We start from the raw sequence: 144,179 nt of genomic DNA, 5'->3' as shown, positions 1-144,179 counted from the left end.
ATAACTCACATACCCACTGGCACACATATTTATACCCACAAGCACGCTAAAACACTCACATGCTAACACATAATCCCTAACACTGACTCATACACATTGATGCTAGCACACAAACACACATACTCATTCATACTCACACACTTACACATACAAATTCATGTTTACATACACTTGCACATGCTCATTCAAGTTGCCACAAACTTATGCATATGTATTCAGGCTAATGCACACTTAAACATGCTTATTCATGCTCACACACACATTCATGCCTACACACACATTTGTGCTCACACACAAACACTTATGCATGCCCTCTCACTCTAACATTGATGCATTCATACAAACATTTACATACATACATACTCCCTCCCTTACCCTCTCACTTACTTGCTCCTTTGCTTACCCCCTTACCTCACCAGCAGCATTTTCTCTGGCTGCTCACATGACCCTGCTGCATTCCTGCCTTCCAGAACCAGTTGAAAATTGGAGCAGCCTTTTGTCAAGACTTTTGGATGCCAACTCACTCCTGGAAGCAATATATCAACTTATTAGCATACATCAACCCCTATTATCGGACACATAATAACACACTACAGGAAAAAAATTGCACCCGGACCTTCATTTAGTTTTTCACATATAAAGATAGTTTTTCACTGACAAAGCAACCTTCATGGAAATTCCTGAGTCACGCTTGCCAAAAGGTTAATGTGAAAACATTTATGTTCTTTTTTAATGCCTAAAACACTTAATTATTTTGCATTTTCTTCATCACTATACCAATTTCTTTTAACTGAATAACTATTGTTATAAATTAAAGTTCCAAAGAAAAGAAAAAGGTTTTGATTTTCCCTGTGAGACCAACTGTATTTCAAATTGTAATACAGCTGCTAAAATATTGTTGTTTGGAGTTTGGGTTAACAAGAACATGGTGTGTAAGAATCTCCAAAGATTAAATCAGAATATGATAATAGTGGAATTTATGCATTGTTAGCTCTTCTGAGAATAATACGGGAGCAGTAAGCTCAAGTGTTTTACACATTATTTTAAGATATTAGTAATTTAGAATGATATCATCAAATCCCTACATATATATCTGCTGGCAGAATAATCCAGATGGATTCATGGAGACTGAGAGATGCAGCAACGCTTCTCTTTCTCCGTGAATCTGTCTCCATTATTATCGGTGGACTTCCGCAAAAGGGCAGAGACAAGGCACAGGCTCTTCCTAGGGAGACATTAAGAATAAGTGTGAGAGAGAGCTTGAGAGAGTGTGAGAGAGCCAGAATAAGAGCAAGTGCGAATGAAAAAAAAAAACAATAAAGATTTCCATGGAAAGTTTGTTTCCATGAGCAATAAAGCAACATACCATTTTTAAGTATTCTAGAATGCAAGGCTGATTGACAGAAATGTGTCTATTCCTTAATATGACCACCCTCTATAATTTGTCTGTCATCTATAATGCATGTGTTATATGTGACATCAATGTTTTGTTTGATGCTAATATTTTCCCTTGGGTGTATAATGATGTCTTTAGAGCTTAGGCTAAAAGCTTTAGGATTCTGTAGACTTTGCTTATGAATTGTGATACAGATATAGGTGTTTTAATGACTTATTGATGAAGAGGTAAGGTTGCCTGAAATAATGTTGCCAGACTAGTTGAATCTACCACTTAAAAGTATTTGCCTTCCTTGGATGGAAGAAGCAGAGATGGTGTCCAATACGGATCCATTAATGAAGAATGTATCTCAAAGTACTGTATAAGTACTTTAATATGAATTCTTAAACCTGTAGTTGAAAAATAAAGTGCTTGGTTTAAGGAGAAGCTGCAGTTTACAACCCCCCTATTTTTACTACACTGGTGGGAGCATGAAAGCCAATGGGTACCAGGAAAGGACAGCCATTGCACTCATGTGCAGGGTGTTTTGTTACTCTTTGAACTCTTGCAGAAGCACTGAAGCTGAGTGGGGTGAATATGGTATAAAGCTAGCATGAGATGCCTATGGGTGTAGGGGGGGCAGGGAAAGAGGCAAATGCATGGGGGGGGGGATTCTGCAGCGCTCTCAATTGATTTCCAAGGGGGAAAGTGCATACCATCTCTGGAGTATCCCTTAAGTGTTCTTTCCAAATAAAGTCCTGATAAAGTACTTTATGAACTGGCACTAATGGTTAAATAACTAGAGACGACAATCATCGTGACTTTTCCCCCCGTATTATTGCCTTTGAATTATTGCTTCTGACTCCTAAAGGAGGTTCAATTGGCGGAGAGCACCTTGTCACAGATATTGAGGAGTTTTAGCTTGCCATGTTGCCTTATCTTTTAAGGATAGCTCCTGCCAACATTCTGCTCTACTTCAAAGTAAACACTTATTTTTGTTGAAGAACTGCAGGAAAATCTCTGTAGGTTATCTAACCAATTCGGATTAATCAATAGTTTACAGTCTATATGTTGTGTGTTTTGAAAAGTATTTCTAATAGTAAAATATAGCATGGCTTTATTAGAACTCCCGCTAAAGGTATAGATGGAATGCAAGCGGGGCTTGACTGGGGATGACCAGGCTGCCCCGGCACTTTAAAGCCAGTAGCCACCAAATGTCGTTAGTGCGGCCAACTGCCCATCGGGTATTTTCCTGGTGTGGCAGATGGCCAATTGGAGCTGTAAAAGAGACAGACAGAAGGCAAGAGAGACATAACGTATATAAACTTGTGAATAATGCTGCATCTTCCTGATTATAATCTGTTTCCACATCAACATTTTTAAAGCGGAAAATCAATAGTAATTGACCTTTAAACCTAAATACTCACAGCTGGCTAACAGCGCTTTAGCAGCAGACATGCTGCCATCTTTTTCCTGATCAGCAAAATAAGTGATTTGTAGAGTGGAGGTACTTTATTTCATATGGACTCTAACTCAGAAATGTATGTCAACTAATAGCCCTCCATGTACATTTAGCTGTCCTGCAGCTCGGCTTAGAGAATCAGTAATGATTACCAAGAGCTTGAAGAATATCTCCTACTGCTTTTGCTAAGTTGGCATTATACAACAAATACCAAATCCACCAAGAGAAGCAATGCTGCTGAATCATTAATATTTAAATAACTCTGATTTATTCCTGGATTCCTGTCCTTCTAAAGGGTTATAGGAGGGTGATTTAAACCTTCTAACCATTGCAATTGGTTAGGAGCTAGGGGTTGGAAATTGTCACACATGGTCAAGTACATTATGACCATCCAGAAAAAGTAGACTTTTAGACATAGTTCAAAATAAATGTGTTCTAGTGCAGCAAGCTTACATTGTTAAAAAAAATAATACTAATGACACTTTTTTATTTTTAATTATATTGCATTTTATTTGTAAATGTCTATTTAAATCAAATGAAAAAGGTTATACATTAAAAACATTTGGAGGTCGTTGGTTCCATAGCCATGACGTCTGTCGCGCTCACCCCGGTGTTATGTTGCATGGAACAACCTACTTGCTTAATTCTAGAACAATCAAGAATAAACAATAACTTGGTAAAGTGGAATAAGAATACTATTGGACACGAAAAGTCAGACATTTAAGGGTAAAACATGTTTAACTTTGGTCAACAAAAGGGACTAATCAAAAGAGTTTCATGATCCTGTCCTTGTTTTGTTTTTTTCGGTGATTTCTTATTTAGGTCTAGTCACTACAATGCGAGTATATATATATATATATATATATATATATATATATATATATATATGTTTGCAGCAGAAAAATCTAGCCAAATGTCAAGCATTCATATTTTCTACTACTAACTGTATTGTACCCTTGCATAAAACTATACTTGACTTCCATCAACTTATTATACCTGTAGATGCCTCAAGTTGTAAAAACATGAAGAGGTGAAATGCCAGATCCATCACCACCATACCATTTACTCAGCTTTAAAAAAAAAAAAAAGAATTTAAAAAAATATTAAAAAAAATAAATAAATGAGGGTCCCCAGGACAACGCGCTGTTCCAATATTTCTCCTGGCCTCTGGAAAACAGCGCACATTGTCCTTTACGACCCAAAGCTGACAGATAACACTTCATGATGGGCTGTATTTCTCTCAGCTCATCATGTTAACGTATATCACTGTGAGATCGTTATTCAGCAGTCCGTCCTGAAAGGTTCTTAAGTCGGTGAGTGTGAAAAGAACAACAGGATCTGTTGGTGTGAAATATTTGGTGAACACAATTAGGCCCCTGTCATTATCCCGATAAGACTTCATACGGCATCTCGCCCGTGCCAAGTGATTCACAGAAAGCAAGAGACACCATAAATGCAGAGGCGGCTACCCAGAATATCAATGACTCCTCATTGTGGCACTTTCCATATTCTCAGCAACTAAATATGTAAGTCAGAAATAAGGAATATACCAGAAATTATGCCAATGGTGTATATAAAGCCATTTTATATTGGTCTTAATACCCTGTCTTGATACAAGAGTTTCTAAAATAAATAGGATACGTTCCAAACTCTACTAAGATCGTTCTATTTGAATGATGTTTCCATTGCAATTCACTTTACTGATACGTTTATCTGGGGGAAAACAGCAGAAAGTTACACACGTCCATTGTATTACTCTTAATTTGTGTTTAACCCCTTAAGGACAATGGGCGGTCCCTAAACCCATTGAAAACAATGCATTTTGAGCCCGTACATGTACGGGCTTTGTCGTTAAGGGGTTAAAAAAAAAACCACCGTTCAAACTGGGTAGTTTTTGCATAGAGAAAATGCTAATTTACATGAAATAAAAACTAGAGTCAAACATTCTCACCAGTAACCCTAGGCATAAAAAAGTAAAAAGAAAGAGAATAGAATGAAAAAAAATGATGGTCAATCCACCACATACCCACAGAGCTGCTGCTGCTCCGAAAGCAGGAAAAAAAGGAAAACAAAACAATTACCAAAAATAAACTAATTTAAAAATTGTACCCAAAGTACAACTTTTCAATGTTAGCACCACAGAGCCTGCAAAAGAAAAATAGATTTCAAATGGATATTTTTTCATTATCAGTGAAAGAGGCTGACATTTTTTTTTTGCATTTGACATCAAGCTCCTAAATCAGATGGATTTCTGCCGTACAATTCGTCTCGAATTGTCACTTTTTTTCATGTAAAGTTTAGTGTCTCAGAAACATGACTATTTTCAAATGTCTTATTTTTCTTTCTGAATTTTGAAGGATGACCTTTGTTGCTTTCACTATAAAAACAAAGGTACAGTATGAAGGCATTTGCAGACATTAGTCATCTCAACTCACATCATTACGACACAGTTGTGCTAAAAGATTTTGTCTGTCTAAGTAAAAACAAGCCTGGCTCAATATGTCATTGAACAAGTGATCATGTCCATGGATCTAAAGCAACGAAAATATTTTCCAAGCAATGGCTAGAACCACAATATAATGTGTTGTAACTATTTCTGCTAATCTGGATATATGCTATATGGACAAAAGTATTGGGACACCCAACCATAATACCAACATAATTATTAATATGTAGTTGGTCCCCCTTTGCAGCTATAACGGCTTCCACTCTTCTGGGAAGGCTTTCCACAAGATTTTGGAGAGTTTCTGTGAGAATTGTTGCCCGTTCATCCAGTAGAGCGTTTGTGAGGTCGGGCACTGATGTTGGATGAGAAGCCCGACTCACAATCTCCATTCCAGTTCATCCCAAAGGCGTTCGATGGGGTCGGGGTCAGGGTTCTGTGCAGCCGGTCAAGTTCTTCTGCACCAAACTCATCCAACCATGTCTTTATGGAGCTTGTTTTGAGCGCTGGGGCGCAGTCATGCGGAATAGAAAAGAAATTTCACAAACTGCAAAGGTGGCATTTCTCTCACAGTACCGTGCTTGAATTCACTGCCCCATTTTATCCACAATTGTTTGTAAATGCAGACTGCATGGTTAGGTGCTTGATTTTATACACCTGTGGCAATGGGTTTGTTTGAAACACCTGAATTCAATAATTAAGAGGTGTGTCTCAATACGTTTGTCCATATAGTATATAGTGTATCTATTACATATATAATACATGACAACTACCCTGTTTTACTTTACATTTTTTGTATACACATTAAAGTGACTTTTAGTGTGTAGAACACTATGACATCATCATACAAAAACCTTAGGAAAGGATATTGGGCAAATGGGTCACAAAGATGAATGAATATTGGGTATTTGGGTCACAAAGAGGCACTTGGGTGGTATATAGTAATAGGATCTCTACGTCATAAGACACAGTTAGACATTAGCAATGCCTTTTGCCAAAATCTATACGCAGCTGTATGTTACATTATTTTATACACAGACATGCCAGTTGGCCAATCAGGGTCTGCCTTCACTCACTCATGTTTTAACCAGGCGTTTCTACACATCACAGGTTATAAAAATCACCTATGCTATGCACAAATATCTTGCAGCGGAAGGTATTATATAGCTATATACATGCCACTTATACTTTTATTTCCAGGGCAGACAAATAATAATATTCTGTTAATGACCATTTAATTTACCAATGTTACTAATGAATTACATTAAGAATTTCTTTAGCGATGTATTAACTCGATAACTATGCTGTTTTAAAATGTGTTTGATGAACGTTATACTGAATGGGGATTATGTTGAAATGTAATATAAATATGTTTGCACAATGTAATTCTCGATAAGCCATCATAACCTGCGCATAGCATAAGATCTATCTGGCTGCTGTATATCCGGTAATAGTTATCGCAGTGACACAGGGTAACTGTTGATTAGACACGTGTTGTTTCTGGATCAGAGTCACATTCTTCATGGACAAAGAAATCCAGTAACAATACGAAGCGCCTCTAGCGCATTTAATTCCGTCACTTTAAGAGGATTCACATCAACGACTAAAGATAACCAAACAGGTTTATATAGAACTCGAAAACCGACTGATAAAACTCTACGTTAATCTTGTTGAGAACTCTGTTTGTTGAAGCGTATAAAGGGACATCAAGCAGACATGGGCGGCCATCTGTTTAATGTTACAGACAGGTACTTGTAACAAAATAGCAATAAATACCCCACGCACTTTATCATTTGGTGCACGTGTCTCACCAAATTTCTTATTTTCTGTATTACAAATAGCACAAATGTGAATAACCTATAGTGGCCAAAACGTGTGAGCCGTCTGTATTATGTAAAATAAGAAGTTTGGCGGCATAAATGCACCATATGATAATGGGACGCGTGGCGTGTTATATCCATGCAATACCCCAGGAACGTATTTTAACCGTGTGAGTGCCACAATGCAGACAGGTACTTTTATGAATCTGTAAATATCTAGCCTGTAAACAAATATATCATAGGAAAATAATGTAATGCCTCAGTTTTACAGAATGTATGATTTCAGCTTTATTTTTCTTGAATATCGTAGGGTTAATGTTGATAATTGTGGTTTGTGGATTCAGAACACTGTCTAGCAGATATATTTGGTTTGGATCTACATTTGGAGTAGAATGGGATTCTAGGATACCAAAGCAGGGTGCATCTAACACCGACATTTACAATGGAATGGCTCATTATCCACCAAAAGTGCAAGTCCTAGCAATATTTTGTACTAATGGAATGGTGAGCCATCAGAATTAAGTAAAAATAAGAATTCAGACCTTAATGTTATCCCAGCCAATGCAAAACGGCTAAGAGTTGACCAAATGTCACAATCTAATCACTTTATTTCCAAAAAAAAGAATCGACTTGCTATTACAGGAGCATTAAAGTAATAATTGACCTTTTGACTAAGATCAAATGCGTTCCTGTAATAGGGGGAAGCCTGATCCTCTGGTTAAGGTTAGAGAAGGTTAGAGAAGGTATGAAGCTCGAGGAGCTTTTGGTGCTCCCAAAGACTGGTTGAACATGAGCGCATACAACTTTGTGTATTTAGGGCGAGGAGTATACAAATCATGCCATAATAGCACTTCTTTATGGCATGCACTGGAAACTGTCACAGTGTAGCCGGGTTCATGAAGACTCACCTTTTGGTAGGCCAGGCGGGTTGGTTTTGTGGCTTCTTCATCCACTTTAAGACATCAGTGCGTCCTTTCAGGAGTGTGACCCCAAAGGATAGGATCTGGGGGGCTTGGTGGCCACTGTGACCCTACAATGGCACCAGTCATCCTCACATTTTCATTGTTTTTAGGACTCTGTGCTTCAAAAAGGAGACAAAAAATAAATAAATTAAAAAGGTATACTTTTTTAACAATGAAAACAAATTAAAAAAATAATACAAGATTTCTTCATTACTTTTTTTTTACACCTATATATTTATATCATTATACATCCCTCTAACTGCTATACAATAACTGATGGAAAACTACTTAATATAAAAAGTGAATGCATAAAGCCATTTTTTGGATAATTAGAAAATAAAATATTTAAATATGTGAAATTTAACAGCTTAATAGAATTTAATACAGAAGTGTAACATTTGTTCGCATAACTTTGTAAAAGAGTGAGAAATGCAAACGCTTGAATTGCAGTCTTGACGATTTTTCCAGTAAAAATGTAACTTAATATTGTCTTATACTTGCAACAATGTATAATTAAACCGCTCATTTCGGCAACCCCACACTGCGAAACAGATATGAAATGGGGATTAAAAGGTAGCACGTCTGCTTGTCATTTCAAGCACCTGCAGTGAGTGAGTTTGCATGGAACACGGCCATCGCGTGATGTCGTCTGAGCTTCATTTAGAAACAGTTTTCCCCTCTTTTTAAGGGATACCTATACATTATGAACATTAAATGCTTAAATGAATGCAGAGTACTTGGCACGGGGGCACATAGGGTATATCCAACATACACAAAGCATCTACGCAGAGAAGTGCCCCCTGGGCTGCTCTCATTAGAAAAATGTTCTGTTAGTTTAACTAGCAGTTCCACATATAGCCACCAGGGCCTGTAGAGTAACAAGGGCTTTATGCAGCATTTACACCCTAACTGTATCCATTGTGTAATACTTTTAAGAAGTCCATTTGTATAGTGCAGAACTGGGTTATACACATTGAACCTTGTTTTTCCCTGTTGTGGGTAGCTAAATGTGGAACACAAAATTACTGAGCCTCTATCTTGCCCCTTCAATATTTTATATTTTTATATACATACTATATGGACAAAAGTATTGGGACACCTGACCATTACACTTACTATTATACAAATACATCCAGATTTTAAATTGTGCAATTGAACATAATATTATGAACATGTCTCTATTAGATAGGAAATACATATTTATACTTTATCTAAATGTGTACTGGTGAATATATATCTTAACAAGACTGTAACAAATGACTGTAAATAAACGTATGAGTCTGTTTAGTGTGCGTTAGTGCATGAACACAAAGTAAACATGCGTGTTTTGTTGTTTTACCCCATGGTAAGCTTGTGTTTGTATGTTATTAGCCCTGCAGTCATTTCTCGTTGGCTACAATCCAAAATAACACAAGGTCAATTCTGCTCAGCATCTTATATTTTTTTTATCAATAAATATATATGCCTACTTGGACACCTTTCCTATAAGATTAGTAAGGTATTAATGGTTTTAAAACTTGCTGTATATTTTCAGGGCTTGGGCAATTACAGTTGACTTAAAGTTCATGATTTTTTTTATTTATGCCAGTTTTGTAAACGCATTACTTCCATTTATCACACATTCACTAAAATGTAGATTGTTCACCAATTAATTGCATAATACACTATAAGACCAAACGTAGGTGGACATTATTTAGGAGGCACATTCATTGCTACCAAGTGTATAAATTGAAGCACGTAGGCAGCCAGCTCTATAGATGAACATTGGCAGTAGAATGGGTCAGACTGAAGAGCTCGGTTACTTTAAACGTGGCACTGCCATAGTATACAACCTTGGCCACAAGTCACATTGTGAAATTTCTGCCCTACTAGATTTGCCCCGGTCCACTGTAAGTGCTATTATTGTCAAGTGGAAGTGTCTATTACTATCAAGAACTCAAAGCTGAAGACCAAGCACACTTACAGAGTGGGGCCACGGGTCCTGAAGCGTGTAACACGTCAAAATTTCATGTTCTCTGTAGCATCACTCACTACCGAGTTCCAAATTGCCTCTGGGATCAACACAAGCACTACGCGCCAGGAGCTTCGTGAAATGGACCGGGCAGCTGCCAACTCCATATTAATGCCCCTGGTTTTGGAATGGGATGTCCAGCAAGCTCGTATATATCTGTTATATGCGTTTCTATTCTGTGGCTCCTTCCTGTTGTTAAATAGAGATGTTAATGTTTTTTTTATTTTCATGCATTTTTTAAGAAGACCTCATTTCATCAAGCTAGAGGTTTTTTTTCCACCCCAATCAATATAACATAACTGTTGGTATAGGATTTCCAAGAAACTCAATACTTTTCCATATAAAATCAATTATAGCAGAGGACCGTTGAGTTGTAAAACAAATTGCTTTATCCTTAATTACATGGCTGCATCTGCATTTAGAATGGAACCAAGTTAAGTTTAAATCTGGACTGAGAAGGAAAAATTCACAGGAAAATTGGCCATTCTGTTATAATGATGCAGCGTTTTTGTTTTTTTTAGCAAATAAATGCTTATGATAGTAATAATTATGTAATTTTAGTTGTTGTTCGCTACAATATTGTAATATTTTTTATTATATTCTATGGTACTCAATATTATTTTGTAATTATAAATATAAAATAAAAGTTTATATATTTAAAATTTCAACCCTATCCTCCTATTTTTATTTGTGAGCTATAACCTGAGAAAGCGCGAAAGCTACTGTGTGACAACAGTATATTTATCTTCTTTGACCCGCTTTAAATTTACATGTTCCTTGTTTTAGTTTGATACTTCTGTTGGAGGAAATTACATTTGTAACGCATAGCAATAAAAAGCTTTTGTAGGTGAAAATGGAAATATTCAGTATAACAAAAAGCAGATCATACAGAGTCTATTTTAAACCATAAAGCTTACAGCATTGATATTTTAGACTGGAAGCGGAACTTTGTATTATTAGTGTTATCTTTTAAAGTTTTTTTATGAATATTTTGGGGTTTTTCTATTTTAAAAAGATCCAGTTTTTGTAAAACAGAGTTTGCTTGGTTTATGCACAATTTCCACAAGTCTGGGCTTGGCTCTGGCTTGGGTTGTGTAAGCTGAGCAACCACCTCCCGTTCCTCCGTGTCCATTTTCATCCATACTACACTAGACTATAATCATTACCTCCCTGCTCTCCATTTCTTTATACTTTTATATCCCTATAAACTTTCTCTTCCTCATATGTCCATTCACCCTGATCATTGGCCTTACCTAACCTGGTGCTATTTGCAGGCTAGCGTGTATAAGGTTTAGTGCCAGGAATTATACAGTACATGCACAGACAATATAAGAGCTAACTATTTAATACTTACTATACAGTTTATATAGGGGAGAGCTGGCCCAGGGGGCATGTAAAGCCAAGTGACCCTCTGGCTCCTCCCCATCATAACTAACACACACAGACACATACTTACACTAAAACAAACACACACAAATACACACTCTAATAAACACTCGTTCTAAGACACATTTCCTTACCATGCATGGAGCTTGGTGAATAACATAGCATTACGAGACCCCACTGAACCCAACCTCTGCCAATTGGCCATCTCAAATTTGCCCCCCCCCGGCTGGCTCTGCACATATGTATTAAAAACTTATTGAAATTCCAGACTAGAATGCGTAACATAAAACACCTGTTCAAGTGTCTTCCACACTGTTTTGTTACTTTAGTCGTACAAAGGAGCAAATTAAAAAAGAAACAAGAAAGGAAAAGACAAAAAATAAGTTTAAGCCGTGCATCAATACTCCTTGATTAATCATGATTGTCATTTTTGTATAACAGTATACCAAAATTAATTTACAATCATATGTATAACAAAAGAATACAGATAATGCCTGAGAGCAATTTTATAAGGAATGTTCGACATTATAATCCTTTTACCATGGTAACTAGACAACTGATTGACAGGCCATTTAATGTTCTATCTTTTAAGTAGACTCAATTGTAAGACAGATCAAAATTATTTAACAAGCAACATTTTATATAGGTGTTTTGAATCCATATGCTATTTTGTAAAACTTTTTGCCAACTTTACATGACATTTCAATCTACAAAGCGTGCCATCTATTGATGTTGAACGCTGGTATATGATGTCATATCCCCATGCTCAGCACTAAAGCCGCATGCACCGCAAAGAAGCGCTTATACAGAGGTATCGCACTCGCACCACAGGACTTAAGAGATGGGGAGAAAGAAGAGCGATAGGGATAAAGGGGAGGAGAGATGGTGTAAGAAGAGAGATAAAGAGAAAAGGAGAGATGAGATAAAGGGAGAAAATAAGAGATGAGGAGAAGTGGGAGAGATAATAAGAAGGGAAGAAAAATGAGAAGTAGAAGAGATAATAAGAAACGGGAGAGATCGGGAGAGCTAAAGAGAAAGAGGAGAGATGAGAAAAGAGATGGGAGGGTAACAAGAAAAGGGAGAGATACAAAGAAAGAGGATGAGATAAAGAAAAAGGAAATGAGAAATGGGGGAGTCAAAGAAAAGGAGAAGAGATAAAAGCGAAATGAGAGAGTTACGGATGAAATGAGAGAGAGAAAAAGAAAAGAAGAAGAGAAAAGGGAGTGAAAAGATAAAGAGAAATGGGAGAGATACAGGGGATAATGAGAAGATGAGAAAAAGGCTGAAAGGGGAGATAATGAGATAGGGGAGAAATAATGATAAAGGAGAGAGAGCAAGTGTGTGTTTTGGTTTTGAAAGTGTTTGTATGTTAGGGCAAGCAAGTGCAAGACTACAGAGAGCACAGGCCAGAGCCAGATTGAGAGGAGACTTGCGCAAGAGCCTCTTGATACCCTGAAAGGAGACCACCGTGGTTTCAATTTGGGTACAGAGTAAATCCAATGGATGCAATCTGGGCTATGTGTGATCTGTGTGTGATCTGTGTGTGATCTGTGTGTGATCTGTGTGTGCTCCCACTGGGCACCTGAATACCTAAGGCCGGCCCAGTATATAATATATCAAAAAGTAGATCATATAGAGTCTTCCTTAAACTGTAAAACTAAAAGCATTTGTTTCGGACCAAATACACCAGTCTTGTAGGGATTCCATTCTAAAAGCCCATTCTGATATAAGATGCAATCAATCAAATGAAAGGGTCATTGACAAAGATTCATGTTTATCATACTATTTTTGTCTGTTGATGGCTAGAATTGGAATTGTTTTTCTAATTATTATTGTTTTAAAACTTATTGGAGTTATAGCTCAAGAGGAATACGCATGTCCAAAGCATAATGAGTTTCACGGCAGGAAGGTTGTTTAATAAACATTCTCGTGTTCGATGAAGTCAAGGCAGATTTATCACTGTGTCTCTGACATCTTCCATTGTTACAGTAAGGCATCATCAAAAATGTCCTTTTATTAGTCATCACAATTTTTCTATTCTGTACATCAAACTTCTCAAGTAATAATGATAAAAGAACGGCGTGCGCTGTATGTGGTTTTCAAAGATCTCTACGCACCAAGGCATGATCTGGGCTTTCTAGTTGGCACTTTCTTTTAAGTCAGGAACTTTGCTGTCTAATGTAATTCTGTTACTAAGACCAGTTCCTATATCAGACTGGCATCTTTGTCAGATGATATCTTTGGCGGGGTTGGAGGTTTGGCCTTGAAGTAGTTCTTCTCCTTGAAAGGGGAAAAATGAGGTCTAGAACTCCAACAGGGGTTTAGGGCTGCGCGCAATTTGGAACTCTAGCTACAATTTGGAACTCTAGCTACAATTTGGAACTCTAGCTCCAGTAGATTTTGCTCTTTATAAAGCAGTCATCTCACATATTTACTATGCCTTATGCAGGGTAAATGCTATCCTTTTTGCTAGAGAAGCTCAATGGAATGGGTCCTTCAAAACACTTGCTTTAAAGTAATAAAAACAGCATAATGCTTAGAAATAGAAACTCAGACTTGCTCAATAAATACATCCAGATTTAAAATGGTTCTTTTTTTTAGGTAGCTTCGCTTTATTGTGATCGTTGTTACAGAGCAATAATTCATTTCAAAATAAATGAGATGACATAATGGGTCAGGACAAGTGCAGATTAGGGTTTACCAATGCGTTGTGCATCAAAGGAGAAACTCATTAGAATAATTCCTGAGTGATTAGGTTGGTTCCCTAAGTATTCACGAGAGAACTCACCAAAAACAGCATTTCACAGCATTGTTTACCTAAGCCGAGATGTCCTTGAAAGTCCTATTAAGTAGTGTTTGTGGAATCCCATCGTGAGACCTTTGTAAATAACCAATGTTTAATGTATTGTGGATAAGCATCTTCCTAATTCATATTCTGTTTGCTGCATATACACCAAAGGACAACATCAACGTTTCATCTCAGTTGAATGATCAGAGGAATTAAGCAATTTTCCCAGATGACCCGTATGATCCGAGTAATCCTTCAAACAGCTTTTCTCGAAAAATATGACTTATACTCATTTCCTAGATTGCCTCGTTTCCTCTGAAACCCTCCTTACCAGCCAGTGTTCAAAAAGCAAAACGATAAACTAGTTGAAAGCACATTATATTGCCGGAGCAAACAACTGTCTGGTGTCCAGCAGGTGGCATAGAAAGCCCTTGAACGTGCTTGTATCACAAGCACATACTACACCGATTAAATGAAACAATGTAACAACAGATTACTATTAATCGGAAAAATACCTAGTATGTGTGTGGCTTCCATTTTGCTTCTACATCACATTTTATATTTCTTATTTGCCTCAAGATATTTCCGACGATGGCTTTACAGAGAAACTACAGTTCTAAATAATATCGTTTGTTAATGTGCAGTTTGCTGAAACAGTACAAGTAAAGCCAAAGAAGTCGGACTGCAAGATTCTAATATGATCAATACTCCGATATCATGGGAAATTAGAGGAACACTGGCTTAGATTTTGGTGGATTATTCTCCATTTTGTATACTTTCAATGTTACAGTTATGGTTAATTTTAACTTGTTTTTTCTAATAGCAGTATTACTTAAATGAATTGATATGGAAAGATATTTTAAGAATAAGGAAAAATTACTGTTTGGATCCAGGGTGTCTTCATGATTGTTGAGATTATAAACTAGAGCGCCGTATTGTTCAGTTTACAAAGCTATTGATTCGTCTCCAAGTATAAAATTCTAAACCTCATTAAGATGTAAAAGGTCAGACCTGTCAGGAAAAAGTGGAAATGAAAACTTTAAAGTTTTAATAATTATTGCAGATTTGAGAAAGGTTAACTATGAAGTCTAATTAAGACTGGACTTTTAGTCCTGACACCGCTGCCTCGCCAGACACCAGGAACTGTGTGTAGGAAGTCAAGAAACTTTGGAATGAAGAAAATTTTACATTTCCACATTCACGGATTACATTTATCAGTGCAGTTACCAATTAATTGTATTTTTGCACCCAGGGTTAATACATGAACCCTCATGTACTCATTATTGTGGTGCCAGTCTCAAAGCGAGAGAAGACACAGTAATAATTATATATTATTTTTAGATAATAAACAGGAACGTTAACATTTAATACCCCATATGCCATAATCTACAAGTATTGTGGTCTAACACATAATGGAAGCCATAAATCAAATAGTTTTAATATTTTTGTTGTCATGTCCTTGGCTTCTCTCCGATATTTGCAAATAACGGATGTAAACAACCTAAAAGATCTGGAACAGTTATTATAGCCTCTTGTTTAATACTTGACCAAGAGAAAAAGAACCCGACATTGCTAAGGATTCCTTTACGCGTCTTTCCAACAATGACGTTCCTTTGGGTGTTGAATAAAACATCCCTTTGAATATTGCGTGATAATAATCTTGTTTTATTAAACACAATAAATAATACATGACCGAGCACTTCTTCAGTCTTGTACATTTTTCAAAGTGCATATAGGTTCAGCCATCAAATATTGAGATACACTACAGATTAGAGCGTTCTGACCGAGCAGATAACTATGTTCTTCCGTCTATATAAGAACGCTGACCTGCTCTTTAATTTGTGATGTTTATCTAACCACAACCTATGAGATTATTGGGTGAAGACCTACGTCGGCTGTACATTTTTCTTGTTCCGTTATGGAAAAATAATCATTATTTTTCATTTTTTTTTGTATGTTTAGATATTTCTTCATTTTGCCAGAAAAAGGAGAGCAATGATGTCACCTTTCGTATAAAGGACCGAGACTTCGCTTCTTCTTATCTGTTGAATAAAGCATTATTTGTGAGAGACAGATATATCTGTACATGATATATACTTAAGTATATTAACTCTAGCACCACTAGCAATTATAAAAGGGATTGGTAAATGCCTTTATGACATTTTGACTTATTTTCATAATATATTCTTTTCTTTTTTTTGTTTTAAAAATACAGCTTTTGTAAAAATGATGCGTCTTTTCTATTCCTCTATTATTAATCATATATATGGTGTATAATTGACAGTGTTCCATTGTATTCCGATTGCTTTCATGTGTAAATGGTTATTATTATATCATCATATTCACAATTATTATACATTATGCTAATGTTGTTTGGAGAATCCTCTCTTTCTATTATGGAAAATGTGTTATTAGTGATAACAAAAGGGAATTAGAAGGGAATTTTAGTGGAAAAGACTGCACAGGACCTTTTTAAAAATGTAACATTCTTTTCAGTTCAATTAATTTGATCTTATTTATGCAATTTATGTGATATTTATAGCCTTTGTAGTGCTCTAATTTTTCCTTCTTTGATAAATTATACCAATCAGTCCACCACCTTCTCCAACCAATTCCTCCATACCTTGGGGCATATGACCACCTCGCCATGAGTTTAACGTCGGATTTTTATATGTTGTCTGCACTGGAATATTCCAACCTTAATTGTATTCTGGAATCGACTATAATAAAAACTTATTAGCCTAGAATCATATATTAAATATGGTGAAATATATAGATCTCTGCACAAGACACAATTTCATCCCCATGTGTGTTATTATCCACCAGAGTCGAAGATGGAGGAAATTAGTCTTACTCAATAAAACATGAGCCATCTTGAAAATAATTGGCTGAAAAAGTTTGAAAAGTAAAAGAAAAAGAAAAAAATATATAGGATAGCTGAGAGGAGTTTCCCATATCACATTTGGCTTGGTGTATTTGCTAAGATTTCCCGTGACAATCATATTGTTAATAACAATTTTTATTTTTCATTCAACAGCGGCGGGATATTCCTGGATCAACTGTCAGTCTTTTCAGCCATCATAAGGACGCAAATCATACATGTATTAATATATGGCAGGTTGGTGGGTGCCAGGTAAGGTAGGAGTCCCTGCGCTGGGACAGGATCGGGCTTAGAACTCGGCTGGAGGCAGACGCTTGTTGTCGATGTGTCGAGTTGCAGACGGCTGTCAGCTGTAGCCTGAGACTTTCTCTTTTCCCCCCATCTGTGGACACAACTGGAAGAAGCAAGGAGTCTCAGAATAGGCTGTCCACAGGATCCTCCTAGCCACAGAGCCTTGAAAATAAGCATTCAAACAGTTTAATATGAACATGACACCGGCAGATGACTATGGTGTTTAATTGATATCGATAAACACAAAAAAAGTTTGGATAAGGGGAAAAAAGTCATTAATGTAGAATCTGGTGTTATATGTTTAATGAATGATGGGTACAGCAAAAGGGAGCAACGGGAGAGACTGGAGTGTTTTATAAAACCCAGAAATTGATTTATTTGCAGGAACAAGTTCCTGAATGTTGAAAACAACATCTGGAAGAACCCTGATTCTATACAGAGTCAACAATTAAAACAAAATGGAAATATCAGTGAAACATAACACAAAACGTACGTTAAATATTTCAACAACAAAGCTCTTTTTTTCGGTACAATATGTTCAACTGCTTAAGTTAATACGAAGGCCTTTAAATTATTCAAGCATACTTCTCTTATATTAGACGGAACATTGCAGTGATTACAGATTTAATTATTGCAAAATGTTGTTCAAACATGAAAAGATATAACAGTGCTTGAAAACACAAGCGAAAATAAGCAGCAAAATAATTTTTTTATAAAGAGAGAGCTGCGGTTTCAGTAACCGAGTTCTAAAACATCCACTTCAATCAACAGTTACAAATAAAAACATTACTTTAGAAAAAACAATATTGGATTTTATTCTAGAAAAATGTGTTTCATGAGTTCTGTTATGATTTTTATTTAATATTGAGTTTTGGGCTATTGAACCCACTAATCTCAAAAAGCTCATTCCATTGAGGTTCTGTTTCTATCCAGATTCACAATGTAAACACCATTAATAAGAGCTAACCATGCTTTTAAATGTAAAGACTTTTTTTTTGAGTGAGATCTAGACATCCAGAGATTATAGCATATGTTGGAGATATCCCTATTGTGAACTTGGAATAGAAATCTATGTGTTCCTCTTGTTTTTTTTATTAAGGTTCTACTGAATTCCTTGCTAGAAGTTCAATAGCTTGAGAAAATCAAACTAACCCTTTGATGAGACCAACACATCTTTAGAACATATTATTTATCAGTGCTGGATTACTTAGTACTGATTTATGTAAACTATTCAAGCTTGTTTAACAGAGTTGGATTTTTTAAGCCATTGCGGATTGTGGTAAAGGATATTAAGAACTTGACCCTATTTGAGAATTCATAATGGTGGGCTACAGAGCTGGCCAGTATATCAGGGGTTAATCACAATGTACAACAGCTTGTAGCTTATGACTGCTTGTAGCAATTACACAGTTCTACTTTGTATCCTTTAGTTTATCTTCAAGACTAGAGTTTGTATGTTGGCGGCAAGACTATTTTTAGGGTTCAAATAAAGATAAGAGGCTACTCCTAAATTGTAGCTTCTATACCAGGTTTGACTGGCCATCGGGAAAATGTCTGGTGGGCAATGATGCCTCTCATGCACCTTTGCTGCTGCTTGTGCCGCCGATCCTGTTCATTAGATTGTGTGGCTGCACATAATTTATGTTTTTATAACGGGTCTTCACGTTCCAGATTTTAATCCCCAGTCCGACGCTGCACCCGGATCAATCTCTTTTTGGCCATGCCCCATCGAGAAACAAGCAAACTTGAAAGAGGAGACAGAATAGCACAGGGCCTCTGGCAGCAAAGGACCCCCAGCACATCAATGTACTGCAAAAGAAAAGCTGACTTAAGAAGGACGATGTGACAACAGACATGGAAATCTACATATTTCACATATAATTGTCAGGCTGCACTGTAAAAAGAGAGGGGCTCGGAGCCCAGAGGTTAACACACAGCTGTAGGCTGTCAAATTAACAAAATGTTTGGAAGAGTCTTTATCTTGGTCATGCATAAAACATGTGTTGATATAACAGTAGACACCAGAGCAGATGCTCTGTTTATTCTAGTTACTTTGTATTAAATTCATCTGCTAAAATGTAATACTTTTACTCTGAATTCCGAATGACAATTTAAATATTAGTAAAGGCCTGAACATGTTTTAATACCCCCCAACCAGCTCAGTAACCCTGTGGAGGACTTTGCCAAGTCAGCACAATACTCTGTTATTTCCTTCAGTGCCACACGTCCTTATAAAGTGGAGTTTGAGGAAATGATGTCATATCTCAACACCTAGTAGTAAGGACTGTGGCGCTCCCCAGGGTTAGGCTTAGTGGAGCCTTGAAGATAAATACGTCATGATGCGGTGGTATTAAAAAGATGTGCACTTACATTACCTGGCCTATCTACCGGCTGCACAATTTTACATGTATTTTTATTGACAAAGAAAACCAGAATCGGGAGTCAAATGAGCCCAAATATAAATGTAAAGTGTGACTTATTCAAAACAATCCGTTATATAAAGCTATTCGGTTAGGGAATCTGGAGGGCGATGCCATATGGTATAACCTTCAGAATATTTAAATATAGTGTTCGACTTCTCTAGGGAATATCATTCTGCCAACACTGAATTCCGTTAGCAAGGGGTTTTCTTATGTAAATGTGATGATAAGCAACAAAATATAATTTTTTATTTATTTCACAATTCTCTCAAAAGAAAATATGAAAATATAGAAACTGATAGAACCATTTGGCTCGTATTCTTACTTGCAATTCACAGGCATGGACACCACTCATTTTGTACTTAGCATTAGTATTAAATGTATATTTTTTATAGAGATGATTAAAGAAATTATTTTCATCTATTTTCCATTTTGGGTTTTTTTTTTGGGGGGGGGAATGTGTTTTAAATACCCCATCTCTTTTTATATCTTGCAGAGTAGATAGAACACATATACTTTATAACAATTCAAGCCTTTGTTTGGCAGTGAGACTATTGGAGAATTTTTCAATAGTTTAAGACTTTCCCTACATTGTGTAAATGTTGAAGTCTTTAACCCACCATCAGCATTATCCGGATTGAGCCAGCAATCAACATGTATAGATTTGAGTTTTCTATCACTTCTTTTCATAAAGCTTCCCGTCTATTAAAAACTCGATGGAGAAAAATGACCGAACAAAATTACAGCATTTGTGAAAAAAAAACTTTAAATTTCCTCAAACTGGTAGCGTCATTTTTTTTCAATATATAGTCAGCCTTGAGTTTAAAAATGCATGTCAAAAAGCTTTGTCCGCGCAATAAAAAAGTGTGCCCATCTAAAAAAAAAAAAAAAGCTTAATAGAATTCAATATTTCAAACACTTTAGGAATACTGGTAAGATTTGCTCTTTATGTAAGTTATATTTTCGGCACAAGTAGCAAAGGAAGCAGTTTGATGATAAAAGGAGATGACTCATCAACCCTACAAAAAAATAATAATAATAATAATGAAAAAGAAATCCAAAGCCTGGATATACTATTTTTCAATCCCTGGATACCATTCTATTCTAAAAATGTAACTTAAGCATTTTTGATATGTTTGAATTGTCGCTTTTTTATCTAAATAGGTAGACATCTAAAAGTAGACTTTATTCAACGGTTTCAATACATTTAAATAAAATATTGTATATGTCTTCAAATAGAAACCATGCCATACGACAGCAGGGCTTTTTATATAGCTTTTACAATTTTACATTTCTTCTTAAGGAACGCTGTTCAGAAGACTCCTTAGAGTTCATCCACAAATTAAGTATAGAAAGGAAGGTTTACATTATGTTTAATTGCAAAATGGCGAGCCAGTACTTATGGTAGAACATGAGCCATTGCTATCCTAATACCGGTTAAGATATATTAATATGTAAGTATGTCTGAGGCATGATGTGGTCAGATTTCAGAGGTTATTGCTGGGTGAAATCTTCTTTACTTTTTATAGTCAATATATAAAAAGTTTTATATTTCGATCTGACATTGACATTCCTTTTTAAAGTTATGTCTAAGTCAACCAGTGTTCTGTGTCATAATGAATCGTTACTGCTCCTTTTTATGAATGGAAAAGAAACTTGACTAAAACTTAACTTTTATTATTTAATTTGAAATAAATTGTGGGAACAAATAAAATAAAACTTGGTGAATAGTCACTTCTCTTATAGAAAGTTATTGCGGCTACTGTAGCGATGGATGAGTATTAAACATAACGGGGAGGTAGCGAGCGGCGATTCCCTATCTGACTCGACGAACGTTTCGCCCGAGTGCTGGCTTTGTCAGCCTAATACTGAGTACAGCTTTTAAAGCAGTTACAAATAATGTCTATTTATTAAAAAAAAAATACATTTTCAATTCTGTGTTCCTTAACATAACAACAAAACACCCAAGTCAATAAATATAACTGTAATCATTTAATTTAATCTGTTCAGCATGGACTTTAAAATGATTTTCAAAGTTGTCATTGGGTCAAAATCTAGGACATTTATCTGAAAAATTAGTTTTTATGGCTTACATTATTATTGCATCTTATATGACATAGTATATATGTAGCTGATTTGTTATTCTAGACACTTTGATGGGCCATAGAATAAGGTAGTATGAAATAATTATATTTAAATAATTATATTTCATATAAAATAAAGTAGCAGTTTAGCCTTAGCCCTGAACAAACACACGCAAAATTATCATTAGTTTTCATTTAATTGATAACATTTTTTTAAAATAAATAAAGCACTTAAATGATATGACTACAGATTTAGATTTATTTGAACCATGCTGTGAAAAAAAGACTTCATTTTTCAAATTTCTGAAATAAACATTTAGTGGAATAAATGAACTTTTCACCTCTATTAAAAGCAATCTTTTAAAATTAAAATATGGAACTCCAGTTTGTCAGGAAATGCCTAATTATGCAACACGCAGATGCTTCTAATCACCAGAGAAATAACTGTATTGTAAGGCCTACTGTATTATGCCGTATGTCCCAAGGATAAGGTTGAACACGCATGAGTGGTTGGTGACGGCGTCTATTTTGTGAAATTAAAATCCAAGCTAAGGAACAGTCATAAAACAATCAACTGAAGAAGAAAAACAAATAATAATTATATATATATATATATATATATATATATATATTTTATTATTATTTTTTTATTAGTTTAAAATATTATATTTTCTTCTTAAAAGAGAAAATTGGACACCCGACAGAAATGCCGTAGCTCACTACCAGCGGCCAAAGATGCCGTCAGGTATCCTGAGTCCCACAGGACTCCGGCCTCCAAAGGCCTCCAGCCTCATGAATGAAAGTTCCTCCAAAAAGCCAGAGAAAACCATTAGTTCTCCGGAGGCTGAGATACCTGCCTGCGGTGGACCCCAGCAACCCCGCTCTACCCAACAAAGGAGACGATTCATTAATATCACCTGCAGTATTGAAACATATGAACTTGTTCCTGGCTTTGGATAACTAGAAGCCAGATCATTAGTTATTAAAACTAACTAATCTGTTGTACACACTAACACACACACACGCTTACACGACCGCATTCCCACCTCCACAAGTGAGCAAATCTAAGCAACTGTCCATCTCGGATTTCCTATCACTTCTTGAATCTTTTTGCAGCTTAGTGAACATCTTCAGTGTTCTCTCTATCACAGCCCTGCATCTGTTCCTTTCCGTAATTAAGCCAAAATATGTCTGAAATATTTGTTACCATGGATTGTCTGGAAGGTCAATTGTTATGAGGTTATTAAACGACAAAAAAAAGCAGATGTTAAAATTTATTCGTGTATTCCTAATGCATTTGCATATTTTATTAGATACAGATGTCTTTGTTGATGCTAATCAAATAGCTGTGTGATGAAGTTAATAATATAAAATAAGATAATGGAGCGACTGAAGTTCTAAATTGATTGGGTCTAGTTATGATATAATTAAAAGACAGCTTAGTGTGTTGTCTAAAACAAACAAAATAAGAAAAATACATACATGAAAATTAAGATATATTAAATCTATAAGATTACATTAATCTGTACTTAAAAATGGTTTTGTGCCATAATAGCTTTGGAATTCTCTGCAAAGATTTTCGAAGGAAAACCATATTAACCAGGTGGTTATACCAGAGATATTTAAATTGAATGGGTCCAAGATGAACGTTTTTTAGTAAAATCTTACTTTATTGTTGTATTAGGAAAATAACACATGTAACAATAATTAATTTCATTTGAAAATGTATGACATGCTTAACATATCTAAATAATCATAACTGTTGTGTATGTGTAGTTTGAGACACAAAATATGTGAAATTGAAATAGGGGTGTTCATTATTAAGACCCTTGATGTGTGGACGGCATGAGGGATGAACCCAATCAAAGAGCAAATGAGTTGCTCAAACTGGCATCGTTGGAGAGATGGATCTGAGAGATAAAGCCAAGGGGTTGATACAAAGCTAAGGCTGGATATTAAAGCTAAAGTCTGATTCACTGTAGGTAAGCTGATGTACAGTATCTGCCAAGCTTCCAGTGGTAGCCCCAGAACAACAAGGAACATGAGCGGGTCTTCATTGGAAGTGTTGTTGTTTGTAAGCTGTTTGGAATACTGAAGTGAAGCAAAGAAACAAAATATTGCCATGAGAGTTGGTTTGGTGTAAAGACCTGAGTTCAAACACAGGCTTAGGTAGATAATTGTGATTATGTGTACAGAATTCTGCCTATTGTTAGCACATGATCAGTGTGAGTTTATACCAGCCTAGGTCTCCTAGTACCCCTAGGTCCAGGCACCATAGGCAGCTGCGTTACTTACCTGGCTGTAAGACGGCCCTACTCAACTGTACGAAATAGTAAGCGCTTTGGCTTTTGCCAGAAAATGGAGGTTTACTCGGTTAAAATGTTGGTTTTATGGAAGTGTATCACCAAAGTCTCCTTCAGGAAGTCCTTAAGATAACATGTTGCAAATTCTTTCATAGGTAAGATGCTGTGTAGGTGAAATACACATTATTTCCAGTGAGCACTTGTTTCACTGGGTTGGAATAATATGGTCAAAAGGATGAGTTTCCAGTAAGCCCTCCAATGTTAAACAAATGGAGGCATTTACTATCCTTTAGAGACCTGTGCTAGATTCTTATGCTAAAAAAAACATTTCCTCCAACGTGACATGAAGTTATATTTGAGATAATTACCCAGCTGACTGTTATTTCTGGGGTTTGTAAGCTAATATTTTTGAAGGTCCCTATGCTGGAGCGCTAATATTGACATATGGATGCATTTGTATGTAAAGGAATAATCAGTCAACAGTATGTAACATATGTAGACACTACAAAAAAACACAGAGATTAGTCAATTACAGAGTAATGAAGCAACATTTAATGATTCTGAATTATTCTATCCATTAGATATTCATGCTGGATTGCACATTAGCAGTTAATAATTGCTTCTTTATTCAAGTGAAGCAAGTAATGACTGAGAACGTACTTATCAATTGTGTGTTTTTGTTTTAGTTTGCACGTTCCGTTAAAGTCTTAATCATAAAGATTTTATGCAGCGTCTTCACGTGTTAAAAAAAAGAATGCATCGATTGATTTATCAAACTTAATTTATCATTAATGCCGGCTGTTATGGTTTATTTGCCCCATTGTATGACTAGAACTTTCTTGTTTTCTCCGAATGCATGGATATAGGCATTCTGGTCTAAGTGAGGACGGAGATCGAAGAGGTCTCATCTTCTGATAAAAAATCTTTTTTCATAATAGAATAATAAAAAAATGAGTGCTGAGATGATAATCGGACAAATCGCGTAGTCCTAAGTAGTGCACATGCAAAGATTTAAAGGGCAACACCTGCCTTATATTTTTAAAGGGGAACGCATGCCCCGTCTGCTTGGTGTGTACTTCTTCTACCCTCACTCTCCTTGTAGCCCTTTCTCATGTAATCTCAGTCTTGAGTCTCTGGGTATGATTCCCTGATATTGCCTTGTGCCTCGTTCAGTCCAACACTGGGTTCCAATTCCTTGCCTTACCTCGACCATCAGTTATCTTATCCTGTTGTACCGTTACCATAACCTCAGGCTGATCTTGATCTCAAGTCCTGCTCCGGTATACCCAACCTCGACCTGCCTTGACTACGATGCTTCCTTGTTCTCCTGCACTCCGTTCCTGTGCTGTGTATCAACGGTGACACCAACTCTGCGTTGCGGATCCTTATCCTGACAGGTATCCCTGGCGTGGCATTATTATAATTGCTGTTGTTTTCTTTGTTGATATATGAGATCTTTCACATTCTATTCTTCTCTGCCCTCTTTATATGAGTTTAAACAAATACATAATGAACCCAGCAGCGGCTGGATGCAGAAGAAGAGAACATTTTTTGTTATTTTTCCCCGTTGTGACAAGGCAGATCCACACACTTGTATCAAGTACTTAAGTCCAGATAGGCAGCCAGGTCAATTTACTTAAGTGCAAGTGCTTGCACGTTGTCAGAAAGTCCAACTCTTAAATCCACTAAAGCCAGTTCACATTAGTTTAGATGAGGTGAAAAAGCAAGTAACTTATAGATTTAGTCCTCTGTAAATTACCTGCAACTTTAAATGAGTTGGAACTTGGCCCCTTCTATGAGCTATATCTCTGGTTAACTCAACTGACCTCTCAACGTCTTAATGTATAGACTATAGACCCATGCTAGCTTATTTGTATTGGTCAGAGGCTGCGTTGATATCACAGCCACTAAATATCGGTGCCTCCGTTAGTTATGGACCATATGATTTTATGTTACATTGCAACTCTGATTCCACTGTAGACGATACAAATATATATATAAAAAAATCAAATACTATTCTCTTTATGAGCACGGAAATTGCTAAATGATTGCTCGTGTGAATTTCGGAATCATATGCTAATCCACTCGGTTTAAAGGATCACATGGAATGTGATCTAGCCTAGCGACTGACACCAAAGCTAAAAGCATGCTACATATGCCGATAAGTGTTTGATGTGAAAGAGATAATTAAAAGATATGTTCTCCGAGAGTGATTTGAGGGAGATAATTAAAAGATGTAATGCTGTGAGCTCTTTATGGGAGGGAGATAATTAAAAGATATTTAACTGATGCTATGCACATACATTAGGTGTCCATGACATTTGTGTATGCGGTATAGATGAGTTTTATCACTGATCATTGCAACATTAACCAGCAAATAGTCTGTATGGAAAATATAGGTTTAGCAATTAGGGAAACCGAGTACTTATAGATCGCCCAAAGACCAAAAGTAATATGTAGCAGCACCTAAGCATTTGATAAACCAGATGTATAATATATGTATATATATATATATATATATATATATATATATATATATATATCTTTAAGGTGGAGCGAATTTAATTTAACCTTATTGACATTTGCAGATGCATTTATGATAATGGAGGTTACACAAATAAGGACAGTACTAGTGGTATCTAGCAGATTATATATTTTAAGAGAAGATACATTTTCTGTTTCCTTTACATTAATATTCAGCACAGTTCTGCCCTACAAGTGTCTATTTTCTGGAAACTAAAAACTTACAGAAGCCAAATCTGACAGAATGAAGGAAGGATAAATATATTTTCTATGCAAGCTGAGTACATTTTAATATAGAATGTAGGGCAATGCCGAGCTTTGATGAAGGGATGCTTTATCCCCCCTTTATGGTGGGGGTTGTTTTTTTGTCAACAACAGGAAATAGTTTTATCGTACCCCAAAGATTTATGCAGCTGTACAATACTTGGACCCATATCCTAACAAATCACATGAAAATGTACCTATTTACTATCTAAGCCCACCCAAAAGGTTGTTGGATTTAATTTTTTTATGTAGTAGAAGCCTATTATTTTGTGCCTTGTGGGGCTACTACTAAAATAAAACTACTGGATCTATTCACTAAGAAGTCAAGTGGTTGGTGTAGATAAGGGTTATTTCGACCAACTAGACTCAACTAAGATCGCATGGCAACACTCGTGAAACACATTGCAGATTCACTAATCGTTTGCAAGGGCATGTGAGTGACTACAACTTTAATTTGGGGATGCAGGGCCATTGTCACCTTGCATGTCTTCACCTGTAACTCACAAAATAACATAATTTTATTATATATATATATATATATATATATATATAACTGTACAGGCTGAATAATTCAGGTTGCAGAATAAAGAAAAGAAAAGTAATGGATGTATGTTAGTTCTAGATTTCTTTCCTTGCACAACGTTTTATTAACCAATGCTTTGCCCAAGGCACACAAGTTTAAAGATTAATTTCTTTAATAAAAGAATAAATGTTATTTATATGCTCGAGCTGAAAGAGATGCAATATGTAACTTTTGGTGAATTTGTCTGTCTGGAGAATTTGAATAATTTGTATAAATTGGATTTATTTATATGTCTGCATGTGGGCCCATGATTCAGTTGCTTTTTTTATGTCTCCAAGAAAGGCTTAGCCACGTGCAAACTTTGAACCAGTGCAATTAACCCCATAGCAATTAGTAAAAGATTCCTGCTTATTGAACAATTTCATTGGTTGCTATGGTGATAAAACCACTGTTTCTGTTTTGCACCAAAGTCGCTTTTTTTCCCCCCAGAAGAAGAGTATATTTTATATTTTAAGCATATATGGTTAAGCCTAGTACATAAAGCACTCAACGTTTCAGTCCTTACACAGAACTGTTATCAATATGTATTTTTATCCAGAGCACACAAAAGCCAGAGGAAAACTGATTTCATTATCGATGTACAATAATGGAAGCTTTTGTTGTAAATAATGGATTTTGCAGTTTCTACCTCTTCCTATTGTTGTCTAATGTATATCATTGTCATAGTACAAATGTGAAATCTTCTAAATGACTATCGTCCGAAAATCTAATTTAGTATATTGTGTTTAAGTCTATTCAGGAAGAAGACATATCAGTCAAGTTCACAGGATTTATGCTATTTTATGCTATTATTAGCATGTTTGTTGAGGAAATGATAAATACTACAATTTTCATGCTGAACAATGCCTTCATTGAAAATGAGCCAAAAACTAACTTAAGTGAATTATTATTATTCATCACCAACACCATGCCACAGTTATGGTAACATATACCCTCTCTCTCACAAACATCCATGCTCACACATACACCTCTATACTCGCACACAAACACTTACACATTCATGCTCACACACAAACTCTTACACATACACATCCTTCCTCAAACACACACTTCCAAGCTCCCCACATACACACATACACATCCTTGCTCACATACAAACACCTACACATCCATGCTCACATACCATTTACACATACATGCTCATACAAACGTACTCATAAACATCCATGGTCACACAAACACTTACACATACCCATCCATGCTCACACATACCCATTCGTGCTCACATACACAGCAGTGAAAGAGACCTCCCCAACGCGCCCTACTCCTCCACTGGCTTGCAGTCTAGTCTGCCTCTAGAAATAGTGGACACCGGGCACTGTGGGAAGTCATCAGTTGGCAACATGACCACGTGCCACAACACTGCCTTGGTAATCCTGTTGTGGCACGCGTGCCATAGATTCACCATCACTGCTCTTGACCATTCTTCTAAATAAATTATCATTGTTATTTAAATTATTGGGTCTTTCTGTAAACAAGCTGGGTCATATCTAAGATTGCTTTGGCAAAAGAATATTAGCTGTTAATGAGTGGGAATTGCCCAGACCTGATCACCACCAAGTTTTCCAGAAAGAGGACCAGAAATCGGCTTCATCTTTATGAAATGCAGGGAGGGTTATGAGAAGAGGTGACGGGCAGTTTTTTTATAACTCACAGGCTTATTCCTACATCTTGGGAATAATCTAAAAATATATATTGTATATTTCAGAACCCTGGATCCAAAGTATCCTCTTTTGTGAAATATTTCCTGTGTAAGCCTTTTTTACTCTCAATTTACTGAGCACAAATGATTTTCTCTTTTTGTGCAAATCTGCAGAATTTTAGGGACACTGTTTGATTGTACCTGCATTTTAACAAGGTTAAAATATTGTAGCAGCTTAGGATTTCATGTACTAAAATGTAGTAAGACAAATTATACTTTATATATAGCTTCTGTTTTGTGATAAAGTGATACTCTCGATAGCAGCCTTAAGCACCTAAGAGCATTGCCTTTGAGACATAATTTTTCAAGTTAAGGTAATTAATTCCCAAATTTCCTAAAACAAGTAAGAACGGATAAAAGAAAAAAATACAATCTATAAAGTTATTATATTAGTTATATGGCTGGGTATGATGCACATGTGAGTGCATGTCATAACAGTAAACTTGAGCATAATAAGAAGAATTATGGATAGAATACTTAATTCTCACAAGAATGTCACCGTTTTAAGATGTAAAAGTGTGTAGGGAGACATATCTATTCACTAAACAGCAACCTCTCATTTATATTATGTTTATATATTTGTTGCCAACTTTATTAGGGTAAGAAGCGCAGACAGTTTTTGTTTTTTGTATACATTGTACAGCCAATACACTGTTTTTGCAGCATGCTTACACCTGTTTGGTAGGCCTCGTATTATACATTTGTATTATTTGAGCCTGTGACTAGCTTAGCGCACCGACATTTTTTCTTTTCCCTGTTTGCACATATTTGAGGTTGTTGGTTCCTCATCAGTCTGGTTGCAACTTGCTGTCCAGGGGTTAATAGGGAGGAGGTTTAATTGCACCTCCCCCAACACATTAATAAGGTTTTGGTAGCAGTATAAACTGCTTTGTGTGTCCACTATGTAGGAGGTGAGAGAAGGTTCTCACCCTATTGAGAGTGTGCCTTGACGTGGCGGGTGAGCTTAATTATGCTTTGGCCAATTCATATAACCAAAACCTCTCATTTATATCATGTTTATATATTTGTTGCCAACTTTATTAGGGTAAAAAGCGCGGACAGTTTTTGTTTTTTGTATACTAAACAGCAAGCTGACAGAAAAACTTCAATAACCGACTTGAAAACTCACCAATGTCAACTTGCATTTCACTTAGAGAAACTAACACCCAACTTACATACACTTGACTGCACGACAATCAGATTGAAGCAAGTTGAAAAACAACTTGTGGATTCCTTGACAATCTAGATGCCCATGAGTTGCAAATTTCACCTCAAATTCACCATGGGCATGAAAGGCTGCACACAAATCACCATAAGGCACAACACCACATTTGGTAAAAACCAAACACTGCATATCAGAACAAACACCTCATACAAACTGTAAAGCACGGTGGTGGAGGGGTAATGATTTGGGCTTGTTTTGCAGCCACAGGACCTAGGAACGTTGGAGTCGACCATGAAATGTGAGGCCCTCTGTCCAACAGTTAAAGCTTGGCCATGATTGAGTAATGCAACAGGACAATGATCCCAAGCACACCAGCAAACCTACAGACCAGATCTCAACCCAAATGAAATTCTGTGGTGGGACCTTAAGAGACCTCTGAATATACAAATGCCCGCAAATCTCAATGAACCAAAGCAATGTTGTAAAGAAGAGTGGACAAAATTCCTCCACATCGAGGTAAGAGACAGATAGAGTCATACAGAAAATGATTTCTTCTTATTGCTGCTAAAGGTGGTTCTACAAGCTATTGAATCACAAGTTTTTCACACATGGCTTGTCCATTTTGGCTTTATTTTTTGTTGAATTTCCCTTGATACCTTGCCATGTGTTGTTGATCTGAGGTTGTATTTACCTAATTTTTAGACCTGCTAAGGAACAGATGATTATGCTCTGATATGTAAAAGCATAGAATTCAAAGAGGGTGTAGTTTTTTCACACGACTGTAAATCTATTAGAAATCACCAAACTGATACTTGTATTTGGGTAACCATGCCAAGTAGTGTCCTTAATGTATCTTAGCATTTTTTACTTATATTATTTGTTACTCTTTCACATGTAAACATTTGAAAATGTAACACATCAGGGATTCAGTAGACCAGGTGTTGAAAGTTTTTTTTTTTTTTTTTTTTTAATGAAGATACATTTCCATTGTATGAACAAGCATGTAAAACTAGTGATTTTCAATAAAGGTAATTTTTCCAGGGTTTAGGACAGATTAATCTTTAGTATGCTTAGATTGCAGTGTCTCTTCTGCAGCTGGTACTGTTTCCAGTCATTGAAATGTTTTTCTCTTTAGCTAAGTTTTGCAGCTGATCCAAATTCAAAACTAAATTACCCAAGAAGGAGCGCATGAATGAAACTGAACTTGCATTGCATTATGCATGGTTTCTATAATGTTATTGCTCTTTTGTAATAACCTTTTGGGTGTTACAATCATGAAAAAAAGAAAATTGTATATATGGGGACGCAAATGTCAGTGGATGAATTCTTACAAAACTATATGTAGCACAAAAGCCTTTAGAACTATATGGATAATTCTGAAACCTGGCATGCTAGATTTATCAAAGCAATGAATATCTGTCAATGCCAATGTTGGGACTGCGTTATCGTTATGGAACAGTTCATGCTTAACACAATGTTTTGGCATTTCTTCTATTATTGCTAGCGGTTGCCACTAAAGCTTGGAAAACTATTAAAAACCCAGGGTTTCCCCCCCCCTGATTTTTTTAATATAACATTTATTGATTGACCATAAAAATACATGCTTACCGCTCTGTTACTATCAACCTCTTTTCTTCCAAGATAAATAAGGTAACCCCAACAAGTACTATCTTATTATTATTATTAATTTTAAATATAAAAATGGGTAATAGAGAAAATGGGTAATATTTTCTAGAATTTAAATATAAAAATGGGTAATAGAGAAAATGGGTAATATATTCAAGAAAAGGTTAATTTCCCTGCAGAAACAGCCGCTCCGAACAGAGTAATTCTACACATAGTTAAATTTGAGATAAACAATAAGCGGTGAAAAATTATGTTGTTCCTTTTATAACAAAATTAAGTAAACAGGTATTTATTCCGTTCTAGAATTGTTCTGACATTTATTAAAACAGATTGTAGTACTACAGGGAATAGTTTTGATTTTGTTTTCTGGGAGCTTATGAACAGCTGTTTATTCTTCAAATAATATATCAAAAGTGTTTTGATCCTGAAGGAAGCTTAGATGCTCCATTAACAGGTTTAATATACACACGATGTTCAAAGTAAAATTAGATGTTTAATAATTCTCAATAAGCAGTTGAAAAACATATCTATGGTTTAGATAATCTACAAAACCGTATTCCAAGGCCCTACATCTAATTTTGTTTCTTTGAGTCTGTTTTGTGATATTTTCAATATTTTAGTGTCATTGATCCCCTTATGCTCTTTATGGGGTGAAAAAAGCTTGTTCTGAGTGTGTTTCCACCAAGATATGTGTTATGTGACCTCTTATCATGGCATGATTCTGAAATAGAGACCTCGGAGGTCATGAAAACTCACTTTTCGTCTTTTTTTTCTGTGTTGGCCAAATAAAAGGTATCAACTGCTACTTAAGACTTCATTTTGTCTTTGATCCGATTCCAGTATTCCAAAGCAATATTTTTTCCTTTGTGGAGGTAATTCAGTCTACCCTCATCATCCCCTCATCATCCCGTCTATTGTTGCCCCCTTCGTCTGCATCCGTTGGGAACCCACATAACATTAGCAACAACATGGACGTATGTAAGATACATTGTTTTCCTGAACAGCCCTGGCTTAGTGTCATTATTCTATTACTATACTTTATTACTTCAGTCTTACCATAATTAATTAGATCTGTAGTAACAATATCCGCACAAAGATTTATCGTACCTTCTCATTTTCTATGGCGGAGACACACATGATTTTGCCAGTTCCTTTAATCTACCTCGATAATTAACGCTAGTTTTTAATCTGCATATCAGTCTTATTATGATTTCTGTCACATTTTCCCACTGAAGCAAATTAGCAGAAGTGCTTTGTAGCAAGAGAGCGATTCACAGCGTGAGAATTCAATATGTAGGTGATTCTGAAACTAAAAAGTACAAAATATTTTGGAATAATGTGCAAAGCAATATGCATGTTCTCTGTGTTATTCACAAGGGATATGTTGTGGGAGAGACAATGGGTTGTAGACAGCATATTAAATAAATGAGGTGCCTTTTGGGTGCCATCTTGGGATGCCATCTTGGTGTGCCATCTTGGTGTGCCATCTTGGGATGCCATCTTGGTGTGCCATCTTGGTTATAATATGCTGTAAAGGCTTAGTCCGGTTTGTTTCTGGATCTGGAGGCTCAGTGCTGTTCCATCTCTTTACAAGTTGTGTCACTCTGAAGGGCTGGTACCATTGCTCATCTGATGACTATGGTTAGGCGGTGACTTCTTTATATGACATGAGCTGAGTCAAGGTCCAGTCCCCAACAGAAAGTTTTCCTTTTCTTTACTTTGTCAGACGTATGCACTTAATAATAACTGTTGATTCAAACTGAATCAGACAAAGGGTTGTCTAGATTTATGTAAACCGCACAAGGGCCACACATTATGCTATCATGTGTTTTTTTTTAAAAGGAAGTTATACAATCTCCCTCCATGTTTGCTCCTTACATCTTTTTTGTACGCAGTAAGGTACTTATACACAAAATAATTGCTTTCAGTTAGAAAGAAAGACGTTGGAAATAGGAAAAGATACTGAACTAAGCATCTAGCTATTAAAAATTGTGCTAATGTGGTATTGATTGCAAATTTTTATCTGTGATATCTCAGGCAAAACCATTTAGATTCAATCGGAAAATATCCTACCTGTTATTTTACTGAGAATGCAACCGCCATTTGTTTTTGCTGTAACTTGTCTGCAGACGTCTTAGAATAATCATTACTGGTATCCCCTGCAGGCTACAATGTAGCTTAGACTCAAAATGTTAAGGTTAACAGATTTCAGAGAATCACTATGAGATTCCAGCGTTATTGTCACCATATTCACACACACACACAGACACTCACACACACACACGGACACTCACACACACACACACGGACACTCACACCAAAACAACTAGAAATTCAACACTAACACACACCCAGACACTCACACTAACACAGGCAGACACTTAACAAGAGAACCAAAAGGTACGTTCTAGTGTTTAATCCTTTCCCCAGCCGCAAGTGAATCAGTGTACAAACCAAATACAAACAAAAAAAAGTGATAGTAGTAGTAGTAGTATGTAAGGGAGCACTTTGCTCCCTTTTAAAAAATAAAAAAAAAGCCTGTCCATGTGGGATATTCTTCTACTCAGTGGATGTTGTTGAGCATAAATCAGTGCTTTTTATATCGGTGAGACCTAATTTATATAAGAAATGTTAATTTCTATTATTGTGCTTTTAATTCATACTAAATGATAGATTATACAAAAACACAGTATAGGGAGAAAGCCCCATCAGTCCTTGAAAAAAACAATATATAATGTGTGTGGGTACACTAAACATGAGAAAGGGGAACAAAGATATCCTAAAACTAGCAAAAAAAGCTCCTGTCACCATGTGTCATGAAGGGGTTAAAATTTAGTTTAGATGGCATTCCCTGCTCAAACACTACATTGAGCTGATTATTTATGGAAAACGCTAAGGAAGTTCCTTCCTCCATAGATTCTCACTAGTGTTGGACAGGGTGATTAAGACTGAGGCATTCTTTGGTTCACCACAAGGCCATATGACAATATGTTTAGTAGATTGGGGTTAAACAACAGACATAGGATGCATATAAATGGCTTATATTTTATTGTGTTCTGGATTTACTTGCAAAACTTTTTACAATTACAACATGAAACAATAAATCAATCTAAATATAATATACTCCTAGATAAAGCTGAGTTTCCATTTTTGCTCCTTACAAGTTTTTCATTTCGTTAAATCAAAATAACCCTTTATATATAGAGAATTAAATATTGCACCCCCGAAATGCAATTACAATAGACTACTTTTCATTTCTTTTTATATACAATTTACAGAATTATCCATTCGGTATTACAGAGAGCAGGCCCGCTGCGTGTTTAAATCGAATTATAACGTTAGAGGAGAAATGATAACGTTGGAAAGTTTTTAAATCATATTTATACCAACCTGGGCTGACAAAAATATGGATGTAAATTGGATTAATTTTAGTTTCTCAACCAAACTTTAAAGTATTTTCAAACAAATCCCGTCGTTTTCTTGGATAATCTTTATCTTCTGCCGTGGAAGCTCTCAGAGGAGAGTTCCAGATGGAACTTAGAGCTCCAGATCATTTCCAAAAGTGTTAGCCATGGACACAGATCATTTGTTTGTTTTAAAAGCCTGACTTTAAATCTTTTACAATGTGTAAAAGTAGTTAGAAAGTTGCTTTGCGGTTTTACATTTCTTGACAGATCAAACACCTTGTGTGTGGTACAAAAATGACCAACTGTTGGTTCTTCTTAGCTTGGCCCCACAAGAAGGAGTAGGGTCAGACTCTCTACGAGCCGAAAAACTTCTACATGCACACTGAAAGGGAGGTGGGAATATAGAGATTTAGATCATGCCTTTCTGTTTACCGACATTCCTAGATTCCTATTTTATTCCATTATATTTTTTGGAGATGTCAATAACATATGTGCCTTAGGACACCTGGGATATCTATATTAAATTTTTGAAAACTATTCAGAATACATTTTCAAATTAGGCTCCCTGCCCACGCAGAATTTGGGGGCATTTTTTATTCAAGAACAATTCTTTGACTAGTGTCCACATACAATCTTACTCACATTCTCATTCACTCTCTCACACTCTCTAAATGTTTCCCTACTTTCTCTGCCGACCGAGTGAATGTGAATGAATGTGGACCCAGGTGTTTCAGATGAAAACGTGGAGCTTTTTGCTTTGTTTTCATCCAATTCGCAGCGTGGGGGGGGGGGTCTGGCCTTGTTTCCATGGCTTCGTACAAATCGTCAAATTTACCAAAATTGGGTACATTTGCAATTCATATAAATAAAAATGCACATAGTCTATATATTCTAGATACATCAACTGAGATTTTCAGACATCTCTTCTTTTTCTTGGATAATCTTGATCATCTGCTGAATAAACTTCCTGATCCTTCAAATTAGAACAGAGGATGCAGCTTAAAGTTCCTGAGCTTTCCCAAAGTGTTAACTGCCCATGGACACTGACCATTTTTTATTTTATTAGTTATGGATGAATGCCTGATCGTTAATCTTTAAAGATAAGAGAAAGTTGCTGTATCCGAGGAATCATGCACATTGCTTGTGGTACAAAAAAGAAATCTGGCCAATATATCAGTTGAGATTGTGACATTTGTGTTGTGTCAGGCAGGCTATATTTTGGACTTTTTTGATACCGATTGAAATTTGTATCTTCCAACCATTATTAAAACAACTAAGATTATCATCAACCCTTCATTAAAAAAGAAATGCATCCAAAGCTCCAGCCCGTGCAGAAGATGTTCCTGGGCAAATCCGGTGTCTTTAACACGATGAAATGTTTTGAACTGTGCAAAAATTGTTAAGGTTGTGAAAGACGGACATTAACAAACATACTTTTATTTTACTTTTGCTTAATTTTGTTCAACAAAAAATATATATTTTGTCTATTTCCAGACAATCGCATGGATTTCTCAGATGTGGTCAGCTAAATCCCCTCTAGCTTTTCAGTGACAGTGTGAAAATGTGTGTTTACTCATAAAAGCGAATACATTCCTTAATATTATTTATTTTTTTATTTGTCTATTATTTACCTAATAGCTATATAGCAGGGCTGTCGGTCTCAGGTAGAAACCCGCACATGTTTTTCCATTTAACTATTTTCATTCTTAGAATGTCTGGGATAATACAAATGGTGTAAATTTACTGGGTTAATTTCTTATTTAATAATAAGCCAGAACTGGGTAAACCGTGCTTTTTTTTAAGACAGAGGCTCCACTGTGGTTAAGAATATAGTTTAATATGCATTTTCAAAAACATGGGTAAATGGGGAAACAAAACAATTATGGGTTAAAAACAATGGCAGAACATAGCACAGTCAAACAAAAAAAAGAAAAAGAAAAAAAAAAGCCTCAACAGATTACCTTTAATAAAAATACTATATATAAAGAAAATACAATGTGTTTAAAACATCCTAAAGAAACCAGTGCGAAAATAGAAAGTTTAAAAAAACTTTATTAAGTCAAATTTTATGCACTGCACACTGTACACCAGGTGTTAATACTTGAAAGTACATTCCACAATATTTTATGGCTATCTGTATATATATATTTTTTTACTTTAAAATGCTTTTATTAGATGTATTAATTGATATAAACACATTATAAAAAGCAAAACTGCATTGTATGTCATCTGTGACATAGGCAAATATATGAACGATAGGGAGGAAAAAAATTATTAAACCCAACCCACATAAAAATCATTTTTTTTACCCAATACCTTAATATTTTCATTATCCATAGGTCCATGTTCCTTAAAATATATTTTTTTGTTGTTTTTACTGTATGGTATTGATTTATATTGTGCAAGAATGATTTGTTCTTATGGGTATACATATTCAATAGGCAAAGGTTTGTGGTTTGCAAGTAGCTAGAGAAATTGATATAAAAATAATTAAAAATTATTTTTCAGCAGAGTGAGCTCAAGGAAAGCACTGTAAGGTTTTATATGGCATAGTAACAACACACAAAGCACATATTACATATTTAAACACTGTCAGCTCTACTATTGTGTTTATACAGTGCTGTACGCACTGCATCAAGTATCAATGAACATAACTCCCTCTAAACAAAGATATACATAATATGTGTATGGATGTATATATATATATATATATATATATATATATATATATTCATATATGAATTCTTTATTCCTGAGTTTCCACAAAATTTGCCAACTAAGATGTTTTATAAATCTCATTCTTGGGTTACAAAAGCAATTACAGTTTAGCATACCTATTTGTACTCAATATAGTTATTTTGTGCTAAGAGTCAGATATATATAGGGTCAGATTTAGAACGTACAAAACATTAGGAATACCTGCTCTTTCCATGGAATAGGCTGGAGGTGGTCTTTCTCTAATGAAACCTGTTAAATCCAATTTAAGGGGTTGGCAAGAGAAAATATTTAAGTTAAATGAATGAACATTACCATTCTAAGGTGTCTTGTGTCTCAAGCATTGTCCACCACCAAGGAAATTCTACAAGAAACAGGTTAAAGGAATTGTGCAAAGCAATGGATGACGAACGTCTGACAGTCAAGTACTGGTGTCAAGAGGCCCGAGAAAGATTGTTTAGTTTTTGTAGTACCTTGGAACAAGTGGAGTATGGTAGACATCATCTTTATAAAAAACTTGTTGGGCTAAGGTGTAGAAACACTGCATGCTGGAGAACTAGAAACACATTGATTGTCCTGATGAGCCTGCGTTCCTGCTGAACTAACTCAATGGTATATGAGTATATTGTAAAGGGGATCATAATTGTGCCAGGTACCTTCCCATGTCTTCTGTGGGGGCAGCTTCACCAGGAAATGGTACGATCCACCATGAGGAGCTAGTCCTTCATACCGTTGAATAAGTTGGGCGTAGAAGGGGAATTTGGAGGGGATTGGATATGGCTAAACATGCTTCCCTGCCCTGGAGAACGAGGAGAGTGACCTAGAGACCCCAAGAAGCAGGGCTTCACCCAGAGACCTGGACCGTTCCCAGGTAGGATCATATTATTTTGTACGCTCAATGCTATATTTATAATATATATATATATATCCTTGTGAAACAGAACTGTGGTATTCCAGTTGTGCTTATCGGAATCTGACCTCATCAAAGAGCATGGCTTCATTAAGCATCTGAAGGCTTTATTATACAGAAAGCTTTATAATGGAGAATGTTATGATGAATGAATGAGCTCAAGCTAATGATGACGACCTTACCGGGCAAGCCTGTCCTTCTAATTACCCTTACAGGTCCAATTTAAACATAATTTCATATCAGAACAGGATACATTACAGATAATAAGCAATTTAATTTATTTGGATTCTCATTTTTTTGAAAAGACCAATGGGTTATGCACAATATGCACCTCACATCTCTATGGCTTTTATTTTCTACCTTCTTTCGCATAAACTTCCAAAATTGACAGAATGAAAAAAAAAAACACGTACAAGCAAAAACAATACCATATATTAAACACCTCTGTCTATGATAAGTAGTATTCTATTTTCTCATTTTAAAATATATACTGTAACATGATAAGTTCTTTTGGAAAATAATTTAGTTAAATGTTAAAATGTTACATGTAGCCAAGTAAAAAAATGAGCATTATTCTCTTTTAAACTGTAACTTTTTTCCTGTTTATACTCTTCCATAACTTGAGATATTTTACTTAATTACATAATAATCTCATCAATCATGCCACACATAAATATGTATTTCTAAAACAATGTAGTAATGTAAGAAGGTTAGGCTGCTGAATGTATATAAACAGCCCTTTACAATGTTCCTGATTCATTTAAAAGGGTAATATAGATCCTCTTGTGTTTTCTGTAGATGGAGTTCAAATAGAATACCATACCGGAAAACCACTGTTAAAAATTATTTCTCTACTTATTTATGGTCGTTTTGTGGCTGCATTCCTGAAAAAAAAAATCTAAAAACATTAAAAATTGCAAAAAAAGCCCACAAAAAACACACCTGAGTGTAATAGAACTTTTTTTTTTCTGTGATATGTTAATAGATGAGCAATGAATGAATTAAATTTTGTCTACCGCCTACATAACCTATCTTCAGCTTTCATGCTCCAAAACATTCATAGACACATACTATTCCTTTATACCAAATATATCAATAAACATAAATACATTAAAATCTTGCCCTTATATTTGACCCTTCTTTTGAGAGAATTATTAGTCTTAAAAAATATGGGGAGAGTAATGCCCCTTTTATATTTTTTGATTATACAATATAAAGTATGAAACATGCCATAAAACTATTTGTAAAATATGCACACTATTATTGCATGCTTGATGTGAGATTACATGCCAGTTAATATTACTGCAGTTCTAGTAAGACCGTTAAAAACGTTAGGTCTTATACCAAAGCACTATATGTACAATACAGTCTCCGCTTCTCCATCTTTAATATCTTTCTTTACCCGATCTGCATTTTGCAGTTCTGTTCATCAACAACAACTGCTTTGTGGTCGTTCCTTACATGGTAACTTTAGGATTTATTTTCTTTTTTTTTCCAAAGAATACTTAGATTAATGCCTATAAGTTAATGTTATGTAAATCGATCAGAATTCATTTTTCGTAATTTTGGTGGTAAATTTCCATCCATCCGGCCACCCGACAGTCTTTGAAGTTTTGGTGGCAGATCTGCTACTGATTGACTCATTGGATCGGACATCATCTTTGTGGTTTTAAAGCCCAATTTATCCTCCGAATTACCAGGAACCGAGCTAATTCTTTGAAGTTTCAATGGCAAATCCCCCATGCTATAAGCTTTCTCAGAAGTTGTGGAGCTCATTCTGAGTAGTTTTTTGGGCAGTTCTTCTCTGCCGGTTATTTTCTGGAGTTTTGCTGGTATTTTTGTGCTAATGTCGTTAAGACTATCCAAGCAGTCTACTGAATGATTTTTCTCTTTGCTGTTACTTACTGCTGGTGCTATTAAAGGAGAAGACATGAGAAGCATATCTTCTTGCTCTTTAACACTATAAGGTGCAGTTGGAACTTCAAATGTTGCATGGAACTGAGAATAGTCTACTTTAAAGAATCCTTCCTCGAGAGAAATGACAGGGTAAAAACGATGACCCCATAAGACTTCATCTTCAGTGTATGATGTCCGTGCTTGGCAAGTCATACCTTAAAAAAAGGAAAAAATATGTATTAATTACAGAGCCAGATAGTGAGACTCAACATAATCCAATTAATAGAATAAACTTTGTAGCCCAATAGTCACACACCATAACTCAACCAGAACATATTATTTATTATATGATGTATAATATGAAGATGGGTTATTTCTAATATAGCACAGTTAATAATATTTTAAATGTTTTCTAATTATTTCACATTATAACATTCTCAGCCTAAAGATTAGCATTTCCATAAATGGCATTCTAGATAATAAATAAATGTATTGGTGCGTGAATGTCATCAAAGAAAACATATATAATATCTTTGTTGTTTTACATATCTAGGGCAAGGGTAGAAAGCTGGGCAAGGAATGGCTGGCAAGTGTATCAGTGGGGCAAATACCCTCCAGGATTACTTTGTGAAGATTAAACTACTCAATGAATATTATAGATCACTACCATATGTCTCTTTTCTTTTAGCGTGTGCCTTTTTAGCATGTTGCCTGCCAAATGTGTTTCTGTTTGCTGTCAACATCCCAACGGGGTCCGCTTATTTAAAGATTCTGCTCTATTATGTAGTAGTTATTTGTTTGCGTTAAATTGCAGTTCCACACTTAGCCACTAGGGTGTCTACTGTACTTCAGGTGACATCTAACTATTGAATTTGTTATTCTTGTGGTCATTTTATTGGTCTTTTGCACCTTCCCTTGTTAAAAATAGATGTAAATACTGTGCACTGAGCATGTGTCACAAATGTGCCATATTACATGGCCATCGAGCTATGCTTCCCTCCCTTGACTCAAATTTGCCAGCCATCACATGTGCATAAATATGCCCCATGTCAAGCCTAAGACATTCATTACGGTTATCAAAACAACACAAGTGAGAACGGAACTTAATCTTCATAAAACTGCCTTGCATTTTATCTCATATTAATTAGGACTATTTGGAGAGTTTCCATGACTGACATCTTACAAGTAGTATTTGTCACTAAGGTATTTGTTTATTTTTTTTTTTAGACAGATTCTTATGGATGAGTTGATTTGTTAGTTTCTGAATTCAAGCAATTTGAAAAAAAAATAGCGTAGCCGCATCGATTTTGCGTTACTTTTAGATGAACGGATGTTTTTAGAGGCAGGGTATACTACTACAGTATAAAATTCCCTAGACTGTTTTTTTTTAAAACACTTCCGTCATTGTAATTGATCCCATGGTGATTTGGTGCAAGACTTCAATTTGCAGCAATCTGTGAACGTAATTATCTTAGATTGCTATCAAGATGTTTTGAAACTATTTAATTGCAAATATAAAACTCATCAAAAAAAAACTGCTTAGTATTTTATGTTTAGTAGATACACAAACATTTTACATGAGTGTTAAAGGCTGTAATTTCTCATCGGTCTTATTACTTCTTGCAGCTTTGATATATTTGTATCAAAGAATAAATAAATAACGTGGAGAAAGCGAATGTAAAAGTAAACATTCAATCCAACCTCAATATTTTGAGTATTTTCCAGAACTAGAAAAATAAAAAAGTGGGAGAGCTCAATTGATTTTGACAGTTTGGAATCAGCAGTAATTATATCAGAAATGCTGAGACAGATAGAACCGGCACAATGTGCTTTTAATAGAACTTTGAAGGTGAGCTCAGCTAAAAACAGCATCTTCTGAATTCGCAAAAAAATGTTCTCCCTAGGTTCTACACTGAAATTGGCAACAACTTTTAAAACTTCTACTTATTTCCAAGCATAGAGTTTACTTTTTCTGTGAATTCTAGTTTTTGGTTGAAAGAAAATATACATAGATTTAGATTTCAGTGGCAATTTCATGGTTTACTAGACATAACACTCTGAAGAACGCTGCAAACAGACATTAAGAGGCAAAGAAAGCAAAGATTTCCATGAATGGTGTAGCCTTTTGCATCTTGCACATTTAAGAAGACTTGTCACCTTGGACCATGTAATTTTTAGACCTTGAGGTCTTCAAGTATTATGAAGACTGTGTAGGCTCTGTGGACCATAGGAAAACCACGCATTGAGAAATCTCTAGGAAATATGTTGTTATTCTAGAGTAACCTGTCTGAATTTCCATCCATTACATAAACAAAACTATCTGAAACAGGGGTAGATAATCCACACGCTATCCAAAAAAAGAAAGGTATATTTTTACAGCAGCTCAGAACCAAATGGCCTAATTGACCTGTGTATTCCTCGTTATGAGGGTTTATAGCAAATCCCTACTCGAGAAACTGTCTTCTTGAACTCTAATAGAATCATAAATGGGGTGACAAATAAAAAATACATCATTAATCTGCTACAGGAAAGAAAGACAATAAGAAAATAATTGCTACAAACATTTTTCAGGTGTCTTTTTTTTATTTATACAGTACCATCATATTCCTCAGCTCCATATAATGAAAGTAGATCCTACCTACCTGGCTAGGTGTCTTGACATCAGTTCTAATTAATTGTGTGATTTTTTTGTTAACACCACATATATTTTTATTCTCCAACTGCAAGACGGTGTGGAGCCAACACTCCAATTATCCATTCAGAGAGGTCTCTGTGTCCGCAGCCTACCATAATTGCATGCCTCTTGGCTTTTTCAATCTGCCTATGGCTCAATCTCTCAATGGCTATAATACCTGTACTAAACTGGTGATTTTATTGCAGTACAACAACAAAAAGGTGTCTAAAAAATATTTCTGAATAGACAAAAAGGTATACCCACCGCTGGCCATGCCCTCCAGTCCAACCTCAAACCCACCTAATTAAGGCACCTGAAATGTGTATATATATATATATATATATATATATATATATATATATATATAAAATATATATATATATATATATATATATATATATATAAAATATACATTTTTGACACAGTTATGGATTTAAAGCTTACAAGATGCTCAGAAGTATACTTTAAAACACAATACAGGAAATAACTAAATTACAAAAAGTAAACACACAGTATAAGCAGGAATGATTCCAATCCCCATGCTTAAGTTTAAATTCATTGTACTGTCAAAGGTAGAAAATAACCATGTCTGAAATATTAAGTGTCCACGAGGTCAGAACTGATAACTGCCTAGAGCTCAATAGAGTCAGAGATTGCCATAGTAACCACAATACCATAGTAACCTTGTGCACTAGAGATCGAGAATACTTTAGTTAAAGATCTTGAAACGCTTAAGGGATATTATTCTACACAATATCACTATATTTCTGTATCACTGAAATGTGCATTGCTTTAAAATATAAATCCAGGAATTACTCAATGCCAGAGAAAACATTGTATCATTGCTACAGGATCAACGTGTCTCTGTTGGAAGATTGCCTTTAGTTTTTGCCTGGTTGGGTCTGCCAAAAAAAAAAAAAGCGTAACTATTAGAATTCACATCTAAACATCTTGAGAAACATAAATGAGCCAGACACTTGGGTACGACTTAATGACCTCCATTAAACCCATAATGGCTGATTTTACGGTCATGGTTACTGTTTCAGCAGCTTATTAGCGGATGGACTTTAAATATGAACAACAGTCGTCTGCATTGATGAAATGTTGCGCTAGCTACGTTGTATATTCTATGAAGCATTTTCCAGATCAGCAAAATCTAGAACCCGCAGGGCATTTTAAAAGGAAGTTAGAAAGTTTTAATAACACCAAGAAGCATTGCAAACTTTGAAAACTATACACTATGCCAGCTGCTCATTATATTACAGCTTGGACCTACAATATACTCATTAAGGTACAATTACGATACACATTACCATGCCTTTTATTTCTAAAGAACTTTGTAGAAGCACAATCAAAGGTACTGTTAGGGCAACTTGGCCCCAGTGGGTGTCAGTGTCACAATCTGGACAAAATTACTAGAGAGTGGACTGGAGACAAAGTTCTACAACGTGTGCAGGTGGCATCTGCCAAATATTCAGGCTAGGTAGATGACATTGTTTCTTTCTGCCTTTAATCCAGTTGAATCAAGTTGGCAGTCGAATTGAGCTTAAGCGTCCAAGATAGAGTTAATGAAGCAACTTATATCATTATTCATCAAAGGCATCTTATCCGGCCATAAAACAACATTTTGAGTCAATGTATGTCAACTCAACCCCTAACTGCTGGATTAGAAATAACAGAATCTCAACATCTACTGAAAAGTTGCTGTTTGAGTTTCTCAAGTGCAGTCACCTGCTGTCAAGTTACGTCAACTATTTTACCAAATATAACTCATTTGACAACTAAGACTTTAGCCCAAATACCTGTCAATTTGTACATCATGCCGCTGTGAATATGTGTCTTTAGACTTATATTGTCATGCTGTTGTAGAGATCTGGTAAGAAACATACTCACCACACCTGATCCATAAAGTAAGCAAACATTAAATAATATGCAAAACATCGTATAACAAGTAGCCTTCCTTTGTGTTCAAATAAAACATATTTTTAGGGTTTGAAAATAATATAAAAAAATAGCCATTTATTTGTACATATGTAAGTTATATAGTGCCACTGATACAGAGCCCTAGCTCTATTTTTGATTGAATATAAAATTATTTCTTATTCTCACACACCTTCTTTCATGTAGTTTAAATAATACGATTACCATTCTGTAGTATTCGTATAACAAAGGACCCTGGAACCGACAATAATAAACTCGATGTGCCTTAAACCTTCTATTACAAGTAAAATGTTTGGCTTTTCCATGCGTCTGGCTTGATAGATAAAGAAAATGCTGTTCTCTGTTCACTCCAGCAGAAATTCATATCAACCATTGGAGATGCTGCTCATGAGCAACGCTATGTAGCCTTTCTGCGGCAAAGTCAACTAGACTTTGATGCATGCTGGGAAGACATGGACATGGAGAAGAACATCCATAATTTACCATTAATAAAGGCTTCACCTCTCGGTTAGGAGCATTCCATTAAATGATATTTCAGTGAATGTGTTCAAAGAACATTTTATGCACTACACTAGATGTCTTTAGTGGGTCGGGGAAAAGATGCACGGCTGAAGCATATAATTGGAGTAGATTTATGGACGTAGGAATATGGATGTCTGGTGATGTATCTCTCTCTTCTTAATTTGTTTAAATAGTTTAGGGCTGATGCTTACCCATCGTAAATAACACAAATGTTGCATTTGCTTACAGGGGCAATGGCATACTGGAGACCCTGATAATCCACGGATATGTGAAAGGGGGGCTGCTGCGCCCCGTGAATTACCACCCTAGGCCAATATATGCCACTGAGCACCTCAGGGTTTATGTTTATGCAGTATATATATATATATATATATTTCACTTATCAAAGACCAGAAGTACCCTTCCAATATATATTTATATGTTCAACTAGAAGAATGTTCAAGAAAGTGTATTTCTTGTATTTCTATGTTTTCATGTTTTCACTATCGATATCCAGGGTATTTGATTTAATTTATTATCATATAATATTTTCCATTAACCATTAGCATCCCATGTGGACCATTGGAGAGGAATCCCGGCGCTGGTGACTCTGCACTTAAGCTCTCCTCTGTAACCTTAACAGTAAATTAATATTATTCTGCACTGTCCATTATAATGGATTTTATGTTAATTCGGTGGCTCTTCCTGCTGATTTATTTCTACCACAAAAAAGTATTAAATATTCCTAAAGATAAATTGATTCATAATGAAAGGATAATACAGTATCCTCCAGCTGTGGTTCCTGCCTTTCTGTCTATCTATCTATCTATCTATCTATCTATCTATCTATCATTTATCTATCTATCTATCTATCTATCTATCTATCTATCTATCTATCTATCATTCTATCTATCCATCGATCTTTCATTCTATCTATCTATCCATCTATCTATCTATCTATCTATCTATCTATCTATCTATCTATCTATCTATCCATCTATCTATCTATCTATCTATCTATCTATCTATCTATCTATCTATCTATCTATGTTTCTATCTTTTCATCTATCCACCTATATCTATCTATTTATCTATCTATCTATCGATCTATCCACCCACCCACCCATCTATCTACCTATCGATCTATCTTGTACTATTCAATGACCAAGTCAAGGTGTTCAAGCCACATAACGTCTCTTTTTATGCCTCCAAACCACCGTGAATTTGCTCCTTGGCCCGATTTCTCTTCGGATGTTTTTTAGGTGATTTTAGGTGATTAGTGGCTCGGCTCAGAAGTACTTCTTAAACTTCAATGTTCATCATTCATTTTTAATAGCTGTTCCTTTAATTAAATTTTATAAAAGCAAAATCTGCACGGTCAACCAGTATACACTTAAGACATGTTGTTTGATTAGTGGCTGTTTGAGAAAAACATGTCGCTGCTTATTAATATTCCGTTTCCAAAGCTCAAAGTGCTGGCTCATTTGTTAGAAGTAATTTCAGTGAAAGAAAAAGCGTCATTTCGCCGAATTGTATATGAAAAGATGACCTACAACTTCTCGGGAGATACAGAGCGCTTCGCAGCTCAATAAAGACCGCTTGCTTTTGTCATGGATAAAACGCACAGTGTTATGTAACTACAATGGTTTGAGCCTTTATCCTCTGGCCATATACGCACAATTTGTACCTGGCATCTAGAAAGAACGTCATTTAAAGTCTCATTAGAATAAAACAAGCCATAATTCTTCTGCATCAGATGATTTATCATCGCACGAAAGAAGAGAAATCAAAATCTGCATTGATTTATAAAAAATACTGTATATATATATATATATATATATATATATATATATATATTAGAAATATTATACTTTCAACCTATAGATTTTTTTTAAAGACTATGAGCATCAATGGGTATTTTTTTGTCATCTTACATATATTGTAATTAATAATAATAATAATTATTATTATTATTATAATTATTATTTAAGATGTTCCAGTATGCATAGTAGTTCTGAAATAATAAAAATAAAAGATTAAATGCATTTATTTTCTGACAGTGTTTTTTTAGAATGCTTGTCAGAGCAAACTGCTTCACAGAGAAATACATTAATTGTGACAATTTTGGATACATATATTATTTTCCTAGAGTGTAAGTCACTAACAGGGACACATAAAGGATACTGACCCAGATATATTAAAGAGTCTAAAACTCTTAGGAAACCCCAGGGGACTGTTTCCGAGACTGGAGGGACAACTTCAATGAACAAATTTACATTATTCTATCGATTCTTGTATATTGCAATTCTGTTAGTAAGTGGCATAACCCATACAGGTTTAAACCCTTAGTAGTCAAAATATAGAATATGTTATTTTAGGTTTACTTTCAAACACACATCTTTTTGTAAAAATCTTGCGGGACGCGGCCAGGACTGCCCACTGACGTCATTGGGTGGTCCCGTAATGTCGGTGGGAGTTCCCACTGACGTCAGTGGGAGTTCCGGCTGACGTCAGTGGGAGGTCCCCCTGACGTCAATGGGACTTCCGGCTGATGTCGGGGGCGTTCCTGCTGATGTCAGTGGGAGTTCCCGTGGAAAACACCCCCTTTTAAAGGGAAAATGGGCGGGGTGCGGGGCGTGTCAATATCCCGCTCCCGCGACTATTCCATTCTATTCTATCGATAGTCACCCTTTTTTTTAGTTGGGTCGAGTAATTTAATGGAAAAGCACAATTAGCATAAATAATATTGACGTCCCTATTTTATATTTCTTTCAGGTTAAGTTGCAACAAGGGGGGAAAAAACTGCATCGGAGAAAATGACATTTCGAGACATGGCTACGTCTTATTCCGCGCTTTCCCTTTTTATAGAACTGAAAATAAATCAAAAACATTTTCTGCCAAATTTTTCTAATTAACCACCCTGGACAATGCCCCTTTTATGTTACTTGCTAGATTTGCCACGTCGCCCTTAACGTTCCATTATCCAAGTGCGACTACTGCACGTCTACGTATAAAACCAACAACAATAGTTATTATTATCATAGGCTCCAGGGTATTAGGCTAGTAATAGCCGCACGTTTACGGCAAGCGATATTAAAGCACAAGCCAACATTGAAAGCTATGGGGTATACAAAGGCGCTGTATTATTTGGAAATCAAAAGTGTGTTTGAAAATAGAAAGAAAATTATTATCCTCTGCAAAGCCAGAGTCTTTGCTTTTGTTACACAGGTAGTCGCTTTTATATCCGTAAATAATTTGGGATAGCCCTGTTCAATTTGCTTCAAATAAAGGACGGCTCTGCGGACAAACTGTCATCCCTAATCTTATTTATTATCTTTTTGTAGCTATGGCACAGAGCTCTCCTCGGCATTACTGTGTATTTACACAGGCAGATTTTTACACAAGGGTGATCTGATTAAATAAATTGAGGTCGTGGTATATTGAATTTGTCTAGCTGCAAATGCCTACTAAGGTCCCTTTTCTGGTTAACGTATCTGTTAAATTGAACCAAGCAGGCTAGACCTTTGATATAGTGTAATAATAAGACACAAGTACCTTCGCAAACTGAGAAAGAAGAAATCTGTAAAGAATATATGGATATATTTCTTATAAACACGTCAATAAAAAAATAACAAAGCTAAATGAAATTATAAAAACTCTAACTCCTGCATGATAAGGGATTGCAAAACAGACAGGAGGACCTTTAAGCCAGTTAATATTATTAGATATATTTCAAGTGGGTTTTTTTTTGCAAAGAATCAACTGAACACAAACTAGGGAATGGCATGAGTTTTTTTTTTAATTATATTTATTGTTTAGCGGTTTGTATTTATAAGAGTATTTCCATCCGTTGACATGACAGTCACTAAAAACCTAGGTAATAAAATTAAGACACGGAAGCCCAAAACACACAGCTGTTAAGATTTACATAAAACGGACTTCTGATGAATTATCCTGAGATGCGTCCAAGCAGGGATTCACCGACAGACAGATTATTTAGTGGCTATCCATTCTCTGTTGAGTTTTTCTCAAACCTTTTTATATGTTATTTCAACCTTCAAGTACGTCTTGGGGGTTCACCCCAAGTGTAAAGGTGGGTCCAGGTCAGGGATAGGCAAAGTGTCCGTATTTGGATACCAGTGCCCATGGCAAGGTCTATGAAGGTCTGTAGAACACCATTACATTGTACCTAGATGGGTACTGACTGCACCCTATCGATGGGTTGCTGCAAATGTATGTTTGGATTATTAGTTCCCTTCTGCAGAAGGCATTTGCTTTGCGTTTCAGTTCTAGAGTACATTGTGTTGCACGGCCAGACTGATATGCTGTAAGTTGAGAATGTTTTCTCTATAAAGGCACACCTTAGACATTCCTCAACAGGGACACACTGTATGGTAGGCTATTAAGTGGCTTCCATTTTTAGTTGAGTTGTTCTCAATCCCTTTTGTACATTACCTTGAGTTGAATCTACACACTTCTTCAGTAGAAGATCAAAAGCCATGAGCAGCTTGGAACATACAAAGATCTGCAGTGCTTAGCTGAGCTCTGCCCCATAGTGTGAGGTTGGTTCCCTGACCACTATGTGAAATAGTAGGCGATGCAAGCTGGGATAGGTAATGGGTAAAGCTGAGTGGGCCCTGGATAGAGCTGAATGCTCCTTAAACAATCAGATGGCAAGAGACTGCACCGGAGGGCTCCCAGATCCACAGGTGTCACACGGTTGTTGGTCTGGAGTCCCTTTATAGGGTTAATTTACGAAACAGTGGCAATAAGCTGCATGGAGATTCAGAATTTAATTTCATGGTATTAACCATGTACAAAGTACTGACACTGATTGGTGAAATTGAACCTTAATAATTAATAGTTAGAGCAGCGAGATGAAATTTGCACCGTAACCCAACAGTTACTACACCAGCAACAGTATCTGGAAAATATCACCCTGATGATACTGTTGAGGTTAGGAGCCGGCTGATAAATAAACATAAAAAGCTACGATTTCACTACATCTGTTGTCGCAGTTCAATCAATTTGGCCTTGATTATAACTTTATATAAGCTGATAAGGGGGTTTGAGTGGGAATTGTAGATACAACATTTCAAGCTCTAACAGAACAGATTATTCCAAGAATACAATAATCAAAAGCATATTATTTTATGCAAATCGCAAGCTATTCCAATCTGAAGAGTACATCGAAGGCTGTTTCTAAACATAAATACCATTACACAAATTTATACTATAATGATGACATCTTCCTTCTACAAATCTGTGTCAAATCATACACAAAATACCAATTCTACTTGAAAATAAGGGATACAATGCATCACATGCAGAGTATGGTGATTATAGGAGCTGATTACAGGAGAATGATTATTATGTTGGTTATTTAGGTTATTGACTCTTGTGGGCAATCAAGCAAAATGACAAAAGGTACACGTATATAATATACATCATACATCATACATCAAATCATAGTGGAAATATGGTGGACATTACATATTACATTCTCCCTTTCCAAAAGCTCATTTTTAATTAATAATAATGTAAAATGTTTATAAAATGGTGAAATATTATAATTGAACACACACAGACACACACACACACACACACACACACACACACACATATATATATATATATATATATATATATATATATATATATATATATATATATATATAAAATGTGTATATACTGTATATATATACATATATATATATATATATATATGTATATATTTATATATAACTTTTTTAGACTATTACTTAAGTAGATAAAAATATGTGTTTCACTATATATTATGTATTTTATTATATACTATGCACATTTCTATGCATAAAATAGTTAATGAAATAGCCTTTTATTCACAGTGGTTTTAAATCCACAGATGGGAGGGAAACAGATTCATTTCTATAAAACAATATGGCTTAAGAAAGAACATGACCCATTAATCCTTCTGTATTCTTATCAGTTTATCAGGTACCAAGCACCGCGCTGATATGGCAAAGTGCCGTAGGGTAAAAGACTAGAGACATCTGATACATCAGATACCCTGGCATCGAAAGCAGAATGTTAATAGAACACGACTGCAGCGGAATGATTACATAATATGACTGGTAATCCTTATGAAATATATTGTTATTCCGAATGTCTGTCATGGTTAGTCTAAGTAGTCGTTAGAAAGAGTATTACAAAAACAAGGACATTTCGTTGTGTTTTGATGATGAAAATTCAGTCAACACAAGTCTTAAGATTATAGATTATAGTTATTTGGTAAGCAGTAAGCATCCGCCATTTGTATTTTTGGTACCATTAATTGTGGGCATGGCGCAAAGTTGTTATTTTAGTTGACGTATTTTATCTGACATTGAAATATAGAACTTGATGGCAGTTAAGAACCATTCAACCCATCTAGTCTGCCCGTAAAGTAACGTAATGTAAGTAATATATGTAAATCAATTCAGCTCATTCTGTTTCATTCATATGGTAAACTCTTAGGAAAGTAAATGTGGCGAGTTGGTGTTATTAAGTCTTACAAAAAAATGCTTGTTTTTGCGCTTACTGGGAAAGCAAGTGAATGCATGGTTGCGTGACCTTAGCACATGTATGTGAACATACTGTGATTAGGGAGCGTGTGTGCAGCTGCATTGTCTGGAAGTGAAGATTCTTCACCACTAATTAACGCTAGAGGCACAATTCCGTTTTCTTCTATTAAAACAAGCACACGTCACATTCGCTAATTCTAACAATATGGGAAAATTGGCATTTTTCTCCTAAAAATCTTTACATTTTCCATCATATACATGTTACATATCTCCTTTGCATGATATGAATGTACAGCACGTCTCAGCATAACCAATGCAAAGAAAAATTGTCAAAATCTTAATTTAGCTAGTCTATAAGTGACTCAAGTGCCTCTTCCAATTTAACGTTGACACATTCAAGACGAAAATATTTAGGTCAAACATGAGAATCCCTTTGGGAACATATAAAACAATAAAAAATATTTAAATGCAGTTATTTAATACGACTGTGAATATAATATAACATTATAATGCCATGTTTAGGCATTATAAAGGCTTATATATATTTGTCTTTGCTAATTAAACGTGTCAAACGTTACATTATCATTTGTGTAGTCGACCTGTTACGTGTACAGTTTGATTGATTTTCAAATGTACTCACAGTTGTGATAGAAGATATGAAGTCATCATATAAATGATTTAGTACCTTCATTAGCCCAAACGATATGCAGGCATCGGAAAAATTCTACTTGGATCTTTTCCTTACAAGACTTATAACCGTTAAACATGCCGAGGTGAAGAAAACATAATCTCCAAAATAATTTATGACCTCATATCTAATGGGCATCAGACACTTTTATAAAGCAATTTGCGTATTAAACCAACACGGCTTTCACAGCTACTTAAAGAGAGTTTACCGTACGTTGGATACACATCTAAATGTATATATATAACTCAGGCTTAAGATATTCAAATAATACCCTCAAATGGTGTATCTTTTATTATTAGAGAATGTTATTTGTTAAAAACATGAACATTCTCCCCTATAGATTATAATAAGATTTGGAAGTTTATATTATGTAAAGTGTTCTCATTATAGTTGAATAATTACTCACAAACGAGAACATAAACTCAAGGTGGTGGAATTATTCATATAATAATAATAATAATAATAATAATAATAATAATAATAATACAAAAATATAATAAATCCTAATAATGGGAGCTATTTTTATGACCTTCATTGTTCAGAAGGCATAAAAACCCCATTATTTCTCAGTAATATACAGCTGCGTATTTGTTGTTTTGAAATATATTATTTTTCATAAAAGCCCAAGGCACCTCGTGCTTCCCATCATAACATCAAAAAATGGTGTTCCAGAGGTGGTAGGGTGACAGTGGAGATCAGATCGCCTTTCTTCCTCTTGGTAGAATTCCCACATGGGCATATGCAGCTCCCCCCCCCCCCGGCCTAAGCCTTGCCTAAGCCTAAGGGAAGCCTTAGGTCTTCAAGGAGGGTGGTGGGAACCCTCAAAAAAGGTTTTCCAGGACCCAGCTCCACTGTGGTGTTTTTGTGACACATTTTGCATTCATGGTTAAGTCTACAATGTTTCAGCTTCCCGCGTCATGGAAAGTTAGAGATCTTGCTGGCCTTGAACAGTTGTAGAGAGATATCATGGAGATATCACATAGCTCATTGGGGTTCTTTGAGTATCTCTGTGGTATTTTCTGTCGGGTACAAGAAGACCTCAAGCTCTTCACGATTCAAGAAGCAGGAAGCACAGAAAAGGTTTTATCTGCTAAACGAAAGCAGCAGGAACTGTCAGAAATGGTAAATGCACATAGAAGACCACGTGCACGTAGTTAAGAAGGAGAAAAAAAAAAGAATACATGTTCCTGCTATGATTATTCCGTGTTTTTCAAGCAATACATAAATGTATACATTTAGCAGAACCAGGAAAACCGGATGACTTGGTAAATGTCAGTTTGCTTGCTTTGTTGTTATTGTTTCCATATTTATAAACAGCTAGGAGGAAACCCCATTAAAGCGGTTTTTAGACGGAGTGAAATACTCGCCCTAAAGAGGAGGGTCGGTCAAATGTGATTAAAGCTAAATTTGCTAGATGCTGACATATATATTAATGGCGCTAGGAGATGCTGGGGAAATAGCAGAGTTGCAAGTGGAATGTCTTGTATTTTGTTTTAGGGTGAATCAGTGTTGTGACTTATAGGAACTTGTGGCAGTGTTAATTACCATGTTTTCATTTCAAGCTCATATCGCAGATAATTCGACGTGATTACATAAACAGTCCTTCTCTAATTACGTATTTCTATTTCCTTCTGGGAGATTTCAAATGAGTGTTTATACCATTTACCATAAGTGCATATCAGTTCAATAGGGCGTAATTTGGAAGGAGACTTTCAAATGTCAATAGGATTGATTTAATACGGTAATTGGTGTCGGAGTGAAGCTCCTTCTTGACTAATGCTTTCGTTATGACACTGAACGCGTGATTACCATCAACAAATTTTGTTTCTGAGCAGGAATCTGGAGGACTCTGGCCTCTCTTATAACACGAGGACTTTTCAACTGATCACCAGTGGAAAGAGAACAAATGTATTTATGGCCTACAGGACCTCATTATGATACCTGGGAACTTTCTACGGTAGGCTGATACCTGGTGCTCCCCCACTTCTGGTGAAGGGTCAGGGTTAGCCTTAAGTGGGAGGGGAGAGGAAGAGGAAGTGGGCAGGCGATGGGCCTGACCAAATACCGTTCCCCCGGTTCGGAGAAAGAAGAATCTGACCCAGAGACCTGGTTCGAACCCAGAGAGTTCCCAGATATGATCCTCATGTAATTTGGAATATTGACATTATAATTCCTAAACTTAACATTTAAAACACTTTTTAAGGTCTATTAACAGCAAATGTTTGTGTCACTATTAAGTCAAGCATAATATTGTGTCGTTCATAAAACAGTTTTCCTGCCTCATATAAAAAGAATGAGTTACTTTTAGTCATGTCCATCCCGCCACATCGTTGTTAATTGTGTGGACACACCAACGTTTCACTGCTTAACTGTGAGTTTGGAACATTGTAACACACTAACTGGGCTATGCATTACCAAGGGGTGAACCTGCTTCAAGCAGCCAATCAGCAGCAAGAATTGCTGGACCACAGAGGAGGAGCTGCAGCTTCTACCTAGAGGATGTGTGTTTTATTCACTTTGTATAATGCATATTAAAGTACTCACATAGTACTATAATACCCATTCTTCTTTAGTGGGGTTGTCAAGGACAGTAAACTGTTATTTAACCCCTTGAATGAAAATACAGTGTTTTCAATGGGTTTTGGGACCGCCCATTGTCCTTAAGGGGTTAAAAATCTCTTATGCCATTAGATATCAGATTTTAAAATGTAATATTAGTAAAGCAATAATGTTTTTACCAAAGACAAAATACTTGCAGTAACCTAGTCTCAAATTTGTATGAATAAAAAGAATATTAATAAAGATTCTTAGCAAAATATAAAAAATATATATAGTGATTAAGAAAGAGACATACCAATGATATACCTTATGTTGGTTTTAGAAATTCTACATTCTACAAATTTACTGACAAAAGATTCACTGTTAATAGCTGAATCTTACATGAAGATGTATGACCTGAATAATTACATTAAATTATTATTAGCTCAATCTTTCAGTTTTACCGTGACAAATACATTTAATGATGGCCATTATTTTTTAATAGTTTCATGGCAATATTTCAGGAAATGGGGCCTTAAGATAATATTTAACCTTTCAAAATATAATCTACCATGCTCTACAACTCGCAGATTTGTTCCCTTTATTCCTTTATGCGGAATTTAACACCTTTTACAATTAAATGAAACATTGCAGTTATATTATTAGTAGCGCCATTGAATACCCGAACCTTTCCCAGAAGTGCTTTTATTAAACATGCAACTTTTTACCTAATTTAGATATTTTCCAGGGAATGCTTAATTGTCATTTGCCACAGAGGTGGTACTGATAGGTTGTTGCCATAGAAACTAGCTACATAAACGCCTCTGTTGTGTTGTTATGCAATTTAACCTTCATGGGAATGAAACATTAATGGATCTGCAATGGTTTACTTGCTTAACATGCTACAGAACTTAGATAATGTAAAGAGGAACCTTTAATGCTTTTGTTCATCGTACATAACCATCATAACAGTCTAGAAATAATGACAGTTTTCAGCACCATCGACATAATTACTTAATAACAGTTAACCCATCATTTACCAATCAGTTTATCTCAGCGCTGGCACTTTAAGGCCAGTGGCTGTCTACTGATGTAAGTTTATCCAGAACAGATAATAAAAAAAACGGAACTGGGATTTCAGGAACATCACCCGGGAGACTCTATACGAGACTGAATATTACATTTGTTTTTGTTAAGTTGCTGTTCCACTTAGACATAATGAAAAAAGCACTTGGACCTGAGGTCCGACAATTATTGAAACTGAAGTAGCCAATCAATGGCATGAAAGTCATCTCATTGAAATCAAAGGGTGCTCTTTCCACTAACGAGCACAAGGGTCTTAACAGACCCCCACACACAGCATTTGCCGAGCCAGTGCCGGAGCGGACTGGCAGTATACGTACATAACGTACATTGGGGTGCGCCAAACATACCTCCTGCACAAAAAATAGCAGAGGATGCGTTAAAGAGACAAATGCATGTGGGGGGGGGGGTTCTGGAGAATATCTTGTGGATTCTAGACAAGGTGTTTATGGTCTGGAACGTACGTTTAAAAATCTACCCATTAAAGCAGCACTAATAGCACATCTCATTGAATCGCTTAGTAGACGTTGTTTTCTATTGATTGCGATGTAGCTATAGTAGGTTGGATCAATTTAGTGGGTTAAGTCACAAACCATGCATTTTTAAACCCCAGTTAAGGTTTAGATGTTAAATTGGTCATTAAATGGAGCCCCTGTTACCTTCACCGTTTTTTTTTACAACGCGTTGAATTAAGATTTTGGACCATCGATTGGGGGGGGTGGTTATAGCTTTTGTGTCTAGAGGTGCCTGCCACGTAAACCCCCATAAGCACAAACTTTAAGGGGCTAAGTTATAGTTGCCAGCCCCCACACTGCCAAGGAGACCAGGACGACTTAATTCTGTCCAATCCAGACTCACAATATGATTAACCCCTTTGTGAGAAGCCAATTTACAAAGCCGCTGTAGAAAACCATATCACTGCAAACCATTACCGAGGCCCCTGGCAGGAACGGGTTAAAGGTCATCTAGCATAGATTCAGAAAGAAAAGATGCCTCTTAGCAAAGAGAGATAGAGCGTTCTCCCTGTACGCTACCCCCGGGCACGAAGGGATATGACCGCGTGATAACAACAACATAAATATTTTTCATAAGGAAATCCAAATGTATTTTTGGGTAACGTATCTGGTACATCCTGTATTAAAACACTTTTTTAAATGTGTTTTTTAATTATCATTCCAATGATCTAAAAAAAAAGACAGAAATAACCAATTTCTTATTTTATACAGACGCGTGTAGGCAATCAAATATATAAGCTTCTTTGATGTAACGTATCAAATATGCATGTTCTGCTGCAAAACAGGCAGAATGAGCAAGTTCGAGAAGCAGTCGGAAGGAAAACACAGCTCGCTTATAACCAAGTAGAGGGTTTCTATTAGCATCGCCATGGTAACTCCTAATGATGGGTACTTGTAACATAGCAACCACATTAGAACTTAGTGAATACAAAAATGCTGGTATATCCTCGAAATACACTATTGTGTTGCAAGGAACGGTAGTTTTACTTTTAATGCATGCACTTCTTCATCCGAAAAAAGAAAGCCCAGAGGTTATCACGACCCTGCTCATCAATTGAGAAATGATTTACGAGCGCCCAGGTAATTATTAGTATTATTTCTTAAGGCAATGGCATTAATCTGGAAAGAATGAACTTGGGATACTTAGTTTCTTTTTTAGTGATCCAATTATAATAAAGTGTATTCACATTTACCTACACACACACATGTATACAACACATCTTTAATACGCACATATTTACACTAACATACGTTTACACACCCAAATACACTATAATACAAACACACACACACTAACATACTCCCAACCATACACACACTAACCCTACTTTTACTGACTCAGGAGGGGGCAGTCTCTTCTGGTCCTCCTTCTCCATCCTCACACGCTGCCTCACTGAGTCTGACCAATGGGAAATTACGTCATATCCCTGCACTCACACTTAGTGAGGCAGCGACTGCCAGCCTAGCATCTTGTACCACGTAGCCACTGGAGTTTTGTAGCTTTTCTAGCTACCATTTTAATTTTTTATATATTTTATATTCACATTATAGTTGCCAAACCACATCCCCTCTTAATATACACTGAATCAAATAAAACTTAGTTATTAGATAAATTAATTTTAGTAATGTACAAACAAAAATATCCTTTTCGGCATCCATTTGAATAAAAAAATGAATAAAGTTTTTGTTTAAAAAGTAGTTAAAATTTTCCATTAATCTACTCTTTTTAATACCCTAACTTTTCTTATCTGTTAATTATGCAAGAACAGAAAAAAAAGCAGGCTTTCTTAAACCTTTCTACAAAGTGACAGCACCGACATATCTCCTTACATTAATTAGTCTTCAACAGTTTCAAACTCTGGAGCAGCAGCGCATGATCGAATTTCTTAGAACAGAGCCAATAGTCTATTGAAGGTCATGTTAGAAAGCTGTTTTAGAATGATGGTACTTTTACAAGACACAAAAAAAATCTTCAAAATGTATGAAGGAAACCTTTTATTTAATCATTTGGTTTTATATTTCTATGATGCGGGACAAGTACGAGCACTGAAGAGCGATAATGTAGAGAACATCCATTGATTTTCTGCTTTGAAGGCAGAAATTAGTTTTATCTGCACTTTTTGAAGGTTTCAAATGTTTCAAGTATTAAAATATATTTTAAATAAAACTAGCAAGTTATAATGAAAAATGAGCATTCCTGCATAGGCTGATTGGACACAAAATATATAAAATTAATACATAAAAACAGAAATAAGCGTGCCATATAAAAGTGCTAATGGGTGCCACTGGTGACGGAATATGGCAGCTAGGCGCCACTAACCCTCGGCTCATGCCTGAAGAAATCTAATTTCGTGACATATTAGTTGAAATATGATGGGCTAGAATGTTAACACAATGGAGATCCGGTTTTTTTTTATTATTCTCTATTGAGAGATGAGCTTATTTTTAGTGATGAGAGACACTTTAAATATGCCAAATGACCTTTCCCTATTCTCAACAGGAGGCAAAGCGAGAAGCTACATATTTACCCAGTAAATTAACACATTGAGGTTATGACTTGTCTTTATTAGTGATGGAAATGTCCTGGAGAAATGAAATGACATGATCGAGGGACCATGCAAACTGCAGTTCCACATATTTATCTGAGCGATGAGACTTCCAAACCAGAGGAATATGTTTATGAAAAATATATTAAGTTATAAAAACACCTGTAAATTCCTTGAATTTGGCTTGAAGGCTCTGGGAATCAAAGTGTCGGACACGCTCCCGGAGAGCCGACATATTCCCCCGTTTTCCCGGGTCCAACGTCACCCTGCAGGGTCTGCTATATGCCGGGTCAGAAGAATCCCCACACTGTCAGCCATCCACTACAGCTGGCATCCGGTGAGTCTCTGTGACGCGCTCTTCATGACACCCTGTTTGGCGGGAGAACCCCTATGAACTCTGGGACACTATTTAAGTCACTGAACCCCTTATTAAGGTGCTCAGTTGTCTTTAGAGCTAATCTCTGCAACACAGCATGCTGTTCCTGATAACCTTCTCTACCCTGAGTCCTGCACCAGTGCCCTTATCCATTTACCTATTTCGGCTGTATATTTGGCCCTGCCTCGGCTATCACTTTTGGATTTCGGCATTGACATTTACTCTGATACCTGTTAACCTGTGGCTGACCCTGGCTTGTTCAATGACCACAAATCTGATACTTGTTAATCTGTTGCTGACTTAGTCGCTCAGTCATCTTAAGAGTTAATGTTGTTAATTGTTTTATTGTAATAGCCTAAATCCGTATAAGCGGACAATTAATCAAACAAAGGGGTGTCACAGCGTGAAGACCAATAAAAAACGCCGTGGCCATAAACAATCCAATGATATTACGTCCTGTGTCTTTATTTAACCGTAGAAGGGACGCCGTAAGCAAAATGCACGACATGTTTCGGTAAATGAGGTTAAATAAAAAGTTTTTTTATTTTCTGAAACAGCAAACTCTTTGAAATGTACCGGGGGTTATTAAGCCGACCGCCGCACACCTTACTTCTCCTCCGTGTGACGCACTAGGCATTTATAGTTATCAGAAAGGTAAATGGTTATCAGAGAGCACATTTCATCTGCAGAACATGGACGATCCAAATGATGGCAGCGAGTACAGTTTAAATCTAATCTGAATTGCATGACAGCTTAGAAAATCCGTGCTTTTGAAATGAAGCTGTAAATGTCCCTATGGCGGCGATTCTTTTTTTACCTGGAGGTTAGTTTTCTGATCCCCACCGGCAAAACAAGAAGAATTTGCTGCTGCTTCCAGTAGCGAGAAGTTATAATGTTATTTATTATGCGAAAACTGACAAATAACTTCTTTATAATGTTTAACAAGGCAATTAGGGATATTTTGGCATGACAACGTAATCAGTAGATAAAAAAAATAATACACTATCTCAGTCGAAATACTAAATTATTAGGTATAATTCTAGCGATAACCACATTCCACAAGCTTCACCTATTAGCAGTGTGGCGTATTGTGGCCTAGGGTAACTAGTCTGAGGCCTAGGGAGACAGGTCCAGGTAGGCAGATGATGTCATGCCAACCATAGTTTCTTTCCATACCCTGCTTTTTTAAAAAAAGTGGAGTTCCGGGGTATGATGTCATATCCCCACACACACTAGGAAGGACAGCTGCCTAAGGCAGCACCAAAAGTAAACACGCCACTACCGACTACCCACTGTGAGAGTTAAGTAGGGAATATTTTTGGGATGACCATGCTGAAACCAGGGAATTTGCTAAATAAGTATATATATATATATATATATATATATATATATTTTTTTTTTATTAATTTTTTTTTTATTAACACTGATATTAATATATTATATATATATATATATATATATATAACACTGATATTGATATTAACACTCAAGATATTTTAATAATCATAAAATTAATAAGATAGCTTTTTCTGCATTTTGTCTCTACATTTAGCTTCCGCTAAATTCTACATTTAGATTCTCACGTTTCGCAGCCCCAAGAAGCAAATTGAACTTTCTGACCTTTACAGGTGGAAATCAAGCAGCAGAGGAGAGGTATATTGACTTGAACCTTCAAACCAGAAGAAGAGTCTGGGGAATACACAACTAAGAGAACTTCAAAGGGCAAGGCCAGCCTTTTCCGAAAGCTCCACTAAATAGCATTAGCAGGCGGATGACTGCATTCTTCTGACCCATATGTTTATAAAGGTGTGACAACTAGTCCGAAAACATTTAAGAGGTCTGCATGAGTTCCTCGCACTTACATCAGTTTTACCATCCAGGAAAAAGTAATTAAAACAGAAACGATATAAATCAGATCGGATTTTTGCAAAATTCCCCATAAAAGAGACCACGCATACAACGCTTAATGAATTATTGTAACAGCATTAAGGATGTACTTTACCAAGTAACTTATAGAGTTACCTAAGGCATAGTATTTGTAATAAGAATAAGACATGGCACCACATCCATAAAAACATATATCTTGGGGGTGCAATTCTCCATTGATATAAATAAACAAATATTTATCCTGAATCTATGTGTGAACCGCTTATAAGTCTATTACATTTTATTAAAGGGACACTTCATCCATCATATGCTCATTAAAGCACGTGAAAGCTGAGTGGTCCCTTTACATTTACATGGCCTTCTACTTGCAAAATCATGGTGAGGGGTACTTTAAACCCCCCAAACGCAGTTACCCCTTTCTCCACCCCCTTGGTATTTCAGTGCTAAACACATGTGATACACCAGCCAGCACTTTGTGTCTAACGAGACCCCCTGTACTCATGGGCAGAAAGTGCCCCTGCTGATTTAAATAGGAGCTCTTGTGTGCCACTGATTGGCTGCTTTAAGCCTTAAAGAACAATTGCAGTGATATATTATCATTATTATTATTATTATTATTATTATTATCATTATTATTTCTAGTGGTAATATTAAAAAAAATATATATTTTTATTGTATGGCCAAATGTAGAGTAAAACGTTATTAATTCAAACCACAGTAACCCTTAATGAAGTCTAAATATAGCCAGGAGGTGTTTTACACGCATGTATCTATTAATAGAATCCTACGGCTTCATATCAGGTTCCAACAACGCGGTCTCCGAATACAATGCACGGTGACACCGTAAGTGCAATGTAACTTCATGCATTAGAGAAGGTCACACAGCCGTGGGCGACAACAGAAAAGAGCTTGCAGTGCTATTATCACAGTGAGCTTCGGTAGGTGCTAATGCTTCATAGAGTTGTTATGAAAACATATTTATGTAGAATAATATGCGATAGAGATGATGCTTTGCACTCCAGTGCCCATTGGTAAAAGCCTAATGCATTCAGCAGGAATAGTAGAGATCCACTAGTTCTGGTAAAAGGTCCCAGTCACTAGGACTATGACATAATTCCATGACACGCGAAGGTTCCCTTAGGCAGACATAAAATTCCATGTGGTTTGCCATCTAACCCTACATCTCTGGATATACCCCTGGGTAAAAGCAATGGTTAAGTTTATTGCCGATAGCTTTGCCTTTATCTATTTACATCAGGCTTGTGGACTGCAGCAGTAAAGGTTTGCTTGTTCTCATTACATCTTGTCCATCACACCAGGAACTAATGCCCACGGTCACCGCGCTACAAGTCATAGAAATCAGAAATGGGACTTCACAGCATTCCCATTTCACCATTAACCGTGTCCATCTATATTTTCCAGATACTTTAACATAGACAGAATTCCATTTAATTTTACTTAAATTCAATACAAGCATTATATCGAAGATATTTAGCAACAACTCCTTATTGTCTGGTGCATTTAAATATTTTTAAACTAAAAATATGAACAATCTGTTTTATATGAATATTAGCATTCCTGAGAGCTCTACGGGTGGAGCGCTGCTTCCCCGAGTCTGCGGGTCAGTTTCCGTATAACACTTGGGAGGGGGGAAGAGGTGCTTGACCACACCCACTCCCCACCCACATTTCATTCCTGCCCTTTTTCTCTTTACTCAGTTCCCTTCTTGGGTTAGACCTACCTCCAAATTTGGCTAGCCCCACCCTTTCACGAAGCCACTCCCACAAAAGGGAGTGCTCTGGTTTTAAGTTCATTTTATTTTTATTTGAAACTATTTTTTTGGCAGGTTTAGTGCATGTGCACTTTAGTGCCAGTCCCATATAGAATAATTGTGTTGGATAAATATTTGTTATATAATCATATGAAAATAAAAAAAAGTCATTAAAAAGGCTTAATCCAGCCAATTAACTCCTTCATGTGGGGAACAAAGAGCAATCCAGCCTTCTAGCTGCATAAAATGTCTCTTGAACTCTGCGATACCTCATAATGTAGAATCCTTGGATCATGACTAGCAACCTGTAAACTGCCAACAACACAATGAACAACGTTTATCATATCAAACACGCGAGTGATCTTGTTTAGAATTAATTTAGTATGTGAGAAATGCTACTGCAATATTTAAAATAAAAATAAAAAATAACCGAAATAAAAAATTCCGGTTCTTCCACCGCAACAAACGGAGTACTTTTCCAGTGTGATACTTTTTATGCTTAGTTTTACACTGCTTTATTGCCATGGCGATATTAATAAATGGAAATGTTCTCCATGCTGTAATGGAAGTCCCATGTTTCTAACGCCCCTGCTTCTTCCCTGGATACGGAAATAAAAAAATATTAAACTGAATTTCATGCTCCCTTTGCTGAGTTGTATCTTTCAAGATGAGCAATTTGGTACTGAGACGTGCGGGTGTTATTTATTTTTTATTTAATATTTAACCCCTTAATGACAAAGCCCGTACATGTACGGGCTCAAAATGCATTGTTTTCAATGGGTTTAGGCACCGCCCATTGTCCTTAAGGGGTTAACCTATTTTTTTTTACATATAGAGCTTTCACTTGAAGGGTTTAAAAATACATGGTAGCTCATTCAAGTAAAATGCTTCTGAAAGCACCTTTTTCTGCTCCAAAATTACTTATGAACGGTGTATTTTAGTTCCTTATGTATCCTACAAGGATTTTTGGGGGCGTGCATGGGAGAAATCTTTGCATTAGTTCATTAAAATTAGGTTCTTTGCCTCTGTGGATTATTTCGATAAATTTAATTTGTGTGCAGAATGCGTAACAATGATCTCATAGAAGCTTAATCAGAAAGGGGAATTAACAATATGTGAAATATCAACATACAATTTGTACTACACGGCAAACAATTCTGCGTAGAAAACAATATAAAAGTTTGTATACGCTATTTTCATAGGGAATAAAAACATTTTTTAAGCATTAGCACTTAAAAAATACATATTATGTGATTTGGACAAAAAGTGCTTTTAACTTTAATAATAAAAAAAAAAACTATTTGTAAACTGACTTCCTTTTTCTATGACATCATGTACAGTTTCCACAATGTATATATTTCTAATTATGTCCAATCTAATAGAAATAATCAATAGATTATTATATACTTAACGGTGAGATGTTTTCAAATTTAGGATAGTGGATGGAGGGTCGGAAGGGCCCTTTCTAAACCATTTTGAACCGGTACGAGAAGACCGGAACTAGCAGGGGCTTCTGTTAAACCCCAGTAACCTGGTGATAGTTTTATTAAATCTTAACTTATTGTCTATTCATTTTCGTCATCTAGTTAATGTCACAAGACCCTACAGCCACCAAATCCGTTCTGGCTAAAAAGTCACTTTAGGCTATACTTGCATGTTAAGATTTCATATTAGAAGAATACACAACCCAAGACTGACCAAGTGTGAAGATACTTTGCCTTACTGTGGCTGATTGCGGGTTTAAGTCTTCTTTGATCTTTAGAGTGTATATTTAGAGTGTATGTATCATAGAATAATATCAAAGTCCTTTCTTTTGCCATTACTTTATAAAATTCTTGCAAAAAGCACATTACTCATACAGCCTGAGACAATTATTCAACATACAGTGTTCTCGATGTCTCACCGAGAGCTTCACACGTGGTCCATATTAATGCGCGTCTGACGCAACATCAGAAATCACTGAAATCACAAGAACAGAGATTCGTAGAGCCGATTGACGTATGGAGCCGTAGTTTTCAAAGCACATTAATTCCACAACTCCCAAAATGATGTCACAAACAGAGCGTGCCATGCGAACTCCATACTGTGCTATCACAATGTATAACACCAGATAATACAATGGTCTAATAACTACTTTTTCTAACTGTCTATCGTGTATATAAACTGATGCAGAACTATTATTATCGATTGATTTATATAGATCCATCACACGCTGTGGTGATAATATGTAGAACTACAGAGAAAAATGATCTATATATTTATTATGAAACTGCAGAGGGACATTGTATTAAAAATACAAGTAATTATAAAAAAGGAGTTGGGGGGTCTACAAAATTTAAGGCATGTGAAAACCTGCTATTGCTAAAACATTAATATATATTGATATTTTTTCTAAGCTATATTTTTGCTTTACCATTTGCATGAAAGGCAAGAAAAAGTCTGGAATACCTACAAATGCTTAACAATACGTATTTTTTTTATTAACAAAACATGAAAATCTATGTGTATAAAAGTATTAAATCATGTAAGTCCCAAATCTCTTATTTCGGTAACAAATGCACGCTCAAGTGTACACAGTATTATAATAATTTGTCTGCGTGATCGCTAAGCTTATTCCACCATAAGCATTTCATACAAATGGGACAGGAGATCTCAATGGGATTTGCCTGATAAGAATCCTAATTTAAGTGTTTCAAAATATCCAGTCTGTCACACAGATGCTTTGTGCTTCCAGAATGAATTCAATGCATCCAACCAATACTTTTTACCGCTGGTTGGGCAATGTTACACACAGATGGCTTCTCTGGATTGCACACAACCAATTTCACTTATGTGCAGCCCTTTAAGTGGGATTATGTCTAGTCTCTCGTTATACAACTGCTACCACAACATCTCTAATTGTTAAGAAAAAATGGCATTAAATATGCACTAAATACAGAATTGCACAACTATGCTGAATTTTTGTTCTTTAAATTTGTATGCTTACATTTACCTAAAAGCTGGCAGTACTTAGAAAGAAAAATAAATAAATAAATAATAATACTAATAATAATAATTAAAAAAATATATAATATATATAATATACCGTATTTGCTCGATTATAAGACGAGGTTTTTTTCAGAGCAAATGCTCTGAAAAATACCCCTCGTCTTATAATCGGGGTCGTCTTCTAATCAGACCTCAAATAGAGGTCTGATTAGGAGACTAAGATCCAGATCCCCCGCACCGCTGCAGGGGACCTGGATCCTCCTGTCGTCGCCCCCCCCACACACACACACTTACCGGTGCTTCCGGAGGTGAAGTTGGCAGCGGGGGTTTGTATGCGTCCGTCGCAAATACCTTCCCCGACTGTCAGAGACCAGAGTTCCAGAGTTCCTGATCTCTGACAGCCGGGGAAGGTATTTGCGACGGACGCATACAAACCCCCGCTGCCAACTCCACCTCCTTCCGGCTGCCGCGGAATGAGACGTCAACCCGCTGCCCCGGCAATGCAGCAGGAAATTGGAAGCACCGGTAAGTAAGTAAGTGTGTGTGTGTGTGTGTGTGTGTGTGTGTGTAGGGCATTTCTGGAATGCCTTACACCCCTATATGCCACTCTGGCACTTAGGGGGTTAAAAGGCATATTATGGGGCAGAGTGGCATATAGGGAGGTATAAGGCATTTCAGGAGGCAGAGTGGCGTTAAGGGGGCATTTAATAGTGCACTCTGCCTCCTGAAATGCCTTATACCTCCCTATATGCCACTCTGCCCCATAATATGCCTTTTAACCCCCTAAATGCCAGAGTGGCATATAGGGGTATAAGGCATTTCTGGAGGCAGAGTGCTCTATATAATGCCTTTTAACTCCCTTAATGCCACTCTGCCTCCTGGAATGCCTTATACCCCCTATATGCCACTCTGCCCCATAATATGCATTTTAACCCCCTAAATGCCAGAATGGGATATAGGGGTATAAGGCATTTCTGGAGGCAGAGTGGCACATAGGGGGTCAAAAGGCATACCATGGGGCACAGTGGCATATAGAGGGTTAAAAGGCATATCATGGGCCACAGTGCCATATTGGTGTGGCAAGCCTGGGGGCAGATGTGCATAACTGGGGGACAGGTTGGAAAATACAAGAAATAAAAACAAAAAAAAAATATTTTTCTCAATCATAGCTTTTATTAAAAAAAATAGTTTACATGAATTAACATTTACTGGTAAAACTTTTTTCCTTTAGGGTCGTCTTATATTCAGGCTTTTTCTTTTTTTCCTAAGTTAATATTCAGATTTTGGGGGGTCGTCTTATAATCAGGGTCGTCTTATAATCGAGCAAATACGGTATATATAAAACCCAACAACTTGATAATTGTTATATTGCCCTAATTGTTTTCTTTTAAATGTTTAGTATTTATTATTCTAGTGCACTGCATGTTTTAAAGTTTAGAAAAGTGGTATTTTAAATAGATAAATCTACCAGGTAGGATGATACATATAAAAACTAAAACTGGATATTTACCAAATAAAACATATTTGATACACTTGATAAACTGTAAAATGCCCTTATAGAAACGGGTTTGTGCCAGAAGAGAAAAGGACCACATCAAATTGTGAAAAATGATACTATAATGACCAAAAAGCAAAAAACGATAAAAATGTGTAACAGAAAATTCCAATTACGAATTTCCCATTAAGGGTGTATGTGTGGTATCGATGTAATGACCAAATATCCTGTATGACAGCATGATGGAAGGTAAGAGACATAAGCCTAGTCTACTCTACCCATTTTTTTAATTACTATAATATCATGACTAAATATGGAAAAGAATGACATCATGCTGATGTAAATGGAAACAAGTATCAAAACAAGAAAATTGTACAATAATAATGTAATAAAAAAAGTAAAATACCTATAACTGTTCTGCTTGCAGTACTGTTTTAAAATCTAAAAATGGTCATAGTGACATGCTTTAAAATCACAAATTGTTAGAAATGATGTCATAATATCCTCAGATCTGCACATCCCATTCAGAGAATAAGCACTAGGAAGGTCTCTGGACCCAACATGACAATTACTATCTAAGGATATGAACATAAAGTGATGTGGAACCGGTTTAGGTCCAGTGAGCCTTGTCCCTCCTAAGCTCATGATCCATGTTCCCAGTAAAATAAATGTGGACCAGTGTATTAAAAACTGGCACGAACACTGAAAGAACCCCAGGAGATTCAGAGCTGTTACTAAACAAAGTGTTAATGTAGAATTTTGAAGCCACAAGGTTTTTGAGTTCCCCAAAATCCTTTCAAGACTGACAAGGAAATATTTCCGTTTCAATGGTTATTATTATTGCATATGTTAATAATAGTATTTTAGTAAAGAAATGCTGCATGTATCCCTCTAAAATGATATGACTTGCAAAAAGATATATAATAAATAATAAATATTTTACTCTGCAACGTGTAGATCAGAAATGGTCATGGTTGTTTTTTAATGAATAATATCAACTATTGCTTTTAACGCTTTTGTGGCATGCTTTTATTACTTAACCCTTTGAACTTTTATGTCTGTACTTAATGTTACATAGCAAGATAAGAGGTCTAAATATAACTCACGTATTGAGAAAGCAAAATCTGAACCACTGAACTCAAGGTCGAGTGTATCCTACTAATATTGTATTGAATTGGAGAGATGTTTCTTTTCGAGTAGAAAAGAGAATGTTAAAAAAAATGCTGATACCATAGCAAAAAGCATACATTAAGCGCAGAGAATGAAACAGTAAGAAAATAGCATCTAACTGTTCACTGAACTGCATATGTTCCTCGGTCTAACTAAGAACAGCTGCCAAATACAGTCAGAAAGAAAGGCACTTCTAATCAGTTTGGCCAAAGAGAAAAACAGAATTACGCTATAAAAAAAATGGATCGCTGAACAAAACAACGTTAAGCCAATACCTAGAAAACTGAAAACTGAAAGTCATCCAATGAGAAATGCATTCAAAAATATATTTCCTATTATAATTTATATGTTGATGTGACAGGTAAAAAAAAAGGATCCTTGTTAGTGTTTTTTATACGTCTTAAAGATTATTTTGTGTGTGTATATATATATATATATATATATATATATATATATATATATATATATATATATATCCATGGGTGAAGGCTTTTCAAGCCTTATTCCAAATGGGAAGTGGAGATCATTATAATAGCTTGAGTCATCACTTGAGTAGATGTGACAGTTCCTCCTATGCTGGGTAACAATGCTCCTTTATTTAAACTGGGTTTCCCAATACAACAAGTTACCTTCGAATAGAATCTTGACAAGCAATATGGTTTCACCAAGCTCAGGTTTATATGGAGGAAATGGAGCCTGTTATGGTGGTGATGGTACTAACTAACTTCAACTTGAAGATGGATTTAAATCCTTGACCCCATAAATATGGTGTTTAGTCTTTGATGAGCCGAAATGTATGTTCAATAGGGCTGGTGAATGAGCTTTGAGATCCTAGTTAATAGCTAGGTTATCAATGTGTTTTTGGGACCATTACATTGTATAACACCTGTAATATTAGCTAGAGGATATATCTGTAACCTGCTCACTGATTAACATGTACATGCTAAAAATCACGTATAAAAAAGCACTACACCCTCAAAAACACTGGCTGCGTCGTGGCCCATGACTCTAAATGCCCTTGTTCCTGTCTCCTCATTCAGGTTCAAAGTAGTTTAGAAAGGGCCCTTTTTTCGCACCAGGGCCACCATGGTTTCTAGGTACGCCTCTGCTCAAAAGACAATAATAATACATGTGTAGCATATTCGGCTCCTGATACATTTGTTGGAAGAAGGGGAACAATTAGTATTCTAGGGTATGCCAACTCGAAGTTCTGGTCAAACATCCTAATGATCAACATGCCGCCAAATCTCGATAGCAATGGTTGAGTGAACGTAAATCAGTACCGCTGTCACAATGCCAAAAGCCTACAAAACATCTTTTGCTTTCAACTCAAGGATGGATACCTAACGTAAAAGCTGTCAATCTAGGGTTTGTTTTGACGTAGTCAATGGATTGATTGATTTTTTTTCTACCTTCTAAGAACAAATGGCATGTTTTTTCTTTTATCTTGATCAAAATATGGCTACTACTAATTATTATTATTATTATTACTATTATTATTATTTTATATCTAATCAGTATATAGTGATAAAGAGGACATAACAAATAATGAAAATATTCAGATAACAATTGGAAACTAAATGCTAGGAGGGTCTTCCTCAAAGTCATACAACTTTACAATCTTGAATTAGGGATATTCTGGATTGGAGAAGCATGTTGGACCAATGTCTTATTTTCATCCTTACTAACTATGTACATTCTAAACGGATAATGCAACTTTCTCCCAGGTTTCTTTGTTTACAGCATGTCATTGTTCATCAAACAAGAACTATTTGTTTATACTGTATATTGCTTATTTTAGTTTAATTTAGCACTGACAAGTTCCTTGTGTCCAATCACTTTTTCTTTAACCCCTTAATGACAAAGCCCGTACATGTACGGGCTCAAAATGCATTGTTTTCAATGGGTTAAGGGACCGCCCATTGTCCTTAAGGGGTTAAATATTTCAGAAGCGTGTGAATGAATACATAGAACACTAAACACATCAGTCATTGATGATAACGAACTTCTGTTCTGTACGTTGCTCGTTCATGTGGGCAAATTATGGTGCCCACGTGTGGTGCATTTCTCACAGTGAATTAGAAATATAGAGACAACTATAATTAACCATTTATAGTAGCCTGAACCTTACACGTCATTTCATTTACTTACAACAAACAACTGGATTTCTCAAACCTTTGGGTTCTTTTTTGGTCATAGATATTTTTGCAATGGGATCTGGGTGAACTACAGCTTCCATCATATTTAGGTCAGGGAGTGAAGCGTCTCAAACGAGTCTTCCCCGTGAATGATATACGTAGCCTGTTCATGTTCAAGAATGGGCTAATGGGCTCACTGCGCACTAAGGGGATTCACCCCTGCTACTTATAAATATGTATGTTTGTGTAGTCAATGGATAAGCATGAACCATGGCGACATTAATCACTCTAACGTGGAGCAATGCTTGAATATGTGTAAATATGAAAGATATTTTTTCTGAAAGCAGAAGATTTTTAATTTATCCTGTACAAGTTTATTGTTGCTTTGATGACATGATGTTGGGGTTGTGGATGAGGCTAGGCACAGACCTCAATTGTGTAAATGTTACAAGAGATGTTCCCTTAAAAGTAACTTTTTGTTCAGAATCACTTTTATGCATATGCACTCAGCTCCTTGGCTTGCATGTGTTTTTCCAGTGCTCACACGCTGTATGATCACCACCAGCTCCACTGGCTAGTGTGAGATTTCTAGGTGGTTTAACAAGACCCCCACACATGTGCTTAATCAACCAATCGGGGGAGGGGATGTCACCGAAAGTGTCATAATTTTGCCCTAACTTCAACTTGAGGCAATATGGCGGCACGTCCAGTGACATCCTCCAACCGAAAGTTCCCGATGGGTTATGGAAGATAGCAGATTGAAGACAGAAGAGAGAAGAAAAGGGAGAAGAGATGATTAAAGATAGAAGATGAGGAAGAAGAAGGTGAAGAAGGGACAGTGATTGACAGAAGCTGAAGTGGTCGGCAGAGAAGGTAGGGAAACTTTTAGAGAGTGTTAGAGAGAGTGAACAAGCATGAGAGTGTGAGTGAGTGTGAGGGGGTCTGGCCTTGTTTTCGGGCCTTCGTTCGAATTGCAAAATTTAACAAAATGAGGTAAATTTGCAAATCATATGAATCTGAATGCACAAGTCTAGTTAGTAATATTATAATATTGCCTATTTCGATCAGTAGCGTAGTTAAATCGGTTTATACAGTTCGTAGTAGTGTGAAAATGTAGATTTTTGGCAAACTGACAGATCTACTTTATTTCAGGCAGATAAAATGTTGAATCTCAGTTACAACTCAACCACGCCTCACAGTTTATTGAATAAATCCCGTAGTAAGGCAAGGAATGGGAGACATCTGTGTCTGTATTAATTGTCAACAACTATTCTTCTCCCTGACGGATGTCTTTGAGCCGCACAAGCGGAAGGGCTTTGAAAGAGCGTTTAATAGCTGATAAGAGGGCTCACATAGTCTGCCCTTTTTCTTTCAACCGTCTGTAAAACCGCAAACCTTAGTAGCATCAATTTGATAGCAGATTAGAGCCATTTCATCCATCTTTTTATATTACATTTTGCTTAGAGATTGTCAGCAAGTTCCATAGCGCTATTGCAATAGGGGAAGTAAGAAAAATAACAGCAACATTAAAATTGACAATATACAGGCTAAAAAATCACCATTTTCTAGAGGGCTATAGCCTTAGAGAGATCATCCTGAAAGGTAATCATTCCTGAGATCCACAAAGTGTCTTCCCGGCAAGGTGCCTTGTTTCTGGGAAACCAAACAAGTTTTGTTACGCCAGAGCTGAATCGATTTAAACCAAAATCGGAATGTACTGGATCTTCTTCCAGATCTGGTCGAACATTTTGGATCGGTTCACATGCTTTAAGAAAGAGATAACAACACATATTGAAGAGCAACTTTGCTTGGACACCTCCAGGAAGTTGTGAAGGACATGGAGTTTGTTAAGGTCCTACCCCAACAGAATAAGAGCTATGAAGGAGGCTGGGGAGGACATATTGACGAAAGCTCGTGCTAAGTAAAGTTTTCTGAACCCCTAGCAAATGGTTATTTTTAGTCCTGTACAAGAGTGACAATAACATTAACACATAGAAACACAGAATTTGACAGCCGATAAACGTTTGGCCCATCTAGTCTGCCTGTGAAGACATACTGGTAAAGAAGCACAGGGACCTGAACTTGTGAGATCTATTAGTTTGCCCATTTTTTCCTACATGCTGAAGGAAGACCTTTAGGATTACCCGGTGAACACCACATTCATGCTTAATTCATTCACTGTTTTAACCTTTACTTTTAGCAAGCTGTTTCATTTGCCCATCATGCATTACAAAAACCTGGAAAAATATAAAAAGCTAAGAAAATAAATATAATATATTAAATGCCCTAACTGTCTCATTTTAATTTGTTTTTTTAGGAGTCTATAGATCATCTCATGCACCGGCAAATCATTGGTATGAAGTTCATTCATTCGCTGATGATAAAATGAGCAGTTTTAATATTCCTCTGCATTTCAGCCGGTGTGAATTCATGTTTTATTCTATTTCTAGCTCTGAATGTGTTTTTATAAAACTATCCTATAAGGGAGCAGGGCAGAGATTTTCACCAAACAGGTGTGAGATTTTGAGGAAAAAAGGTGTTCTGCTTTTGAATGCAGCGTTCAAACGTTTCTAAAGAAAAGATGACTTTTTTTCTATACCGCTTGTCGTATATTAACTGTTATAGAGCTCTGCCTTAATCTTGTTCATACTGCTCGCTGTACTCCAAACTCGTGTCTTTTCTTATTCCTGAAAACATCTTTTTTTATTGATTTCACAGGTAAAAATAGAAGCAATACATCTCAGTAAGACGGAAATTTTACCCATTTCAGAAACCTTCAAATTTAACGGAAAAATGGTATACCTGAAATAAATATGCTTAAGGTTAGATTTAGACAAGAATATCACATATTTCATATTTTTTTTATATAAAACATCATTAAATAGCTAAATGAAAATATTCAAAACTTATTGCTCTTAGTGCCGTTTTTATTTAATTTTTAATCACTGCATTTAAGTATTTGTTACTTATTATTAATAATAATAAGGTATTATCACATAGTGTATACACATCAACAATTACCATTGAGCTGCATTATTTTTTCCTATGCTGATTTCTAGTAAGAAAGAGTAATCAAAAATAAAAAATAGCAACAGAACTATATATATATACATTCAAAAATGTATCCGGAGCCTGCCCTTGCGGGACGCGGCCAGGACTGCCCACTCACCTCAATGGGCGGTCCCATGACGTCGATGGGAGTTCCCCCTGACATCGGTGGGCGGCCCCATGATGTCGGTGGGAGGTCCAGCTGATGTTGGGGGCGTTCCCGCTGATGTCAGCGGGAAACACCCCCATTTAAAGGGAAAATGGGCGGGGAGCGGGGCATGCCAAGATCCGGCTCCAGCAACCCGGAGAAGCAGTGCTTCACCCGGCAATCTCCGGGCAAACCCGGAGAGTTCCCAGGTATGATGAAGAGATTCCATGACAAATTTGCCATTTTTCAGCTACAATAGTCATTTGCAATTTTAACAACGTCTGTGCTGGATTTGTGATCAAGTTCATGTTATTTTTTTATAAAGGACATTTCTAAGTGACCCTAAACTTTTGAATGGGAGTATTTATATATATATTTTGTACTACATGCATTAGGACAAAGTGTGACCTTCCTCACAAAATGTACGGCTGTACCAAGGCAGGCCTAAAAATCGGATTTCAGATACAGACATGTCCTTTCCCTTCAGCGGGAAAACAGTTCTAATCAGCATCAAAGGAGTTGTGTAGCTGTCATCAGTTTCCGCTGAGACTTATTAGAGGAATATCAGAGACATGGGGATAAGCGTGCCTATGGACACCTATCATAAAACCACTGTCACAATAATCCAAGACAAAGTAAACTCTCTCGGCTTTGGTTTTAGGTACACAGTACAGATTTGGCATTTTCTTTGACATTTACAGCTACATATCTGTTGCCCTCTTGGATACAAAGTAAATAGAAAAATCACTGTCTATATTTACCGGGACATACTAATGGAGTGAGGACTGCAAGGAAAAACGTAAAGATACGAAAATGACTAACAGTGCTAATGCTAGAAGTAATGGTACACTCAAAATAACAAACAGTTATTGTAATACAATAGCTAATGAGAGTCAGAGATTATTGAAGCATTGTGTATGCCTGTCATTAAAATAATATACCTAAGAATCTCTCCCCTCCAGTCTCTATCTACCTTTCTCTCATTCACTCAACTTTTCCCTCTTCCCTTTCTCTCTCTCGTTTTCTTTCTTCTCTCTCTCCCCTTCTCATCACCTTCTCCTTCCCGCCCCATTCTCACCTCTCCTTAAGAATCATATCTCATCATTCATATCTCACCATTCAGTGATCAACGCGGCAAATGTCGGTCATACTGGTTGAGTCTTAACATGGTCCAAGGTCCAATAAGACTCCACCAGTGGCACGCTGATTGAATTTTCACCACAAGCCATGGACAACACGACTGCAAATTCCCATGGAGACATAGATATTATATTTCATGTCTAAGTAGCATTTTTAAGAAATAGCTAAAAAACATTGGCCCTTATTGTGTACTTTTCCCAAATAAAATGTGTAAAATCAATCATCAGCTAACTGTATGGGGCCAGGTTGGGAGAAGCGGTTGTCATGAATTGGGTGGCATTTAGAAGCATACAAAAAGTGGACATGTGATGTTGTTTTTTTTAAAGATCAACTTTGGTGCAAGGGCAAAAAAGGTGGTGTTTGCTTATTTTATTGGTTGCTATGGTGATAAGTCCAAACTTTAAATCAGAACTGCTCTTTAAAGATAAACCCCACGGTCTCTTTTTATCAAGAATGGATCTGCTTTGCATTCGTAAATGAAGATTATTGAAAATATTTCAATAAACGACTTTTTATTTTGACTTTGCTTTTGACTTCATTTTTTGGGCACTCTCTACTTTTTTTTACAGCAGGATAATAGTATTGCTGTATTAAAGTCCCTAAAATCACTTGGTTACAGGATTGAAGGCAAGTCGTTGACTTAAAAATATGACTTTTCAAAGTATTACAAATGGAAATGAGATTGCATTCTCAATATGCTAATACCACTCCGCTGAATATGTCGTCTTGTGGAATAGCCTTAAGCTCAAGTATAATTATACCAGGAACAATGGCGATCGTATTCTGTCACCTTGTGCAAGACTTCAATAGGTTCACCCGGAGTAATATTTAAAATTAGTACGGTAAACTCTGCTAATTGACTGGCTAATGCTGATAAGACTTCTTTATGCATTTAATGCGCATTCATTATCTCAGCACCAATGGCAAAACAAAGGTTTACATTTATTAAACTCACCTTTAAAAAAAATTAAAAAACAGTTGGCGGTATGGAATAATACTTCATATGAGTATACTTAATAGATGAGCCATATTTTACTTAAACATGTAATATAAAAAAGCCATGTATTTATATATATACTGCCTAATATGTTATAAAAATGTTCGGTGACACCATCCAATGCAAGGTATTTCCTAGACCCTATTAAGAAAGGTTGGGGCAGAAACGTTCTCAATGAGGTGAGGTGAAGCATTATGAAATATTAGCCCCAGTGGGGAACTGAGCCCACCCTACCGCCTGTGCCCAAAGGGATGTGGAAATTAAAATGAATTAATCCTATCTGTATTCCCCCATCTAGGGGTAACAGGATCCATTCAATGTACTATTTGGGTGGCAAAAGGGTGGACAATAAAAATCACAGTCCATATGTTTGGCACCCAACGAGTATAACCTGGAAAAAACCCACAAGCTTACCTCTAGGGGCCATTCAACATTGTAAACCATTAATTTTTTTTATTTTTTTAACGTACATTTAACGTACATCACATTTTTTTACGTGATTTTTTTTTATCAACTAGCATGCACTTACATGTTTGTGAATAGTCCTCAAAGACTACCTAATGGTATATTCCATGGCACTAAGACGGTGGGTCACCAATGTGTGAAAAGGGATTGGGCATTAGAGTCCTAAAGGGGAACTACCCCTCCGTAAGGATAACATATGGCCAATATTATATTATATTATCCCTATTATATTATGCATTACAAATAGACTTTCATTCTGCTGGACTGTGCACTGCTGGAGTTTGATATTTATCCATTTTTAAATTAGAATGATAACAATTGAACTACATTTACATGGACCTAAAATAACTGTTTATATATAAAGCCATCACAACCATTTAAACACCATGGTTATAAAAGGCTTGTTTAAGCCTTTGGCACATAAATAGCAAAAAGAAAAAGACAAGCTAGAACAGCATGTAATCCTTCTAATGCACTCAAGGTAAGCTAAAAGCTCTACGCGTTGAGATAGTTTGTTCTTTTCTTCTGCAATCTGTTTTTTTTTGTTGTTGTTTTCAGGCCATAAGCCACAATCATATTCACATAAAATCGCTATTTCCAAATACTTTAATGCGTGCAATTTAGAAAACATGATATTTTTGTTCCATTGCACATGCTTTACTACTTTCTTGCATACTGTGTTTACCGAAAGCCAACGTAATGTCCTATTAACAATACATAGAATAAAATGACTTTTTGTTGAATGAAACATGAGAAAGCAGAGGAGGCATCTACAAGGCTTAGGGTATCTATAATCCCTTCCTTAGAAACCTTTTTATATTTCTCCTTATTTTTTGTAATTCTTTATTAATCACAGTAGGGTCTGATTCATAATAGATTATTGCATGTCATCAATGCAAGCGGGGGGGGGGGGGTCATTTCTGCTGCCATCCAAAATGATTTTATAACATAACATCAAAAGTATTCACTGAACAAAGGGTTTAAGTGTCTGTATATGTGTGGTCATGGAGAAACAAAGATATGTTTTATCATGGGATTCGTTTATTACAGAGTTAAATGGAAGAAACTGAAGCCTGTAAATCATATTATTCATGTTTTCCTCCTAGTCCTTGAGAGTCTATACACCTCGGCTTAATTCCATTACTCTCTTGGAACATGGAATAATTAGTATTTGAATAGCTTCAGAGAGGCTATTTAGAACAAATGACTCTGCTTTTGATGTTTAATTTCAGGTCGGAAAAAAGGAATTTATTCACCAAGTCAGGACGGCAAACGAGCTTACATTCCTAAATAATACCATACAACACTTCTGCAATGTATCAAGTCTGAAAGTCTAAGCTTTTAATGAACTTTGCACATTTTGTATAAATCACACCACCAAATACATGGATTGAAGTGGCATCTACTCCATGCCATAGCAGAAACACATACTAATGTAAGAATTGGGAATAGCTATACATTTGAATATTCAGTTAATTAGTCGTGAGTTCTATCTTATAACTCATTTTTATCTCCACTTTTGGATTTATATGTGCCCATCATATTCCAGTGTGATTTAAGTAGTAAGTAGGACAAAGCAAGTATTGCATCAAATAAGAATTTGGACCAAATCAGCTGATTTTGTAATTTTAAAGTTATAAAAATATGTTGGAATTGACAATTATATCCCTTGTGGGTTTTTTTTCTCTTCAATGTTCAATAACTGAAACCGTAAAGCAAAAAAAAATAACCTCTTATATTCTGAGATTTGGTGTTCTCTGGAAGCTGATCTAATGTCCAAACAACTGTTCAAATGGAAAACAATTATTTTTGTCAATCGCCCTCGGATGAAGCTAGCAATAGAAAACGCAGGAAGCATCTACAGGGCACCAAAGAGCTTTGTGCAGTAAGGATCCTAACGTAAAGAATTGTAACATTTTATAGATCTGCCTAATGCAGACGCCTAAAATGTACATAGTTTGATGAAACACTGTAGCTTTTAGGTCCAAAGAAAATAAGAAAACCAAATAAAGTTGTGTTTTAAAAAATGTTTTATAAGAGGATAAACTAAAAACTCAAAATACATCTCTATCTTAAGATTTGGTGACAGAGACAAATTCTGATGAACAGCAACACATGACAAAAATAATTTCTGCTAAAGGTGGTTCTACAAGCTACTGAATCATATGATGTACTTGTTTTTTCACACATGGCTTCTCCATTTTGGCTTTATTTTTTATGAATAAATCATGACACAATGTAATATCTCATATGTTGTTGATCATCTGAGGTTGTATTTACCTGATTTTTAGACCTGCTAAAACTTGTGTAAAACCATAGAATTCAGAGAGGGTGTACTTTTTTCACACAACATGAAATGAAAAGAGTTTAGTCAAAAATGTTATGATATAAAGAAGAAGAATAGGAGGAAAAATAGGAGGAAGAATAAGAGGAGAGAGAGAGGAGGATTAGGAGGAAGAAGAGGAGTTGGACCTAGAGGAGGAAGAAGAAGAGGTGGGGGAAGAAAAAAAATGAAAAAGAAGAGAAGAATAATTTTTAGTGAATTGGTAGGATGCTAATATTACAACTTGTACAATATTTATTTTGCCATTAAAAGAAAAAAATTCATATCATGACTACTATCTATCTTCAAATGATCTCTAATAAGGTCATAGTAATTGTGCCCCTGCAACTACAGACATTTGATAACAATTGGTTTATACCCTTAACCTTGGTATAAAAAAACAACATTTTTATATCATCTGACATGTCAGATTCAATTGTAAGAAGAATGAAAGGAACAAAGGGCGTCCTGTGAGTCTGTGATGACCGTGAAATATAATTTTCTGAATGCATATGGAAAGTCCTATAACAACCTAATGGAAAAACACTGAAAGCAATATGTACTGAACCAGAAAAAAGTCATCAAAACATATGGAACAGAGGATTCTCACACAGCTGTGTGTTTTGCAAACTCTAGCAGCTATATATATATATATAGATAGATAGATAGATAGATAGATAGATAGATAGATAGATAGACAGATAGATAGATATAGATAATATATATATATACATATATATATATGATACATTTATCAGTTCAGCTCATTAAAGATATTTGAAAATATTTTCAAAAAACATTTAAATTCTGCAAGTGAAAAGTAGTATATAACAAGGAAAGAAGAACAATGCAAATAACCTGCTTTATTTGAATACACTTAATCCGTACTAATCAAGTTTAGTACTTTGCAAAACGCAAATTTTTTAAAATATATGATATTTATGGAAATTTATTTTATAATACTGTTGAAATTTAGGCTATGAAAACACAAATGTATATAGGTGCCTTTTATATGACTAACCTTAGTTATATCTTAAAGTCAAACTGAAAGGACTGATAGAGATAAAAAAAAAAAAAACACACAATTTCATGTACAGATCCCTATTCAATTGGGTATCTATGGAAACATACTGAATATAGAAAAATCTGACCACAGGGCACAAGCCAACAAATCAATTATATTTTTGTGGTTTAGTCTGTTATAAAGACATGGGGAAAGCCAAAGCCGTTATAAGATAGCGTTCCATAAACTGTTGTCATGGAAACAAAGAATCTGATGTAAATTATATCAGCAAGAATGGTTCAATATGGTGACTGACTGGAATTTGGTGAATTGTTTCATCAAAAGGCAAATTACTTAGGAAGGCCATTTCTGTAATTAACAGGGAATTTCCAATCATATCACAAACTGATTCTAAAACTGGACCTTGTTCTAGATTCTACTGAATTTTATAGCGTCATTAAACCCTACTAGTGATATGGTCACTTTGCCATAGACATGAATTTGTAGTCACTTATCCTTATTCACTTATTCTCTCTTTCGCACACTCTGATCCACTCTCTCACGCTCATTTGTTGCCTCTTCTTGTTCTTCTGTCTTCTTTCTTAGTTTGCTTCTCCATGTTATCAGCTCCTTCAACCAGGACCCATGGAGCGATCCCACAAAAGGGCGGAGCCTTCGCTAACACTCTCTCCTTGGATTGGAGGAACGAGGAAGAGGCTCCACCTTTTTGCGGACGTTCTCTGGGAGACCAGAATAATGCAGAAGGATTTGTGGAGAAAGAGAAGAGTTTCTGCATTTCTCTTTCTCCCCAAATCGGACTACATTATTTTGGGCCTGTTGGAGTACTTTCACAAAAGGGTAGAGTCACAGGGGACAGGCTCTCCTTCATTCCTCCAATCAGGGGAGAGGATATGCACCAAGCCTCTTTCCTTTTGTGGAAGCCCTCTGGAGCTAATACCTGCGAGAAGCACACAAAGAAAGAAGACAGAAGAACAAGAAGAGGCAAGAGAAGTAGAGCTGTGGAAAAGGAGATGGAGACATGGAGACCATCGGTGGAGAAGGTAGGGAGACACTGAGAGCGTGACAGAATGTGAGAAAGAGTGAGCGAGACTATGTTCATTTCGATATGAGAGAGAGTAAAACAGAGGATAGCGAGGATAATCTTGTAGCGTATATGTTTTTTGGCCAGGTGGGCACAATGCTAGCTTGGGGGTGAGCCAGATCACCAAGTCAACCCAACTTTGTGCTATCTCATGCTCCTTAAGTTCCTGTCATCAGCTCTATAGTTTAGCAATCACTTCAATTGCTCCACAGCTAGATAACACTCCTCCTGAAGTTTGTCCGATCGTGGTTTATAAATAAAATATAATGTAATTTAATGATAGAGCTCAGCCACACTCCATGTCATCCCAAAGAGATACCTGCTAAACAGGTTATGGTTATCAGCAATTTAGTATTTTTTTTGTGAAAACAATGCCAACTTAACTTCATAGAAAAGGGCTTATTTATTAAGATTTCAGGAAAAATTGTCCCTTTAGTAAGCTATTGGGGGTATTTGTGGTCACTTGTATAAAAATAAATACAATCACAGATTTATAGAAGAATTTTACTTTTGGTCTATCCATTATTTGGATCTCATGCAACTGATGATGTCCCTACGGGTAAAATATGTGCCAATATTTCTACAAAATCTAATTCTGCGCTGCATGCCACATCTTGTCATCAGACACATCTGATTGAAAATATCTCTTGGGGACAATTTATTAGATTAAGGATGTTTTACTCAGATGTGACTAACTTTGAGGAACAGCTGGATATCTTAAATAATAGATTTTTTTTTTTTAGGAAGAACCAATTGTTAACTATGTTAAAATATCATAAGAGAGGCTCGCATCTGACACTGGAAGAAAGTAAGCAATAAGATGTTTTCTAAAAAGAAAAAAAAATAGCTAAAAATCACAATTCATAACAATAAGCATAATATAAATGGTTAATGTCAATATATGTGACGGTTTAATGATGATTTGCCTTGATACCCAGATTTCTAATCTTCAAATTGGTGGGTGGACAGCATTTGTCGGAATGATAGCTGGAATTGCTCCCACTTTAAGCTTAAAAGCTTATTTACCCAAAGCATTTATTCCAACAGTTTCAGCAAGCTTTATCTGTTAATTGTTGCGATGTATGGATAGCTTCCAAGCACACCGGGGAACTTCCAGGCTCTGGCTTCCAGAGCCTTCCCTCTTTGGAGGGACTGATGACATTTGTAGGAGGGGGATGATGATGGTTGTAGGTGAGGCTAGCTTTAAACTCTTTAAATTTGTATGTGAGTAGGTTGTCGCTTCCGTAACCCAGAGACGTTGCGCCGTGACTCAAAAAAACAGAGAAACAGTCTTCGGTCAAAACCTGGAGAGCATGCTCCCAAGTACCAGTGTTTTGGAGGAGCAGTCCCTCTTTCTGAATCATATCCCTCTGCCCCTCTTTTCTCCCTTGATGTCTGCCTCTTCTAGTGGCTCAGAATGTTTTCTGGGAAAATGTATCACCGTATTCTACATTCCTAAAAATCACAAGAATCTATGTGGTTTTGGTAAAGTCTGTCCAGGCTCTGGTGTCAGCACAAGTGAAGGTGTGATATGGGTTAGGCAATATGTTTCCCCTTTTTAATCAATATATCACGGTGTTTTGCGTAGTTGCGTTGTTTTCTCAACTGCCTATTGGGAATAAAAATGTGTATGGCATGTTAAAATGTTTTCACTATTATGGGTTCACGGCAACCATCAGTATATATGAAACAAGCTGCCAACAGTTTTACGTGTAATATCTTACTATTATGGCTTTAAAGTACTGCACTGCGTTCCCTAGAGTATACTGTCACCCACGTACCTTCGTTTTATCCTTGAGCCTAAAAGGAAAAGTAATACCCGAGGGAACTGATTAATATTTTAAAGCATAACAACATAGAAGGCTGACTTTCCTTCACGGAAAATATCCATAGTCAATTGCAGAATAGATGTGGAAATAACAGAGAAAAAAGCACCAGGGCTCTAAGACTTGAAAGGGCCAACCACAGACTATTACGCTCGAGTCAACGCAATTCCACGTACAATGAAAGGAATTCGGCACATTTCACGCCACTGTGACCCAAAGCGTATGGCTCTATAACGGCTTCATTACTGGCACAAATTGTTTAAAATGTGACAGCAGCGTGTACCATGAGATGCCATACCCATACAAGAAGGACTCATTATGTGATAGAGGCAGAAGTATTCACCGTCAGGAAGGACAGTTATCATCAGCCCTGGGCAGGACAGCTTGCAAAGCGGAAAAAAATATGGGGGGCCAGTGCCAAATTGTAATGGTCTCTCACATGGCTTTTTAATGCGTGGCGGGGGCAGATACAAGCACCAATGTGTAAGAACACAACGCGTGGCCCCGTATATCCACCATCGACCGCTTGCACATCATTCTGTGGCCGCTGGCCTTAAAGTATCAGGGGTCCTTTTCTTCCCCAACCTGGCACTGGTTACCATTATGTGGTAGATAAATAACAACCCTATTATGCATACGTATGTAACCTTTCTGTTACATGTATGCATGTTGCAGAAAATTTGGGTTAGCTTATGTGTACATCAGTAAAACGTTTCATATGTTTCATTACAAATGTATTGTGTACAGATCATCATCATCATTATTTCCCAACAAGCTCCTGATTGTGTTTAAAAAAACTTGATGATCTGCAAAGTAAAACTGTGAATGCTGCTATCCTCTCATACCCAAATCTCTATCCTCTCCTTGAAGCATACAAGGCAACAAACAGCACCCTTGGTATCCTGGGACATGTATTAAGCATAATTAATTAGAACATTTTGTTTAACATTTCCACAGACTTTATCTGATTATAATTTGACGGTAATATTAATGATCCATTTTGTTGCGGACACTTTTACACTAATAAGCCAGATTCTATTTTTTGAAGATTCACTCGCCTCTCTTCTTTTTGGTGACTCCAATTTAGGTTGTGCTTAAAATAAAAGAGATGCTTGAAAAGGGAAATATGGTTCCCTTAAGTAAACTTTACAAAAGCAAAAAAGATTCCTATGTATAAAATGCATTTGTATGAATCATAAGTAGACTTTTGTAATCTGGGAATAATATAGTTCTGTATTGCATAGAACTGTATTCCTTCATTTCTAGTGTTTGAACAAAGAACTTCAATTAACAAAATGAAAAAGGCATTAAACCCTTAAAGAATGTTGGTAATTGGCTTTTAAATACGCCGAAACGGCAGGAATTCTTATTATTGTGTTTTTGTTTGCAAATATTTATTTCTAAACATTCTAAAAACGCTGTACACAAAGCAGATGGTTCTACGTCGGTCAAGGCTTAATTGTAATTGGTACTTATCGTAACAATACGTTGACCAAACTCTTTTTTTTTTTTAAAGAAAGTCTCTAATTTTAAGCTATTGTTTAATGAAGAAACCAAAATATTTTCCGAAAAAACTATTTTGAAGAAATCCAAGGAAAGAGTACTTTTAAGGCAAGGCATCTGGTCTTATGGATGGAACAGGGATGTTTAACAGCTTACATCTCTTTTTTTTGGAGATCATTTATTAAATAACTAGATTTTTCATACAAAATACCTTATCCTTTTAAAAATATGGTCTATGGTTTGGCTCCGAAAATAAGTGAACTAGTGAAGTCCAACAGGGAATGGGTGTTCTCACAGTTGATGTGTATAAATAAATCACTGAAATGAAAAGTAACAGCTAGTAATACTGCTTCGGCGGAATATTGCAATGTATAGTGAGTTAAAAGGTCACATCTCTCAATTTCGTCTGCTTGAACTCTGGGTTAACTTGGATCGTGTTGTTCAATGTTCACCCTCCTCCCCCACTGCAGGGTCACCTTTCTTCTGGCCTCGGTGACCCAAACTTTACGTGGATCTTGTACTATATCAATGACAGGTGCAATTACTGCTTTAGCATCTCCCGCAGCATCCTTCCCTCAATCTTTCTCTGCTTGGGCTCTCAAGGTTACGTCCTTGTCCTTTCCTATTTTATATCTTTTTTATTTGAGAAATTGTTACGTGTTGGTTGGCTTTTCACCGGCACGTTTGACACTGCTCTGCATGTCTACCCTGCCTTGTCACTGTTACCGCTAATTGAACATACCTTTAGATTTATTAGGAGTAATAGGAGATCAGTATTCCAGAACTTATTAAAAGGAACACTCCAGGGACACTTAGAACTTTCGTATGCATTTCTCAAACTATAAAAACCATAGAGCTCCTGCCCACTAAGTGCCTCGATTGGCGGGGAATGGGGGAAAGAGCAGATGTATTTAAAAGGACCTGTCATAGGGGAGGACTGGCACCTTCTGCCCCAGGGGAAGGGTAAAACCAAGTGGCTTCATTAGCCCCTTGCCCCCCTTTGGTAACTAACACACAAACATACACACATATGTACATAGCCACACTAACACACATATGCACATTCATGCTAACACACTTACACACACAAGCGAACACATACTCCCTCTAGCACACATAGACACTCATGCTAACACTCTTTTTTGTCGGTCCAGCCCTGGTTGAGGAATTTTGACCCCAACCAGGGGTCAATTGCCCCCTGCCAACAATGTGAATTATCATTATAAATCTATTTTACGTAAAAGAAAAGCTGCTCTGAATCTACCACTCTGTAAAATAAATAAAATTAAAAAACAAACATGTCACCATTTTTTCCACATCATTTAACCCTATTTAGGTGAGTATGATTTCCTCTGGATTACATGCTCTGTTACTTCCCAACAAAATTGTTATGCCCTCTTATTTAGCAGATGTGCCGCTTTGTGGAAAAAATATACTGATTTTTATAACCACCACGCTCATTTCCATATCACCGGACAGAAATGCATGAATACCTTTGTCTACCTTGATATGAATTATTGGTCAGAAAATACCTGATATAATTTATTTCTGTGATTGATATTATGCCATACAAAAGCTGAAAAGTTTATAGGTGGATAGATCTATAGATAACTATAGATAACTTGATTGGTCGATGTAGAATTTGACATTTCCTCTTTAAAGATGCTGTTCCCAATAGGGTGCCTCATAAAATATCACCAGGTAAGTGTTGCTTCATGTAAAGAGAAGTAGAGGAAATTTTATTTTTCTCCTCAATACTCCCTGTCACTTAAAACTGCATTAAAATAGTTTTTGAGATGCTAGGGTTGCTTAGCAACAGAGTGTTGTCATTCTTCCAAAGCTCTTCTCTGTGTATTACATCACAACAGTCTCGCCTCTTACAACCATTCCTTTCTTCTTCCCCCATGATCTGACATTTAATGCCACTGATTGGCTGCTTCAAACAGCCAATCAGTGGCAGGATAGGGCCAGATACAGTTCCCTGCTGTTTTAAATGCTGCTCTTCTATCTTTATTCCAGTTGAAATAATTAAGGATGAACTAGGGTCAGTCATTTGTGGGTAGCGCTAGATTTGTGAGTAGGCTGTATCTGGAGATAATTTATTACTGATCACCTTTCTGTCAGAAGCTAAACTCACAGAGACTCATAATAGAGTTCTAGTTTAACTCCGGTTAACTATGGCGTGGGCGCGATGCCTGGAAAGACTGCAAATTGTGCTAAATGTGGATTATGCAGATCTCAGTACTTTATTGTCTTATTTCTACAATTATAATAAAGAGTCACAATGGCAACTCAGTCTTTCATCCATGTACGCGTCTTAAACTAAAAATTAATAATATTAAAAAGCGTTCGTAAGTTCCAAAGCTAAGGAGGATCTTTACCAGATGCTGTTAACATACATGCAAGTTCCCCAGGGGGACCTCCTGGAGCGTAGACACTCAAGAAAGCAATCCCGCATGTTAACACTACTCTATACTACACAATGAACACAATGTGGTTTAGTTCGCGGAACATTCCACTTCTGCGGGAAAAAGCTCCACACAATCCTCAACGGACATATTTCAGTATTATTTATGACATCATTATGACATTAAATTCAAGCAATGTTATATACCGAGAGTCCTTGGTAAACCAACAGCTCATTGATACCTGCAGACCACAAATGAAGCTCCCTCACAGTTCCAAGCAGGCAAACCCGACCACATGTGGCCTTAAATGCAGCCCTACCCACAATATGTGGGCTATGTTGTGATATAACGGCAAGAATCCACATACATTCCACCCACTGCACACCATGTCGCCTCTCATTTTCTGCTTGCATGGTACTCTTGTGCAAGCAAAAGCTGCCAGCAGCCTCAATTCATAGAACAACAGCAGAAATGCAAGCCAGATTGTCATGACTGTCTAGAAAAATGTGAAACTGTTGGCAGGTATGCAATTTTCATCCGATAAAGTGATGTCATAGCTTCTCTATCGATTACAAAATGAGCCGCGTTCTGTGAACTTGTGTTGTTTTGGTGTTTCCAAAGCAGCAGCGCTTTTGGAAATTCAGAATTGGAACAGATTGCCCCCCTCCCCCCGCTCCATTTTGACCAGAAGTAGCCAGGATCCCATTAAAGCAGACAGGCGAGGGAACACAGCACCATCATTTCCAAAATGTTGTAGTGATTATGCAATTCAGTGTAAACATAGGATCACTGTTCTTTTTCATTAAAACAATGCACGCATTAGTGATGTTATATATAGTTTTGGAGTTGCTAAGCAACAAGAGCTGCATTTTTTTTTTTATCACAGTATTTTTATAGCTTATGATTTTGAGCACTAAGGCTGAAAAGTAAAGCCCATCTCCAGTTTTGTATGCATGAATTTAGCTTCAGCGCGATCCAATTTTGTTCCTTAACCCCTAACGGTTAAAGCAGAATGCGCAGCAGTAAAGGAGCTGTAAGTGGAAATGTTACAATTTCTAATCAAAAGGAATCTGAATCACTCATTAAATGTTGCTAAATGTAGTATCAAATACAGAAGACAGTTATAATAGTGTGCATCAAACCCACACAATTTCAAGGCAACTGCAATGGGTTAAAAGACTGCATTTCCACTGGTGTATTACACAGGGACGTTGACTGCTGGGAGACTAAAACACTCATGATGCTCAGCCTACCATAGTCCGTGTTTTGGGCACTGGTTAATCATCATGGGAGTTGGAGAGCTACCCCATAACTCCTCGTGTACCAAGGGCTTTATAACTCATCTCAACGAAACTGCTTCTGAAACATTCTTGCACCCGTGAGACCCGGGGGGTTCCTTTCTGAATCCACAGCCAGATTCTTAGGGTCAAACACCTAAAGCGGCAGGCTGGTGATTTGTTTCTCTTTGAAGTCATCTTTGTTCTAATCAGTTAAATACTTGGAAGCAAATGATCCTTTTCTCCATTCTGTTTATTGCCCCATAGTGGCATTCTGCCCCCCCCCCATTTCTTTCTGGTGGAAGGTGCAGTAAACCCCAGAGCCCTCTCGCTCGTATTTATAGCTCAAGAACTAATCCCCAGTCCCAATCACAGTCCCAAGGGTATGTACTGTATAATTTCTCCAACAAATGCAGGCCCCGTCACAGAGTAGCCCCGTACACATGTATTGTTAGTGCTGATTAATTGATTTTGGATCACCGGGTACAAAGGCACAGGGAGTGAGGAGGCCCTTAAAAACCTTTTCTTCCAATAAAAGTGGTCAAGTACGGTCTTCTGGTTATGGTTTGATATCTTAAGAAGAAACAGAAAAATGGCTTCCATTGATTGTATCATTCAACACAATAGGAAATAAAAACCAACATTCTTAAGGCCTGGTTAGTTTGGATCATCGTATAAGTAGCCAATGGGCTCCCAAATTGCCAGGCAAATCCTATCTCCTGAGAGTTCAATACTCATTGACTTTAATAGGGTCTGAATTCACAAAAACAACAAGCAGGAACACGTTGAAACACTCCTAAGTTGTAAACCTTGCAGAAACATAAAGAGACTTGCCAGGGTCTTCTAAAAAGGGGGTTCCTTCCCCCGCTTTGAGGGCCAAGTTGACCTTTCAGACATTTCAGCACCTACGGAGACGTGCTAATTCTATCTTGGAGGTATTCTAGTGCCAAGTTGGCCTATATTTAGAGATCACAGGCTCCATTTTGGTGTCAAGGAGGTGTTGACACACATTTCTTCATTAGGACCGCTAATTGTAGTTAGTAGTGTTAGGTATATTTCCAACTGCGTTATTTTCCATATTATCGCAGTCCCTTTTTACTGATTCTTTCTCAACATGTCAAGAATTAGCTTTCTTATAACAAATGTGTTACTACAGAGTTCTTAAAAAAGGTCAATATAATTCTATAGCCGTTTAATGCTTATGAAAGGCCGTGTCACAAAAGTCAAAGGTTCACAGTTGTGTTAAACTAAATGTTATTATTTCTATCTTCTCTTAATTTCCATGATTGTTGTAAGGCGGACTCTTTCTCTGCCTTGAAGGAAAGGCATTATTTCTTATATTTTTAGTTATATTTTATAATAGGGGAACTGTAGCACATTATTTTACATCTTTTTTTTTTAATGCACATCTGAGTTCCTTTTGCAAGAACTCCAGTAAATTTTACGGTATGTGAAGCTGCATTCATTTTTTTTTGAGACTTCTGTTTCATTTTAATTCCTGTCCCTGTTTGGTTCACTAGTACATTGCCCATGCATGCGCAGTAGCACATGTCAGCTCAATTTGCATGAATGCAAGCTGAGCTCCCTCTGGAATAACTGCTGGCAGGGGAGGAGGAATATGAGACAGAATTGTCATTTTCTAGCTCCTCTCGAACACATGCTCTGATTTGCATGTAATGCACCGGAGTCCATGCAAAATAGACCCAATGGGCATTTTACAAAAGAGGGGAACTGGAATGTTTCTTTAATATAAGAGGGAAAAAAAGGTTTCTTGGATAGCAATTTCCTTCATACTCTAGGCATAACACGTAAAAATGTTTCATATTATACATATAACATGTACATATTGTTAGGTGTTAGTTCACCTCTACAAAGATGCCCCTGGTAGGGGATATCAGCAATGTAAACAGTAATAACCGCTGACAAGCCAAGCAAGTGCCTGGCGGGATCATATGGTGCCCGTCACCTACCTGGTAGTTTAATGTGCAGCTGCTGGCTGGATACACAAAACCGTATGGTGTTAGTGTGTACGTGTGCATTGTATGGCGGGGAAGGGATGGTACCCCAGGAGCACGTGCAGCCAAGTGGCAAGTTCAATAAAATAAGCCCATCTGATAGAGAACATAATCACACCGATCCAAAACAGAAAGGGAATGTATTGAAACCCCAGATAAAAAGGGGCAGAAAAGGGATCCAACCACCGCAGAAACCATACCCTAGACCTCCTGATTTACAATTGATATAAAGAAAGCACAGAAAAGCTTCATGTAGCGGTTCAAACCCTTAAAGACAGCGAGAAACTGCCCCACTGCCCATCTTGCCTGGCGTCCCTTGGACACGTGCCCATAGATTTGTGCATTTGGTTTAAATATATAATAATAATAATAGAAATAATAATAATACTAATAATAATAATTTCTATTCTAAAACTACATCAAAAACAATACTCCATCTGCACAAATCCATTTCTCATCGCAAGATATGATACCAATAGGGCTTTACTTTCTGTGGCACTTTAATGGTAAAGCAATTGTAACAAAGATGAATAAAAACATTCTACATGATGAAGCACATTCAGATAGTCGGCTGTTTTCAAACTATGCTGGTTTCATCTCATTAAAACTTCATGACAGTTTCTTCTTTCTTCAGGGTTAACCGCAGAAGGTTGATTTCAAAGATATTTGTGTAAATTTGTGTAAACTAAACAGGCAAAGCCATTTTTAAAAGGTAAGCACCACAAAAAAAACTACAAAGCTAAAAAATGTATATATGTGTTTTTTAATACTAAAGGCCCTTCATTTTAGAGGAATCAGATTGAAAAAAAACATGAATAATAAAAGGGAAAAAAAAGAAAATCTACATTTGAAGTTTTGAATATAACAAAGTATCAATGTGCATCGTGTTTAGATAGATTTCGGTATCTCTGCATGGGATATATCACATAGCAGAGGTCTGCTCCTTTTGATGTGGAAAGAGGAAGAACCAAGAAGAGAACAGAAAGGGACTGAGATAAGACAGGAAAAAAAGGAGAAACAAAAAAATCTTAAGAACAGTGGTGAGAGCAAAACAATGGGGAGTAAAATAAAAGGGAGAGGGGGAGAATAAAAGCAAAGAGAAAGGGAACACAAATGTGAACAGAAACACACGGGTATAAGGGGAGGCTTTCAGGATTGCAATTCCAGATGATGGCAGAGATTGGAGTGAATATAGAGGCAGGAAAACTAGGGAGCTCTTAAGGAGCATTAGTAACAGAAAGATGGAGGTGGTCCTGCTATTTTACGGATCTCTGGTCAGTCCTCACCGAGAGAAGATAATGGACATTTCTGAAGGATAATGACGTTTCAGAGAGCGACTACAACGGTGAATAGTTTGCAGGATAAAAATGATCAGGAAAGACTAAAGGAGCTCAATATGTATTCCATGGAGGAAAGGAGAGAAATAGGAAGGTGGTAGAAAGATTTAAATACTTAAAGGGATTTATCAGCACAGGAGAGAAGTGAGACATTTTAGAACAAAAGGTCATAATCTAAAACTGGAGGGTTAGAGGCTTTGATGTAATCCATGGGAAGTTTGACTTTACTGAGAGGTAAGTGGAACAGCCTAGCATCAGGTGGTGGAGTCTAGTATAGCAAATGAACCTAAATACACATGGGATAGGCATATGGCTTCTGAATCTAAGACAAGACCGACGACTGATTAATGTTTGAGTCTTTATGTCAGAGAAAAAAGCCATGCTGGATGGACCAAATGGTTCTTATCTAATGTCAAATTCTATGTTTCTATGTATCATTAGGCTCATCCACTGTGACTTTTATCCCGATGTAAAGTCTGATATCTATTCCTTTTGTTACGTCTCAGACTTGCATAGGAGGAAGAGATTGGTCACCTTGAACATCATGGACACTCGGCAGAAAGGACATGAGAAGACATCCACATCCCAATAAAAGAAATGCATCAGTGACTTGGATAATTCTTCAGGTCTTCCATACAAACCAACAGCATCATTCTCTCCTTTCTCAAAAGCAGAACTATCCGATGTTGTGAGGATTTGGTTACATCGTTCCTTGGTGTTTAAATATTACCTGATGCTAAAATTTGAGCGACTACAGTGGGAAAATATGCCTAAAATGTTTAAATAACTGAACTAGTGTAGGATAAATGTGGAACCTTTAGCTAGAACGTGTACACAGAACCTGGCTCCCAGTTGCAATGCAATTGAGTCTGATAATCAACATCACTTATGTGCTGTTCTGTGAAGCAGCCGTCCCCTTGAGAAAGAAAACTGAAAAACTGTGAAAACAAGTGGATTCAGGGAAGAGTATTACACAGCAGCAGACCTATTACAGCGTGTCAGTGATTACTTGACACTACAATCCACCGTTCTCTCTTAAAGGCCACTATAGTTAAATAAATAGGGTATGTGTCCAGCTAGTATTTAGAAATAAAACCCCTTTTACATGGGAGGGATGGTAAATTGTGTAGATCAGCTTAAATAATAAAACTATTGTAAATCTGTACCCTGTAGCCATTACCAAGAACCAACCAATGAAACTGCGTGGCCAGGAATAGACATTGTAATTGTGTGGTCAATGTAATGTACACGCAACATTAAGGAAAAGTAGATAAAAAGGCAGCGATACATTTTATCTTAGTTATTAGGTCAGGCCTAATATATCTCTATTTGTATCCATTTTTCCATTGCCGATAATGGGAGGATTAATATCCAATTATGTGCAATAGGTTTATTTATGGCATTGAATTTAGCTATTAGGAGAAAAAAATCTATAAATAAGTATATTTGTTATAATTCTCCATTAAATATCAATAGAATAATGTATATCTATATATATATATATATATATATATATATATATATATATACATTATTCTATTGATATTTAATGGAGAATTATAACAAATAAACTTATATATATAACTTTATATATATATATATATATATATATATATATATATATATATATATATATAGTCCAAATCTAGCAGTTTATTTATTTTAAGCTGTTTTACATTGCCTTTTGCAGGCAGCGAGAGCAATGATATAATTGATGGTGTGACAGCCGATGTCATCAAATGGCATCATGACCTACGAATATCTCCAGGATACAATCCATGTTTTATAAAGCATTCTATCACCATGTAGGTTAAAGGTCCATAATGACTATGTAAAAAAGCAGAATTATTTACAGACGCCTATGCGCCAGAATGATAGAGAAGTCACAGGACTTATCCCCCTATTTCATGTGCATGTACTTGTGTTATACAAAATTCCCTTCGGTAAATTATTTTCAATCTGTGGATACCTGTACGAATAACCGTTATGGCAAAAATTTAATTTTTAAGCAATTAATACAAAATGAATTGCTAATTCCCTCCTTTTTTATCTTGTATATGGATTTTCATGTCTTCGGATATTCACTTAAAACAGTGTGGACTTATTTCTATACTACACATCCTAGATTTATATGAGCACAAGTTTTTGTTGGGTTCAAGAGTTTGGGGTTTCTGTGTTTGGGGTGCTTAATCAACCTTTATACCTTTTATGGGGCCAACACCAAAACATTATCAAGTTACACAAGCTTTGGGGAGCTTATTTAGTTTTATAATGTGCTTTAAGTTGGCTCAATGAAAGGTATTGATTTGGACTAAAGATTCCATTCCACTAAAGATTCCATGTCTACTTTTCTTATTTGTTTGTTGTCTATTATAGCCTAATCATAGCTTCACAATGTAAAGATAGAGTATGTTACACAGTAATATACTTAAATGATCATTATCCTAAAATATAAAGGGGTTACCTCATATGCACTTTTTAGCTTTTATCGAAATAGACTGTTTTTTTTTTAAAGAGAGTCGTGATCAAAAAGAACAATTTGAATTTGCTTATTCAAATAGAATCAGCTACACCCAGAATTCAGTATTTCACCAGCAAAAATCACTTCCCCTTAAGTGATTTTGCTGCCTCTTTAATGGGTTAAATATCTGCAATTTAGCAGTTTAATGTGAGTAAAACTATATAGTAATAATTGTTACATGTGCGCAGTGGTCCGAAGAAATCCCAATATGACATTTCTCCAGATTTACAGGTATTGAAAGTTTTGATCCTGTTCCCAAATAAATCAGTTCTGCCGTCGATCCCGGGATGGGTGTTGGTGTATACTAAGTCCTAGCCTTTAAGGGGTTAAGATATGTACCGTAATCTCTATACATTCACAAAAAAGCTTAACAAATGTGAGAAAAACTCCCAGTGAATGAAACTTGCAAAGAATCCAATAAATCATCACAAAACCTAAAGCACCGAGTCCAGCGAGTCCAGCTCGATACATCTTCCGTGGCTTTCTAATAACATCATTACAAATGGAACTTCCCCAAAGCACTGCATTTTTTTAACGTACTACCAGAGAGCTAGAGGGGGAAAAAATGCAAGATACCCAAAGGAAATTGGTATCTTTATTTATTTATACTTATTTCGCTGTGCTGTGTTCTAAAACAGTAGGCTTTTTAATCACCCATATGACTAATTTAGAAGGATTTCCATTTCACACGCGCTTTAATCATAATTGCAAAGCTTTCATTTGGAAACATGATGTATTTTTTTTGTCTTCAAACCATATACAAAACACATCCGGTACAAACAAGATCTCCATTATAACACGCGAACGTGAAGAAAGTGACGGTTCTGCACTCGGAATGTCTAGTGCCGCTCGTGCATTTAAAGGGAAATTCGACGGAGGGTGCAATTTCTCACATTGGTCTGTAGAGCTGGGTCAAAAGGTTTCGCTATCTCCGAAAATCTGAAGAAAAAATGAGCACAGAAAAAAATCGTGTTTCTGCGGTCTTTTGTGTCATCAGGGCTCCAGTGTTTACATAATGTATGTTTTGTGATGTCATGATGTAGAAATTGCAATTTCCATCCTTTTTTGTATGAAATTTTAACAGAGAGTGCTTTGGAAAAAAAACGTGTCAGTGTACTGTTATTTTTATTTATAATAAATCTATTTGATTCTCATCACACTTGGACCTCTTTGATTTTACCCCTTATTTTTTCCTTGGTGGGGAAGATACCACCTATGCCATATGAATTGACCAAAAGCTATTTTGCTCTTTGTTAGCCAGTACAACCTTTTTATTATTTTATATCAGTTTTATACAGTAAGCACTATATTTTTTTGTATTTGTTTTTGTTTTATATATATATCTACGCCGAGAATTTTCTCTGCATGCCTCCAAGGAAAATACATTAAATATTTCTTGAAGTGGGAATTATCATCCATTGAGATCAAGAAATAGGCTTCATCAAATATTGACGGACCATTCGATATCGGACCCCGGACCAAGACTTTCAGTGCATATCCACAAGTGCGGATCATAACACCGAAGTACATAAAAATCGAAGCTGATTTACGAGCTCCAAATATTGTAAGTGAATATCTTTTTGTCCCTTCCAAGAAATCACAGATATACTTCACTATATTGTGTTCCTTTGTCCTCTTATCATTCCATATTTATCCACCATGACGGTGATTTTTAGAATTTCTGTAAGGAGCTGCTCCCCCTTCCTATCTCTACCAATAACAGTGAGGGTTCCATCAAAAGTCCCCCGGGGTTATTGCGCAACTTCTGCCCTGCCCCATGCATCCTCAATATACTCAACTGAGCAGTTGTTGAAGGACATAACTGGGGATTTTGCTGGCTTTTAATCTACCCACTCCCTAGGTCCATTCTGGCTTAGTGGTGGTTGGCACTATTGGCTGGTGCCATTTATTCAGTCCCCCCCCAAGCACATTGGTCCCACGGTAGATGACTAGGCTGACCCAACTCTGCTGGAATGCCCACCATAGAGTGAACATTCTGTGTTTTAAAACAATATTATTCAACATTGATCATGAGATGCAGCTTTAGATTGACGAGATACCTAAAAACAGATACGTTACATAATCAGCAAAGCTGAACTGACATAAGTCTATTTATTCAGCTTTCAGAAAAAAGGATTTTTAAATAAAAAAATTATAAGAATAGTCTGGGATGAACAAGGACAGCAAGGTCACAAAAGCCTTCACAACTGTCTAATCCTGTCACAGTCCGTGTAGCACATCAGAGCTCCCAGCTTGCTGCGCACCGAGGTTCACTGTACACCGCAAGCCTGACTATAGGAGATGTGTTTATCCACAGACTGCACAATATACTGTTTGGATCTATCTATTGAGTGTTTTGGTTTATGTGATCATCTAAATATCATTCGCCAAGCATTCAATGTATGTTTCCTTACTCCTAGAAACCTGAACACTCCCTAGTCGTCTACTAAAAGTGAACAACATTCCTCTGAGATCATCAGTTGCCAACATCATCTAATCAATTCCCTGTCCTTATGTTCTCTCCTTTCTTCTCAGCTACCCTTACAAAGGCTACATGAACCAGCAACTTAACAATAGAAGAGATGAACAAAACGTTAAGTTAAAAACACACACATTCTTAAAACAGAAGGCTGAGATATGTCAATTGATGCTATATGGGGCCGGACACGATTTAAGGATCAAGGACATGATCAACCTCCATAATAATCCGGACTTAAAACTCAATAGCAGCTTAAAGGAGCAGTAGTTCTCCTGGAAAACAATTTAAAAGGACAAGATTATTGAGCAGGATGGTTGTTGGTCCTTAATGGGCATAACCGGGAAGGCAATTCGGAGCTCTCCCTCTTCGGGGGGGGGGGTTGGTGGATTCACATCGTGGCGGTGCTAGCCATGTGTGAAGATAGGGCTAGCTATGTGTGGGGTGTGGCTAGCCATGTGTGGGGTGTGGCTAGCCATCTGTGGGTGTGGCTAGCTGAACATAGTAGCAGTTAGAGGTAGTTTTCTTTAAAGGATATAAAGTAAGAAGACAAATGGTTCATTCTGTCACCAAGACAACCTGCACAGTCAGAGATTCCCCATCAATCTATCAAACATGTCCCCATTCTTGCTACATTGAAGCTAAACATTATTTAGGCCAGAGTCCAAGAAAAGCAGCACCCTTTGTGGCAGTGTATTGCCCAGTGTTATCAATTAGAGGAAACAACAAAACTAACCACAAATATTTAAGAGAAGAGAAGTCAGACCAATGAGAGGAAGAGAATCTATTGGAAAATATTGAAGTATATATATATTTATTAACATTCCATTTTTGTGATATTTTGTATGACATTTGTTCAGCACTACAAGAAAACCATAGAATAAGCTTTCACAGCCAGAACCGTTAATGCTAAAGTCATTTGCCATAAACTCATGGGGTCTAATCATTAAGCCTTGAGCCGTGGGCCTTGAGTTGATATCACCACGGAGCAAACAACAAAATGCTTATCACCTTGGGTATTTAGGAAAGAAACTGAATAACAATAAATATTACCCGGCACTCACTCCGCAGGGAGGGTTCCTACTATATGCACTGCAGAGAGATGACAATTTGAAGTACTATACATATGAACTGGTTATGAACTTTGATTTTGGAAGGGAGGACCCACTTGCTTTTTCTTCTGTTTTAACGTTGCTTTATCATTTAACCACATTTTCTGTTTTTGCTTTTGTTTTGTGTGGGTTTGTTTTTTCTTTTGCTACACATAGTGAAAGGTCTAGGGGGGTATTTTTGTGATGGATTACCTATAACTTCACAATCTCCCATTACAGACTAACACTCACTCTAGCACACAGATATACACACGGTCAATGTAACACACATATTCATACACACACACACACTCACCAGCTGAACTATAGAGGGCTTTTCACATTCTACCAACTTAGGTCAGCAGAGTTTGGCTATTTTACATAGGATGTAATAGTACACCCTAGTGATGTGAATGGGTTAATGTTCATCTGAAAAAAGGACCTCTGAGGTCCTCAATGCTTATATGACTCTACAACATATACAACTATCAGAAAGTCCTTTAGAAACCAGCTTGCAAACTTGGATACGTGTGTAGTGCATTATTATTTAATAATTATTACCTTCAAATAATTTTATTATTATACTTTATTTATAAAGCGCCGAATATTTATAATAGAAACCCATTATCAGTCAAGATAGCCCCAAATATGAATAAATTTTTTAATGCTTTCCCTTTTGTCAGGTGTTGGAGAAGAGGTGAGCGATAAAGCACAGATATTCTGTTTTAAGCTTATTTTTAAACAATGTGAGAAAAAAAACCCCTTGAATATATCTGAGGTCTTCGTGGTTTATTTGTTACGAGTCTTTTACGTCCTTTTGATATTTTCGTTATTTCCTATTGAATTGATGTGAAAATGACCTCCACCCGCACACCGACTTAAAAATCAATTCGATACAGAATATGTCACATTCTTATTGCAAATCTTTCCTAATGCAACCCAAATATCCATGTTAGAGCGCGTCACACACAAATTACCTAACAGCAGGCTTCTCTGTTTCCACATTTTCTCTATTTTCCAACATTTTTTATGCAGTGTTATCATAGAACCACTTTTAGAAATGGAAAAAAAAGAGGCTAATGCAATGTAATGACGACTGGTTCTAAAGAGTTTATCTAATGTATGATATATCGCACAAATACGTATACAAGGCAAAATGTGCTCATTAAAAGTCAATCACCAAAAAATATATAAAAAAATCTTGCAAATTATCTTATAACCACTGTTTATGATCCGATCAACTTCAGCTTTCATGGTTAAATAATCAATAGAACCTGACTTACATTTTCAGTCATTTTGTATCTTTTTTTTTTTTTTTTTAGCATATCTATTCTTAGAGTGCTAGAGGTGAGAGCGATATCTTGCAAAGTGATTTTCTCTCCCCCCTAGCACTCAACAGAATGTCTGAATATCTACGCACTCGCATACCGGGGTCAATCAATCAATTGATAAATCTCCTGCCTGGAATTGCTACTACCCCAGATTACATAACCCTTCAATAAATGCCACCGTACAGAAAAAATTACATTGTCGTGGCGACCATTTCACAGGGCCTATTTTATCTATTTCTTGAAAAATCTAGAAAATTACAGTTCCATAGAATACTATTATTTATTAATCCCAAAGACGTTTGCATTAGAATAATAAACATTATTTACTTTCTTTATTTAACTTTGCATGTGTAGTTATCATAACCAAAGGGTATTTTTACATAATATGGTTACAGAAGTATATCTGTGAACTCTTTGGGTTTGACCGAGATCATCCGAGTAAAGCCATGTTCTCAGGTCACATCGCAGTGAGTGAGTGTTAGAGTGTGTTTGCGTATTATTATGTGTGTTATAGGGGGGCCCTGAAGAAATATTGCACCCAGGCCCCTTTAACCCTAGGTTCACCCCTGTGGCCTTAACCGCACCTTCCATTCATCTGCGCCGGGCATATCGCCCTGATGGTAACCCTGCTGACACCATTTCCATTTGTTAATGTCATTAAATTTTTCTCCTTGTTGACTACAAGTATGGCGTGATTATATATTACTTATGTTTAGTTATTAGCAAAAACATAAGCCCATCTCAGGTGTATTGATATTGGATGCAACTATTGGATTGACCCAATTTACTGCCCCAACCTCTGCCCAAACTTACCTCCATGGCCACTGTTCAGTGCTGATATAAAACATGATATCCTGGCGTTCCACCTTACAAGGATTCACAGCTCCACGTTAACATACTACGGAGGTTGCGCTTGACTTGCCGCCCTAGGCCTTCTACATTGTATAATGATCATTTACAACTATTTTAAAAAAAACATCTACAGACTAGAAGTTTTTTTTATGAAAACCATCTTTAAGTTTTAATCTTTTGTAGATTTATATATTCCATCGCATTATTAAGTCATGGAAAATAAGAAGGCACTATTTAAAATGTCCCGTCTAGCTCTGACCTCACAAAAATGATACAAATCCTATTATTTTTTTTTCTCCACTTCAGATCTAAAAATGTATAGAACACAAAAACATCCAGGAACACCTCGTCCCGTCCAATAGCACAGAGCAGCCATCTGCAGCACGCTTCTCCCAGACCCAAAGGTACGAGAGCTCTATCCGTGCCAAGGAAATTTACCTAAATAGTCTGCCAAAGAGACAGATGTTCCTATTGGAAAAAATGTCTGATACACAATGACATCTGGGCCCTTTAATGTCTATCCGGGGGGGGGGGTAAATGAATTCTACTGAAAGGCACTCTACCTGGGCTTGCTCATTGTACTTTCCATCCGTTTGTATAAACCTGTCCTTCACCCGCTATTGTTTTTTATGCAAATGCAAGGCGATGTGGGTTCCGTGTACACAAAGTGCATCGGGTTTCACAAGAGAGATATTGTCGTAGACACGCGGTTACATGTTCCCTTTTGTACCTATCCAAAGCTTCACAATTGGAGACCTACTTTTAAATATTTATTTAGATTTCCTAAACAAAAGAGGACTATTCAAAAGAGTAATGTGCTGTTAAAAAAAAAAACAAAAAAACACAAAGAATTTCATCTGTTTGAAAGCGGAATTACAATAGCTCAAAATACCACTTTGTGCATTGTCGTGTAGCTGTTCTATTAATAATTAGCTTGCATTAAATAAATATGAATGAGGCATATTAATCTATGGTTCGAGGAAAGGCCAACATTGTAAATTTTGCAAGATGTACAGTACATTTATATATATTGTTTTATGTATAGTTTTGTTCTTTGTCAGAGCCTCCATGATTTCCCAATATTTGTTTTTGTAAACCGGGAGACAGCATTATATACAAAAAGGTGGTTGTAACAAAAGAACATGACAAGTGGCCATCATTTCTTCCAGGTAACACCTTCCTTATAGTTTAGAAGACATCTCAACCTTGTTCTTGATCCAGAAGAAAACAAAAACCCCACATTGAAGCTATTTACAATTGTGAATCTACATAAGTGGAAGAACCTCCCAGCAGATGTGGTAGAGACCAAAAACAGAGAATTTATGTTTGGGATGAGAACACTATATTGAGTCTAAGACGAGACCAAGGAATGATTAAAGACTTGTTGGGCTTAATGGTTCTTATCTGCCATCAAATTTTATGTTTCTAAAGAGAGAAAACCTCATTCTTGACTCCAAAATGGCAATCTGTGTTTGCATTGGATCAACAAGCTATAACTAACAATTAATAGTTTTTTTCACTCTCTCTAATGCTCTCTCGCACTCTCACTCGTGCTGTGGATGAAGAAAGAAGATAGCAGATCAAGGATTGAAGATTGAAGAGAGAAGAAACAGAAGAAGATAGAAGATGAAGACTGCAGAAAAAGATGCGGAAGCAGAAGTGGTCGGCAGAGGAGGTAGGGAAACACTTATAGAGTATGAGAGAGAATGAACAAGAAAAAGTGTGGGATACAGTGAATGAGTGAGAGAGTGTGAACCCATGAATCTCAGATGAGAATTCGGATCTTTTTGCTTCATTTTTGTGTGATTCATGGGGGGGTCAGGCCTCATTTTCAGGGGTTTGAACGAATCGCCTAATTTACCAAAATTTGGTAAATTTGCACTTCGTACAAAACCGAATGCACAAGTCTACTCCCTAGCTTTCCTAAGCTTGGTCTGTTCAGTCTTGGGGTAATAGCGGATGTAGGGCTTTTCGGCCAGGTATATTGTGTGGGGGGGGCTTATCTTTTCCTTCTGGGATTGCTCTGCATCAAACATTAATAGTATACATAGCTATTCCATTATCATAACTATTTAATATATTTATTAAAAAAAATTCCCCATACAACCTTTAAAACAATCAGTATTCCTTCAAGAAATTAGTTAATCACATAAATATGCAACATCCTAGGAAGGATAACGATTAATCGTTAAAAGTTGCATGTGATTAAAAAAATCACTGAAAATTATTGTTTTTATAGTTTTATTGATGCTGATTTCTTGCTGAACTTTTTAATACATAAAATTAGTCAACTAACATCTAATTATCTCTTAAAAACCAAACAGAAGGAATTTCTTTCTGTTTCCTAGCAAAACTGACTCAGTCTTTTCACATGCAATCCAAATCATAATCACTTATGAGCATACAAAGGCAGAATTATTCAATAAACTGTAAAATTACTATATAACTGTATGTGATTATTTGCTGTAACGATACAATTGCTTTTTGCATTAGGAGTTTGGTCTGAAATGTCATTTAAGTAAACAATTCAGTAAGAGAATGAAAAAACATGTTTTTTTATGATATTGTTCACCAGTAGACTGGTCACTTTCTGAAAAAGTACATTTAATAGTTTCTTAATAAAACTACGGAATCATATTTGCAAATTTAAACCAAATTATAATATTAGTTAGAATGTTCAAGGTAGATCAAATGAAGAGAGTCCATGGAAGGACACATAAAGGAAAGGGGTACGGAATAATTAACATAGATAGATGGATAGATGGATAGATAGATAGATAGATAGATAGATAGATAGATAGATAGATAGATAGATAGATAGATAGATAGATGGATGGATAGATAGATAGATAGATAGATAGATAGATAGATAGATAGATAGATAGATAGATAGATAGATAGATAGATAGATAGATAGATAGATAGATAGATAATGGATGGATGGATAGATAGATAGATAGATAGATAGATAGATAGATAGATAGATAGATAGATAGATAGATAGATAATGGATGGATGGATAGATAGATAGATAGATAGATAGATAGATAGATAGATAGATAGATAGATAGATAATGGATAGATAGATAGATAGATAGATAGATAGATAGATAGATAGATAGATAGATAGATAGATAGATAATGGATAGATAGATAGATAGATAGATAGATAGATAGATAATTATCTGCTTATAGTATGTGTATATCAGTGTAATGTTTCATTAACCCAAAAAGATTAATCTTTGCATTAAAATAGATTCTACTTATATATATTAGACCAAATGCTTTTTCTTCTGAATATTTATTTATATTATTTTAAATAAACAAATTAAAATGATTCAAATACATAAGGCCAATGCTTTAAGAAAAGAGATAATTAGTCAATTTCGAGTTTGTAAAAAAGAGAAATCTTGGTTGTTTAGAAAAGGCTTTGAAATGGTAAAAATAGATGTAATTAAAACAGAAGAGATTAAACCTGGAGAAGGAACATTCTGTGCTTCCACAGATACATATCCAAACACCTGGAAGATCCCATCGCAAGAAACTTATTACGCATGAAATAAACACTCTGATAATGCGACTGATACAGTAAAGTTAAATTTAGGCACAGCAAGCTTAATCCTCAACAGAAAGGATATTAAAAGCAGGGGTGCTGTTCTACCAAAAAGCATGTTTGAAATATATCTTACAATCTGAAATTAAATGAAAATGGGTATTCTGCTGGATTCAGAGAAAAAAATGTATTTGCCTTAATGTGGCTATTTTTACAGCCGACAGCAGTGAATAACGTTCTTCCAATAAAATTTATACTTATACAGGTTTTGATGCTTACATGGAAACTATATGACAAGTAATTGTTCTGTGTACAAAGACATTAGCCACTGCCATACCTGAGATCTTTGGGGTACTTTAAAAAAATGTTTAACTGTGACAAATGCAAATTGGAATATATATTATCTAGATGGCAGTGGCGGAACTACCGGGGTCGCAGGGGTCGCAACTGCGACCAGGCCCTGGAGTTCTGCCAGTCAGGGGGGCCCAAGGGGTGCCGAGCGGTTGCTGAAAACAACCGCTCGGCAACTCTTGGGCCCCCCTGACTGACGGAAATCCAGGATGCCTCTGCTCCCCGCTGCTGCCGCCGTCGCCGCCGCCTGCCTCAGCGCTGCCCAGAGTGCAGTGTTGGGAGCGTGAGGCGTTTGTCTCGGGTGCCGGCGCTTCACACAGAGCAGTGAAGCGCCGGCACCGAGACAAACGCTTCACGCTCCCAACACAGGAGTTGACGGTAAGTGACCTACAAAAGGGGGGGGTAGGGAGGGAGTGGGTAGATCGTGAGAAGGGGGGGAGGGAGAGGGTAGATCGTGAGGAGGGGGAGAGGGTAGATCGTGAGAAGGGGGGGTAGGGAAGGAGAGGATAGATCGTGAGAAGGGGGGTAGGGAGGGAGAGGGTAGATTCTGAGAAGGGGGTAGGGAGGGAGAGGGGAGATTGTGAGAAGGGGGGTAGAGAGGGAGAGGGTAGATCGTAAGAAGGGGGGTTAGGGAGGGAGAGGGAGATCGTGAGAAGGGGGGTAGGGAGGGAGAGGGTAGATAGTGAAAAAGGGATAGATGGGTTGGGGGGCCCTTAACAGATTCTCGCACCGGGGCCCTGAGGTTTCTAGTTACGCCCCTGCTAGATGGCTTAAAAAAATACAAGCCAGATGGACCCAGTTTTCAAAATGTTACAAATATCCGCCCGGGCAAAAAAATACAAACTTAAGCAGAAACAGAGTCTCCTCTTAGATTCCCTTGATGGGATCCCTGATCTCGCTCAAGTAAAATATGTTGCTGCGAGTTACATACATACATACATACATACATAGGCTGAAAAAAGACATGCGTCCATCAAGTTCAGCCTTTCCTATATCTGTTAATTTGTTGCTGTTGATCCAAAAGAAGGCAAGCTTAAGTGAAGCCCTGCTTATTTTCATTAACGAAGGGCATCTTCGAAGAGTATTATGATCCCTGGATACATTAATCTTGGTTTACTGCCCCTTTAAACAGTCTAAAGTGAAAACGCGCATGCATTAGCCCAATCCCTATGCGCTGATCATTTCACAAGAGGAGATTTCGAGCAGTGTTGTAGAATAAAGGCTATTAGCCCTTGGGTCAGACTGCATGCTCTTCTGACTCGGAATACACGCTCAGAATCGTTTTAATGTACTTTGGAACAAAATGAACATTAAATCTTTGGTATTAGAGAATAAACAGTCAAAGCGAGAATTATTGTGTTGGAACTGGAGAAACATAAATTTTGTACTAATTCAACAGCCAGCAAAAAAAAAAAAAGGACTTATCATTGAAGAAGAGGTAATCATTTCCTTTAAGAGCAATATCGACAGACGGATAGCCGTTCCCGGAACGGTGTCATTGAAATGATTGGGGACGCGTTGAAATGTCAAACATCAAATCTTTTTGACTACTGCAGAAAATCATGGGGAGGAAAATGAATGATTGGCAATCCTTATTTTCCAGATCTTTTTTGCTGCAGACTCGTTGAGCTAATAGGGATATTTTAGTCCAGCAATCACTGACATAGCAGTTTAATCTGGACGCGGTGATAAAATGTCACAGACTGGCCAGGAGTATCCTATAATTTCAATAAATGTTCCATGTTCCCAGTGTAACATTCTGTGGCTGGAAACTATTTTGAAGTGAAGTAAATCATTCTGAGCAGTGCACCCAAGCAAAGTCTTCTTATTTTGCCCTGGCTTCAAGAACAGTAGATACACAGAGTGCAAGATTTGCATCACAGGCACAACTAGGCTGGAATGCTACAGGCAAGTGCCACATTCTAAAAGGAAATGATTTAAAGGTAGGGCATCCATGGAATAGGGGGGCATGGTAAAAACGAAAAAAGGATACAACACTGAATACTGAGCAAGAAGTGAACAGGATTAATAGAACAAATACACTATCTTTCCATTGGTATACTAATCATTCCCTAATCGGGGGGACTTCTCCTGTGGGTGCGCACGTACTACTGAGAGGGCCACTGTTTAAATGATAAGCATGTAACACTAGATGTGAGTTACACGCATTCCTAAAATAAAGGTCATCTTTAATGCGTAGCAAAAAGGTGGCTGCTCTAGGATTGCCTTAATGGCCCACAACAGCTTACCCCTAGGCCCATTCAACAGCCACCATAGTCCACAGAAGGAAGTCTGTGCAGCTGCCAGCATAGTCTGTCCTGCTAACAAGTCCTTCTCCAGGCCTGCACGCTATCTGCTGTTGGAGAGCCGACCATGGTAGAAGTGTTAGAGGAGAGGTATGTGTCGATAACCCCCAACATTTTAGGTTTTAGGAGTCAGGAAAGGGGAAGACTGCAACTGGAAGAGATGAGGGACAGAGGCAACTGGTAATATTCAGCTTCACAGCAATGCGAGGTGGCCAAGTGAGTGCAGGAATGGAGATGTCTGCTGCAATAGCACCAACCAGATGCTCTCTGTAACTGCCCCATGTACCCCATCTACCTGTGAAAGTGGGGCAGTTGGGCAGCTTCCTGGGACAGCGGGATACTGTTTTTGCTAGGAACCATCAGGGTTTGATCCTGAGTCTCAAGGTTTTTGTCCCCATTCTCTTTTTGGCGTTTTTGGTACCATTATGTTCGAGTTGATATCCCTGTTTGAATACAGGTTAGTCAATTAGGGCAATTCGCCTAGAATATTCATTATAGGCTATTAAAGAGTTAATATTTAGTCTCAGGGCCAGCTCATTAAGAAAATTCCCAAGTATAGTTAGGCGGAGCGCTCTGGAACCCAGGGCCCACCAAACCAATTTGGCGAGTATTTTTATTCTGTTCTGCTACAATTTCTTTTTGGCTCCCTTCGGAATAATATTTTTGTACGACAATTTGATGAGAACTTACGCAATTAATTTTGAATACTATGGATATTATGGTAGGAAACTGTTTAAACATACGTGGTATGTGATACCTACAGAGATCTAATCCGGAAAACATAATAGGAACATTTATTTATTCAGTTTCACAGAGCAGGGGGTTTCACTTTGAAGACGATACCAAACCAGCATTCTAAAGACTGTTAAGCCACTGAGCGTTCTTTCCTGGGAGTTTTGTGCTGCATTATGAATGTCAGGATCTCCAGGGTTCTAAAGCTTCTAAAATATCTCAGATCTAATGCGCGTGCCTCTTAAACATAACATAACTGATACATATTACATTGTCACCGGGGATATCTGGACATTTGACACTATAGGTACAATGCAGTGTAGCTTCTGAACCGATATATATATATATATATATATATATGCCGGTATGAGCCGGTATGAACCGTATGGACCGATATGGCGCCTACTGTGTTTAAACTAATAAAATGCTTTCCAGATAAAATTAAGTAACCTCGCAGAGTATAAACTTATCATTTATGCTGGGATCTATGCTTAGTGGTAAATTATGACAATTATTTTACCCAAATTAAGTTTCGCCAACATAAGATTTAACTGTAAAATGATACCTTCTGAATACTTTAATCTGGAGATTGCCAGAACCCGTTACATAGCAATACGCAAATGTCATGTGATTCATTAGTTCCCTTTAAAGTAATTAGAGAGAATGATGACCTCATTAGAAATATACAGATCCCTTATTAAGATATACTTGTCATCCACGCAGCACACTATTAAGGGATAATCTAAATTACCGCTCGGCGCTCCACACATCTGCAATTTTAATAATGATAGGGCAGTGCACACTAGCTAAGAGGTAGTAACCGCAGATCTTCGAAACATTTAAATTCTTATCATCAGTCCACTCAAACTATCATTTATCTAATAGAGACCCAAATATGAGTGCGTTTTATTAATCTGTTACTAATACAACACTTACATTACAGAGCTGCAACTCATCTCCTCCTTTTTGACCTCATGGTTCTTGCCATTGATTGGTTGCTTGAAGCAGCCAATTAGCGTCAGGAAAACACTGCCATTGAAATCACTCATAACTCATGATGAATTACACCCTTTTTAATTTGAAAAAGTTGCCTTATTCTCAAGTTTAGAAAAGTAATCTAGTGCAAACAACGTGTTCCATTTAAACATAAACATAGATCAAATACAATGATTTGTAACACATTAGGAATCAGAACGCATCCCACATTATCGCGAAATTGTATACCTTTATTCTTGGTAACTTAATTTACGGACCAAGAAATCAATGAGGTGCCTTTCAAGGTTCTTTGATTCGTCTGAGACTACTTACCTTTTTCATTGTTAGTGTAGAAAGAAAACTCGTGCTCTTTTATGTTGTTTAACATGCCACCTGTCTGGTAGTTTCTATAATTATTGAATACAAATTCTGACTATTTTGTTTGCCCCTATAAAAAGGTCTGTGTGTGCTATCTTTTTAATATTCAACTACAAACTCTTCCTATGCTATATAAAAATGTATTGTGTAAATATATACCAACACTAGAAAGAAATGAAGGAGAAACAGTATTCTCAAACTAAAAGTCAATATAGATAAGTTAAAAAAAGTTCAATATAATTACCCCAGGTAGAGGAGATGAATTAAACAGTGTGGGCTATCTTCACTTAAAGAAGAGGTTGAGAATGTCAGCTAGCCACAGTTTTGATTTGCAAAGTTTTAATACCAAATGCGGTTTTGGTAAAGATGCCTGAATTTTTTTTCTTGTTAACTGAGCCTTTTTGTACTTTTATTTGATACACTTATATATACTGTCAGGACTGGCGATCATAAGGCTGTGCTGGCATTTTAAGTCCGGCAGCCGCCTGCTGATGGAGGTGCTCCATGGTTTAGTAAAGGGTGCTAAGGGTAAGTATGATGTACCGATGGCCAGCAGCCCACCGAGCAGTTGCCTGATCAGCAGGCCGTGCCTGTATACCCTACAGCTGAGTAGGTATGGATTACTTTGCTTGAAGAATATATTCAAATGTTCATCTTTTCATCCAATTACTTCCATGTGTGCATTAAGAGAACAAAGCCATTCATGGACGTTTATTAAAACAAAAATAAAAGATGGAGGGAATGTACCAGGCCAATAGAAAGAAGACCAAGTATAAGACCAAATAAGGAAAGAATGGTGAATATTAACAAACATAAAATGATTCAAATCATTGCCCAAAAGAACCGAAAAATTTGTCCAAATCATTTTTGGCCCATTTGCCCATGTCATATATATATATATAATGCCATATAATAGTAATTAATGTAGTTATTCACAATAGATAAATAAAATATGAAGACGATGATGTTTGTGCACTCACCAGTGGTTTCCACAATGCCTTCTAGGATTACAACAATTTCAAACTGCTCCGTCTGCATGGATCGCTGAGATATTTCATAGAAGGGACTCTTGGAATCAATCATGTGGCAGATAGTAAGAGGGGAAACCAGAAAAAGCTGATCGGCCCCAGTGCTAAAACCTACATCCAGTTCAAGTTGATCGAGGGGTAGAAACTCGCCCTCAGGTGTCTGCCGAGACTAGACAAGCACATAGAAGAAGAGAAAGAAATTATCACTTAGGGTTGCAGTTTTCATGACAGTCTGACATCAAATCACATCTTGGCTAACATCTGACATTTTCAATTATGGGAGGCAGATCTAAATCTTTCCGCTGTGTTGAGTCTCATTATCGTGTGGGGTTAAATACAAATCCAAAGGAAAGTGGCGCTATGACGCACTGCGCATTATATATAGGAGTTTGCATTTCACATGCGCAGTATATTTTACAAAGTGTATAGTATGCAAAATCCCTAGCAGAAAAAATTCAGCCATGTAAGCACACATGGCACATGTACGTTTCAATTTAAGATGTACGTGTAAATTAAAGATATTTAAAGATAACTGTTGCAATTTATGCAACCTTATCCTATATTTGTACATCCTAAATATACTGCATTTCTACATTTCTGGCTGTAACATAATTGCAAAAGAGTTTTCTAACAATCAAGTAGCCATTGGAACACAGGAGTGATGGGAGTGATAAAGGGCCATTGGAACACAGGAGTGATGGGAGTGATAAAGGGCCATTGGAACACAGGAGTGATGGGAGTGGTAAAGGGCCATTGGAACACAGGAGTGATGGGAGTGATAAAGGGCCATTGGAACACAGGAGTGATGGGAGTGGTAAAGGGCCATTGGAACACAGGAGTGATGGGAGTGATAATGGGCCATTGGAACACAGGAGTGATGGGAGTGATAAAGGGCCATTGGAACACAGGAGTGATGGGAGTGATAAAGGGCCATTGGAACACAGGAGTGATGAGAGTGATAAAGGGCCATTGGAACACAGGAGTGATGGGAGTGATAAAGGGCCATTGGAACACAGGAGTGATGGGAGTGATAAAGGGCCATTGGAACACAGGAGTGATGGGAGTGATAAGGGGTTATTGGAACACAGGAGTGATGGGAGTGATAAAGGGCCTCTGTACGCCTATGAAGATATTCCATCTACAATAGCCATGTACAACGCTAACAATGTCGGCCTGTATTTTTGATCCATTTCTTGTTACTTTAATGGGAAAAAATGCTTTTCTGTCAAAAACAGGGAAAGCGACCCCAAACTTTTGAATGGTAGTGTATTTTGATACTATTTATATAGAGAGCCGGTAAAATGCTAGCAAGGCATATAAAGATGTTTTATGCTCAGTTTGTACTTTTTCTGAACAAGCTGCTCTAAATAGTGTCGGTCAGAACATAGGACATCTACCCCCTATAGATCATCTTTCCTCTGAGTATCACAAATGTTCTGTGGATCGCAATAGCATTTAATGCACTGAACCATGTAGCGTTCTCTGTAAGCGGTTCTGTGGGTTTGAAATTCATATTCACTATTCATGACCAATAAAACCTTTCTTTAGAAGAAAAAGTAGGTTGCTCTAGCACTACTATGGCACAATTGATGAACCGAGTTCAAATGCTACAATGGAGCTCGAAGGACCGGAGCTTCAACAGGAATGGACTTTTTACACTTGCCATTGTTGGTTTCTCTAGAAACATTTTTAGACAAGTTCCTTGTGTGGCTTATGGAAGTTTCTTCCCTATACAACTATTTTGTTAATATATTACCTACCTAACTGCTTATGGTTTTACTTGCCAACACCGCAGGTAGAACGTGGGTTGCGGTTAAGATAAAAACATTAACCATATGTACTGTATATATGCATATATAATATAAAATGAAAAGAAAGAATTGTCATTGTATCACAACTCACAATTTAGTGGATGCAATCAGAACTATTTGCAATTTCCTAGACTGTGGATTATGGTTAATGGAAATGACCACCGCAGACGTAATTGTTAAAAAAAACATCATATCAGATGGCATCTGCATGTAACGCTTGTATAAGAAACCATGCATTATCATATAGATGCAAACGAGTCTTCATAAGTAGCAATTACAGATCATTCAAACCTTTACAGCGAATAAGCTCTAGAATGTATCCTTGCTGTAACAATGCACTATACAATCACACATTAAACATGAAAAAAATCATATTTTTCAAGATTCCCTTAAATGGCCCATGATGATATACACTGTATACTGAGTGAAAATGCATACAAAGGCAATACGTTTTACTCTATGGTTTAAAATGCAGACAAATATTTGAAAATATTGTTTATTATGTTATTTAATTCTGCCTATAATACCTGGGATATATATATATATATATATATATATATATATATATTATTTAATTTAAATAATTTAAATAATAATTTATGCAGCACAGTATATACATTCAAGGCATATGACAAAACTAAAATCGACAGACTAAGGTAAAGAGGGCTCTCAAGAGCCCTCTTTAAAAAGAAAAAGAAATCTGACTGTACCATACAAAAATATAAATCATGTTTATTAGAATACCAGCTTGATAAGACTGAATGTAAAAAAGAAATAGGAGATAAAAAAAAAACACTCAAATTCTACCAATGACATTTAAAAAGTGTTGCTAATGAAAGTATTGCATCTTAAAGGGTTAATATGATAATGGCTCACTCTATTTCGTGCTTGTCCAACAATGTCCTTGATGACCATTGGCATGCAAGAGCTGTACGGCAGGATATAATTAATGAAGACGAGAACGATCAATTAACATTGCTCCATAAATCATCAAGTAAAGTGTTTTATATACTTTGGACCGAAGTACTGCCTTTTCAATAATCCTCAGGGATACAAGTTAGAATTCTCGAAGCAAGCATAATCTAAACGCAGGTTAGAAATTTCTGTTGCAAACATAATCTCATTGTGCTTATTGTACGAAAAGTTCAATTGTCACAAAGATCAGGGACCCCTTAGCAATCAGCAGTCCAGATGGGGTGGTGGTGGCACCGTTCACTTAGACTCCTAGTCTCTAGTATCCGCTACAGACAATAGCACCACTGGACTACTGGGCTGATTAAGGCATTTCTTTAGTCTTAGGGTTATTAGGCTAAAGGATCCTTGTTAAGCTCCCCCACCTTTAGCCTGTTGCATCATCACAATACCTAGGACCCTTCAAAATTCGATGTAGCAACTCATAAAACGTGTTAACAATATGACTCTAATACCTGTACTGATGGAAACTTTGACTCTCCATTATTTAAAAATACCCTTGAGTATTGAAACAGGGATGTCAACCATGATATAGTGGTCAAAATCACTAATTAGAAGTCTTAGATATCATCAGATCACTGTAGACTGTGAATGAGCTAGCTTCAAGATGGTGTGGCCCTTAGATTTCACCCTGAGACTGGAGCAAAAACCCTGAGGCTTTCCGTTTCCGGGTATATTCTTAAACCTCCGACACCCCACACTAGATGTTTGTGTTCCACTTGCAACCCAACAGTCTGTAAGTCCAGGTTCTGTCCAGTTCGCTGCCCCAGCCTTGTCTGAATTCCTGCCCTGTCCTGTCTGACTCTGTTCATGGTCATGATTTTGCAAAGTTACCGATTACTGTGATGAGGATCAAGGATCCTTCAGTGATCAGCAGTCTAGGTGAGGTAGGGTTAGTTAGTGATCCAGTACTGAAGGAATGTTTCAACTATCCCAATAGTCGAGAAGTGCCAGTACTGGATCCCTGGCAGAGCAGGTTTGAAGCCTTGACAAGCCCTACCTCACCAGACTGCTGATCACTGAGGGATCCCTGATCTTTTGTGACTTCAAAGCATATATCAAATATAGAGTATTTTGTTAGTTTCTTTACGGTGGAACAGAAAGAGCAGGTAGTGTCCGAAACATTTAACAATTTGTGTCCAGACTAGCAGAGATCTGCACTGACCTCACCTATTATCACAGTATCCGTTGCTATATTTTGGGGAAAGAAAATGATGATAATGTTGGCTGTGGTCGACCAAAAAGAAACAAAATATTGAAACATATTTAAGAAACGTGTAAGGGTTGGTAAATCGCCAAGAGGCAGCATAACAAATTGAAATGTAATTCATATGCTATTAAAAGATTCGGTAAAGTGGCAGATCTGTGTTTGGAGTTTATATAGGATTTTCCAGGGAGTTTTTTTTTCCCATTACTGTACTATTTGGACTGATGCAAATTACATTACATTACATTTATTTATATAGCGCCAGCAGATTCCGTAGCGCCGTTATAATGAGTGGAATCATTTAAAATCACGCACAATAACAAACTGGTACAAAAGGAAAAAAGGGGACCCTGCTCTTGTGAGCTTACAATCTAGTTGGTGGTTGAGTTGGAACCTATTTTATTCTGATGGTTTGTCAGCTTAAATACAAATGTTGACCAACTAATATCTGTGTGTTGAATATTTAGTAATATTTGTGGGGCAAGCTATATAGCTTACTTAACTCTATATTAGGATTTAACCCTGCACCCTGTCTTGTTATACATTGTATAGGGTTTCCTGTGAGCATTCATGATTTATATGATTCATTTCTTCGAGGTTAATAGGTAAAGTGATTATATTGACCGTGTAATGTAAACCTATTTGCAGCAAATCATGAATCTCTACAGCATCAATGTTTTTAGTGGTGGTTTTAATCACCTTTACAGAGTAACCCCCCCCCAAACACATTTCCTGCGAAATAATGGTATTAATACTTACATATAATATTAAGACCATAAATCTGTGTTGACGGGAATAGTCATAGACAAAGTACATCCATCGCTTTATCATATAATTATTCATTGTTAGTCAATAGCTTGAAAAAGATAATTACATCCATATGTTTGCCATTATTTTATCTCGAACCTCACCATGGAGAATTTGCATCTTCCACGTAATTTTACTGAAGTGTCAATCTTTAATTATCTACGGTGATTCATGTACCATACTCTATATTCCATGCAATATGCGCCTAAATGAACAATGTTGTCTAGATAAATCAGATATTTCCATAGAATTGCAAATGGAATGGAAAATTACTTACAGAGAAAGAATCCTCATTGTGGAATTATTAGTTTCAATATATTTATATCAGTAAATACCTCCCAAGGATCCCGGTTTTTGTAGGACTAAACTGTGTCCTGCTGTCCCATATATATCCATGTGGCTCTTTAGGTATAGTAGGTGGTGGCCCTGCCTCTGACCACACCCCTCCTAGAGCCGACAGTGCTATTTTCAGGAATGACCACACCCCCTTCAACTTGAAGCCACACCCCTTTACACCTCTAGCCACACCCCTAACACCGGTATCCCAATTTGGACACCTGAAATGTTGGAAGGTGTGATATTCTAGGACTATCTAACTTTATCTAGTTTTATTGTTAAATAAACTGCCAAGTATGATGAAGGAACCAAAAATGTTGGTCGTATGACCACGGTTTTTGCCATGCCACGTTAATTATTCGTATTGTCAAATGGCACCAACTGTGTTCCTCTGTAGCAAATGCAAACGTCAATTATAAAATGTAACTTGGCAAATCAAAATGTACTTTATCATAAATTGCTGCAAATTATCTTTAGAATTATTAGTGTTTCTTGCCTACCAACTACCATAGCGCAGGCTTTGGAAAATGTCCAAGCTTATTATGCAAAAAATATGCCTATTGCCTGTAAGAACATCGAGGTATAGATATATAAATAGTTTACTTTATATCTTATGATACAGCTATTTTATAATCCTTCAATATACATTCAATTACTTTGAAATCCAATCACCTTCCCAAAATCGCCATGGGAGCTTTAAACTGTATTTGATTCGTTGGCAAAAAATATAATCCACTATATACCATAATCCATATGCATTTTGCTGCAGTCACTACCTAACGCAAGCATTTTTCATGGAAGGAAGATCTAAAAAAAAAACCCATCTATATGGGCTGTAGTAATATTATAGCTTGGAGGAAAGCTCAGCCAAGAGACATTGTAATAAAGCGACTTGAAAACATTTTATCGCCCAGCTAAAACATGTTTAATACCAATAGCTAAACATGATAGCTAAGTGGTCCCTTTACATTGTTGTGATGTCCCTCTTCCAAATGCATTGGGGATTCTGAAGAATTGCCCCATATACATTTTCTCCTTTCCCGGATCTCCCCAGTTGGCTTGCCGAACATACTTCACGCCACATGTAAACCATGCTAGCTCCAGCAATGACTTTTGTGATGATTCCACCAACGTCAGCATCAAACATTACATTAAGGTCAATGCCAGTGCTCTGTATAGTATTCAGTTATGGTCCTTCATGAAGGGCTGACCTGGTCTTGCACTCCTCTTAAAATAAACTCGTCTGGGTTGGCCCTTCATAATGCATAGTTGGTTGGAATATTTGAAATGGGAATTACGGTTCAGTAAACAAAACCCACTTAGAACCAATCCATAAAACATACGGGGGGAAGGGTGAAAGAGTCTCCCTGAAAGGAGGGATGTGATTGGTTCTTCCAATGCACGGGTCCCTTATGGTTGTACATGACATGCAGACCCTAATCAAAGGTGACAAATGCTTTGATGTCAGTACGCACCACATGAGAGCAACGCAGATGCTATCAGAAGAACCAGTTCTGCTCCATTCAGGGGTAATACTGAGGGGTCGCACATCACATGTCCCAGTTTATACTGTTATACAGATATAAAAAAGCATATTACATAATTAGGATCATAGCTCATTATATTGGGTTTAAAGGGGTGGTTAAGTCTCAAGATCACTGTTATAAAAAAAATATCTAAATCTCTCTTGGCCTTCCACAGACCTAATTTTGGTCTTGGAAACATCCAACTCAAGTAAGCAAGAATAGCAAGGAAACTGAATTTTAAAATTATTTAAATCATCAGTTTTCAGTGTCCAACATGAATATCTATTTCTAGAAACATTGTTTTATTTTTACCATACAGCTTCTAACGTAATAAACCTCTTCAACCACCCAAGGTGCTATCTACCAAATGTAGACCTGGCCATTGGCAGCTACGAGACCTGACATTCTTATGACTTTCCAGTGGATTCCTTCATCTAAAGTCCCTTTGGTTTTACAAAGTTGCAATCTTGCTTTATTACATTATACTTATTTATATAGCTCCAGCAGATTCCGAAGCGCATTCAGTGGAATAATTTAAAATCACACAGTAACAAACTGGTACAAAAGAAGAAGAGGGCCCTGCTCTTGTCTAGTCAGTGGATGAGGGGGAAGTGAAACAATAGGAGAGGATGGCTTGGATGGGGATGAGTTGATCAGGTCCGGATGTAGAGGTTGTTGGTTGTTCAGATGGCTTGATTAGGATTATGGCTGAGAGTGTTAGGAAGAAAGGTTGTACGCTCTTCAAAAAGGTGGGTTTTCAGGGAGATTTTGAAAGTCACGTTCGAGGGAGAAAATCTGATGGAATGGGGAAGGGAATTCCACACAAGGGGGTGCAGCACGGGTGAAATCCTGAATACGGGATTGGGAAGAGGTAATGGCGGTAGAAGACAGACACAGGTCATGAGAGGAACGAAGAGGGCGGTTAGGGGTGTATTTGGATAGCAGGGTAGAGATAGGGGGATATAACACCACCGAGATGCCTATATTGATGTCAAGCTACCATGCCTGTTATCCAATGAAAATACCAAGACAATGACACACAATGGACTCTTACCCAAGCCAACTGACTACATAAAGCAAGTAAGTGAAATTAAACATGTAACCAACAACCAGCAAACTGTGCATTTTGTAAAGGTAGGTGATTCAAAGCCCTGACCATGAACTCAACAAAACAACATCAGTTACAAAGTAATATGTCAATAAGGCCAGCTAGCGTATGTGACTATAATGCCCATAATGTTACGTGTCTGGGAGTCATCAGATTTGTCACCTAAAAATAGCTCAAACAGAACAATTGCAGAATTCTGTAGAAATATGGCTCTAAATATAGTAAATCTATCTGGGAGCGAAATGTACTCATAATTAGAAAATCAATTTGACTAGGTCAAATGTTTTCAGTTGACAGATGGTCATATATGCTACACATTAGCATTGTCTGATGGAATACACGTGTGCATTCCATAACAATATACCCAGAATATTTTCTTTATTTACTTTGCAGAATCTCAAGTTAGAATACATGGGTAATATATATATATATATATATATATATATATATAATGTTATTTATATAGTGCCAACAATTTACGCAACACTTCTTACACCCCATACATACTCCAAACTAGATTTGACAGACTAAGATAAACCATTACATTAGGTAAAGAGGGCCCGGCTCAGAAGCTTACAATCTAGAGGATATATATATATATATTTACACACACACACACAATATATATCTCAAGTATATAAATGTAATCTGCTATTATCTGATTTAGGAATATCTGTATTAGGAATATTGTTCTTTATATATATATATATATATATATATATATATATATAAGCATGCCAGTGGTATTCCCAAGTGTGCATCCAGCCAGCTTTTTCTTCAGATTTTCTAATTGTGCTCTCCTCTCCATGCAGATAATGAAACTGGCTTAATGTTTCAAAAGAATATACTGTGAACAAGCACTTAATGATTTACGTGCGCATTAAGCATATTAAACAGGAGAATAATATATGCAATTATGCATCATTTAGAAACATTTCCAAAATGGGAAACACATGCGATGATCTGAGTACCTAGAACCTCGATTTCTCTCCCAGGTCTCCAAGATCCCAAATCAAGCCTGCGATATAATGCATGAAAATCCTACTAGGTTTATAATGAATGCACTCTAAGGCACGGATCATCTTTCAACCATAATATGCAAGATGAACCATGCATAATTTTTAAACAAACACTGGGTGAACTCCAGTGTGATTCGCTGAACTATAATTGTTAATTTCCTTAATTTTTATGGTATGACAGCGAAGAATTACAATAACCTTTTTTTACTGCCAGGAGGTCCTGCGACAAATTAAACAGGGTAAATATTACATTGCCACGATGGCCTACAGTAATAATCATGTTTTTTGTACGGTAGCAGCATAGTACAAATGAAAGGGCACAGTAATTTCTCTTGTCTGGTTTAGAACAGGGGAAAAAAATATGAACAGCATGGATATTGCCACAAAAGTAGGCATTTAGAATGTTTTTGTTTTAATAATACTAATATATAATATCATTTTATATATATAATATATATATATATATATATATAACATTAATACTAATTATTTATATATATATATATATATATATATATATATAATATGTGTGTGTGTTATTCTTCATCTCATAACTTTTTTCCATTGAAATAACACATCGTCAAACTGAAGACGCAGCCATTAAAAATTATGAAAATCAACAGATTATTGAAAATGTGTTAAAAAATAACAAAATAGCCATCGAACAGCCTACAGGGCTTAACTAAAAACTGTTTCTAAACATTATTTACACTGGCCGTACATACAATAACAAATAACAAAATATTTGTATACAAATACAACTAACGAAGGATTTCCTAGAGACGGAATTATGACTTCATTCATAGATAATACTCAAGAACTATGGAGAATAACTGAAAAGAACAAAAGTATGTGTTGGTGTACAATGATAGTGTATCCTTTATGATTCTCGTGTTTATAACATGTACTTATCAATCAGATATAGAATACAGGCCTTTAGATTCTGAATGTAGCCATTCTATATGGTCTGAAAAATAAACTCGAGTCTAGTGCCATTACAGGTGAGTAAAATCTTAATTGGGAATCGGATATATCTACTGGGAAATCTAAAGTCTTTCAGCAGCCAAGAAGCGGTAGCTGCAAGTCCAGCAATAACAAAAAATACCAATATCTTATCTAGATTCCAAATTTAGGATTGAAAGGATTGTGAATTGTATTTCTTTGGAATCAGTACCCCCCCCCCAATCAGTTTGCCTGGTCACAATGTATATGATGAACAACTTAAATATATTTTGCGGCGATCAATAAACTATTCCCCTATGGTTCACATGGTGAACCTAATGAATACACAGATGTGGAGTGGACAGTGAGAGCACATGTCAACACGATGTGTTGTGTTATTACATCCAGTTTGTCATTGCTTGCCCTCACCCCCTGTCCAAACACAAACATATTAATGAGAACACACGTTACCATTCAAAAGTTTGGGGTCAATCTGAAATTTCCTTGTTTTTTTTTTTTTTTAAGGAAACGCAAATTTTGTCCATTAAAACAACATGAAATGGATCAGAAATCCAGCACAGATGGGGTTAATGTTGTAAATCACTATTGTAGCTGGAAACGGCTGATTTTAAATGGAATATATTCATAGACGTGAAAAAAGGCCCTTTATCACTCCCATCACTCCTGTGTTCCAAAGGCGCGTTGCGTTCCCTAACCCAAGTTTAAAAGGCTAATTAATTGATCGTTAGAAACCCCTTTTGCAATTATGTTACAGCTAGGAATGTCCTTGATTTCCATGAAAACAGCTCAGTGACCCCAAACTTTTGAAGGTGCTGTAAATGATTAGGTCTCTTGAATACTTACTTTTAGCAATTTACAACGGATCTGTGCAGAAACCATATGGCTGTTTCGAAGATTTCCCACTCTAAACATTAAAGTTAGTTTGCCATCTCTCATGGAGATGACAGCATGTTCACTGAACATTAGTGTCTCTGCTCTCTTTTTGGGCTGAGACATCTTTATAAACATACAGCCGATCAAAAAGGCATCAACTATGGAACCCAGGATGGACTGGAAGAGGAAGAGGATAATCCCTTCTGGGCACTTGTCAGTGATATACCTAAATCCATAACCGATGGTGGCTTCGGTCTCAATGAAGAACAGAAAGGCTGATGGAAAATTGTAGACGTTGGCCACACAAGGTGTGTAATTCACATCATGGGCTTTGTTGAGGTCTCCTCTAATGTAGGCTATGACCCACCACATGGATGCCATGAAGAGCCAGGCTACTGTGTAAGTGAGGATAAAAATGAACAGGTTCCAACGCCATTTCAAGTCTACAAGGGTGGTGAACAGGTCAGATAGATATCTGCTGGTCTCACTACCCAGGTTCCCATGTTGGACATTACATCTGCCATTCTTCTCCACAAACCTCTGTCTTTTCCTCTTAGGGGCAGCTTGGTTAAAACCAGAGCCACTGGATGAAGTGGTGACTACCTGATAATCGTCCCCAAATTTCCTTCTAAGTGCAGACATAATATGGAAAAGAAAACAGCCAGAGTAAGTGTCTGTGGAAATAGGAATGGAATTATATAGAATATGCTTTTTTTTTTATCTTCCTGTTTATTTTATTTTTCTTCTCTGGTACCTTCTGCTTCAAATGGTTTTAGAGTAATGACTCCTGGTTCCCAGCGTCAAATAATATCATTCATCACCATCCATGGAGGGTTTTGTGAGAAGCAAAAGTGGTTACAAATCTGATTTAGTGTATCAATTTCTCTCTTTTCTAAACACAATACAAATGATGTCATTATCTCATCCCCAGATCCTCATCCTTTGGCTTGGGCTCTGCAGCATTGCATCTGCTGCCGGTTTTTCCTGAAAGTTGGCATGCAGAAGGAAAGAAATGTATAGAAAAGAACCTGCTTATAAGTGTGACATCAGACCCTGGTCCTGGTCAGGTAAAAGTGTCCTGCTGGAATCTTTTCAATGAAGCCTCTTCTTGGAACTGTCACTGAGCACAATGCCCATGGGTCCAAGCACTGGTCCAGTTTGGTAGCCTCGGCAGCATCGTCCCCCCTCCCCCAATATGGAGAGAAATGTTCTTATGGCTCTAACGATGTGAGCTTTGCACTGGAAAGGCTTCCAAGCCACTCGCTCGCTTCCTGGGATGAGGGTAACAAAAGCTCTGATGAATCTCTCTCGGGGGATGCTGTGTTTTGCTCGGGTTCCTGAGCCTCGCTGCTCTTCGCAGGCGATCTCCTCGGGGTCTCAGCCGGCAGTGCTGGGGATATTAATAGAGCCGCAGAGTTCTTTTTATCGTGCGAGGTGGGAGAGTCATGATTGTGTTGAGTGAGTGTGTGTGTGTTGGAGAGAATGGAGAGAGTGTCGGTGTGATCAGCGGCAGCAGCTCGCACTGACTCCGCCCGCCCCCCTCTCTCCCCTCCACTCCCCATCTGCACGGGTCCCTCCAGACTGCAGCAGCCTCCACCAAGGGGTCAAACTACGGGGGGTCTCCTCATGCACCTGTCCCAAAAAATGCACCAACTCCCAGCCGTGTGCATGCATTCCATGCACGCGAACATTTACAGTAACATGCTACATGCATTGCAGGCAGGGGCAGGCAGAAGGGGGCAATCTTTCTTCCCATTTTTAGGTTTTATCTATCTATCTATCTATATATATGTATGTATATATATACATATACATAGAATATATATATATATATATATATACATACATATACATACATTATATATACATACATATACATACATACATATAGATACATTATATATATATATATATATATATATATATATATACATACATATACATACATTATATATACATACACACATACATATATTTATATACACACATATATATATATATATATACATTATATATATCCATACATGCATATATACACATATATATTTATATACATATATATGTATGTATACATTATATATACATACATATATACATTATATATACATACATATATATTTATATACATATATACATTATATATACATATATATATATAGACACATTGTATGTACGGTTTGCAGAGCTTGGAACTTTTTCTTTTTCCCCATGCAATTAAAGTGATCGCCGCTGCTTCAGATCAGTGGGTTCAGAGCCGAGTATAACCGGGTAATTCGCCCGGAGAGCTGGTTGTGGGTGTGAGGGAGGAGGGAGGGTGAGGCAATAAATAGCTTTTAACTCTTCCTGGCAAAGAAGGGTAGCGAACTAATAATAATAATAAAATAGGCTGCAAGTAAGCAGTGTCAGTGTGACGGGTGGGGGATACTTAGTTACCCTACAGCAGATAACGTTACTCAGAGATGTCAGCTGCTGCAGAACCTCTTGCGGTGTACTGTGTACTGAGATATGGAAAGAATAAACGACCAAAGATGTTCTGCAGCAGCTTCACACAACCGAACAAACCATTAACCCCTTGGGCACCAGCAAGCTGCCGGTACTGACTCTTTGGTAGGTTATTTCTCTGGCAGCTTACGCCGCCGGTTCTCTTTATACCGGTACAGTAGTAGTTAGTTCCCATACATGACAGGGACCCCTGGTGACATCAGAGGTCATGTGACTGTAGAGGTCACATGATACGGGAAGATACAGAGGAAGCGTGTCGGTAATGGGGCGTCTCTTTTATATTAATAATAATTATAATAACAGAAGTTTCCAGCTTATGCTGTTGCTCACAGTGTTTACCGCATGATATGGAGGGAAAATTCAAGGCAAGTGCAGCTTTATGTTTCTTACAATACGCAGCACTCCATGTGTATGTCTGTCTCTTTTACCCTCCCTGTGTCTCTCCATCCCTGCCTCTGGCTGTCTCCCTCTCCATCCCTGCCTCTAGCTGTCTCTCTCTCCATCCCTGCCTCTAGCTGTCTCACTCTCTCTCTCCATCCCTGCCTCTAGCTGTCTCTCTCTCTCTCTCCATCCCTGCCTCTAGCTGTCTCTCTCTCTCTCTCCATCCCTGCCTCTAGCTGTCTCTCTCTCCATCCCTGCCTCTAGCTGTCTCTCTCTCCATCCCTGGCTCTGACTGTCTCTTCTCTCCATCCCTGCCTCTAGCTGTCTCTCTCTCTCCATCCCTGGCTCTGACTGTCTCTTCTCTCCATCCCTGGCTCCGGCTGTCTCTAGCTGTATCTATCACTGACTCTGGCTTTCTCTCTAACACTTTTTTTTCCTCTCGCTCCATGTCTAGCTCTCAATCTCTAGCTGTCTCTCTTTCGCTACACCAAAAAGACAACTTTAGACAAATATTCCCAATCTTTCCTCCCTTCCATTCTTTCCTTTCAATTATTTTCATTTCTTTTCCCTTCCCTCCTTTCATTTTTCTTTTTTTCCCTTCTTTCCTCTCCCTTCTTTCCTCTACCTTTCATGTGAATGTGCGAGCTTAACATCAACGATTAACTAAAAAAATGTATTTGCATATCTGTGAATGTGATATTTTTCCTTGTAGGTATGTTCCACTAAACTCCCAAACCCGTGAACATGATCAACGAAAACGATAAAGTTCCGAGAATTTCGTTGTACTCCATGTTTTGAGTATTAGATTTCTCCCCGAATCATTTATTTACCTGCCATTATATTATTTTATACCTTCTAGTTTTGAAAACAAAGTGCCAAAGAACCCAGCCTTACTCTGTTCCCCGCTGGCTGATGTGCCTAAAAGAAATGTTGCATCCCTGATATAATATGTTGAGGTGGCATTCAGTAAAATAAATTGTCATTTTACATTTGTTTTAGCTATAGACTTAGAAAATGGGGGGGGGGGGCATCCAGTCACTGCTACTTATAGCTTTACAACAGACGACAAAGAATGACATAAAGACACCGCAGCGAGATAAAATACTAGGTGCATGTAAAGAGGACAACTAGAGAGACGCACAATAGCAAAAAGAAACAGAGCAGACAATTACAAAGACAGCCATGTAAACACCCATCACTGTTTCTTTCAATTCACTGCACTTAGCAATATGACTTATTCCGAGAGATACCTGGATCTTTCCAGCGCCATGCTATACGATGAATCATCCAAAAATCTATTAGTTGCCTAATTTTGTGTAAACTTGTACTTGTGCTGCACCCCTTCTGTGGGATTCCCTTCCTCGTTCCGTCAGACGTTCTCCCTCGGACGCGACTTTCAAAAACTCAGAAAATCCACCTTTTTCGGGAACCGTACAGCATTTCTTCTTAACACTCTCAGCCGACATCCTAATCAAGCCACCCGAATGACCGGGAACCTCTACAGATGATCCGGACCCGATCAACTCATCCCCATCCAAGCCGTCCTCTCCTACTGTTTCACTTCCCCCTCAATCGCCGACTAGATTGTAAGCTCACAAGAGCAGCGCCCTCTTCTCCTTTTTTTACCACTTTATTATTGTATAATGATGTTAAATTATCCCACTGATTGTAACCGCGATACGGAATCTTCTGGCGCTATATAAATAAATGAAATGTCAATGTAATAATTCTATAGCTTCTATAAAACCAAGGTTCGGCTGGATTTGTTACTTTAATTGTGTTAGTGTATAAATATTCCCCGGGAACACAATTAAGGGGTTAGTTCAGTAAATAGCAGGTTGGAAAGAAATTAACCGTCTGATCCTTTCGTGAAGGGCAGTGGGTTTCTCCTGACTTGTCACTTTATGATGTATGGTTAATGATATTTTATCCACACTTCAGTTCACGTACGGAACACACCAATGCTTCGAATATCTCACAGAATATTTTTAAAGTGTTGATAGCCTCTGGTCTATACTGAAATAATGTGCTCAGAGGATTATATTTTATAATATACAATAAAGTCATTTGAAGAATCTACAGACAGTCCTGCTGAAATGTTAAGGTTATACGAATACTGAGAGAGGTGGTTGACCTTGGTGAAGATTGGTCAGATTAAGTTAAAAGTTGTTTCATGTCTGTTGCATGTTTTTTGTAAAGATGGGATTACCGCATATCTTTCATGACTCTCTAATTGTGATTTGTTAATAAATTTAGCGGAATACCCCCGGAAATAAAGCTGGTGTAGCATTGCACGTGTCTGTAACACTGTATCCACTCTTTCATGGCCTTAAAATGTAAGCAGAAGTCATCTCTCCGCCAGACAACGTTTGAGGCCGAAATGACAATAATTAGGCCGTCATTAAATCCAGTTTTGGTTTCTTAAAATATATCGGAAAGCCAGTAATGGACATGATACTCTCGGTGGCCGGGAGTGTAGATGTCTGTGATGGATCTAATTATGATGACGTTTTAGCAGATATTAATTTATTCGAATCTTTAGACCATGACGGTTATATGAGAGCCACTTGTCTGAACTAACAGTAGAGAGTGCAGACAAGGATGTTAAAGAGCCTGGTCAGTTTAACCCTATCTTTAAAAGTGTTTCATGCTAAAAGGATTAAATGGAATTAATGTCCCCCCCCCATGCATTGTCTATCAGTATTGATGAAATTATTATGTTTGACCTTTTTTTTGTTTTTTGGAAGTTTGTGGCTATTGGAATTATAAAAGTAAAAACCAAAAAGACTAGATGCTACAGAGGGTGCTGGCATTGTGTTATCTTGCATCATAAAACAAAGAATGAGATCACACAGTAAACTACCAGGTACAAATCTTATTCTTTTGACATCTGGACTCAGCTTTACATTTGGGGAGAACCCTAAAACTTTCTTAAAGGGAGAAAATAGATATCACAAAAGTATGAATGAGACCAGATGGAAGCGCATGAATAACCTTAACATTCACACTGAACCAAGTCAGTGTATAAAGTCCAAGAAGTTTGGTTCAGAATTAGATTCAAATGTTTTGTCTCAAAGGATGATGTATCAGCGAGTGAACCACTAGCAATCATCCACAATGAAAAACAGAAACATTTGCTTCATACCGATACGTGATGTTATATGCGGGAGACATTTTTTTGTATCTTAAAACAGCAACCGGTTTCAGCTCCGAATGCCATTTTCAAGGTGAACTATACTAATCGAAGCAAACAGGTTATTTAGAGCACTCAGTTCTAGTTTCCAGAATACTTCACACCTAAGCAGTGATAACGTTCTGTCTGTACCCTGTGGCTCTACCGGAACCACCTCCAAAAGTCGCAAAAGAGCCATGGGCGACATTATGATAATGCATGGCCACGGCGTTGTATTTTTCTCCTTTGTCCAATATCTTATCCACATTGTGGATCGCTGACTTATGTTCAGAAAGCCTTTCACGCAAAAGGCGCTGATTACAGCCGATATAAAACTTGGAGCACAGACAAATCAGCAAATATACCAGCAGTTAATAAACTGTCTCATATATTCTTTGTTCCCTGTATATGGGTGAGTAACATATTTAATAGACGTAGTGTTGTTACGCTGGTGATTTCACCGCCACCTTCTTCACTTTCACCTTGGGCTACAATAAAAAAAAATACATTTCTCAGGTTTTAGTACATCTTCTCTGTTTGACCTCCTGTCCAATGTTTCTGCTCGATGAAACCTCTTCATTAATCTTGATCAACATCGTCTTTCAGGTTAAGGTTTCTTCAAGTTGGGCTTTGGCTGACTTCTCTGTAGGATAGGAAGGTACAAGGAATGTACTGGTAAAAACAGGACATTTTACTGAAAATATTGTACTGTGTTATTGTCTGGTTGGGGGTCTACAAGACCCTCAAGTGCCCATTAGTATGGCCACAGCTACCAAAGTCAAAGGTTCTATTCTTTGATAACATATAGTTTGGCAATCTATGTCAAACTGCTGGATAACATGGATCTTCATCAAAAAGACCAGTATATCTAAAAACAACTCAACAATTTTCTTTAAATTCTGTAACATACCGCAGTGAAGTTAAGCTGCCAAAATGAGAACAATTCAACAGCTTTTCACTTCCAAATACCCTATAGATGTCAGTGGAAGTCATTATTTGTGAGTTAGCGGTGGCAGTCCAAGTACAGTAGTAGCAGTGAAAATTACGAGCCAAATTATCTGCCGTATTTACCAAATGAGCTAGCTGACAAAGACTGCTCTGCACAGAAATAAAATTGCATTTGGCGCGCTGCGTTTGCCAAATTTAGGAATCCCAGCTGTCTGATAATTTTGAAAGTAGCTGTTGGTAAATGTGCCAAATTCCAGCAGGTTAGCTTTGACTAAATACTAAATTGTGAATTGAATCTGTATTATTAAAAAATATATATATATGCATATCTTGTCTAACTGGAACAGCACCTTTAAACTTCATTATCGTAAACAAAAATATGATCTCTTTTTATGACTTGTGCTACCTTTTTCCTGTAAATATATCTTAAAAAATTAGAAGAATTAGCTCACATATGGAAAAAAATATATATATGATTGTCGCTGGGGGTTACATTCCATTATATATACCCTGTCTGTAGCCTGGTCACAAAAGTGTTGTAGGATTTGACATGTTTTCAAACGGTTTAAAGATTGATTGTTAGACCCCTACTGTGCTTTGAAATGGGATTTGTAATAGCTCGGCGCGGAAGTGATACCAGCGCAGGTAGATTGTCTGCTCAGTCGTGTTATTTTGTGTGTACTGGTCTTTTCCCTGTTTGTAAACATTCATGTATGTCACGCGTGTACATGTCTAGGGTAGACATTATTTACCTTACAACGAACGTTCACGTCACCAGATCTAGTAAACCGTATATTTCCGTGAGGCCTCGTCACAACAAAGCAACAAAGAATTCGTTATTTTTCAAATACACGGAACCATTTATTGGTTGGGTCTGGAAAGTAACAGTTCTAGACTAGTCTAGAAGAGGTCTCCATCAACAACCTCAACACATTCTTACCCTAATTTTGTGTTTGTTCTGTCCAGCTCGTTAAAGATGTAGATTTAAGAATCCATGATTCCCAGTGATCTATGGGTTAGGGATCATGGGAGGAGATGTTAGACAAAGACATATGTCACTTTGCACCTTTGTTGGTTCACCAGAAGGTATCACAACCACTTTGGACTGTCTTCTCTAGGAACAATGTCCATCTTCAAGTAATGACGTGAGGATATTTTACATTTTTCAAATGGACCAAAAGCGATTTGGATTACTCCATTTTTGGTCCATTTGTTTTTCGTTCTCTGCCCATTTGGTTCGGCCGATCAGTTCCGCGTCTTGCCCAGTGCCCTCATTCATTCACTGTCACTCTCTCACACTCTCATTCTAGTTCACTCTCTTTCTCACTTAATGTTTCCCTACCTTCTCTGCCTACCACTTCCACTTATGCCAATCTGCCAATTCTGCCAATTCTTAGTAAATTCAAACTTCCTTACATTACATCTTACTCTTTTTTTTTTTTGGGGGGGGGGTGGTTCTGTTTATAGAGAAAGCAGGAAGGCGCCGCGGCTGTCATTGCAGAGATAAAGATATTCCTGCGTCGTGTTTTCTTTTTAAGCAGAGCATAGTACCGTGTTGCATAGAAGAACAGCTTGTAAATTAAAAACAACTAAGGATGGGTATACTGGCTAAGTGATGCTAAAAAATGCAACATTTCACGAGGCAAAATCTATTTATATTATAGTATGTCTTTAATAGTCAATTAGGAAGACAGAAATGTGGCCAGAGGGGAAAGAACCAATTTGCCAAAAATAAAAACAGTTCTTGGCTGTGATATTAAACATGTAAATGTACATATTTTCATAATGACCATTTATTCAAGATTAAAATACATGGAGACATTGAATGGCATAACCATTGACTCTACATAACAAAGTGAAAATTCACACTAATTGTAATTGTAATCACTTTTTCACTATATTGACACTGAACCTCCTTATTTTGGGATTAAACTTTTTTTCTCCCCAAAGCCAGTGCTGAATGAAGGCCTGAGTGGATACCAGGTCCCAATTCTTTCCTCTGACTCTAAATGGAGGGCCAGATCTTCTCGGATGGAAATCACTAAAGTCTTTGAGAGAAGGTGGTGGCCAAAAGCTTTGGGTTTGTATCCACAATATGGATATTTTTTTAAAATTAGATTTACTCTAAATTCCCTGAGCAGGGAATGGAGGAGAGTGGTGAAGTATATACCCCCAAGCTTATTCTATTACCCCTCACCCTGCCCTGCACCGCAAGGGGGGAAATGGTGGCGATAGTCAGTCCTTTATTGGTTAATTTATTTGTATAGCAGGAGAGGGGGACTTGTGAGTCCCCCCCGAACCCCAAATTAGAACTCACTACACTTTGGTGAGTTGCCAGCTTTGTAAGCTCACCTCTCCTTCATGTGAGTGTATGCATGTGCTTTGTTTTTTTTTGTAACTAAATTGAGGTGGTTTTAGTGAATTTTTTGAGTTGCACTTTTGTCGAGCAGACTCGCGAGTCACAGACGCTCGCAATTTAGCGAATGGACCCGAAGGCGACACATAGAATACCATATCAGTACTAAAAAAACTCTGCATAAGATACTTACACATATAGGTAAATGGTGTTTCACAACAAATTAATAAACATGTATAAAAATGTGAATAAAACTTTTCATCTAAATATGCCATAATCTTCAATTGCCGTTATATAAAAATGTTGTTAAAATTACATAAACCCGTTTCTTTCCCCTATAAGCTTTCCTGTTTCTTTTTGCTTCCCTCAAATTGGCACCAAAGAAGTAAAGATTTTTTTTTTTTTTTTATAAAACACTTAAAACCCTGTTTTTATGTAATCTTTCTTTTTATTTCTTTCAGATGTTAGATGTCTCAATTTTTTCTACAGGTGCCTACATTCTAAACAAATTCAAATTAAATTGAAAACACCTCCACAAAACATTTTCTATTCAAAATGAGTGATCATCGCTAAAACAAAAATGTCTGAATTTCTCTAGAAAATGATATTTTCTTCAACAACCCCTCGTTTGATTAAACTCGAATGTACCTCTCAGATTCTTTTAGTCTGCACTATGGTGCTATAATTATCGTAGCTGTTCTTTATCTTTTTTTCTCACAATAATCTTTGGTGCTTAATAAGACTTTCATCTTCTCTAATTCTCCCATGTATCTCTTTCATCAACGTCCGGAATCTGTGATCTTCTCGTTCCGCGCAACCTTTTTTACCCATATCGCCGAGCTTCCTAATTCTGTTTTGCTTCACGGTAACCTTGCCTTTTAGTCGTCCTTTTTAATGTGCTTCATAAAAATTCATGTATTTAACACTTTCACAATAATGAGCCATACGGCAGATGCTGGGAGTTCACAGCTACATTCTATTGGATTGTGAAAAAAATGCACAGTTTGAATATTTAAATGCTTTTTTTTTTTTAGAAATTATGGTGCTTGGCACAAATAAATACATATATTTTGTGCCCTACTTTTTTATTTATTTTTTTTATCTTTTTTTGCATTGAATGTAACGGATCATAGCCGTATCTTTGAGTTCTCTGGACTTAATTCCTATCTTCTTGAGGTGGTACCACCGTTTATTTGGCCAGGATCCTCAATAGAATAGCAGAACCCTCCCAGATTCCAGCTAAAACAATGACAGATGCTCTTCATGCTTTTTTTTTTTTTTTTTTTACATAGGATTTATTAATAAAATAACACAATAAAAGACATATGGAATGTAAGTATTTATAGAATGTACTTACACTTAGAAATTTGGAGTGTCTATTTTCTGGTCCTATTCATTCGGAAGAAATATAACTGAAAGAAAGATACATTATCACCATTTCCAGCTCTTTTTTCATAATATTAAGCTGTTAAAATGTTACATCGTCTTTTTTTTCCTGGAACCATAACTTTTTTGTAGCGACCAACCTAGCAACGTAAATGCCTGAGGAGCAAGCGCCTCCTGACTCGGCCGCCCTAACCAGCTGGTTCCTGTAATACTCATTACAAGCATGTTACACTGATATTTAATTAGAGGCTATAGCACCAATATTCCTTCTTCTGTTGCATATTTATGAATACGGTAGAAATAATATTGTACAATTTCATATCAGCGCTTACATCGTCACATCTTTGACAGCACCCGCTGTTGAAGTAATTTACTCCAGAAGAAATTCATTACTCCATATGTGGAATGAAACTTACTAGATGCTATTGAATAAAATGATTTTATCTGTTATTGTTGTTTCTCTTATTTAAACTAAGTGGACCTAAGAATGATCAGAATACTCAAGAAAAAAAAACATTGTAAGACTCAGAGACGCCAAGCCTTTCCAAACCAAGCAAAAAGTCCTACTCCCCCAGGAAAGCAGGTTCGGATTCTGACCCCATCGCCAGGAAGGCTTACACTTCAAAGAGGCAAGCGGCACTCAAAGTCCGCAAAATACAAAGCTTGTCAAAGTCAACAAAGGATGTATAAATCTCTTTTATTATCAATAGAGTATCCAACAGTCCCAGACACACTTAACGCGTTTGGCACATAAAGTGCTTAATCATAAGCATTAAAAAATCATTAAATACAATGTACAAGTGAAAGAACAAGGGCCAAACGTGTCTGGCTAGTTAACAAACATAGACTATGTAGATATTATTAAGGACCTAAATAGGAGGCCATTTGTCCATTACAGAGACTGGTCCAGTGTAGACTGGAGCTGCCGGAGAACCTCATGGGAACCAGGGCTGTCAATCGCTCTTCTGTTTTAGAGAACAAGGGTGAACTTTCAAGTAGAACATATTGCCTTTAATTTCGTTTTTTTGTGAATGGCATGCCAGTTTTCCAGTCCTGAAGCAGCGTCCCTCGTAAATTAATTGCTTGTTGGATCCGAGAGAGCTTCTGTCCATGTGCATCTCCACACCTTTGGCATAAAACACGCAACAGTTAAAGAATCTTCTACGTTTAATAGATAAACGAATAGTGTTTGGAATGACGGACACACAATACAGTGCAGCTTCCTATCCTTATCGTGTCTGTGGGCCTTCCAATTGCTGGAATTCTCCCGTTGTATGAATGTTCTAATACTAATGTTCTAAATGGGTTCCATTGACCCCGGTAATAAAATGAACCGAGGATTCCTAAGGCCCTTTGTAAACTACTTTGGTGCTTTTCACCTTGTTCTTGTAAGAAATACCTCCTAGTAAAACGTCATGTTAAATCGACAGGCAGTGAGATTAACCCTTCTGGGAATTTGTATCCAGAGAACCATGCGTTTGACATTTTTAAATGTTACTGTATGTAGCGCTACGTGAAAAATATTCTCCCAAGGAAACTTGTTCCCACATTCGAGTTCCCACCAACATTCTGCCAAAAATTCCCAACTTTCACCAATGGGAAATAACAACTTAACGGGGAAGAAGAATCCAGATGAGGGAGGTTTCAAATATATTGAAGCATTTGGTATTTTAGAATTGCCTAGAATTATTAAACATGCTGAACATTGGTGAATGGCTGCTAAATCCAGAAACAGCCTTGCTAGGGCAGTTAGATGCCATACCTCTTCTAATAAATATTTTTTAAATTATGTTAAATTATTCATCGATCATAATTTTTGCTGGGAATGCTTAATTGTCATGTGACACAAAATCCAGCTCTGATGGGTTGTTGCCATAGCACCTGAATTTTTTTTTTTTAATTTTTAATTGTTACATGGTAAAACATCTAGAGGAAGTTAAAAACTGACCAAAGTCCTGAGGTTTATTTGCTTAGCATACCATCGAGCACAATTAATGTCTGGTGGAAGAACGTCTTTAAATTAAATAAATTAAATTAAATAAATTGATACCTTTTACACCAATATGTCTGCTAGCTGGTGGTTAGTATGATGTATAGGTCCTCAGCACCTTGTTATTTTTAATTTGAGGTTCGCTTTATCCTATACATTAAAAAAAAAAAAAAAATCTTTTAACCACATATCTCTGTAAGTACGGTCCTTGTCACCTAAGTGGCGCATTATGGGTCGTATAAGAGCTCGTATAAGATCTGAAACACCTTCAGATGATATAGATGATATAGTCCGATTTACAGCTAATGAAGGATTTACCGGAGGCATATTTATGTCTTATAGACCACAATAGTCGGAAGCACCTAATTTATGGCACGTAAATAATTTATTAGAATTCTACTGTCTGATTGTTTTATATATCCCAACAGGAGCGCATTTTAATGAACACTTCTATTATAAAAAAGGGAAATAATTGGTAGACTGAGTTAGTAATAGCAAGGAGGTCGTATTTCTAAATGTCAAGTTCACGTAAGGTGCCTTCAAACGGCACACATAATAAAGCAACTCAGTGAGGGTAATAATTATGCATTCTAATTGACCAAAATAAAGAAAGCCAGGAATAAATGGCTTATGAATATAATTCATTTAAATCCTACCTTGCAAACAAAAAAAAAAAAATAAGGATTATTATTACGACCTGTACACAGAATAAAGGTTTGAGAGACAAAAGTTAAATGGCAGGAGCGTTGGGCTCTCGCAGAGTGGCGTGAATAGAAATATAGACGGTTTTGAAGGCGTATCATATATGTAAAAAGGTATTGACATTAAAGTGTTTTATTGTTTGACCTGGTAAGCTTTACTTAGCATGTTCTATAGAGTAGGGAAAAGATGTAGCTGCATCTGGAGCTGCCAACAGAATCGGCCATGATGGTCCCAACAATTGGGCTTAGCGATTGAGACTGCTGGTAGTCCGTTCAAGTCAGAGTGTCTGAGCCATTCTTTTGTTAAAGAGTTGGGTTACGTAGATTGGGCTCAGATATATACATATAGAAAATCATATATATATTTGATATAAGACATGTAAAACCAGTGGTGTCTTTGGGCCTAGACCAACTAGGCCTTGGGTGGCTTCTCTGCTCTAAGGGCAAAATGAAGGTCACTGATCTCCCAAACTGGCCTATTAACACATTAACCAGTTTATGTACGCCTGGTGGAGCAAGGCCTTAAAAGACGGAGCGCCGGAACATTCCACCATATCCTGGTGCTCAGTGGTAAGAAGGGCGGTATGGACGGGCAGCTGTGGGCGCAGTTCTGAGTACTGGTAACAGCAGAAACATTGTATTACTACGGGTAACTGATAGAACCTTCCATATCTTATTACAGAACTAAGTTAATACAAAATATGCACCGCCGTTCTTTTCTGGTTACCTGGGAAACATCTTTAAATAGCTGCCCAAATAATGTATTATTAGCTAAACCGTGAGTCTTCTTCAGTCAGGTGTGAAATTGTTATATGGTGATATTGTTAAATACTAATTTTAGTTAAATGTGTCCCCATAATTTAGAAAGGCTTCCGACACCTTAGTGTACTTCACAACACACTGGCATGCGGAAAATCATTTGCAATCGTCACGTCTTATCGATCCCGCAAATTCTATAATATTCCGAGGACTGGAAAGTAAATAGCAAAGTAGATTCGCCAAAACCCAAAATGATTGCTCGATTGGTGAATGCTCTTTGGCATAAAACGTGATAATTTTGTTGGGTTTTTCTAAAGATCAAGAGGTGTCTACCCTGTAACAGGTGATATTATAGGTCTTGTACCCAAATCTGTATATTTTTGGACATAGATAACAGATAAGAACCATTTGGCCCATCGGGTTTGCCCATGTTTCCTGCTTGACATGCAATAAACTGATACATGTATCACTCGGGTGCACATTATAACACCGGACAGAAAAAAGATCAAGCTTTTCATATTACAGATTTTGGTATTTCTTCAACAGTTTTCTCTGAAGTTTCTAGAAATATATGGTTTGACATATTATGGCAAAAAAAAATTAAAATATTACATTTCAAGTCCTGGTGGATTCCTGAAACACAGCAAAGGATATATTGTATACCCTAAATCACTGTTGGACTTTTCAGCACTACGACCTTGCTATGCGTTATGAGGCAAGGACCCTCTTAAGCTGCATAATGCATCATTCAATCATTGAGATGAATCTCCCATATTAACGATGCTTTACGCAAGTCTATCTCAGCCACAGAGAAGCCTCATTAATATTGGCCCCGTATAATACACAGCACAGTCAGGCAGTTCTCCTGAAGACTTCCAGGCTGGTGAAAAAAATCTTCGAGACCCTAGTATAGGTTATTGGACAGTGTAGCTAAAGTTGAAGACAAAAATGCAAACATTTGTTTTTGATAGTTTTGTAAAAGACAGCATTATTTTGTATGAAAACAGGCTTATATTTGGCTATATTTTCCCTTTAAGCTATAGCCTACTAGAAGGCTTTAATTAAAGGAGAAGAGGCAATTGTATACAGAGTAGAACCCATACAAGTAACATCAAGTATCCTGTGGCACTTAGGCATGCTTTTATTGTAATCAATAATACTGATCCTATTTCTGTACATATTCTTCACAAATACACAAAAACAAAGTCACGAGAGAGGCTCGGGTGTGAAGTCAGCGAGCTGGAAGATTTCATATCAGCAGAAAAAGTTCTTGAGAGTTAAAGAATGAAGATGGAGAACCTTGGACACGGCTGGTTTATTTCAGTTTCTCGGTTAGCAGGAAGATTGATGAAGTTCAGGCAGTTACTGAGTTAGATCCGCGGAAGATAATGTTAATCATTTGAGTATGACATCAAACGTGTATTCCTTATAGCTGGGCCTATATAATTTTACATATATTTGTTTCCATAAAGAAACTGTCACCACAGTGATTTTTTAATGTATCCTCCCCGCACCCTGGAGTGTGTAAAAAAAATACCAAACTGCATGCCTAATACCAGACAATAAGGATATGGTAGCCTCAACATTTCAGGTGCCCAAATTGGGTCTAGTTTCAGCACAGACCTCTAATGGTTTAAGAGCTTATTAGGACAGCCAGGGAAGATCAGAGGATCCGTCTCCATTATTGTGGCCTCCTCTGAGTACTTCCTCAACATGCCGGAGCCTCCGCGCACTCCACGGGGACAAACCTCTCCCTCGTTCCTCCCTGTTGCAGAAGTACTCGGAGGAGGCCACAATAATAATAAAGACAGGGCAGCGAGGAGCCAAGAGAAGCAGACCAGCGGAGAAGAACAAGGGGAGCTGCAGAGAAGAAGATGAAAGAGGTTGTCAGAGAAGGTAGAGCGACATTGAGAGAGAGAGTGAGAGAGAGAGTGAGAGAGAGTGAGAGAGCGTGAATGAGTGGCATCAAATTTTGTTTCCAAGTAAAAAAAGCCCTTAGAATTTCTTCTGAACCGGATGGACAGGAAAAGAAGTTTGTTGTCCAAAAACAAACGGACCAAAAATGAAAAGGTCCTTTGGTCTCACCGTTTAAGTTATTAGCCCCCAGTACTTAGACTGGAATGATGGAACAGAAAGCTCTCGGTAGGAAGTATTCCTGAGATTGTTTGTAAGCTACGGAAACGCTAATGGTTTCCATTTTCAAAGTCACAGTTGTCAAGGCACTTTAATCTATTCTGAAAGCCATTACCTTTTCATGATGTCAAATGAAATGAGTGATATCTATTAGATGCAGAGAACTTTCTTGCTTAATAGTATGGATTTGATATCAATTTATTCGCCCCTGTTCTTTCAGTAAATGGCATGTCTATTTTTCATTGGTGGGACGAACTGGATACATTTTCCGTATTTGTATCAGTTTGCTTTGACAAGCGATTTGTCCATACATCTTATTCGCTTGCATTTTTAATGATGCCTTTGCTTTGGAAAATCTATTTATACGTTCCTACGGTAACCCGCGGGGAATAAGAAAACCGCGAATATTTCCGGAAATTGTTTTGTAGGTTGAATGGTTAAAAAGCAATGAAGCAAATATTAGCAGGGCCATGTTTTATGCAACGCGGTGAATTAACGGCAAACCCGTGGCAGCTCGTCGATTAAGCTCCTGTCTCCGAATGTTTATTTTACATTTTTAATAATCCTGCCACCGCAAATTTGTGTAACCTGCGTTTTTAATAAAAAAAGTACAAAACATATTTACATCTGTCAAACGGTATAAATAACCCAAGAGATAACTGGCTGATACAAATTTGATTATAATTCATGGGATGGCAAAAGCAAACTCAGAAACATAGAATTTGATGGCAGAAAAGAACCATTCAGCCCATTTAGTCTGCCCGTTATTCCTGCTGTCTCATCTTAGACAAAGGATAGGCATATGCTAACCCATATGTGTGTAAATTACCTTAATGTGTTTTCCTCTACCACTTCTGCTGAGAGGCTGTTCCAATGATCTACCACCTTTTCAGTAAAGTAAAGCTTCCTTACTTTACATCTAATGTGTCCACAATTAGTGCTTAGAGGTTTACAGCATGCAACGTTTTGTCAGTGAGCAGGGAATGCCTGTTGTCATGTTAAGGTGTTTAAAGTGCCAGGGCTGCCCATCATCATGTTCCGATGGCCCTTTATCACTCCCATCACTCCTGTGTTCCAATGGCCCTTTATCACTCCCATCACTCCTGTGTTCCAATGGCCCTTTATCACTCCCATCACTCCTGTATTCCAATGACCCTTTATCACTCCCATCAATTACAGGCTGATTCCAGGTTTTATTTATTAACCCTTTTTTCCTGCTAAGCTGATATTTCTGTGTCTTGGAATGTCTTGGAATAGCATGTGCTGGTACTGCAGAGAATAGACTATGTGCGAGTATATGTACAGGTTTACTGGGCACTTCACCCTGCAGGTGTCCTATAAAGGGCTCATTGCATTGTGAAAGCGAGCCAAGAAGACTGCAGAAAGGTACTTAAGGATCTCTGTGTAAATAGCCTACCTCCTCAATTACCACGTCTTTACAAGTAATTGTCTGTGAGATATTATGTGAGATCTGTCCTGATACCATATGATTGCTGCCTGCGCAAATATACCCATCTTTCTTTCTCAATTAATTTAACAACTTAATGGAATCTTGATATCTTTCGCTGTCAAATATTCTTTTCTTTTTCCCCCGTTTGTTTTTTATTTAAAAAAGTAAGTGCAAACAATATCCGGATTATATATTATCCATGGAAACTGGAACCATTGGCATAAATACATATTAACTAATGTGACACTCACCTTCTATTTTGTGAAGAGTCAATCTTCATTGAGAATGTGGATTAGCACTTTGATGGTTCAGTAGGAGCAGCCGCAGCCGCAGCTTTTTTTTCCTGCAAGTTGCTGGAGATCCCAAAGAACTAAGTCCCCATAACACTGCTGAAAATCCAGAGACTCAGCTGTATTGCATACTCCATTGACCTGAAAGAGCACCACCAAACCTTTTGGACGCCACTGAAGTGTATGGGGTCCATTCAAGTCCATTGAGGGTGCAATGCAGCTTCCAAACACTGGGGGTCACTGGTGCACAGGAGTATATATACATAACCAGTAGGCATTTTTCAATCTACTACCAACAAAGCCATTCATCTTTACTCCCCCCCCAACTACCTTGGGGGGGGGGGAGTAAAGATGAATGGCTTTGCTGATCATCTCTAGATGACACCTGAAAAAGGTAATCTGGTACTGTAAATTTGAATTCAGGTGGTCTCAGGCTTGAGATCGTTCAATAATATTGTTGGGAATCTGTGTTGAGATTCTTAATAATAATAAGGAAATTTTAATGTACTGACGAGGTGGTAGATAAGTGGAACAGCATTCCAACAGGTGTGGTAAGGGAATTCAGACATGCATGGGATGGTCATATGACTAATCTGAATCCAAGAGAGACCAAGGACTGAGTGAGGTTTGAGTCTTGAAAGCAGCGAAAAAATGGCAGAAAATGCCATCAAATGTTATGTTTCTACATTTCTTGTACCAATTTTAACTTGTATCTTTATTTCTCAGTGATCAGCTCATAGTAGTATTTTTAATACAGCCCTGCAGCATATAGTTTTTGTTATAGTCACCTATGCATAGATGCATTATCACACTTGCAATTGCAATTCAAGAATCCTGTAGACAATTATTCAGCAAAATGTGGTCTTTATATAGACTCTGTTTCAGATTGTCATTCATTCATTTTCATTCTTTGTAGGGTAATGACTTGTCCATGTTTGATTTCCACTTCATTTATTTGTCTTTGTTCCCATTGAAGGCATATCATGCATGGCCCAGTGCACTCCTGTTTAGTGATTATGGAAAGAACGCCTTCATAATAAGCAGAAAAATGGAAAACAATAAGTTACCAGTAACCGCTGCATAATCTAATTTGGATCAGATCTGTTTTTTTGTTTGACATCATTGTCCTCTAAGTCCCTCGAAATTCACATATTTTATAATGCATTTATAATGTAAAAATGTTTATCTTGTCAGTAGGAACAGGAGGTGTTGCTCCTGGGCCGGTCCTCTATTATTTCAAAAAGAGGAACTTCTTGTTGGGTTTTATACATTCCAAAACAGTTAGTCTTGCTTCTGTATTGGATACTGATTGATACTAATAGGTTTCTGCCTTCACTTGTGACAACCTCTTTTCCCTATTTGTTGTGTTACAGAACAATGTATATGTAATGTATAGGGTTGGACACAGAGTTCATAGGAATCCAGTGATGTCCTTCAACTGCCCTCGATACATAACATCCCTAGAAGAACCCGGTTATCCACATAATAAGAACCTGCTGACAATCAGCCCAACAGTGCTGGTTTGTTCTTTAACAGTTGTAAGATCTTGCCTTGGTTTTTCATGTTGGGGGTAAATTGTTACAGTTTCTGTGTTTAAAGAATTATTGGGCTAGTTCCAGGAACATGCGTCTCGAATTATTATTCTCCAATAACTGTTAATCTTGTTCTCCTTCTCCAGTGACCCGGGATTATTACACTTGACCTATTCATGCGGAGTCGTGTGTGGAGCGAGAATCGGAGAAGTGAACAGGCTTTTATATTCAAGTGCTTGTTCTTCCCCGTGCTGCAAATTTCCCTTCAATGTCATCCTAAATTGAATTTACTTGATACAGAAAAAAATTGATTAGGACTTTTAAATATTTGATTGCCTTAGCTTTGTTCCTCTATAAAAGTAGTTTTACCTTTGCTGATGCTACTGTGTTATAAATTATACATTATTTACAAGTTTTGGTTCTTCTTTGGATGGTACCCTATGGATGAAGGCTCTATTAATTACCAGAGTTTTTACTTTCCATTAACCAACAAAGTTGGGATGGCCATTGGTCGGTCATTGTGTTGACTGACCAAGTAACCGAGCGGCATTTCTGAAAACAGCGGTGCTTGGTTTGCCAGAATACATGGATTATTGATAAATTATTATTTATTTCCTTTGGAAAGAGCATAACAGCTTTTTAACTTTGTTTTCTAGTCATATGGGAATTGCTTTCATATCACCATCTACATCAATCACATGGAAGCCTCTGAAAACAACCCACAAGTCTGGCAATGAACAAGAGAACAAATAAATACATTTACTTCATCACACTCTGCGTCTGTAATGTTTCTAAGATGTTTCTTTCTGCCTTCTCAGTTCTGTAGCCTTCTCTATATTAGTTTTCTGATGACTGATAAATACCGTGATATCAATGACCTCATAAAACATCTGACATCTAAAGCATCTAGAGATGCAGAGATCTCTGGGCAGAGATGCAGAGGTATTACTGTCAGTGGGCACATCATATTTCATTTAAATAAAAAAAAATGAAAATAGCAATTAAAAAGTAGTAAACATGCTTTTAGAATTGTTCTGGGGAAAAAAACAACCAAGTCCACTGAGGAGTATATGTTGCATTTTTAATAGCTTTTCTGAGTTTAAATGTTTTGAACCATTACAGATTATTTTGCAGAATTCTGTATTTTTGGGCCTAGATTTTTTATAACTGTCAAAACAATTTCAAACCTATATACTATTAAGCTCAGAAACTAAGAAAAAAATAATAATCCTGTAAGCAAGGCTTCTGGTAACTCTTAAGTTTTGACTCATAGTCTCCAAATGAAGCTCTGCTTCCATGGGTCTCTAAGTCAGTTTCTTCTTCCTCCAATGGGTGCAGTGATAGTTAGACACACCTAATCCCCGCCCCCGCTCTACAAAGTCCACTCCCCATGTATGGCTGGCCCCACCTCTACAGAAAGCTACACCCCAGAGGAGACAGAGTTCTTGGCAGGCTTCCTTGAGAAACTTCCAGGTATTCTTACGCATCTCCAACAATAAATCTGCCAAAAAATCTAACTTGACTATTTTACAAAGTATTATTTATGCTCATTAGATTATGCTGACCACTCATTATTCACTTATAATGAAAGTCTTTTAATTAACCCCTGTATTTCTCATGTAATAAATAAGAATTTGCTAGAATGCGATAATGTGAAACTGCGGTATAAAATGTTCTTTCAACATCGTAAATGAAGTAAGGAGTCGTGGGCACGCTGAGATCATTCTGCTCTTAAAAACAGGAACATGAACCATTTTGCTTCTCTGCCGCGTTTATTTGTAGCGGACTTCAAATGTTCTTCCAAGTTTATTGCCACATTTTTATGGGCGCTGAAATAATATAGTTCACTACTTCCAATGTGTCTCTTTTAGGAACATTTGCCAGCTATCACACATGCCCCCCCGGGGCAGACAGGCAAATGTGGAGAGAAGACTACTTATAATCAATGACTTTTTCTATGGCTGCCTTAAGGTGATGGAGGAATGTAGAGAACTTTTCTGCCTGATTCAACCTTGGGATTCATATTGTTTTTATTTGTCGATCTTCAGCTATTCGGTAAGACGCAATTGACAGCACTAACGCTCTACATTAATATTTATCGCTTATGTTTCTATAGTTTTTTAACCCCTTAATGACAAAGCCCGTACATGTACGGGCTCAAAATGCATTGTTTTCAATGAGTTTAGGGACCGCCCATTGTCCTTAAGGGGTTAAAAAAACATATTTTCATGTGAAGACAATTACTATTCTGTTGGCATTCATGATTTATTCGAATACCTTGTTTTTAAATTATACATTGGTTTATCCAATTCCTCCACTGTGAATAAACAAATATATACCTTAAACAAAATACTTTGTTGAGTATTCTCATTTGATGCATGTTGCGGGTTCTGTGTTCTCATTAAAATATATTCTGAATACAGAAATGTTTGATACTTATGCCGAGTTAATGATACGTTTCATTAAAATTCCAACCAAAGTTTCCCAAAGCAGGCAGTAAGTTTACTTGGGCGGCCACTGCATCTACAGCCCTCAACATTGCCCATTTCTTTGTGCATCTGGAGACTCCTGTCTGCATGGCAGAGACCTTTGCTAATAACTACCCTGTGGCTTGTTGCTGTGCTCAGGCTTGCCATGGTGCATGACTTTTGACATTTAACTGTCTTTCTCAATTTCATCTTGTTAGAGAGTTTGGTTGTCCCCTGATGTCAGAGAGGGAAAGACTGGTCATCTAAGCTTAAAGCCTGGGGTGTCTTCATAGACTCCTCTAGTTAGAGCCACTGCAATGCTCATTAGTGTTGGAAGTAAGCGTTACACTCTTGACATTACTGATATTATGGACATGTGGCCTCTTGTATTATTTCTTCCGTTGATGGTGGAATAATTTTTTATAATGCCAGTCATGGGCTACAGCCTTAATGGCAGTTTTTATTTCAGCTTGATTAAGTTTTTTAATTGGCTTGTTCACACTGTAAATGCCACAGTGGATCCAGGTCCCCAAAGACTTGGCTCTTGGTGGAGTGTGTGGATTAACCTTCTGGGGCTCATATCCTCTTATAGAGTTCAGTGGTCTCTCCTCTACGTGGAGGAAAGAGCTAGGAGATCCAGCCCTCTCTGAGTATAGCCTCAGAGGTCCTCTGTGGCCTTAGGTTGAGCAAAGTCACCTTCTGCACACAATGGAGAAAGCACGGCAACTCAGGCTTTACAGACTAAATCTTTTCTAAAGACTTACATTTTTCGAACACTGTCATGGCCAATAGTGTGTTTCCCCTTTATTTCCCTAAAGACTTGTTTCTAACGTTATTTATGAGTTCTTGGTGCAATTATCACATAGCTTTCCATCCCATAAACGTGTATAAGGTATAACTGAAGCAATGCGTGTCTTTTATCCCCTAGTTAATACATCTAATTACAAGTCTGGAAATGAAAATTATTCACAAGTTTGGAATGAGATCTTGGTGATAATGAAAACTCAGGAAAACATACAAGGGTCATAATCAAACATTAGAGTGTGTTCAATTGGTGCATGAAGCTGCAGGTAGCCAAACTTGCATATGGTGCATATTCTCATGTATGACTGACTGTAAGCTCGTTTGAGCCGGGCCCTCCTCACCTGTTGTCTCTGTAAGTCAAATTGTTATGTTACATACTACTCGTTATGTCCTGTCTACCCATTGTACAGCGCTACGGAATTTGATGGCGCTATATAAAACAATAAATAATGATAAGAATTATGGAAGTGAAATCACATTTAATGACCAATTGCTATAGCTCTGCCTTTTTGACTTGGTGCATGGGAGGCCAAAATAATGCAGAAATAGAGGTGAAGAAAGCCAAGGACCCATTAGGACCCACAAGGGCCACAAAGGTCCAGTGCCAGGTATCAGGCAATGAGGACAAA

The 144,179-nt window shown here is 37.0% G+C and overlaps 1 protein-coding gene across 1 annotated transcript; it reads right to left on the bottom strand.

The window, feature by feature from the left end:
- Positions 1 to 40,198: 40,198 nt before the first annotated feature.
- Positions 40,199 to 122,167, bottom strand: KCNJ3 (potassium inwardly rectifying channel subfamily J member 3). The gene is made up of 3 exons (XM_053470754.1): positions 120,649 to 122,167; positions 110,009 to 110,225; positions 40,199 to 41,232 (listed from the first exon to the last, which is right to left on the bottom strand). Exons 1-3 carry the CDS (start codon positions 121,318 to 121,320, stop codon positions 40,652 to 40,654), a joined length of 1,470 nt encoding a protein of 489 aa, XP_053326729.1. The 5' UTR covers positions 121,321 to 122,167; the 3' UTR covers positions 40,199 to 40,651.
- Between the last annotated feature and the right edge of the window lie 22,012 nt (positions 122,168 to 144,179).

The sequence above is a fragment of the Spea bombifrons genome, chromosome 7, assembly GCF_027358695.1.
Source record: "Spea bombifrons isolate aSpeBom1 chromosome 7, aSpeBom1.2.pri, whole genome shotgun sequence".
Classification (NCBI taxonomy): Eukaryota; Metazoa; Chordata; class Amphibia; order Anura; family Pelobatidae; genus Spea; species Spea bombifrons.
This window is presented reverse-complemented; position numbering and strand designations above follow the sequence as displayed.

Bases quoted from the DNA above. Each gene is read 5' to 3' on its own strand.
- KCNJ3 (XM_053470754.1), bottom strand. From the start codon at position 121,320: ATGTCTGCACTTAGAAGGAAATTTGGGGACGATTATCAGGTAGTCACC. The intron at 110,226-120,648 runs GTAAGTATTCAA...GTGCTTGTCTAG, and splicing joins TCCGTTGTAAATTGCTAAAA to TCTCGGCAGACACCTGAGGG. The intron at 41,233-110,008 runs GTGAGTGCACAA...CCTTTTTTTAAG, and splicing joins AGGCATTGTGGAAACCACTG to GTATGACTTGCCAAGCACGG.